This window comes from Lactuca saligna, chromosome 5, assembly GCF_052625555.1.
Source record: "Lactuca saligna cultivar CGN05327 chromosome 5, ASM5262555v1, whole genome shotgun sequence".
In the NCBI taxonomy this organism is placed as follows: domain Eukaryota; kingdom Viridiplantae; phylum Streptophyta; class Magnoliopsida; order Asterales; family Asteraceae; genus Lactuca; species Lactuca saligna.
The window spans coordinates 262,889,363-263,033,541 of NC_136421.1; the positions used below are offsets into that span (position 1 = coordinate 262,889,363).

The 144,179-nt window shown below is 36.5% G+C and overlaps 8 protein-coding genes across 10 annotated transcripts; 6 read left to right on the top strand and 2 right to left on the bottom strand.

Annotated features, from left to right (window-relative positions):
* Nucleotides 1-15,343: 15,343 nt before the first annotated feature.
* On the top strand, nucleotides 15,344-16,375 carry LOC145046601 (uncharacterized). The gene is made up of 2 exons (XM_078994888.1): nucleotides 15,344-15,740; nucleotides 16,008-16,375. Exons 1-2 carry the CDS (start codon nucleotides 15,344-15,346, stop codon nucleotides 16,373-16,375), a joined length of 765 nt encoding a protein of 254 aa, XP_078851014.1.
* A 7,985-nt stretch (nucleotides 16,376-24,360) lies between these two features.
* Nucleotides 24,361-44,300, top strand: LOC145046602 (protein neprosin-like). The gene is made up of 9 exons (XM_078994889.1): nucleotides 24,361-24,547; nucleotides 24,706-24,758; nucleotides 24,872-24,985; nucleotides 42,289-42,375; nucleotides 43,050-43,229; nucleotides 43,323-43,484; nucleotides 43,578-43,631; nucleotides 43,714-43,845; nucleotides 43,917-44,300. The coding sequence occupies exons 1-9, from the start codon at nucleotides 24,361-24,363 to the stop codon at nucleotides 44,298-44,300; spliced, it is 1,353 nt and encodes a 450-aa protein (XP_078851015.1).
* A 20,393-nt stretch (nucleotides 44,301-64,693) lies between these two features.
* LOC145046603 (uncharacterized) lies at nucleotides 64,694-65,424 on the top strand. Its single transcript, XM_078994890.1, has 2 exons — nucleotides 64,694-64,908; nucleotides 65,016-65,424. The coding sequence occupies exons 1-2, from the start codon at nucleotides 64,694-64,696 to the stop codon at nucleotides 65,422-65,424; spliced, it is 624 nt and encodes a 207-aa protein (XP_078851016.1).
* A 1,696-nt stretch (nucleotides 65,425-67,120) lies between these two features.
* On the top strand, nucleotides 67,121-69,902 carry LOC145047642 (endoglucanase 25-like). Its single transcript, XM_078995967.1, has 6 exons — nucleotides 67,121-67,687; nucleotides 67,903-68,216; nucleotides 68,284-68,745; nucleotides 68,823-68,958; nucleotides 69,129-69,301; nucleotides 69,390-69,902. Exons 1-6 carry the CDS (start codon nucleotides 67,315-67,317, stop codon nucleotides 69,789-69,791), a joined length of 1,860 nt encoding a protein of 619 aa, XP_078852093.1. The 5' UTR covers nucleotides 67,121-67,314; the 3' UTR covers nucleotides 69,792-69,902.
* LOC145047641 (DEAD-box ATP-dependent RNA helicase 3, chloroplastic-like) lies at nucleotides 69,880-73,663 on the bottom strand. Of its 2 annotated transcripts, none has more exons than XM_078995966.1 (10): nucleotides 73,093-73,663; nucleotides 72,769-72,905; nucleotides 72,259-72,673; nucleotides 72,079-72,177; nucleotides 71,761-71,985; nucleotides 71,282-71,659; nucleotides 71,039-71,182; nucleotides 70,800-70,895; nucleotides 70,387-70,718; nucleotides 69,880-70,251 (listed from the first exon to the last, which is right to left on the bottom strand). In XM_078995966.1, the coding sequence occupies exons 1-10, from the start codon at nucleotides 73,543-73,545 to the stop codon at nucleotides 70,173-70,175; spliced, it is 2,358 nt and encodes a 785-aa protein (XP_078852092.1). In that variant the 5' UTR covers nucleotides 73,546-73,663; the 3' UTR covers nucleotides 69,880-70,172. The 2 variants fall into 2 exon arrangements, with proteins under 2 accessions (XP_078852092.1, XP_078852091.1); XM_078995965.1 differs by having other exon boundaries at nucleotides 69,880-70,254.
* Nucleotides 73,664-105,687: 32,024 nt separating this feature from the next.
* Nucleotides 105,688-110,502, top strand: LOC145047644 (uncharacterized). Its single transcript, XM_078995969.1, has 7 exons — nucleotides 105,688-106,011; nucleotides 106,301-106,479; nucleotides 108,697-108,770; nucleotides 108,989-109,138; nucleotides 109,257-109,542; nucleotides 109,626-109,859; nucleotides 109,937-110,502. Exons 2-7 carry the CDS (start codon nucleotides 106,333-106,335, stop codon nucleotides 110,318-110,320), a joined length of 1,275 nt encoding a protein of 424 aa, XP_078852095.1. The 5' UTR covers nucleotides 105,688-106,011; nucleotides 106,301-106,332; the 3' UTR covers nucleotides 110,321-110,502.
* Nucleotides 110,503-110,570: 68 nt separating this feature from the next.
* On the bottom strand, nucleotides 110,571-113,103 carry LOC145047643 (Tetratricopeptide repeat (TPR)-like superfamily protein). Its single transcript, XM_078995968.1, has one exon. The coding sequence runs from the start codon at nucleotides 112,874-112,876 to the stop codon at nucleotides 110,618-110,620; it is 2,259 nt and encodes a 752-aa protein (XP_078852094.1). The 5' UTR covers nucleotides 112,877-113,103; the 3' UTR covers nucleotides 110,571-110,617.
* A 13,504-nt stretch (nucleotides 113,104-126,607) lies between these two features.
* On the top strand, nucleotides 126,608-129,698 carry LOC145047645 (enolase (DUF1399)). Of its 2 annotated transcripts, XM_078995971.1 has the most exons (8): nucleotides 126,612-126,949; nucleotides 127,020-127,137; nucleotides 127,219-127,605; nucleotides 127,681-127,935; nucleotides 128,026-128,549; nucleotides 128,646-128,770; nucleotides 128,879-129,030; nucleotides 129,134-129,698. In XM_078995971.1, the coding sequence occupies exons 1-8, from the start codon at nucleotides 126,768-126,770 to the stop codon at nucleotides 129,590-129,592; spliced, it is 2,202 nt and encodes a 733-aa protein (XP_078852097.1). In that variant the 5' UTR covers nucleotides 126,612-126,767; the 3' UTR covers nucleotides 129,593-129,698. The 2 variants fall into 2 exon arrangements, with proteins under 2 accessions (XP_078852098.1, XP_078852097.1); XM_078995972.1 differs by lacking the exon at nucleotides 129,134-129,698 and having other exon boundaries at nucleotides 126,608-126,949; nucleotides 128,874-129,021.
* The last annotated feature ends 14,481 nt before the right edge of the window (nucleotides 129,699-144,179 follow it).

A 144,179-nucleotide genomic window follows, 5' to 3' on the forward strand; every position in this document is an offset into this window, starting at 1 on the left:
ATCCAAAACATCACAACTTACCAATTTCAAATGTACAAGAGTAGGACACTATTACTCTTACATTTGACTAGTGTTAATAAACCTTCCTTTAAGATATGTCACTCAACTTACAGTCTTGGAGTATGACTCTAAGACTTGTTTTGGAATGAAGTATGACTCATCTTCTTGATTTGACCACTACAACAATTCATAGCTCCTCTTCTTAACTATCAGAATGCACTTAGAGGATGAATTGTGATAAGGTCTCAAAATAATTAAGATGATCTTAAAACATGAGACTAAAGTACTCTTCCATCTTTTCATATTTGAGAAACTTTTATCCTTCTGCCTAATTTGATTCTTCTTATCCGTTCTGTCAAACACTGAAATTTTTCCAATGCTTCAGAATTATACTTAAGCATGTAAGTATAACCATATTTACTAAATTTTAGTAAATCATGATGAATAGTCTTATCGATATTTTGTGGTGGACTTAATAGGTGCACAAGAATGTGTAATCGATCCCTTAGTCCTTTACTTGACTCACACATCCCTTAGTCCTTTACTAAATTAAAGGATCTTTGATTTTATTTATTCTAAATATACTAATACGACAACGTGACCTCCTTGACGTTTGTCAGACGTCGAACGATATCCAGAAATTTGTCACCCTAGGCGTGCCCGCCTAACTGTAGCTAGCAGTTAAGGTGTGGGATTGTCAGTCCCGAATAGATCTATTCACAAATTCCGCGCTCTCCCTCCAGGAGACTCTGGTTACACTTCCAGGGAGGATTTACTGATCATCCATAAAGGGTAGTGACTATCTCACAAACTAGTACTAAACTATTCACAGGGTTCTTGTAAGATATCGATATACAGAAGATTATGAAACATAGTACAGTAAAGTATAGATACATACATGAAATTATCTGACAATACATTAAAATGATACGGAGATAAACTGAATCAGACATAGTTTATCTAATAACTTGATATAGACATCAGTATACGATAGAAAGAATAGTAAAGACCCCCAAATTATTCCCATAATAATTTGATTAGTTTGATTGTTTCCTTAACTAAAATCCATTTAGTTGAAATCGAATAGTCATTCCTTATGCTCAGCATAATACATAAGGAGTAAAAGAGTTTATAGGTTTGTCAGATATTGCTTGAAACACATCAATGTTGTGATTGGAAAACAGTTTTAGTTTGCTTGTATTCCCCCCCTGAAAACATTGAAAACAGTGAAAAAGCCGTAGGGGTATGAACTCACCGGACGAGATACGAGACGGTTTGGATGCTAAGAGTTGATCCGGAACTTGTAAACACACGAGGTTCCTAATTATCATGTAAAGATACACATTTGTATCTAATTAGGACTTATATTGATTGTTGGATAGGGACAAATGCTTCAAGTCGCTATAACACTCCGATACAAGTGTTTGGAAGGACCCGGGTGGCGTTTAGGGACATGAATGACACAAGGGACTTGGGAAATGAGTTGGGACATCAAAGGAACACCCCCCTTTAGGGAGTTTACGGCCAAAACACCCATCCCCATGAGTTTACGGCCGTAAACTCATGATGGGTGGTTTATGGTGCAATTTGGACTTCCAACACTTAGGGGATAATTTCTAAACTTGGTTTAAGGACTTGGAATGATTACAAAACATCAAATAGACCCCCTTTATGGGAGTTTACGGCCTAGCATGGCTCCAAGGCCGTAAACCCCTATTTACCCAAGAAAATGATGTTAAATGGTGCTAGAACAAATCACATGTGATTGGTAGAATTTATCCAAGGCCTATCATGAGTTTGCAAGGGACTTTTGGGGTGTTTATGGAGTTTACGGCCCATGAGACCCCCTTCATGGCCGTAAACTCTTCTATAGGGTGCTTCAAGGAGTTTCAAGGTCTAAAACTTGCATGAAAGGACTTCTAAAATTCATCTAAGGGCCTTAGGGGTGTTTAGTTTGCATTCTAACACCAAGAATTTTGGAGTTTACGGCCCAAGAACAAGTCTTGGCTGTAAACCCTTAGAAATCCCATGAATGATGTGTTTTAGGCCCTCAAAGTATTTTTGGTTGGTCCCTTGATTTATTCCAAGGCTTTTGGTGGTGTTGGATGGCTTTCTAACACCTTAGAATTGGATTTATGTCATGTTTTGGGGAGTTTACGGCCCAAGCACTCTCCTTGGCCGTGAACTCATCTAAATCCCCAAAAATTCATGTTTCAAGTGTCCAAATGCTAGAATCAAGGTCCTATAATTCATATATGGGCCATAGAAGTGATTTGGAAGGGTTTAAGGGCATGAAAACCCTAATTATATCAGTTTACGGCCCAAGAATGATCCTTGGCCGTAAACTCCTTCAAACATCACAAAATTCAAGTTTTACATGTTTAGAGTCCATATCTTGAAGTACCATAGCCATATCTAAAGTCCAAACTAGTCAAGGAGGGGTTTAAGGGCTCAAAACCCATCATTTTTGGTGTTTACGGCCTAGGCATCTTCCTGGGCCGTAAACTCATACATTGTGTCCCATTTCATGATTAAGTGTCTAATTTGGAAGCTAAACATGCTATAGATTGAAGCTAGGAAGGTACCTTAAGGATTTGAAGCCTTAAAATTGAGTTTTGGACCCTTAATCTTTGGATTTTTGGAGAGAGGTTAGAGAGAGAGTAGTGAGAGAAGGAAAAGCTTCAAATGAAAGTTGAAACACATTTATATAGTTCCTAAAATTTGCACGTGGTAGAATTCTACCCGATACCGACGCTAAACGCGGCTTTTGGTCGCACCCGATTAAGTTTCCGTCACCCGACGGGAACATTATAAAAACTCATGAAATAAATGTTTTTGGGCTAATAACATAAGTTCCTGAGTGATCTAGACACTCATTAGAAACATATAAGTTTATACGATTAACTCCAAAGAGAAAACGGAACGAATCCGATAACGGCGACTTTCTGGGTAGAACGGGTTTTGGCGACGAACAAATTTCGGGTTGTTACATTATCCCCCCGTTAGAGGGAATTTCGTCCCTAAATTCAAAGAATAGGATATAGATCATGAGTTTGAAATGAAACTCGAATGGATTCAATATTTTGGATCATCACTTTCTCAAGTGGAATCGGGTCTCTACGAAGATTTCGAAACATACGATGTGGAATTAAACTTTAGACGTTCGAATGAAATTCCCGGAAACTCTTCGGGACAAACATTTAGTAGAAAGAGCTACTAACTTCTCGTTTCTCGATGATCACATAAACGAGGAATGTGGTAATTCGTACCAGGAAAACTCTTGAGTTTTAAAGCATGAAACAATACGAAAGTTCGATGTCGAAGATCATGAGAGTTAGGTCGAGGAAGAGATATAGACGGGCGACCCTCTCGAAACCAGGATAACAACATGAATGAGACTCCGTCATTCCATGTTAAACGTAGCATCAAAGTATTATCACAAAAGGTTTCCCATTTAACCGAATGGAATAGAATAGTCCTCTGGACCGAGGATTCAATCTATAGGTACGAAGTTAGTGTTCTCCATCTCATTGGTTAGTCGTCTCGATGATGCACATTTCGATCGCATACGAGGAATTGAGCTTAGAAAACATTCGAATAGATAGATAACAGGTTTCCTTCCAAACACGGGAATCGAAAAAAAGTTGCAGGTATAAGAGTTATCAAAGAGAAGTATACCTGCGGCAACAGAGGGATCAGTGGTGGTAGTTGCTTTGGGGCAATTCCTTTTGAAGTGCCCTGCTTCACCACAATTGTAGCAGGCTGGGCTGATTCCTGCTCCCGATGATTGGTTTGTTGATTTGGCTAGTTTTCTGTAGGTTCGAGACAGATGGCCCTTCTTGCCACAGTTGTCGCAGCTCCTTTCGCGACATGGACCAGGAATGCGGTGATGGTAGTTGCACTTACCACACAAAGGAAGACTGCCAGTGTATCCACTGGTGGGAGTTTGGGTTGTAGAACCGACAGCTGAGACAGCAATAGGGGCAGTAGCAGCATGGACTGCTACCGTTTGCTGTTTCTTGGAAGACCCTTTCGTACTCGGGGCCTTTCGCTTGTTCCGAGATTTCTTTTTGCTTTCACCTCCACTTGTGTCTGACTCGGGAGTGGTAGTTTCCTCATCTGAATTGTCTTCGTGATCGATCAAGATTTTCGCAAGGCATTTAGCGCTGTCGTACGTGTCTGGCTTCGCAGCCAAGACATTCCCTTTTGTTGGCTGAGTCAATCCCCAGATGAATCTCTCGATCTTTTTACTCTCTGGGGTAACCATTCCCGGACAGAGTAATGCCAGGTCATCGAATCTTGAAGTATAAGTTGTTATATTGGAACCCTTCATCTTAAGGTTCTAGAGTTCGTGTTCCAGTTTCTGAATTTCGCCTCGAGGACAGTATTCTGCAAGCAGAAGCTCCTTCATAGCTTCCCAACCCATGGCATTTGCTACGGGTAAGGTTAAGGATTTGACTCGGCCGTTCCACCAAGTCAGGGCTTTATCAAGGAAAGTGCAGGCGGCAAACTTGACTTTGTCAGACTCCAAACAGGCACATATTTCGAAGATTGACTCGATTTTCTCGAACCATCGAGTCAAGGAAATGACACCTCCAGTGCCATCAAAGGTTGTGGGCTTCGCGTTCATGAAGTCTTTGTAGGAACCCCCTCTTCGGTGTTCCTGGCTGTCTTCTGGATTTTGGTGTTGGGGACCACCTCCGGAGCCACCGGGATTCATTTGAGACATAGCTGCCACCATTGCAGCAGTCAGAACTGTTTGAAGTGATGCGAGATAAATTTGAGGATAAGATGGTGGCGGAGGAGGATTATCGTTGTTCTTCGAGCTGGGTCTCTTTCTCGGAGGCATCTTGATCTAAAAAGATCAGGAAAGAGAGGATTATAAGTCCTCTAAATTGAATCAAGAGATATTGAACAAGGGATATCTCATCAAGACAGATATAGCATCATACTAAGCGATAAAGCAGGAAGGAGTTATCAAAACAGAACATTTTATCGCTAGTGGAATGATCAAGTGACATCGCGTATACGAGGATTTTCTACAAAGTATTGGCTCGAGAAACACTCCCATAGTATTTCATGGTTGCGCTGCAGCGACGATTCGTTGTTTGGTATGTTAGGTAAGTTTTAGGCATGCTGCGTACCACAGTCACTCCCAAGCACATGTTGGCCGTGTCTCGAATGAATATAGTTGGCCAGGCTATATTGACCCTAGAAACGACTACATAACTGCCCAGGTTTAACCGCAGTGTACAACACCCATTTACTTATGTTTTGTTTTACTTGTAGTTACGGATTTCGGCGGTTCGGTATACTTGTATACTTTTGAAAATACTTGTAGTTTTGAAGATACTTTTAATTCAGAGCACTGAGGCCCTTTAGTGTTTATAGTTTTATACCATGTAAGGTTTGGTATACTCTGTTCACTATAAACAAGGGCTCTGATACCAATCTGTCACACCCCGAAAACCAAAGGCGGAAACGTCCCCGGGGTTGACTCCAAGTTGTGTATCAAATCCAATGTACATAGTAATCACAGTAAACAAACATTACATTACATATATATGAAAGTTTACATTTGTTCAAAAGTAAAGTTATACAAGATATACATATGCATAATATAAACAAAAGTTGAGACGAGTCTTCCACGCACTCCGTTTTCATCAAAAGAGATCACCGGGTACCTGTCTAACTTGGACCTGAGAATACAAGCGATTGGAAAATCAGCATAAAGCTGGTGAGTTCATAAGCGGTTTTGGTTTATGAAAATGTATCGGTTTCCTTTAGTTTCCGAAAAAGTTGTTATCCAAGAAAATCCCATATTTTCTTATGTGAAATTGGTTAAGTTATCATTTGTTACCAATTCGGTTATGTATTGTATTTTACCCCAGGAAAATCCCATATTTTCCTAATTATAAGATCGGTTGTATATCACAAAGTATAGTTTAACACACAAAACTATATAATGAAAATCTTGGGATTACTATCCCGAAAGACATATAAGATAGTTTGACACATCTGAAAGTGCAGGTTTAAGATCGTGGGACTATCATCCCGGACTAAACACGAGATAAATTGATGTATATATGTAAATGTAGATTGAAACCATGGGATCACTATCCCGAATAAGATACAGATTTGGAAAACCATGGGATCACTATCCCGTATAAGATATAGATACAAAACCTTGGGATCATTATCCCGTATAAGATATAGATTTAGAAAACCATGGGATCACTATCCCGTATAAGATATAGTTAAAGACCATGGGGAAAGACATGGATTTAGAAAACCATGGGATCACTATCCCGTATAAGATATAGATACAAAACCTTGGGATCATTATCCCGTATAAGATATAGATTTAGAAAACCATGGGATCACTATCCCGTATAAGATATAGTTAAAGACCATGGGGAAAGACATCTCGTACAAGTTATAAGCATAAAACCATGGGATCACTATCCCGAAAGAGATCTAGAAACAATATCATGGGATCACAATCCCGAAAGAGATATAAAATATAGATGCAAAACCATGGGATCACTATCCCGAACGAGATATAGTTTCTGAACCCAAACTGTGAATAAGCTGGTATTAATACATATTGTGAGTCGGGTAACCATACTAATACGACAACGTGACCTCCTTGACGTTTGTCAGACGTCGAACGATATCCAGAAATTTGTCACCCTAGCCGTGCCCGCCTAACTGTAGCTAGCAGTTAAGGTGTGGGATTGTCAGTCCCGAATAGATCTATTCACAAATTCCGCGCTCTCTCTCCAGGAGACTCTGGTTACACTTCCGGGGAGGATTTACTGATCATCCATAAAGGGTAGTGACTATCTCACAAACTAGTACTAAACTATTCACAGGGTTCTTGTAAGATATCGATCTACAGAAGATTATGAAACATAGTACAGTAAAGTATAGATACATACATGAAATTATCTGACAATACATTAAAATGATACGGAGATAAACTGAATCAGACATAGTTTATCTAATAACTTGATATAGACATCAGTATACGATAGAAAGAATAGTAAAGACCCCCAAATTATTCCCATAATAATTTGATTAGTTTGATTGTTTCCTTAACTAAAATCCATTTAGTTGAAATCGAATAGTCATTCCTTATGCTCAGCATAATACATAAGGAGTAAAAGAGTTTATAGGTTTGTCAGATATTGCTTGAAACACATCAATGTTGTGATTGGAAAACAGTTTTAGTTTGCTTGTATTCCCCCCCTGAAAACATTGAAAACAGTGAAAAAGCCGTAGGGGTATGAACTCACCGGACGAGATACGAGACGGTTTGGATGCTAAGAGTTGATTCGGAACTTGTAAACACACGAGGTTCCTAATTATCATGTAAAGATACACATTTGTATCTAATTAGGACTTAGATTGATTGTTGGATAGGGACAAATGCTTCAAGTCGCGATAACACTCCGATACAAGTGTTTGGAAGGACCCGGGTGGCGTTTAGGGACATGAATGACACAAGGGACTTGGGAAATGAGTTGGGACATCAAAGGAACACCCCCTTTTAGGGAGTTTACGGCCAAAACACCCATCCCCATGAGTTTACGGCCGTAAACTCATGATGGGTGGTTTATGGTGCAATTTGGACTTCCAACACTTAGGGGATAATTTCTAAACTTGGTTTAAGGACTTGGAATGATTACAAAACATCAAATAGACCCCCTTTATGGGAGTTTACGGCCTAGCATGGCTCCAAGGCCGTAAACCCCTATTTACCCAAGAAAATGATGTTAAATGGTGCTAGAACAAATCACATGTGATTGGTAGAATTTATCCAAGGCCTATCATGAGTTTGCAAGGGACTTTTGGGGTGTTTATGGAGTTTACGGCCCATGAGACCCCTTTCATGGCCGTAAACTCTTCTATAGGGTGCTTCAAGGAGTTTCAAGGTCTAAAACTTGCATGAAAGGACTTCTAAAATTCATCTAAGGGCCTTAGGGGTGTTTAGTTTGCATTCTAACACCAAGAATTTTGGAGTTTACGGCCCAAGAACAAGTCTTGGCTGTAAACCCTTAGAAATCCCATGAATGATGTGTTTTAGGCCCTCAAAGTATTTTTGGTTGGTCCCTTGATTTATTCCAAGGCTTTTGGTGGTGTTGGATGGCTTTCTAACACCTTAGAATTGGATTTATGTCATGTTTTGGGGAGTTTACGGCCCAAGCACTCTCCTTGGCCGTGAACTCATCTAAATCCCCCAAAATTCATGTTTCAAGTGTCCAAATGCTAGAATCAAGGTCCTATAATTCATATCTAGGCCATAGAAGTGATTTGGAAGGGTTTAAGGGCATGAAAACCCTAATTATATGAGTTTACGGCCCAAGAATGATCCTTGGCCGTAAACTCCTTCAAAAATCACAAAATTCAAGTTTTACATGTTTAGAGTCCATATCTTGAAGTACCATAGCCATATCTAAAGTCCAAACTAGTCAAGGAGGGGTTTAAGGGCTCAAAACCCATCATTTTTTGTGTTTACGGCCTAGGCATATTCCTGGGCCGTAAACTCATACATTGTGTCCCATTTCATGATTAAGTGTCTAATTTGGAAGCTAAAAATGCTATAGATTGAAGCTAGGAAGGTACCTTAAGGATTTGAAGCCTTAAAATTGAGTTTTGGACCCTTAATCTTTGGATTTTTGGAGAGAGGTTAGAGAGAGAGAGTAGTGAGAGAAGGAAAATCTTCAAATGAAAGCTGAAACACGTTTATATAGTTCCTAAAATTTGCACGCGGTGGAATTCTACCCGATACCGACGCTAAACGCGGCTTTTGGTCGCACCCGATTGAGTTTCCGTCACCCGATGGGAACATTATAAAAACTCATGAAATAAATGTTTTTGGGCTAATAACATAAGTTCCTGAGTGATTTAGACACTCATTAGAATAAAATAAACATATAAGTTTATACGATTAACTCCAAAGAGAAAACGGAACGAATCCGATAACGGCGACTTTCCGGGTAGAACGGGTTTTGGCGACGAACAAATTTCGGGTTGTTACATTAGCCCAACTTCAAAATCCATGGAGCATTAGCCCACTATACAAGTATGGATGATTTACACAATCAACCTATATATTTAATCAGTCTTCTTTTGATCACTTAATTAATTCTAGATTAATTCTTGATCAATCTTAAATAAATAATCTTATTAATATATTAGAACTTATAATATATTAACAACCCTTAAGTGTTATTTCTCTCATTATAGTCAATCCAAATGCATGATGCCATGCAACCCAAATGGACCATGTCGGGTCGGGTCAAGTCTTACCAATTATAGTTATGAACTTAGACATTAATCCAACAATTAAGTCATTAGTGGAGCGTGTGTGGTTCACCGACATACTAATATGGGACTGCCAATAAGTGGAAAAGAGTAGCTTGATGTTAGTCATAGATCAATAGAGTATGTGTGGTCAACCGAAACATTGATTAGGTGGTTGTAACATTGGGTGTACCAAGCTAATTTGCATGGTTTTTCACTCCTTGTTTGTGATCCTCAGCATCCCAGTCACAAACTTGAAGGGTACAATCGAGATTTAAACATGCCATTGAATACTTCAATGAATCTCAAAAGATCTAGGAGTTATAATTCATTTAAAACCTAATGTTAAATTTCATTTTTCATGGTGGAAATTAGTTAATCGTCATTTACCTACCTTCAAATAATTTATAGCTTAGATTACGGCATCCCTCTTCCAAGTTCTAAAATATTGTGTTGGGTCCTAGCCTTAATATTTCATATTGGGTGTTATATTAAGGACTTAAATCTACTAAACTTGAATTTCTCCCTTATCTTCATTACCCTTTTGGATAAAGCTTTCCTAATGAGGATGATATCCCACATGGTAATCAAGGTGAAAGATTAATCCCTTTCTTGTGCATTAATGGGACTTGAAACCATACTTCGCTTCCTCTACCTTCTCCAGTTATTCTCCCTAACCCACAAGTTCTTGAAAAGTTCAAGATCACTCAATCCCTATTGGAAAGCAATGTAAGTATGTACTCACATATTGGAGATGAAGTCTCATATTGACAAACTGGGAGAGTTGGGTGTCGAAGTCTCGAGGAAGTTGGCTGTTGATTAGGTTCTTTAGTCACCTCCTAATGACAGATCATGACATGACCCTTATTGATCTTACCTATTTGCGTGTTGCTGCTAAATCAGTAATCATTTGGAGCACTGGTAAAGCAAATTTGATTGGAAGATCTACTTCCAAAACTTACATGGATATTGACAATGGAAACATTGGAAGTCTAGAAAAGTATTCTCTTCCCAATAGAAAGGGATCGGCCATAGTCAACCCCGTTGACCAAATGGTAAAGAGAAAGGCTAAGTTTGAGATAGTCTCGTGTACCATTCCTAAACAGTCCATATGTTCCCATTGCCAAAAGAAGGGGCATTGGTTGTGAAAGTTCCCTATTTACCTGAAAGATCATAAGGATGGTAAAGTCAAAAAGTTTAACTCTACTAAAGGTAAGTCCACTATGTAACTTTACTAAGTATTTGGAGATTCTTATTACATGATGTGACTAGTTCGCATTTTGATGTTTTGTAGAATCGGAAAAAAGAGAGAAAGCTTAGAAGAAGAGTAAGCTGAATCTAATCGCGAAGATGGATTTCGATGGCATGATTCGAAGATCAGAATTTTGAGTTGCTGCTTAAGAGTCATGATACATTGCTTAGGAACAGATAACAACATGTTTTTCATTTCTAAATTGCATTGTAAGGAAAAGTTTTTCCACAAATTTTAAATAAAGGAAAAGATTTTTTTATTATAAGTTTCCTTACAATGGCATTTGTGAAAATTATTGTTTATATGATTCCATTGAAAGCAATATTGGAAAATGGATTTGATTCTTTCGTTTGTGGTAGTATCATAATTTACTAAATAAGGAAAGATTCTCATCATCCAAGTTTCAGTTGGATAGAAACTTGGAATCATGAAACTTGTATTGTGTGATGAATGAGAATTTTCATCTTTAGGAAATTAAGACTAACTCCTTGTTCACATGTATCTGTGAGTCAAGTGAAGGACTAGGGCATCGGGTACACTTGGTTGTGCGTTGATCAGGTCCACCACAAAGAACTATAAGGCTATTCTTCATGATTTACTAAAGTTTAGTAAATATGGTTGTTCTTACAAGTATAAGTATAATTCTGAAACATCGAAAAAAGTTTTAATGTATGGCAGGACGAATGAGAAGAATCGAATTAGGCAGAAGGATAAAAATTTCTCCAATCTGAAAAGATGGGAGAGTACTTGCAGTATCATGTTTTATGATTATCTTAGTGATTAAGAAACCATATCACAATTAATCCTCTAATGACATCTTAGTGCATTTGTTTGACTAGGAAGAGGAATCGTGAATTGTTGAAATGGTTAAATCAAAAGATAAATCATACTTCGTTCCCAAAACAAGTCTTAGAGTCATACTCCAAGATTGTAACCTTGAGTGACATAATCTTAAGAAAGGTTTATAACACTTCTCAAATGTAGAGTAAAATTATTTCTACTCTTATACATTTGAAATTGATAATTTGTGATGTTTTGGATAAAAAAAAAAGACCAACTAAGACCAATAGTGTGAAGTGTTTTCTCGATAAGAATCTGCACTAACTCGTGAATATTTTTTTGTCAAGAAATGATTCTTGAAATAGGGAATATTATATGTCAAGGGGTCAATGGGAGTCTTAAAGATCTTGAAAGCTTCGAGAACTAATCAAGACTAAACCTATTGTTAAACACTAGCACACGACTTGAGGTTTGTAACCTATCGTGTTGACATATTCTTGTTTTTGTGCACATTCCAGTTAATGTTGACTACGCATGTAGGTTCTGTGAGTTCTCAGTTGTTTGCATAACTACTTGGAAGCAATGGTAGGCCCTTGTGCTTCCAGGTGGCAAGAAATTAAGATTAAACAAGTTCAGTCCATATGAGTTTAGATTTGTCACTAACCTCCTCTTGTGGTTATGCTTTTGACAAATTCACATGGATAGGAACACATACACCATAAATCTAAGTGTCATATGGTTTCTCTTCGATTCATGAAAATGATGGTGAGGAAACACTTTCGCTAAATAGATTTTAAGTAGAAAGCAATTGTGATATTTGCATTCTCAAAGTCTTTATTAGAACGTGCGTGGTTAACCGACACACTAACATTGACTTATGAGGAATGGAAAAGGTCTAAAAAAATTGAGACTATGATTATGGCATCCCTTTTCATAGTTATAAAAATTGTTTAGATACACATGCGAGCTATTTAAGGAAATGCGTATGATTTTGATAAAGTCTTATCAAAGCATCTTGTACCAGAAATCTGAAGTTTTGTAATAAAGTCAATAAAGTATTGATTTCTAGAAGTCCAACTGATTTCTGGATATATGTCAAAGCTAGTGAGAACATAAGTGTTATGCTAATAATTATCATGTTAGTGGGAGTATGATTATTATGTTAGGTGTTTCAAGTTAGTAATGTTAATTATAGAAAACAAAAGATTCAATTTGCAAAATGTACTTTGCAGGGTTTGAAAAGTTGTTTTGCTATAATTAAGGGTGAGAAAATTATACTTCATTCCAATTCTAAAAGCTTAGATTGAGATTTTAATCAAATTTTGTCAAGTATATATATGAATGTTATGTTGGAATGGTTCAACATAAGGAAATTCTATATATAGAAATGTTTATTGCATTCTCAAAATTCGATTATGATACAGCATCCTCTTCATAGTCTGAATTGTGAGAACATGGCAAATAGAAACATTATAGCAAAAGACTAGTCAAGTATCATGTCTTTATGTGAGACATTATGAATCGTATCCCATATGCTTCGGGTATAGGGTTGATTACATATTCTATAATATTTCCATGTGTTCTGAATTTTCCAAATGCCTAGGGCATTAAGAGGGAAAAAGGACCAAAACCGTATATGACTAAAATGATTAAGAAATTATCGATGACAATCTAAGGCTTACCAAAGATTGGTTGCTCATGAACAATTGGAAGTATAGTATAAATTTGGAAGGACCATATTGACATATTCTGAAAGGAGGCAACTCTTGTTCAGAAGTGATAGTAAAAATGGGAATCTAGAAATGTTTCCATAGGTGGAAGTTATTCATTAAATCTGTGTAAGATTAGAACACTTAATGCACGAAGGATGTTCAAAGGAATGTACTTTGAACGTGAGACTTCATTTCCATGGAACTAATCTCCATTAGAACACTTTGTAGTGTCTGTTGCCAAATCTCTGTGACTTTTGTTCATAGTCTTTACAAAAGGATCAATGCACATAAGTTTAGAATCTAACAGATTTCAGTAAATGGCAAAGAATCTTGTATTCTTACATTTGCGATAACGATTTGGAATTGTGAAATGAGTGTCATTTGAAATGTTGTCAATTGATCTATTCCACAAACAAAGGACCATGGGTAAACATAGTGTGCATGCTTGGAGCATGGGACAACTATTGTTTTGATTCAAGTATAAAGTTGATTATTCCAAACATTATACAATGAATAATGAGTAGTAAATAGGGTGATTAAATAAAAGTTGTTTTATTTAATCTCAAAGGTGTTTGGGCCATATAGGATTAGTATTATTCTTGTGTTTTGCTTTCCATGTTTTGACTTCCCGAATAACTAGGTTATCCGAACTCTCCACAATCAATCATACTTTGGAAGTAGGTATGAATCACGACTATCATGAATTGGTCTTGTAGATGTCTAAAGTGTTTAGACATAGCAAAATTTGTTGCAACATTCATGAGTGCTCATAAGTTCTGAGTATTGGATTAAACCCACACTCACTTGTATCACTTCATGGAATTTATCTCGAGTGATCGTGAGACGGTAATATCATATAAGTCTTAAAACCTAGAGATATGAGTTGTTGACTATGAGTTGGTTGTACATTAATTGTACGAAAACGCATCAGTAACTTGATGTTATAAAACGTGCCTTTGTGTATGATTCAACAAGTAGTTAGTACATGCATACGAGTCAAAGTTTATCCATTCCTTTTACCCCATGTGGATAAAAGCGATCTCTGTGGGCCCCTCGATGATTTATTGATGACAAACGTAAGTGCTCGGCCGGGCCTAGACTGATTTGATTTGTTAAATTAGTCAGTCGTCATAAATGGGAAATTGGGAAACAATAGATGGACACAGAGAATGACTATAATCCATGTCTCAGTCCATATGATATCTAGAATGGAGGAATATACGATCCCTTATCTAATGGCCAAGTTATTGACTAGGTCAGTGTTCGACTGCGGCTTTTAAGAGCTACGAATGCTAGTCGGGTTTTCGAGTCATACTTGCAATAATAATTTTAGACTTATCCAAGTGGGAGACTGTTGATTAGATGTCTAAGCCCATAACTATTATTGGTATGTACTTGACCCGAGAGTAGCATGGTCCATTTGGGTTGCATATCATCAAGACAATTTGTTAGGATAGATTCTTGAGAGAAGGTTATATATATGATTTATTAATATATTATAAGTTATAATATATTAATATGAAATCATATGTTTTAATTAGTATTGATCAAGAATTAATTTAGTGATCGAAAGAGACTAATTAAATCTATGGGGACTAATTATGGTAATTAGTTATATTTATATGTGTTGGGCTGATGATCCATGATTGGACCAAGTTTATGTATGGATGCATAAAGAGTTGGGCCACATGAACCATGGATCATAACACCCATGGGTATGGATTTAGGTTATACCCATGACCCTTAGAATCCTACATATAAATATGTCCATTCATAGCCAAAAATGCCTAGACTTGTACTTGGAGTTCATGGAGGTGTTTTTGGTGTGGAAGGAATTCTCTCTCGAGTTCCACCTTTGTTCATGATGTGTTGTGACTTTATTTGAGACTTCCACACTATTGGGGCTAAGCTCTTAAGGCCAAATACATCAAGACTTCAAGCTACACAAAAAGGTATGTTACCCTAACTAGTATCTTATATGATATACAACAAGTGCATTCTAGTTATAGGCTTAATACCTTAGAAACATCATTGCATGCATAATTAGTGAAAACATAGATCCAAGGTATTTTGGGTTGTATGTGCACCATAGGATGTTGTAGTATAAATAACCCGACAAAACTTTGCAAACCTTCCTCTATACTTCTGGGCCGAAGCAGTGGCGACGATATGCTTTGTTCAAAACTGAAGCATCGTCTGCAAGCATCTCAACAAAACACCTTATGAGGGACTCAACAATTGAAAACTGAATGTCCGATTCTTTCACATATTCAGGTGTAGATGTTTTGTGATGAACAATAAGGATCACCTCAACAAATTCGCACCAAATTCAGATGAAGGCATTTTTCTTGGCTACTCAACAAACAAAGTGGACTATAGAGTTCTCATCAGACGCAAGAGACTAATAGTTGAAAGTTTTGATGTCAAATTCGACTACTATTACATCCACAACACTACTCCATCGAGTGAAACGAAAGCAATCCTAGAAAGTAATATCCCAGCCTCCTCGGGTCCTCTCAACATAATTGAACTTAACTATGACGACCTTTTCAACCTCGTAGAGACTGCTCAACTGCATGAAATTCTTGTTTCTCCTAAAGCTCAACAACAACATGCCAAAGTTTCTAGACCCTCCATGTCTGAAGATTTGTCGCACGGAACTTCCACCTTACCGGTTGAGTGGGAAAGTACAACTCCGGTTCATACGACAACCATCGAGGTTCAGTACTTGATGACGCAGCTCCAGATTCCACCCACAGAGTGTCAACTCCATCAAATGCTTTCTCAGACTCCGATGAAGAAGAAAACATTGACATAAGAACTGATCCAATGGTTATCACGCATTATTTAATCTAGGGGGAACCATCTTTGGTTCACGAGGAACTCCCATCGCAATCCAGGGGAACCTCATTCTATTCTTAATCCTTCATTCCAAGTCCATGACACTTCTGCAGGCTACTCACAAGTTGAGGGGGAACTGCCTTCTCCAACCGCAAAATCCTCTAACGTTGTTGACATTCCTTCCACCGCAGTTGCTGATCATCAATTACCTCGCCTACATGTCTGGACAAAAGAACACCCTCAGGGTCAAATCATCGGAAACCCATCTGCAGGCGTACAGACTCTATCTTCTCATGATCTTACGGACCATTGCCACTATGCAACCTTTATGTCCGCAGTCGAGTCTAGTTCCATCAAGGAAACTCTTCTGGAGCCTGACTGGATTATCGCCATGCAAGAAGAATTAGCAGAATTTGAAAGAAACAAAGTATGGAAACTCATTCTGAAGCCTAAGGGTCACACCATTGTTAGAACAAGATAGGTGTACAAAAACAAACTCGATGAATTCGGTGTGGCTGTGCGAAACAAGGAAAGATTAGTTTCCAAGGGGTATAGTCAAATGGAAGGTGTTGACTATGATGAAACTTATGCCCCCGTAGCCAAGATGGAAGCAATACGCGTCTTCTTTGCGTATGCGACACACAAAAATATCAAAGTACACCAAATGGATGTAAAAATTTCCTTCCTGAATGGTGAATTGAAAACGGAGGTTTACTTGCAACAACCTCCAAGCTTTGAAAGTCTAGATTTCCCAAATTATTGTTTCAAGCTTGAGAAAGTAGTCTATGGTCTTAAGAAGGCACCAAGGGCATGGTATGAGACTCTCTCTAAGTTTCTTTTCATGTTTGGATATAAAATAGGTGTGATTGACCCCACATTATTTTGAAAGGAACATGGTAACCACCTTATTCTTATACAAATCTATGTGGATAATATCATTTTTGAGTCAACAGATCAAGGTATGGTGGATGAGTTTGCATTGCTCATGACCAACAAGTTACAAATAAGAATCAATAGAGAGATTAAATTCTTTCTAGGAATCCAAGTGAAACAAGTCCCTCAAGGGATATTCATTCATCAAGAAAAATATACCTTTGAACTGTTGAAGAAATACGTAATGGATAATAGTTCCTCAGCCAAGGTTCCTATGGCCTTCGCATATAAGATTTCTGTTGATCCTTCCGAAGAATTAGTGGACCACAAAACTTATAGAGGATGATTGGTTCTTTGATGTACCTCACTGCAAGCAGACCATATATTGTCTTCACAACATGCTTATATGCCAGGTACCAAGCCGGCCCCAAAGTTTCTCACTTAACCGCAGTCAAACAAATCTTCAGATACTTGAAAGGAAGTAAAGCTCTCGGCCTATGGTATCTTGTAGGGAACGACTTCAGCCTTCAAGCTTTCACAGATGTGGATCATGCTGGATGCAGATTGGATAGAAAAAGTACCTCCGGTGGATGTCAATTTCTTGGACGAAGAATGGTTAGTTGGTCTTCATGGAAACAAAATTGTGTTTCTTTGTTTACCACAGAAGCCGAATATGTGGTTGTAGCTAGTTGCTGTTCTCAAATTGTCACACCCCCAAACCGAATCGGTGGAAGCGTTTGGGGGTGGAGGATGTCATGTATAAGATCACAACAATTGCATCATAGTAATCAAAGAAAACACAACCATTACATTGAAATATAGATATTTACATCTGTTTGATACATAGTTTGTATACATCAAAAGTATATCAAACTATAAAAGACGTGACTTTATACACTTCGTTTTCTCAAAAGCCTGCAGGAGTACCTGTCTACTGATTTCCTGAGAATACAAGCGATTTTGAAAGAGTATCAGCATTAAGCTGGTGAGTTCATAAAATTTTTTTATAATGTAAACCTGTCATTGAATCTGTAAAAATGTTTGTATGCTTCTCAAGAAAATACAATATTTTCTAATGTATATGTTCGTTACAGAATTTCATAAAGTATTAGTTTGAATGTCTGGTTACTACCAGCTGTTTTGTATCATGTTGTTTTGAATGAAAACCATTTGTATGAAAACCCTGGCTACTACCAGTGATGTATAGATTGTTCTGTTTGAAAGCCCTGGTTACCATGCTTGATATCACTGATGACCTCTGTGACGTATAAACATGCTTGATATGACTGATGACCTCTGTGACGTTCTTCGGGCATCGGACGGTATGATATTTGTCACCCCAGGCATGCCTGCCTAACTGTAGCTAACAGTTTAGGTGTGGGATTGTCAGTCCCGAATAGATCTATTCACAAATCTCATGCTCTTCTTCCAGGAGACTCTGGTTACACTAAATGATATGATTTATTTCGTACCCCGAGTGGTACAATTGAAGAGATATCTTACAATCCTATATTAACTAGTTTACGTGTGGTTCTATATTGTTCTCTTGTATTTGAATCCATTTGTATACCTTGTAGAGTAATAATAATTATACTTCAATAATTATTTAATGTTATACTCTTAAAATTAGGGGTGGCAACTCTTGACCCAACCCGTAACCCGACACGAACCCGACACGAAAATAAGCGGGTTAGGGTTGAGATTTCTGACCCGCCAACCCGTCAACCCATCAACTCGCCAACCCGTTTATTTAATGGGTTGGGTTGGGTTACCTGTTTGGGTTCGCGGGTCAACCTGCCAACCTGCCTAATATATTTAATTATTTATTTATTTTATTTTTTAACAATCTAACATCATATTATACTATTAGTTTCTATTTATCATATCCTTAAATTTTAATTTGGTATTCGTTCGTAATTTCGTATATCATCAGCCATATGTTTGGGCAATGTGGCATTGTGTTGTGGGCTACTGTTGGGCTTGTGTCTCATGATCCCATCATCCATCTTTGACCTTGACTACTTGAGTGTCGACTGTTGAGTCCTTGTGCAGCCAGCCATTAGGTATTTGCATGCCTTAATAAAAAAAATCGTTCCTCACCCGCTCCAGTCTCCACATTCACAAACGATCGAACGAAGGATAAAGATTAAGGAGTTAAGGACCGATCTTCGATGGAAGCAACATCACGAACTCACGATTTAATCACTCATCGGGCCAATCGTCACCCGCTCCTCATTCGCTCATCGCTGTTCGTACTCACTCTTGTCAGCTTTGACGTTTTCGACCCACCTTCCTTTCTCTTTACGGTAAGTAACAATCTACACTCTACAGTATGTTTGACAATTGCATTTTTCATGAATGTTTTGATTTTTAGAGTTTTATTTTGATGTTTATGACTTTATGTTTAATGTTTATTTTGGATGTTTATGAATTTATGTTTAATGTTTATGACTTTTAGACTTCATTTTATTTGGATTTTTCAATTTCATCTTAAAATGTGTTGCTTATTAAATGGGTTATGCATGTTGGGTTTGACCCACTGACATGTGAACCCGCCAACCCATATATTTATACGGGTTATATGGGTTGGGTTGGGTTGATGTTTCGAACCCCTCAACCCGTGACCCGACAACCCGCCAACCCATATATTATATGGGTTGGGTTGAGTTTCTGAATTTCAACCCGCCAACCCGTGACCCGCCAACCCGAACCCAACCCAATTGCTAGGCCTACTTAAAATCTAAAAATAGTAATGTATATCATAAATTAAGTCTGCCATAGTTTATATGTTTGTTAATGTATAAGCTCTGAGTTTGTAAGACTGTGTATTGAAATCCCAAACTATACCTATTATATTTTGTATGTATGTTATGTACTTGGTTCATGTATTGATCTAAAAACTATGCAATTATGGTTGTAAGTTGAAAACGTCCATTATGCTCAACATGTTACAAAAGGGATAAAATATCTAAATATTTTATAAAATATGGAAATATTTTGGTTGTATCAATTCCAAAAGTTTTAAAACTGTTGAAATTCTTTTTTATAAGTTCAAAAAATTATTTGTGTTTGGCTTGTATTCTCACCCTGAAAACGTTAAAAATAGTAAAAGCTTAGGGGTATGAACTCACTGTTGGTTGCATGAAGGTGTCGGATTGTGAAATTGGAATGAGGACCCTCGAGTTATTTTTCGCGGAATTAACAGAGTCCTAATAATAATAATTAAACACATATATGCATTTTATTAACGAAACCATTAATTATAGTGTTAGAAAACACTTTCTTTTGGTTTAGGAATGTTACCTTTCTACCGCAATGCGAAGTGATGAAGTCATCCGCAGCGACCTCATCAGCAACAGAGACTTTGTTTTATTTTATCTATTTACATTGTATTGTCCAATGTACCTTGCATGGACACTTCTTTATGTAAAATAGTCTTTGCTTATTTCCTCTGTATGTTCTCGAAACTCTATAAATAAAGTGATCCACTTCAATTGAAATACAGATCTCACATCTTTTATATCAACATCTTCTGCATCTCAATTATCTTCTCTCAAAAGATTTTACTAAACTTACATTCTTATCTTAAGATCAAAATATCTCCTTCGAAGCAAGTCATCTTGACTTCTTCACTTTAAGCTGATCACGCTAACTAACTTGGTTTGATTGCAATCCTTGTTAAGAATCGGCTTAGTGTTTACTTGATATATTACTTGTTCTCATTTATATTTCCTTACATTTTTGTAATTACATTTCCACATCTAATTATCTAACTTTCTAACAACTTTAACTTCTTATTATTGTTAAGCTTTATGATCATTTGAGATAAACTTCATTCCGCATTATTTAACTTGTTCTAACATTTGTTCAAGTGTGTTTCTCAAAAGTTTTTCTCTCAACACAACTTTACACACTTTCATGACTTAATGCGGCCCAAAACTCAAAAAGAACCATAAGAGTAACTCTAACTCATGCATGGGCCAAAATAACTTATTAAGATTGCATTTTTATAAACAATGGACCTCAAAAATGCCAAGATCTACCATCGCTAGCTTGTTGAGTAGCTTATACTCTCAAGCATGGCATAAAGGACCATAAAAAGCATAAAAACGAACCATAACTAGATCTAATCAAAGGATTCATCAAGTTAAGATTTTTATATTTCAAATAGCTTAAAAAGTTGATGAAGATTCTGGATCTTCAAGCTCCAAGTCCACCAAGGCTTCCACACCAAGCTTCAACTTCTTCAAAGGGTACAAAAACACCACAAAAATCATACAATGTCTCACAAACACTCAATGAAGATTAGGGTTTTGTTATTAGGGTTTGGAGGAGTGGAGGTTAACCATAAGATGCACCCAAGGGAACATAAGTTGCTTAAATGAGGGCACAAACCCTAAAAATTAGGGTTTGCCCCTGCTTAGCATACGCTCAACATGCTCCCACGTAAGCCTAACGTACGTAGGTGCCTTCGCGTCCATTCTTCGAGCCACTGTGCTCAGCTTACTCATAGAGTATGCCCAGCGTACTCGGTTAGGGACCAATAATGAAAAGAATTTACAAATAGTGGTTAAAAGGAACATACCCCTAAATCGCGAATGTTACAAATATTATGATTGTATTAAATTGTGAATTTTGTATACTGAAATATGAAAAGGCTATATTAAATTTGTATTGTATATAATTTATGTGTTAAAATATGAATCGATGTATGAATGAAAATATTAAACTGTAAAAAATAACATTTTGCCACTTTTGTACCAAAAAGAGGGAAAAAAAATCAGGATTTTAACATGTTTAAAAAGTATTGTATACATATTTACTTATACAATGGGGTTCTAACGGTTATATATATATATATATATATATATATATATATATATATATATATATATATATATATTCAAAATAATTATTGTGTTATTGTATGCATAAATGTGGGCCAATCAAATTTATTTATTTTAAGAAAGTGATTAATATATATTATTGAATTAAATAAAATTAAAAAATATCATCTTAATTAATTACAAGGGTAATTTAGTCAATTAATATAGATTTAATAAAGGAAATTGCATTTTCAAGGGATCATAGATTATATTAATTTTAATAATCCGATTTTACGAATTATAGTTCTTTAAATTCGGATATTCTGACAGAATATGCTTATGAGTATATTCAAAAATAAAAATAGTCTTGAACCATAAATAATAAAAATATTCTTGAACCTATTTCTTGATCGTGAATTTAAAATTTTCTTGTAGAATAACAAATTCTTGAACAATCAATTGAACAATAAAAACAAAAAAATACATTATTTCTTATAGAATATGGGTAACAATTGTTAAAATTTACATTTATTGTTAAAGAATAAAACTAAAAAAACTTTCAAAACGGAGAAAAAAAATCAAAATCTAACAATGACAAATACATTCTAAAAGAATAATGTGGTCCGTTTCAATTTTGTGGTCCGTTCTTCAAGCATCAACTTCTGTGATTCCAACAGAATTAGAATTCATGATTTCATTCCAAAAGAATTGGAATTCGTTATTCCATTCCAATAGAATTGGAATCTCACCAATATCGTCTATTGAATCATCTATATAAACATACTTGATACCTTTTCAGACTTCAACCTTGTCAAGATCCTGCACTGTCCACATAAATGAAGTGTTAAATAAGGAAAAAAAAACATAAATTGAAATATGAATCAATTCATAAAATGCAGCCAAAAAACTTCTCATTCATATATGTATATTAGTCCCAAATAAAATTAAACCACTAAAGGATGTCATCTGTGAATTAGAAATAAAAAAAATCATAATCTAAAAGTTAATATTTGTTCTTAACTCTCTTTCAATTGTTGAGTTCATAGCAAAATGATAAAGTTGTATCAATTGAAACATCATTAATTACTTCACACCCATGTATATAAACGCTAGAAGTGATTTTCTATAAGCAACTAATCAGCTAGCAACCCACATATTCACACATTCCAAAATTCAACATAGACATGACATTACATATTTCTATCAGAAAATTATCAAAATTAACAAAACTAAGCTTACCAATTCAACAACTCGCAGCTGCAACCAAGCTGATTTAACAAAGATCGCGCGTCAAACACTACCTCTGCAGTAAAACAAAAACCCAATTTCAATTTTCATTTACAATCAATCGAGCTTCAATTTAAAACTAAAAACCCTAAATGAGAAAATAGATTCGAAGTTACAAATTTATGATATGGTGTGAGATTTGGATTTCTTCAGATCCATATTAGCAGAGGATCCGGAGCCTGAAACCCCAGGTAGTTACGAAGAATCAGATACGGATCCTAGGCAAAGTCAATCGCCAAAACAGTAAGAAACAGAAGGCGATGAAGATGATGATTCCTTCCCTGTTAAACACCCAATTCAAACACCCATTGGTTTCTATCAAATGAAACAAACCCAAACACCCCAATGATTTCTATCTAATAGTCAAACAAAAATAAAAGGGAAAAGAACCTGTTACTGATCGGAGCAACACCCCTCACAACCCCTCTTCTTCTTCTTCCATCGAGCAAACCCATCGAGGACCCCAACTTCTTCACTTCTTCTGATCGCGACACCCCCACCATTTTCCTTCGTCCCTTCAACTTCGTCAAACCACAGAGACGACCTCCCTTGTCGCTGATTGAAATCGTTCATCCTATATTCGCACCTTTGATTCGGAGGAGAAAGAGCAAAATCTCGCTGCCTCATGCCTTCCTTCCTTTGGTTCGGCCAAAAACTGGAGATCGTCACTTAGTTCAATCGATTACCACCACCAATACAATATTGTTTATTATTTTAGAAAGGGTTAGGGAGGTTCAGCGAGATCTTCTGTTTTGGAGCTAGGGTTAGGGAGGATCGAATGGGATAGAATACAGTCTTGTTTATTATTTTAAAAAGGGATAAAGGTAGGTCAAAGTAATTACCATAATTATAGGAGTGTATTTTTAGAAATTATTTATCAAATTACTAAATTACCCTTATTTATTTATTTATTTATTTTTATTTTAAATTTTGATTGGCCCACATTTATGCATACAATAACAGAATAATTACTTTAAACACCTGAACATATATATATATATATATATATATATATATATACACACACACACACACATATATATATACATATATATAGGAGTAGGATCAAATGAGAACAACTAAAAGGTTGAGAGCGCGAGAACACATCTGAACCATTTAAAAAACTAAATCTAAGGCTATTATTGAATGGACCATTTATGTAAATTCTTAAAATTACATGAATTAAAGTGTAACTTTAAAACTGTCATAAGGGTAAAATGGTAATTGATTGTTTACATATGTTTAGCAATTCCTACAATCTCTCTCTCTCTCTCTCTCTCTCTCTCTCTCTCTCTCTCACTCTCACGTATCTCTCCTTCTATATCCCTGCTTCTGCATTTTTCACAACCCTAGGGCCTCCTCTCATTCCAGTCGCCGCTGGCGTGAAGAAGCAGCGAAGTTTTGCTCATCTCTTCCGGCTGTGAGGCGTGAGTCGTCGGTCTTGGTGGGTGCTTTGCTCCAGTCGATAGAAGATGAGCAGATGGGTTGTTCGGTGGTCACGCAGCCACGAGGAGGGGAGGCGATCAATCTTTGGGTGGGAGAAGCACCTCCGGTGCTTCACTGTTTCGCAGAGGAGAAAATGAAAACAACAATTGCGATTGGAGGGCGCTTCTTCTGTCTCGACTGGGATGAGGGAAGGGGTCTCGATAGGGCACTTGCTTTGATCGGTAATGATTCTCTTCTCTTTTCTTTTTATTTTGACTGTAAATCAATGAAGTTTAATAAATAGGTTTAGATGGGTGTTTGGGTTTGGTTGTTTGACAGAAATTGATAGATATGAAAAGAAGAACAACGAAAATGCCTTTTTCTTTGTTTGTTTTGATAGAAACTGATGAAGGTATGGATATTTGGGTGTTGATGTTTTACAGTGAATCGTGGGTTTTTGTTTCTTGATCATCCATATCTCACAAAAAGATTTTATAATTATACATATTGATTTTACCGTGGAGTGTTGATTTTGTTTGAGTGTTAATCTTTGCTTGAGTGTTCAGGAGGTAGAATGGTTGCAATGGGAGGACCAACTGGAAAATATTCTGAAGAACAGAGGCAAAGAAAGAAACACAATCCTAATTTTCGAATTTTGTGGTAATAATTTCTTGAAGGGGGTGCGTGAATAGTTGTATTTATTTATGAATAGCACGTATATTCATTTATGAATAACATTGTAATTATGTGTGAATGGTTGTATTCATTTATGAATAGCACGTATATTCATTTATGATAGAATATGTATTAATTTATAAATAACAGTGTATTCATTTGTGAATTGCAATGTATTCGTGTGTGAATGATTGTATTTATTTGTGAATAGTAGTGTATTCATGTGAATAAGTGTATTTATTTATGATTAGAAGTATTCATTTTATGAAAAAATGATAGTTTCTACATTATTTTTTATTTTCAATTTATGAAAAATGCATTGAATTATTTGTAATTTAATGTGTTTTCATTTATGATTGAAAGTGTATCGAATAAAACATATAACCAAAATTTTAAATAAAATTTTTAACTAATAAGTATTTAATAAAATGTAATTTGATATTTTGTATATTTTGTCTTTTTATGAAAATGTATGAATATGTTTTTAACAAATTTATTATTAGTAAACTTTATTTTCCCAAACAGTTTCATTCTTTTATTATTCTCTTTGTAAAAAGTAGTTTTCCTCGTAATATTTTCTCTTTGTTTTTGAGAAATTAAATATCTTTATATATTTATTTCTACTTTCTTCCTACCCTATCAAATGTTGATATGTGTTATATTTAATGATACACTTAATGAAATTGATAATATTTTAGTTCATTTATCACCGTTTTAATATGGATAATGGATAGTATGAATAAAATATAGGAAGATATTTAATTAGTAATACATTAAGGGAAATATTTTCATGTGTTTAAAGATACATATATATACATAATACATTAAACCACATTAACTAGTGTAATAAAACCATTTAAACTCATTGAAACTTTATTTTAATATTTCAACTCTTTATATTTCAATTAAAGTTAATTAGCATTAAATCACTACAACAACTCAAGGGTTTTTAGACATATGATAATTAATTGTTACTTGTTGTACTTAATTATATAATATTTAAATACTTAAATTAATGTAATTCAATTAAATGGATAATATGAAGTACTTAATTGTCTAGCAGTATATTACATCGGATCCTTTTTCTTGTGATTATAAAAACAATAATATGATATTTCCATCTTTTAAAATTTTCGTTATAACTAATTTTTGTCAGTTTGTTTTAAAGTAAAATTTAAAACAATATACTCTACATATGTTTTGGAAAATAATTATCTAATATGTTAGATAAAAGTTATTTGACAATACATAATTGGTGACTGTTTAATGTATTTTATTGTAGAAAATGTGTTTATATTCCATTCATTAGTATATAGTAAATTAACAGGTTTTAATATTATATCATTTAAACTAAGCATATAATTAAATGATTATGTCAAAAAAAACTTCAAGCTTACTGTTAAAAACTTAATTATAAACGTCTATTATTTTATGTATGTTATTTATATAAAAGAAATTATAAAAGAATATGAGTTATGATGTAAAACAAGATTATTTGAGCTGTATTGGTAAGATTTTTTAATATTTTATGAATTTTCTATGATATTATCTAAGTCCAATATTCAGTGATTTCAAATTTTCAATCGAATTAGCAAATCGATGGCTCCCACAACATATGGTTTTTTTTTTTTTTTTTTTTTTTTTTATCTTTTTGATTTTTTTTTAATTTTCATTATATCATTTTTATTACTGTTTAATGCCCACATGAAATTGCAAATATGAATTTTCATTGAAAATAGTTCTATAATCATAGAGCTTCATGTGGTTTTTTTAATTAATTCTAATTTTATTTTGAAAGCTAAACTTGGATTTGGTTGTGTAATTAAGATTTTAGTTTTTTGAAGATGAAAATGAAAAAAAAAAAAAAAGTAAAAATAAATTTATCTATTTACATTAACTTAATGGCTAAGCTTACAAATTAGACAATTTGAAAATAAAAACCATGTAAAATATAAAATTTTCATACATGATTAAAAGAATACAAAGTTTTAAAAACACTCATGTTTGGTTTTGATCTATTTGAATTTTAAATAATATAGACATGTCATGTTGTTTGTCGTGAAGTGCTTTAGAAATTTCCGTGGCGTTTTCCCTCGCATCGTTCTCCAAACACCCATTTTTCAATTGTTATGAGTTGCTTAATTTATTAATTTAAAAAATCAAATATTGAATGTTTGATTCGTAAAACTCTAAATGTACAACCATAATTTTTTTCTTGAAATTCAAAGAATGTGAAAGGAAAAGGGTAACATAAACCGAAACAAAGAAAGGAACCCAAGTAATTTATAGTCTTTCAAAATCTAGATTAATCGTACCACTTTTTAGTTCTTCTTAACATATTTCATCATTCAACTCTATTTTAGAGTTTATATGACTATCATGGATCTTTTTCTTCATCTTGAGACCATGGCTCAAAGTATATGTAATATAATACACCTACATACATTTTCCCTTTTTATTTACCACATCTCTTTTAATAATATTTTTTATTGAACATGTATGTCTATATAAACATTCTTTTCCATTTTCATGGATTCCTATAAGAATAACAAAAAGAGAAGATAGGAAAATGTGATAACAAAAGCATAGACGTAATGCTAATTAACCAAACAATTAAGTATGATAAGTTGAAAGGTCTTGGAAGTTTCAAATGCATATTGTTTTAGTTAATGGTTTATCTTGGATTACATAGATTTTGATAACATCTTTTATAAGATTTATGTATGCATTAAATGCATACCACAACAATCCAAAATAACAATATATCTTGCAAATTTAATTCTTTTGGTAATTATTATGTATGTTTAGAGTTTGTAACACTCTAAATTTTCAAACAAAATTTTTATTTTTAAATCACATAAAATTCAATATCACATTTCTCAAAAAACCACAAATGTATCGGTTGTCAAAACACAAAGCAACAAAATGTTTGATAATATCTCAGAATCCTTAAAAACATAATCTCGAACAGATGTGTACAATTAAGTCGACGCCTTCCCGCAATCCTGAGAGGTACTTGAAACACATATCAAACAACACTATAAGCACGAAGCTTAGTGAGTTCTCCAAAATGTCACATACACAAATAATAAGCCTCTCATGGTTATAGCTCGGCATGGACCCTCCGGTCATGCCTCTCGGTGAGGACCCTCCGGTCCAAACTCGGTAGGCACAACATAATATATATATATATATATATATATATATATATATATATATATATATATATATATATATATATATATATATATATATATAGCATAAATCACAAAGACAAAAGGCATAATATCACATAACTCAGTATAAGCACATAAGACCCTCCGTTCCATGACTCAAATAAGACTCTTCGACCGCATACACAAATAATAAGCCTCTCATGGTTATAGCTCAGCATGGACCCTCCGTTCATGCGTCTCGATGAGGACCTTCCGGTCCAAACTCAGTAGGCACAACATAATATATATATAACATAAATCACAAAGACAAAAGGCATAATATCACATAACTCAGTGTAAGCACATAAGACCCTCCGTTCGATGACTCAAATAAGACCCTCCAACCATACAATATTACCACTCTGGTAAGTATAGTGGGAAGAATCACCTCGTAAGTAAATAAGTAGGTCTCATACTCCACGAACGGTCTAGACTCCGCCAACATATCATAATCATCTCTAATTAACACTTTATAACCACAACCCTAAAAAGTCAATAGAAGTCAACACTCGAGTCAATAGTCCATGTTGACCCAACTCGTTGAGTGCATCCATGAGACTCGTCGAGTTCCTACATTTTCTCTGATGTATCAGGAAAATCCAACTCAAGTCATCAACTTGTCTCACCAACTCGGCGAGTTGTAACGCGTCCAGACTATTAGGGAAAACCCTAGCTAAATCGTCGAGTTGATTCAGCAACTCGTCGAGTCCCTTTAGCCTATTCTTTCATTCAGATGTTTTTAAGCAGAACTAAGGCCTCATATTCTAGATCTAAACTTTTAAGGATAAAGTATCATGTAAAGCTGCAATCTTTACGTCCATGGATGACATATAGTGCTCAAAATGCCAAAACAAAGTCTATAGAGGTTATAATGCATGAAAGTTGGCCAATAGCTTGATAAATCTTAAGTCTTTAGGCCCAAGGGACTTCATACTGTCCAGATCTGAAGTCTCAACTCCATGGCAAGCTCAAACAACTTAAGGACCCAAATAAAATATGGAAATGGCCATAAACTCCTAGTGAAGAGATCTAGCTAAACAATAATCAAGGTGATAGCTTTTTACCTCCAAATAGAAGCTAGCACTGAAAGAATACTGGATCCCAGGGCTTCTTCTCGTTCCAAGCATTTTGTTCTTCAATCTCCTTCCAAAAATGCACTAGAACACCCAATATTATCCTTTCTGTCTCCCACAGATGAATACAACTCTATTAGGGTTTCTGTCAGTGTGTCAAAATGTAACACCTGGTTCCTGGTATGTATTTTAACCTAAGTATTTTTGCATTTTTAGCTTGAAATCGGCGAGTTACAGGCCCAACTCGCCGAGTAGAGGCGAGATATCGAGCACGTTTGAGTTAGCGACTCAACGAGTCCATATCGTGGACTCGGCGAGTCTGCCTGTCTGGATGAGACCCTAACTTTAAGGGTTTGCACCCTATTTAAACCCCCTTATGCGCCCCAAGCTCGCCCCTTTCACTCTCAGAGCACCCTTTAACAAACCCTAACCCTCCCCTTTGTGATTTGAGTGTTTGTGTGCTTTTCCTTGAAGTTTGAAGAAGAGAAGGAAGGAAGGACCAAGGAGAAGGAGAAGAGCAAGGATCTAGAACTCAATCCAGAGTCCATTAAGGTATATTTCAGATCCATTCTGTTGCCATGATGATTTTCTTTAGAAAACCCCATTTAAGCCATCTTTACCCATTTCCTAGCTTGATTGTAATATACAGATCATATTGAGTGAACTGGCCATTGAATCTAGCTAGGTTTGAGCTTCAAGATCCCAAATCTACTGCCTTTATGGAGCCATATTGCATGAAAGCCCTAGATCTACTCTTTTAGTGTGTTTTGAGCCTTAAATTCATCATTGGTGTTTATCTACACGTAAAGTTGGAAACTTTACGTGTTAATCGAGCCCTAAGAACCCAGATCTATCGATGCAAAGCACTGGGTTCAAGCAGAATCGAGTATATAGTGATTGCATGCATGCGACTCGGCGAGTTGTTCTTCGGACTCGCCGATTCGAGTCGCGAGTCCTCGAGTTTTCCCCTTCTATGTATTATGCCGAGTGGAACCAATGAGTTTTAGGGGGACTCCGTGAATTGGAGATCGGACTCATCCATGGAGGAACTCGGCGAGTCAATGCCCTGACTCGGCGAGTCCAAGGCAATCTTCATATCTCAAGAACAGACTCGATGAGTTGTTCATACAACTCAGCGGGTCCCAGTAGGAGTGTTCATATGATGAAGGAGAACCCGACGAGTTGTTCATACAACTCGGCGAGTCGGATGCAGATTGACTAAGTGTTTGAATCAAAGAGGAACTCGTCGAGTCTATGCCAAAATTGACGAGTAGTAGCGAGCAGAATTGAGAAATGAGAGTAGGGACTCGACGAGTTGGTGGCCCAACTCGATGAGTTAGGTCAACTGTATGTTGACTTTGACCAAGAGGTTGAATTTGACCAGGGGTAAAATAGTCATTTTACCCTCAGTATAGTTATCAGTATTTGATTGAGTGTACTTATGGAAATTGTAGCCGGGGTGAAACCGGAGCAACATCAGACAGATTCCAGAGCAGTTCATTCTGCAGCTAGACTACGAGGTGAGTCTTCTTCTAGTAGGAACGGGTCTACAGCCACAATGTCGGCCCGTTTAGTTAGCAGTAGCTCCGGACCTCGGTCCGATGCAGTAGTTAGATTGCTTGATGTCTTTGTGATTCAAGTATGTTATGTATTATGTGTTCCGGACTTTGGTCCGATGCAGTATGCAGTATATGTGCTTATGCTAGTTGATATGTTTATGTTATGCCATGTTCTGCTCAGTCAGTTTTCAGACTTCGGTCCGATGTAGGGGACAAGGTCCCAGTCAGTTTCGAATTTCGATCCGATGCAGTTAGTTCCGGACTTCGGTCCGATGCAGGGGACAAGGTCCCAATTAGTTCCGGACTTCGGTCCGATGCAGTTAGTTTCGGACTTTGGTCTGATGCAGTGGGCAAGGCCCTAGTTAGTTCCAGACTGCGGTCCGATGTAGTTTCCGAACTTCGGTCCGATGCAGTGGGCAAGGCCCAGTATGTGTTTATATGTTATTGTATGGTATGTGGTAGTTTGGGGGAGCTCACTAAGCTTCGTGCTTACAGTTTTAGTTTTGGTTTCAGGTACTTCTGGAAGTAAAGAGAAGAGCTCGGGATGATGGCATCGCACGCACCACAACTTCAGTTTTTGTCGTGGGAGTTGATTTAGCTTTTCATTGACATGATTTGATACAGTCTTGATATAGTTTTCTTGTGATACTTTTTTATGGTTTTGATACATTGGCGTATGGGTTTTATTTTATGATTTTAGTCTTGATATAGTATTCATCTAATGATTTTAGTAATGATTAAACAAAAAATTTTACGTCGTAGTTTGGGATGTTACGCAAGATGATAAGGGGTTAGAAATGAATGTTTAAGGTCCTTTAAATAAGGTACAAACCTTGAAATTAGGTTTTTCACACTTAGCTCCTACTCGTCGAGTTGGGGTCCTCCAACTCGTCGAGTAGACTCTAAAATCATGTGGCCATTTTAACTCTCTACTCGGCAAGTTGGGGCCTCCAACTCTTCGAGTTGCTCTGACAACATGAATATAAATTAATTAAATATTATACATGGGAGTCAGGATGTTACAATTCCCCCCTCTAGAATCAGACTTCGCCCTCGAAGTCATCCACCGGAAACAACTTTGGGTACCACTTCGGACTCTGGCTCCCAACTCCACTCAGATCCCTTCCGATGCTGCCACTGAACCTGAACCAAGGGCACCTCTTTATTCCTTAAGACTTCCACCTTCCTATCCAAGATCGCTACTGGATTCTCAATGTAGTTCATGCGATCATCAACCTGAATGTCCTCTAAAGGGACCATTGTCGTCTCATCGGCTACACACTTCCTCAGCTGGGACACATGGAAGGTGTTATGAATCTGGCTCAACTTTGCAGGCAGCTCTAACCAATAAGCTACTGTACCCACTCGAGCAATCCTCTGAAAGGACCGATGTATCTAGGTCCTAGCTTGACCTGCTCCCTGAAGCGGATCACCCCTTTCCATGGGGATACCTTAAGGAGGACAAAATCTCTGACCTGAAACTCTAGCTCTGAAAGTCGCCGGTCTGCATAACTCTTCAGACGACTCTGGGTTGTTAGTAACCTCTCTCTGACCTGCTGTATTTGCTCTATTGTCTTGAGCACTATCTCAGTGCCCCCCATCACTCTCTTCCATACCTCTCCCTAACAAATGGGAGTCCGGCACCTCCTCCCGTATAAAATCTCAAAAGGAGGCATACCGATACTGGAGTGATGGTTGTTGTTGTATGAAAACTTAGCCAATGGCAAGTAAGTGTCCCAACTTCCACCAAAGTCCATAACACATGCGTGTAGCATGTCCTTGAGCATCTGAATCGTCCGCTCGCTCTACCCGTCCGTCTGTGGGTGATATGCGGTACTGAAATGCAACCGGGTACCCAACTCCTCATGAAATTTCTTCCAGAACCTAAAAGTAAAACGCACATCCCGATCTGACACTATCGATGTTGGCACCCCATTTCGTGCCACCACATTTCAAACATAGATCTCGGCCAATTTCTCTACAAAAGAGCTCTCACTTATAGCCAGAAAGTGATCACTCTTCGTCAACCGATGTACAATCACCCATATCGCATCGACACCTCGTACGGTCCTCGGTCATTTGGTAATAAAATCTATGGATATATATTCCCAATTCCACAGGGGTATCACTAAAGGCTGCAATTGGCCATGAGGATGTTGGTGCTCCACCTTGACATGACGACAGGTCAAGCATCTCTCGACTACCCATGCCACATCTCTCTTCATACAGGGCCACCAATAATCCCTTTTCAAGTCCAAATACATCTTGGTGTCCCCCGGATGGATCGAGAATCTCGAACTATGGGCCTCCTCCATCAAAATACGTCGAGCTCCACCCGTATATGGCACTCATATCCACCCGCAGAAGATCATAAGCCCCCGACTAACCGTCTCAAATTCATAAATCAGCCCGATCACCCGTTGTCTTTTACGGTTCTCTGGTCTCATGGCCACAACCCGAGCCTCTCAGATGGTATCTAAGACTGGAGTCATCACTGTCATCCTAATGCACATGTCTCGAATCAGAGCACTCACTGCTCTACGCCTTAAGGCATCGGCTACCACATTAGCCTTGCCAGGGTAATACAAAATCTCACAGTCATAGTCTTTCACTACATCCAACCACATCCTCTATCTCATATTTAGGTTGGGCTGATCCATAAGGTACTTCAGGCTCTTATGGTCTGTGCATATGGTACACCGGACACCATAAAGATAGTGGCGCCAAATCTTGAGGGCGAACACCACTGGCTCCAACTCCAAATCGTGGGTGGGATACCTTATCTCGTGAGGCTTCAGCTACCTCGAGGTATAAGCTATCACATATCCCATCTGCATTAACATGGCACCTATCATTGATATAGATGCATCACATTAGACAATGAAGTCCTCCACTCCCTCAGGAAGGGCTAACACTAGAGCTTCGCACAATCTTTAGCGAAGAATCTCGAATGAAGCCTGCTACTTGGGCCCCCAAACAACAGTAAAACCCTTCCTGGTCAATATGGTGAGAGGAACGAAAATCTTTGAGAAATCTTTGATAAACCTCCGGTAGTAGCTTGTTAGGCCCAGAAAACTCCTGATCTTAGATAGGGATCTCAGCAACTCCCATTGCATAAATGCCTCAATCTTGGCCAGGTCGACCAAAATCTCATTCTGGTTAACGAGGTGTCCTAAGAACTGGACCTCTCGTAACCAAAAATCACACTTAGAGAATTTGGCATAAAGCCTCTCCATCCTCAATACTCTAAGAATCTCCCGAAGACACTCCTCATGTTGTTGCTTAGACCTCAAGTACACCAAAATGTCATCGATGAACACAATCACCGACCTGTCCAACATGGTCCTGCACACCCGGTTCATGAGGTCCACGAATGCTGACGGTGCATTGGTGAGTCCGAAAGGCATCACCACAAACTTGTAGTGCCCATAACGAGTCCTAAAGGTCGTCTATCGGATATCCTCCTCGCAAACTCTCATTTGATGATACCCAGATCTTAAATCAATCTTGGAAAACCAAGATGCCCCCTACAACTGATTAAATAAATCGTATATCCTCGGTGGTGGATAATAGTTCTTGACCGTCAGCTTGTTCAACTCCCAGTAGTCGATCCACATCCGGTGTGGACCATCCTTTTTTTGACAAAAAGGATCGGCGCTCACCACTGTGAGCTACTCGGTCTAATAAAACCCTTCCCCAGCAGCTCTTGGAGTTGCGAGGATAACTCCTGCATCTCCAACGACACAGAGCGATATGGTGCCTTGGCAATAGGCATCGTACCCATAATCAAATCAATATGGAACTCCACTTGCCTCTCGGGAGGCACACCCGATAATTCCTCAGGGAAAACATCTGAGAACTCACACACTACCAGAACATCGGAGATAGAACTCAGCCTCTCAGTGGCGACTCTCGTATCTATCACATATGCTATCAAGCCCATGCACCCTTGCTGTAGACTCTGTTTCGCCCTGGCGGAAGAGCAGAAAGTTGATCCAAATCTGTTTCCCTCGCCATACACAGTAAGTACTCCCCCACTAAGGTCTCATATGGTCACCATATGACACTCACAATCAACACATATCCAAACCGGTTGAACCAATCCATGCCCACTATGAAACAAACATCATCGGTCGCTATCGGCACCAGATCTATCAGAAACTCAACACCGAAAATCTCTAATACACATCCCCAGAATAAATTAGTGGCAAAAACCGCATACACGTCGGCTATAGAAACCCTCAATGGTCAACTCAACGCCTCGTATCTGACATTAATGTGATGACTAAAGGATAAAGACACGAATCGACTCGCACCCGAGTCAAATAACACCAAAGGAGGCACAGAACTCACAAGAAAAGTACCTATATACAACACAGTATAAGCATAAACAAATCTCAAAATAACATAATTATGGAGATACGTACCAGCAACAACATCAGGTGCTGCGCAAACCTCCTCCGCAGTCAACTAGAATGCTCTCCCACGAGCTCTCAGAGGCTCGACCTTCCCCGGCTGACCATCAGTAACATGTAAAGCAGTAGAAGCAGAATCCTGGGCTAATCCCTGAGTGATTTGAGGACACTTAGCCTTCCGGTGGCCCATTTGGTTGCAGTGAAAGCAAACCGAAAATCCCTTGGGGGCAGTCCCTTGCCATATGCCCCTCCTTACCAAATTTATATCAAATCCCCGCTCGACAAGACCCCTTATGACTCTTGTCGCACTTGCCACAAGTGCGTCCCTTCTGGCCTCCAGCTCTTGAATCAGCGGGCTTATCCCGCTTCGTCGCCTACTCCGACTGTACTGGTCTCCTGTCTCTCCCCTGATGTTCTCCCTCATCCCTGGTCTAAATCTCTAGCTCAATCTCTCTCCTCCTACAATTGGTCTAAAACTCAGCCAATGTCTGATATTACGAGTTTGCCACGAACTCCTGAATATCCCTCCTTAAAATGCTCAATTATCGGCTCACATGTGCCTGCTCAGTAGACACACTCTCAGTGCAGGACAACGCCCTCCCATGAAACATCATCATAATCTCGTTCACTGATTATTTCTTCTGCTTGAGAGACAGAAACTCCTGGGCCGAACGTTCCCTCTCCACCTGGGGAGCATACTCATCTCTGAACAGCTGGGTAAACCTCTCCTAAGTCACTGCTGCATGATCTGTAGGAGTGAAATCAGTCGTCACGAACTTCCACCTGTACTTCGCTCCCAAGCGAAGTTGGTTCAGTGCAAACCGAACTCTCAAGTGCTCCGGGCATGAACATGTATAGAAACACCCCTCAATGTCGAAGATCCACCTCATGGCAGAAATCGAGTCATGGGTCCCATCAAACTCTAGTGGCTTCATGTTTCTGAACTACCGGAACAACAACGAGTCACCCCCCCTGTGGCCTAGCAACAACTATGGTCGCGGTGGCTGCGACAACAGCAAGCTCCATGACAGCAACATATCGCTCATTAAACATCTCAATCAGGATGGTCTTAATAGACCCGAACATCTCTGGTACAGCCTCTCTGATAGCTACGTCCACCTCCTCCGTAATGATCCTGCAGATCTCCTCGTCACTGGTACCACTGCCCCCGGGATTGTTGCGGGTAATCACCATATTGTCTCACAAACGCAAACACAAAACCATCAGAGACTAGCTCAAACACACACACAATTACCCACCCTTACAAGCTCCTTAGAATCCTAAGCTTCTTACTTGGTTCGCATATAGATCCAGTGCTTTCAATAATACAGTCCCAATACTACCTTCCACACCAACCTATAGTCGTCTCAAGTCCTCCTCCTAGGATCCTAGTTCACAAGTACTCTATCCCTCACGGATATCAAACTACTCTCTCAGTATACTCCTCAAATGATCATCTAGTTATCTCTCCTAGATTACTCCTCGACTCAAAACTCTCTCTAAAGATTCCTGCTAGGTACTCCTACTCAACACATACACAGAGCAAATAGCAAATAATATCAATCAATAGCATCCCCTAGGCTAAGGCATCATGAATCAAGAAACTCTAGCTCTAATTTATGAATACCTAGCTTATCCTCTAGCATGAAGCTCTAATATCTCATAATATAAAAAAAGTAATGGTATTTTGGGAAATCACCGTTCGGGCTCTGGTTGATTGTACACACTGCTCCGTCTCGTTTTCTCTTTAAAACGCTTACTCGTTTTAGAAAAATCATTTCCTTTTAGAAAAAAATCCTCAAATCCTTAGTTTGAGTCCAGACATACCCGAGAGTACATCTGAATCCCTCAAAGCAAGGCTCTGATATCAACTTGTGACACTCTAAATTTTCAAACAAATTTTTTAATTTTAAATTACATAAAACTCAATATCATAGTTCTCAAAAAACCACAAATGTATCAGTTATCAAAACATAAAGCAACAAAATGTTTGATAATATCTTAGAATCCTCAAAACATAATCTCGAACAGATGTGTACAATCAATTTGATGCCTTCCCGCGATCCTGAGAGGTACATGAAACACATATCCACAACACTGTAAGCACAAAGCTCAGTGAGTTCTCCAAAATACCACACACACAAATAATAAGCCTCTCATGGCTATAGCTCGGCATGGACCCTCCGGTATCACAGCTCAGTATGGACCCTCCGGTCATGTGTCTCAGTGAAGACCCTCTAGTCTCACAGCTCGGGTTGGACCCTCTAGTCCTGTATCTCGGTTTGGACCCTCCGATCCTAACTCAGTAGGCACAACATAATATATATAGCATAAATCACAAAGTCAAAAGGCATAATATCACATAACTCAGTATAAGCACATAAGACACTCTGATCGATGACTAAAATAAGACCCTCTGGTCACACAGTATTACCACTCAGGTAAGTATAGTGAGAAAACTCCCTCATAAGTAAGGAAGTAGATCCCGTACTCCATGAACGGTCTAGACTCCGCCTACATATCATAATCATCTCTAATTAACACTTTATAACCACAACCCTAAAAGGTCAACGGAAGTCAACACTCGTGTCAACAGTCCATTTTGACCCAACTCATCGAGTGCATCTATGCGACTCGTCGAATTCCTTCATTTTCTCTAAAGTATCGGGAAAATCCAACTCAACTCGTTGAGTTGTCTCACCAACTCGCCATTTTCTCTGAAGTATCGGGAAAATACAACAACCTTGCTTTCTATTTATAGGGGCTGAAACTCGACATTCACACTGTGAACCTGATGTTCACGTCGTGACCCATGGATGAATCACCTCATAGGCTTGTCATATGCGTTCTAGCTTCGAAAGGTGTCAGGATGACATTTCAAGTCATGAATTAAATATTCACGTCGTGAACTCTTAACACAACACACTTGTAGGCCTGGCACGTGTTTTCTAGCCTCGATTAGTGTCTTTGACTAGTTTCACATCGTTAATCTCATGTCCACGTCGTGAATCCAGTCAAATTAGGGTTTCTAACATGTGTCATGCTCTCAGACAACTGTATCTTCGGAATGCCATAAATTTTGCATACGAACTCCGTTTTTGACGTTCTTTATATCCAGGCGTATGTGGAGATGTACTCTACAAATTTCTTTTAGGTCACTAAGGCTAAAAAGTACTTTGTCATAAACTCACTTTTTATGATTCCCGATGTCGTATCAGTTTTGTCGCGAAACTTCGACAGGTCATAATTTCTTCGTTATAACTTCGATTTATGCGTTCGTTATATGTATGAAAAACTTGTGACATATACTAAAACTTAGATAAGATTATTTATTCTAAGTATTCATCTATCAAAAAGTCATTTTTTACGCTTATCGTCTCTAAATTGACTAGCCCGGATCTGCAGACGTTACACCGAGTTGCAACGCATCCAGACTATCGGGGGAAATCCTAGAAAACTCGTCGAGTTGGCTCATCAACTCGTTGAGTACCTTTAGCCCATTCTCTCATTCAGACATTTTTAAGCAGAACTAAGGCTTCATACTCTAGATCTAGCCTTCTAAGGCTAAAGTATCACGTAAAGTTGCAAGCTTTACGTCCATGCATGGCTTCTAGGGCTCATAATGCCAAAACAAGATTTATTGAGGGTTTAATGCATGAAATCTAGACAATAGCTTGATAAAGCATGAATCTTTAGGCCCTAAGGACCTCATATTGTCCAGATCTAAAGTCTCAACTCCATGGCAAGCTCAAACAACTTAAGGACCCAAAGAAAAGATGGAAATGGCCATAAACTCTTAGTGAAGAGATCTAACCAAACAATAATCAAGGTGATAGCTTTTTACCTCCAAATAGAAGTTAGTACTGAAAGAACACCGGATCCAAGGGCTTCTTCTCGTTCCAAGCCTTTTGCTCTTTAACCTCCTTCCAAAAATACACTAGAACATACAATCTTAGCCTTTCTCTCTCTCTCTCTCTCTCTCTCTATCTATCTATCTATCTATCTATCTCTCTATCTCTCTCTCTCTCTCAGATGAATACAGCTCGATTAGGGTTTCTCTCAGTATGTCAAGATGATAAGGGAGGCAGAAATGAAGGCTTAAGGTCCTTTAAATAGGGTACAAACCCTAAAAATTATGGTTTTCAAACTCAAGCTCCTACTCATCGAGTTGGGGGCCTCCATCTCGCCGAGTAGACACTAAAATCATGCAGCCATTTTAACTCTTTACTCGTCAAGTTGGGGCTTCCAACTCGTCGAGTTGCTCTAACAACATGAATATAAATTAATTAAATATTATACTTGGGAGTCGGGATGTTACAAAGTTGTAGAAAGTTGTAGAGTTTGTGGGAAGTGATTCGTACACAACAATTTTTCTCCAAACACAACAATTTGTTATCTATAGAGTTGTACAATACAATATTTTAAAACACAATTTGTTATGTACGGAGAAAAATTGTTGTCTACGAGACAGTTTCCTCTATAAATAAATAGATGCAATCAATAAGGTAGTTGGAAAAAGGTTGACTATTTTTGTAAAAATACATTAAAGAAGCTTATATATATATATATATATATATATATATATATATATATATATATATATATATATATATATATATATATATATATATATATATATATATATATATATATATATATATATATATATATATATGAGTAAATTGCAAAAATGGTCCCTATGGTTTGGGGTAATTTGCATGTTTGGTCCCTAACTTATTTTTTTAACTTAGAAGGTCCCTACTGTTTGTTTTTGTTACGCGCTTGGTCCCTACCATTTGTTTTTGTTACACTCTTGGTCCCTATCTTACCTAAAAAACTATTATTTAAATAGGAAAAAAATAGTGGGATAAGCAATGTAAGGTTAGAGGGGTGGGGTTAGGAGAGTGTTTATTTAAATAAATTAGAAAATCAAGGAAAAATAGTTTTTTTTATGTAAAACAGAGACCAAACGTGTAACAAAAATAAACAGTAGGGACCTTCCAAGTTAAAAAAATAAGTCAGGAACTAAACATGCAAATTACCCTAAACCATAGGGACCATTCGTTTAATTTACTCTCTCTCTCTCTCACTCTCTCTCTCTCTCTCTCTATATATATATATATATATATATATATATATATATATATATATATATATATATATATATATAAACAAAACAATCAAGTATGATAAGTTGAAAGGTATTGGAAGTTTCAAATGAATGTTGTTTAAGATATGGGTCTATCTTGGATTACAAAGATTTGGATACCCTCCTTTACAAGATATATATATATATATATATATATATATATATATATATATATATATATGCGCTTAGATTATTCGATTCTAACTAATTATTGTGCGGATATCGTATGCTATGAGAATTACTAAGAGAATAAATTGTTTAGCAATGCGAATACGTTCAACCTTATAAAAATATCGTCATTTCCATGCATTCTCGCTAATTATTATTTATTTTTGTTCTCACGCATCGTTTTTCACTCATTTTCATTCTGACAGAATACAACCCAATAAACATTCTGTCAGAAATGAGAATAATAATAATAAATGTATAATATTCTTATAGACGATTTAATTAGTGAGAATTTGTGTTAATGACAATAGTTATGTAAGATTGAACATATTTATATTATCAAGCAACATATTTTCTTTATCATTCTCATAGCATACGATATCTGCATAATAATTAGTTAGAATACTTGAACCTATCTCTCTCTTTCCCTCTCTCTCTCTCTCTTTTTCTCTCTCTCTCCCCCTATATATATATATATATATATATATATATATATATATATATATATATATATATATATATATATATATATATATATATATATATATATATATATATATATATATATGCTTTAAATGTATACAACAACAATCCAAAATAACAATATATCTACAAACTTAATTCTTTTGGTAATTATTATGTATGTTTATAGTTATAGAAAGCTATAAAGTTTGTTATTTATAGAGTTGTACAATACAATATTTTAAAACAAAATTTGTTGTGTACTTATAAATAGATGCAATCAATAAGGTGGTTGGAAAAAGGTTGACTATTTTTGTAAAAATACATTAAAGAAGCTTATTCATATATATATATATATATATATATATATATATATATATATATATATATATATATATATATATATATATATATGAATAAGCTTCTTTAATGTATTTTTACAAAAATAGTCAACTTTTTTCCAACCAAAGGTTGACTATTTTTGTAAAAATACATTAAAGAAGCTTATTCATATATATATATATATATATATATATATATATATATATATATATATATATATATATATATATTTTAAATGTATACCACAACAATCCAAAATAACAATATATCTACAAACTTAATTCTTTTAGTAATTATTATGTATGTTTATAGTTATAGAAAGCTATAAAGTTTGTCATTTATAAAGTTGTACAATATAATATTTTAAAAGAAAATTTGTTGTATATTTATAAATAGATGCAATCAATAAGGTGGTTGGAAAAATGTTGACTATTTTTGTAGAAATACATTAAAGAAACTTTTATATATATATATATATATATATATATATATATATATATATATATATATATATATATATATATATATATATATATATATATATATATATATATATACTTGCACCATTTCATGTTCATTGATTTCCATTTGTACCATGGCCTTCAAGTTGATAATATTTGCTCTATTGCTCATAACACCCATACCGATAGTCACATCACAAAAAACAAACATTCCTAAAAGTCGTCCGATAAAAACTATTCGGGTTCGAGCTTCATGTTTTTCTTATATCTCTATAGCATAATACTAAAGAAATTGTTTGATATGTATATGTTTTTTCGATTTGTAAGTATATATTGACTTACGATGCTATATTATTGGTATATGCTACTCTATAAAATATACTTACACAACACCTTTTTGTCATAGATAAATGCCCTTTGGAATGTTGATTTCTTTTGAAAACTGATTAAAAATATTTGCGTAGGTTAAAAACGGAGACATTATTGATTGTGTTGATATCTACAAGCAACCGGCATTTGAGCATCCAGCTCTAAAGAATCATATCATTCAGGTATTGTTTTTTCTTTTCATCTTTTAAATAGTTGAGTTATTATTTTCTATTATTTTTGTTGACACTTCCCTCTAAAAATCCAATGTACTTGTAAAATTAAACAATTTTCTAAAGGATCCACAACCCAAATAAAATAAAGGTTAATAAGAGTGGAGGAGATAAGAGATGATGCCATATTAAATAAGAGCTGATTGCATTATAAGTTAACGATGTGGATGTTGAAATCAATAAAGATTTCAATTTGTATTGAATGGTTAAATGGAAAAAGTATGATTCTCATTTTTAATTAAATGATTAAAACACTATTCTCATTTGAAATCTACTAAATTTTTAAATATTGAATACATTATAGGTGGGAGTTACACTTCATAGAATGGATTTTGGACTTGCATTAATTTTTTCTATTACAATGACCGTCCAATCCCTTGTATTATAACATAAACTTATTAACAAACACAACACTTGTGTGGTACCCTTGAAATTGCAAAAAATATTCTAGACAAACAAAAACTTTGTTTTTAATTTTTATTTTAATTGTTTCTAATTTTAAATAATAATTAAATAATACTAATATATAAAATTTTGTTATTCAAAAGATTATCAACTATATCAATAATTAACTAAGAATGAATATGGTAATCTTTAGTTAATAAATATACGCATATGCCTATCAGATGAAGTCGAATCATCTTCATTCAACAACAGATCAAACGAGGACATCTCCCAAGGTACCATCACAAATGTGGCAACAATATGGAAGTTGTCCAAACGGAACAATCCCAATTCGAAGAACATCAATTAGCCATCCAACTAACGTTCATCCCAGCAAGGTTATCGTAACCCCACATCACTCGGTAACTAATCCACCGCCTCCATCTTCTTTTGATTAACCACATATATACATACATATAACATATATACATATAACCTGTATCTATATTCTATAGTTTTCAGTGGTGTTAACCGAAGGATTCAGTTACTCAGGAGCTAAAGCAAACATCAGAGTATGGAAACCATACGTCGAGTCTGACAATGACTACAGTAGCTCCAAAGTTATGCTAAGGAATGGCCCTTTACAAACCTTCGATACCGCAGAAGCTGGATGGGCAGTTAGTATTATATTAACTACATATACAAAGACTATTTGTTAATACTTTATTCCATTGAGTTGATAATAAGGTGGTGTTTATGAATAATTTCAGGTAAACCCAAAAGTATACAATGACAACAACGCCCACTTATTTACATATTGGACAGTAAGTTCCAAAACACTAATCATAAGCAATTTGTATCTTGCTAAGCTACCATGTTTTTAATTAATTAACATATGTTATACAGACCGATGGTATGAAAAATACAGGGTGCTTTGATCTCACTTGTCCTGGATTCGTTCAGACATCACGTGAGGTCGTTCTTGGAGGGGATATTAGTGACTTATATGGATCTGACATCACAATTCAAATATCCAAGGTTAGTAAAAATCATCTCTTTTATCTATAGTCAATGATTCCTAATATCCTATAGTTCTTACATGCATGTAGGATCCATACACATCGAACTGGTTTTTAAGATACAACGACAAGGAAGTAGGGTATTGGCCAGGGGAAATCTTTCCGATACTGAGACATCAAGCAAACTTGGTCCAATGGGGAGGTGAAGTCTCGAGCCCGAATGTTGGAACCCACCCACATACAGCAACAGCCATGGGCAGTGGAAAGTATGCTGATTTCATATTTGGGAGTTCAGGAACGATAAAAGGGATGTTGATTGAAGAAAATTCGAATCCTCTAAAGCCACCAGAAAATCTTTACCCTAGCTCCGATGAGTGGGACTGCTATGATGCGTACCTCTTGAAAGAATACGTTAAGGAGCCATCGTTCTTTTATGGAGGTCCAGGTAGTCGTGACAATCCAAGGTGCCAATAAATTAATGGCAGTTGTCAGTTGTAGAATAAATGTTATGAGTATGTTGTTATTTATAATACTAAGATTCTGGCTTTTACAAAAAGATTGGTGTGGGTCATATATACATGAATATCGGCACGTTGCCCATGAATATAGTTAAATAGTCAAAATTACATAAAATATACTTTGGTTTAAAATATATTGATGTAAAATATATACATCAATTAGTTAATGTTTAAACATTACAGTAATTAATAGTTGATGTAAAATATTATCATTATTGGAATAATATAATAATATAGACAACTATTAAAGTTAATGTTTAAACATTATAATAATTAATAGTTAATGCATACATAGAATAATAAAATCTATGTATGTTTTTATCTTATAATATAGTTTTATTCTTATAGTAAAATTAAATAAAAAATAATATCAAAGTTGTTAAAAAAATTTTACATTAATTATTAAGAGTCAATGAATGATATTTATAGTGATTAATTTATTGGAATAATATAATAACATATACAACTATTAAAGTTAATGTTTAAACATTATAATAATTAATAGTTAATGCATAATAAAATCTATGTATGTTTTTATCTTATAATATAGTTTTATTCTTATAGTAAAATTAAATAAAAAATAATATCAAAGTTGTTAAAAAAAATTTACATTAATTATTAAGAGTCAATGAATGATATTTATAGTGATTAATTTGAGTTTTTAAATAATAATATATAACTAATACTTATATAGACATAAAATAATATAAAGTAATGTGAATGATATTTATAGTGATTAATTTGAGTTTTTAAATAATAATAAATATGAGGTTAGTGGTGAAAATATCTTTTCTAGAACTATTATATATGATGATTTTAAATCATGAGACCCGTTTAAAAAAAAAATAATAATAATTTTATATAATAATGAATCAGCAGTTATAGAAGTTCGTCAAGTATATTATACAAAAAATTTACTGAACACATTTATTTGGATAAGCTCTACAAGAAAATTTGACTATTTTTATTGATGTATGTTTATATAATTATTTTTTTGAACGACATGGTTATATAATTATAACTATTAAATGTTCTACTATGATCATTAAACAATTAACTAAGTCGTAGAACATTTACTGTCCGTAGAAGTGTCCGTAGACGGGTGGAGCGACTAAATTCCCAATTTTGCCCATCATCTGCATTTCACTTTAATCGGTTTATATCTGAAACCGGATTGCATGATCTTCGAATGGGAGGCCACAGATTCACCTTCCTATGCCAAACTGATTTCAAACTGAGCAAACTTGACAGATTCTTGGTCTGTAATAACTTCATCCACTTATTCCCCTCCTCCTCCACTACAGCTCTCCCTTGAGAATTGTCTGATCATTGCCCTGTTATCCTACAAACATCCCTCCCTGACTATGGGAAACCTCCATTCCGGCTATTTAATTCATGGCTAGATCGTGAGGGGTTTGAAAAAATTGTAAAGAAAGCATGGGTAGAATTTAGGGGATTTGGCACCCCTGACATGTACCTGAAGTCCAAACTAAAATTCTTGAAGAATGAAATAAGGAAATGGCGGGCCACAAACTACCCAAAGGAGCTACAAGAATTGCAAGAAACAAAAAGGAAAGTACATGAACTCGACTTAGCAGCAGAGGAACGTACTCTTAGTGATACAGAGATTACCGAAAGAAGGGTTGGGTTTAAAAAGATAGCTGAACTGGAAAAGTATGCGGTCTCAGACATTAAACAGAGGGCAAAAATCAAATGGGCAGTCGACGGGGATGAAAACTCATCCTTTTTCCATGGATTCGTTAACAACAAAAAGAGAAAAAACAATATTGCAGGGTTACTAATTGATGGGGTATGGACTACGGAGGCTGAAACTATCAAATCGGAGATCTTCAGGTTTTATCAGATTAAGTTCCAAGAGAAGTGGCCCCTAAGACCCAAGTTCTTCAACCCAAACTTCTCCTCTCTGGATCCTGCTTCAAGTGCAAGTCTTGAAGTCCCATTCACTGTCGAGGAGATAAAAGGAGCTATCTGGTCGTGTGGTAGCGAAAAATCCCCCGGTCCCGATGGCTTCTCATTCAAATTCATAAAGAGATATTGGGAGTTATTAAAAGACGATATAGTTAGAGCTGTCAAACACTTCGAGAGTACTGGAAGGATAGAAAAGGGTTGTAATGCCTCATTCCTCACTCTTGTCCCTAAGACAAAAGACCTGATTACAGTGGGCGACTTCCGTCCCATAAGCCTAATTGGTAGTATATATAAGATAATTGTAAAAGCCCTATCCATTAGACTGAAGAAGGTGATTGGTGCGTGTATTGGCGATGTTCAGACAGCGTTCGTTGAGGGCAGGAATATCTTGGACGGGCCCCTAATAATCAATGAACTTTGTTCATGGGCTAAGAAGTCGAAAGAAAAGATGTTGTTGTTTAAGGTAGATCTTAACAAAGCCTTTGATTCAGTTAACTGGGGTTTTCTTGACCATATTCAGATGCAAATGGGATTCGGTGAAAAATGGAGAGGTTGGATTCAAGGCTGCCTAAGATCATCACGGGCTTCGATCCTCGTCAATGGTTCCCCAACAAACGAATTTGGATTTAGTCGGGGAATTAGACAAGGCGATCCCTTATCGCCATTGTTGTTCATAATAGCAATGGAGGGCCTAAATATTGCTATGAAAGAGGCATGCGGAAAAGGTTTCTTCAGGGGGAAAAAAATACCGAACAGTGACTTGACTGTTTCGCATATGTTCTACGCAGACGACGCACTCTTTGTGGGGGATTGGAGTGAAGAGAACATCAAGAACCTTGCGAGAATACTTCGATGCTTCCATGTAGCATCTGGTCTCAAAGTCAACTTTAAAAAATCTCGAGTTTTTGGAATTGGAGTTGACTCGCAAGAAGTCCTATCTCTTGCTAGACCTCTAGGATGTGAACCTGCAAATCTTCCTTTCACTTACTTGGGGGTTCCGGTTGGGGTGAACATGAAGTTAAAAAAATATTGGAAACCAGTGATTGAAAATTTTCAATTAAGACTAAGCACTTGGAAATCAAAAAATCTATCCCTAGGGGGGCGTCTAACTCTTACTAAAGTTGTCCTTGGTAGCCTCCCAACATTCTATTTCTCTCTGTTTATTGCTCCCGCAGGTATCCTAAATGCTCTGGAAAAAATAAGAAGATGGTTTCTATGGGGAGGATCGGAGGATTCAAGGAAGATCAATTGGGTCTCATGGGGAAAGGTGACAGCACCCAAAGAAAATGGCGGCATGGGATTGGGTTCGTTAAAGGCTCTCAACCTTTCTCTAATAATGAAATGGTGGTGGAGGCTGAGAGTTGAAAACACGTGCCTATGAAGTAAAGTCATCGAAGGTATCCATAATCTTAAAAATAAGCCAGCAGACTATATGTCTAAGCAATCAATTAAGGGGGTATGGAAGAACATAACTCAAGCCAGAGGAGAGCTGATGAAAGTTGGAATTAATATTGAAGATGTAATTCTAAAGGAGGTTGGTACAGGAGAAAAAACAATGTTTTGGCATGACAGGTGGACTGGAAATATGACCTTAAAAGCTTCCTTCCCTGAAATGTACAAACTGGAGCGACACAAACACTGCATGGTCAACGAAAGGATTCACCCTGGAGGCTTGGTCTGGAACTGGAAGGCTTCTATTACCTCACCTGAGCAGATTCATGAAGCTGACTTGCTTCTCAATAGGGTGAGTAATATTCAATTAGGGACAAGAAATAATAAGTGGGTTTGTAAGCTCTCCAATGATGGCATATTTCATGTGGAAGACCTTAGACTGCGAATCGACCAGAGAGACATGCAACCTGGTGCAGTAGCAATAACCTAGACACACGACGTACCCTTAAAGGTTACTTACTTTATGTGGAGAGCCTACCTTGATCGAATCCCAACTGCTTGCGCCTTAATTAAAAGGGGTATTCAAGTCACATCCCCTACGTGTACGTTCTGTGAAGATAAAGATGAAGATGTTGCTCATGTCCTTCTTCAATGCCCAATGGCAGCCAAAGTCTGGGAATGGATATTCCAATGGTGTGGCATACCAGGTTACCAATTTTGCAACATGCATTATTTGGTGGAATTCACAGCACAATGGGGGTCGTGTCCAAAGAAAAAGAGATGCTTAATCAACATTTGTTATGGAACCATATGGCATATTTGGAAGGCTAGATGCGACTGGATTTTCAAGAAGATTAGGCCCTCGCCAGCCAAAGTCGTCGATCTGATAAAATCTAACGTATTCACATGGTCTAAGTAAAGGAGGAGTCAATTCTCTATGCAGTGGATAGAATGGTGTGTTAACCCCATATGTTGTTTGTAATTCTTCCTTTGTTCTCTCGCCCCCTAGCACCTTGCTAGGCGGGGTCTTTTTTTAATAAATATTTGCCGGTTCCAAAAAAAACTTAATTGTATAAAAAACTTATTTTAATATTAAACCTCCTTATATTCAACCTAAAATTATTTAGCATTAAATTATTACAACTTTAAAAGACTTTATTAACTTATAGCATTGAATGACTATTATCAATAATATCTATTAACAAAAACATTATGTATTAATAAATGACAAAACTAATAATTTAATATGTAAATTATTGAGAATGATTATGAAAGAATATGCATAATGTTGTATATTATGTATGTAAGTTCATGTATCTGATTTAAATGATGATTTTATAAAATACTATAACATATGTCAGGTTGTATACTCATTAACATATGTTAATCTTTACATGTATGAATAACAAATAGTAAAAATAAATATTATAACTTTAATAACATTAAAAACACTAAAACATCTATTAGTAATGAGTATACAACTTGATACATGTTATAATATATATATAACAAATAAAAAAATCATAATAAAAAAGGTTATTGGTCGTTAATTTACCTTCAATCTCAAATACTATTATATCAACAAAAAATTTGTGTTGCAACAAAGCATGGATGTTAAAAAAAAACTTATTTATTAAAGTCTTCGTACAAATATTTAAAATATATGTTAACATCTATATATAACAAATAACAAATAGCATAAACAAATAAACATAATATAACTTTTAATAACATAGAATATTTGTATTAAAAAACAAATCAAACATTTATAAAGTTTGCAAAAAGAAATCATTAAATTCTAAAATAAAAAATTATATTTTTGCATACAAAGAAGGTTGTTGATCTTCAATATACATTTCATCTCAAACATCATTATAACAATAAATTTTTGTGTTGAAGTAGTCATGGATGTGAAAAAACTCACTTCTTCATGTCTTCATATTTGTTACCAAAACAATTGTTATAATATTTGTATTCAAAACATATTAAACATTTATAAAGTCTACAAAAATAAATCATCAAATTCTAAAAAGTATATATATTTCCATAACAAAGAAGGATGGTTGATCTTCAATATACCTTTCATATCGAATATTATTATACCATGAAAATTGTGTTGAAGTAACCATGGATGTAATAAAAAAAAAATAAAAAAAATAAAAAAAAAAAAAACTCATTTCTTTAAGTCTTCATATTTGAATCACTAACTTCTTCCAACACATTGATTTTTTTGTACTAAAATCTTACTTATATACTACTGATATGTAAACAATATATATAAATAAAAGGAAAATAAAAAGTCATTATTAAATGCCATTAACATAATAATTATAAAAGTTAAGTTAAACGAAATCTTAAGTGGTTGCTATTGATTGATTGAAATTTGAAGAGTTCTGGAGGTTTCAAATGAATGTGGTAAAAGAATGATGAATTATCTTGAATCATAATGTTTTGGATGGCCTCTTTTATAAGAGTTACTAGACAAATATCCTCGCCTTGCGCAAAAACACATATATTGTTGAAATCTTTACAAATATATATTTTTTAAATATAAAATTAATATTGTTGTTAAATTTGATATAATAATATGTATATTAAATTGATATAATATATTGTTTAATGTTATCTATAGTTGTTGTTATTGTTAATTAATTTTTTTTAAAATTATTTGCTTATCGTTGTAATTTCTACTATTATAATTATTTAAAACATCAAACATTGTTTTTTGATTTTAAAAGTAACAATATAATCATTCATATAGAATTATTTTTAATTATTGTTATTGTAAGTTATTTTAAGCTATTTATTTGAAAATTTTTAACCATTATAAAAATATATTTAGAAAATATTTTAGTTAAGTTGACATTATTGTTTAGTTTTTGCATTTAACACTATAATTTATCACTTTTAACAATTCACAAAATATTATTTGGGTTTTTAAGTGAAACTTAAATTTATATTTAAGTTGATACTGTAATGTTATATTTAAATTAACAATTTAAGTATTTTGTCAAAACTATTCAAAAGTTATAACTTTAACTGATAATGGTTTATATATAACAACATATTAAATCTAATAAATTAAGTATAATATATTAAATGTTAAAGACATAACTTTATAAGTAGACCTAAAGATATTTTTTAATATTGAAATTTAGTTTATTTATGATTACACTTTAGGTTTGATATTTATTGAACCTTATTAACCAACTTATAATAATTATTAGAAAGACACTACAATTTATCACTTTTAACTATTTTCAAAATATTCTTTGGGTTGTTTAAGTTAAACTAAATTTATATTTAGGTTAACCATGTAATGTTATATTTGAATTTTTAATTTAAGTATTATATACACATTGTTCAAAAGTTGTAGCTTTAAAATGATAATGGTTTACATCCAGTAATATATTAAAACTAATAAATTAAGTATAAATGTTAAAAGTTAAAAAACGTAATTTTAAAAGTAGAAGTAAAGATATTCTTTTAATATTGATTTTTAGTTGATATATGATCTATGCAGTTATCGCGGTCAAAATTTCAATAGCGGTCACATGTCGCTATTTGAGATCGCGGTGGTATAGTGGTGATGTAGCATTTTTTTAATATTACGTATAATTTATAATTTTATATTATATTTATATAGAAGTTATATATGTATATATATATATATATATATATATATATATATATATATATATATATATATATATATATATTTGAGTATTAATACTATAGGTTTATATATAATTAATATCATAAACCTAAAAAGTCATATAAAAACATAACATAATATTCTATTATGGTAATATGGAAACTAGGTAATGTCAAAGTGTCAAATAGAGATTAATTGTATTGCCCATGTTCAATATCATATTAGTAAGTCATGGTTGATATAAAAAGTTAAGTCCCAAGTCGTAGCCTTATAGGTGTGGTTCGATTTACAAAAAGCATTAATGGAGTCCGACCATAGCAGCTCAAGTCGTCGTGAGTACAGAAAGAGATGAGAAAGAGAGTTGTCGGTAGACGTAGTTGCTTTGAATGCTTTTAATTATGTTAGTTATTTGGACTTTTTAAAATGAAAGTGTGGCAAGATCATTAAAACTAATTTTTCATTGAGAAAGTAACAAAATGACCCAAAATGTGAACGAAAATGGAATAGCGCCCACAGCGCTGCTATAGCGGTCATTGAAATAGCGGTAAATAGCGATGAATAGCGTCGCTAATAGCGGTACCGCGAAATGAAAACGCTAAGTTGAAAATAGCGGTTTCTGACCTCCGCAAAACGCTATAGCGCGCAATTGATAGCTTAGTATATGATTACACTTTAGGTTTAATATTTATTTAACCTCATTAACCAACTTATAATCATTATTAGCAAGAAATTGAAAAGTCATGGGAGTTTCAAAGGAATGTGGTGAAAGGAAAAATGCATGGGAGTTTCAAATGAATGTGGTGAAATGACAAAAAAACCCTCTATAAATATACTAGGCATAACCTCGCGCATTGCGCAAGAATGCATTTAAGTGGTTAAAATAACTATGGGAAAAAATAGAAATATGTGTGAAATTTATGTTTTTAGTCATGTTTTGGGCACTAACCGAATTATCAAATAAAATAAAAACCCATCAACGTATATTTTGATACTATCTTATATAGTGCATACCTTAGAAACTTTACTTTTACTTTTATAATATCCAATAGGGATGAGAAATTAGGCCGAAAACCCGAACCGAACCGAGAACCGAATCGAACCGAATTAGACCCGAATAAGCAATTCGATTCGGTTTTTGGGTATCCATATAAGGCTTATTCGGTTTTCGGGTTATTCGGTCCGGTTTACCCGAATAAGGGCTTATTCGGTCCAAAAAACCGAACCGAATATAAAGAGTCGTTTTTTCCCTTGCGTGAGTCGACTATCCTAATCTCTTGCACATATGTATTCGGTTCTGTGAGTGTGAGTCGACTATCCTAATCATACCAAAAAAATCAAATCCAATTGCACCAAATCGCATATCCTAATCCTATTACACCGAATCGAGTATGTTGAAATTCCATATTGATGATTTGTGCCAATTTTGTTTGATCGACAATTAATCCTTCCGATTTTTTTTTGATCGACAATTGGTCCTTGCTGCCGACGGCTTTGATCGACAATTGATCCTTGCGAGTTGCGACAATAGGCTTTGATCAACATTAGGTTTTGATTGACTTCCCTTCTTCAAACTTCAGGTTATTCGGGTTATTCGACTCCTTAATCATTTTGTACATGTGATTCGGGTTATATACTTATGAAATCATAAGCTTCAAAAGTAACACAAAATATTCGAGTTATTCGGGTTATTCGGGTTATTCGACTCCTTAATCATCTTGCACATGTTATTTGGGTTATTCGGGTCGGAACCGAACCGAATCGAATAATACCCGAACCGAACCGAACCCATATTGCTTATTTGGTCCAGTTTTCGATTCATACAATTACCCTTATTCAGTTTTCGGTTTATGCGGGTCGGTTCGGTTCGGTTCGGTTCCGACCCGGATAACATCCCTAATATCCAATATATATTATAAGTTTTTGTATAACATTATATAATCTACTTTTCTTATGTCTGATAATATTTTTTTTGGATAAAAATAAGAAATAAGTGTTTTGAATGAGCTATTAATAAACAATATTGAACTAATAAACTTTGTATTACACTATTTATATTGTACCAAAACATCCAAGGTTTCATATATAAACTTTCAAATATTAAACATTGAAATTAAGAATGAAGTCATGCAAAATCTATCATTATACATAAATGTCATCAAGAGTTTTAAAATAAGTCAATTAGTAAATATGACATTTTGATTTTAATTACATATTTGGCAAGGCGTACGTTTGACACTATGTTGGTAGGCCAAGAATCATCTTCCTTAATTTGTACCTAAAAAATTAAGGTGAATAGAAATATAAAATAGATATTGCTAACCATTAATATAAATAATTAAAAAGGGTATGTGGATCTCCTACCACCGGTTAAAGACAACATATCTCTCTAGTAGTATCGATTCCTATGTGAAATTAAAGTAGTCATTCTATGTACATCTTGTTTTCTAATTACATAAACAAATATGAGTAACTAAACATTAAAATATTATTTTTATGTAAGAAAAATATTTTAGTTAACTAACAAATTAAATAATATAATTTTAAGAGTTAGGAGTTTCACAACATTAATATTTTTATTAATCAATCAATTAAGTAACATATGTTGAAATTTTTACAATCATTATTAAAAAGCATTTGAAATATTAGATTTTAAATGAATTTTGGTTGAAGTGTTTTGACCTTTATTTTAATATATATATATATATATATATATATATATATATATATATATATATATATATATATAGAGAGAGAGAGAGAGATAGATAGATAGATAGATAGATAGAAATTATAACATATGTATGAGTTTTAAATAATTATATTTTTGAAAAAATACAATTACAAAACAAAAAAACATATTTAAAATATTTAATTAAATATTTTCAACATCACCATATATAACATATGATCAATATATTAATGATTAAACCACAATATACGACGATTGTATTACAATAATCCAAAAACGAAGAAAATATAAAAACAAATTAGTATAAAAAACTTACAAATTAAAATCTCTAATATAATAACATATCTCCAAAAGTGTATTACAATAATCCAAAAACAAAGAAAATATAAAAATGAATTAGTATAACAAACTTACAATATAAAAGCTCTAATATAATAACATATCTCCCAAAGTGATCATAAGACCTCAACCCAACACAAAAACTTTTAAGTTTATTTTCTTTCTGAAATTTGTATATGATTTGTATGCATGTATTTTCAAAAGATTAACATTTTTATAGTAAATTTTTCATTAAATGCTAATTAAACATAATATAAGTTATAAAACTTTTAATTATTAAATCATAATTAAGAAAACTTTTGAGTTGCATTAGTTAAAAAAGGGGTTTCAAACAAATAAGGTTTGAGAAAGTAAAAAAATGGAGTTTCAAATGCACGAGATTTAAGAAAAAATGCTAGCTTTATAAGTATGTATGATGTATGTCTAGATGAATTCTCACACGTTGCGTAGCGTAATTTAAAAATATATTGTTAAAATGTTGAAAAATATATGTTTAAAATGGTTATGTTATTGACATTAGTTTTGACATAATATTCATTGACATCAACTTACATTTCTCATTAATAAAATTAAATATAAATATCTATTTAATATTATTTTTAACAATTGTTATGATTGATTAATTTGAATTTTTACTTACGCGATTATTTTCTAATTTCAATAATGTTTTTCATTTAAAATACAATTTATTTGTTGTTAACGTTGTGTAATTTATAAATTGATTTTATTTATCATTAAAATTATTGTTCTTTAGTTTTAAACAACTTACTATTATTATTAATTTAAAAAAGACTTTTAAGAAACACTTAATATTACTATTAAAATATGAAACATACACTAAATAATAAAATGATAAGATACATAATTTGCATTTCAAAAGAGACTTGCATGGATAATATGACATATCCATGATTTTTATAATTTGATTTTATTATTTATAATTATGGTTCATTAGTTTTAAAACCACTTATTATTATTAATAAACGAAATAAAACTTTTTAAAAGTCACTTATTATTATAATTAAAATTTTAAACATATACAAAAATATAAAGTAATAAGATAGACAATTTGCATTTTAAAGAGACTTACATGGATACTATGGATAATACTGCATATCCATGATTTTTTTATTAATTATTACTTTGAAGCAACACAAACATACAAACATATATGCAATATTTAGTTAAATATGATCTATATCATTTTCCATAACATATAATCGATAACATAAATCTAATCTAAGTTACATTAAAGTTTTAACCACAACATACAATGATTGTCTTAAAAGATTACTTAAACCAAGAAAAATATAAAAAAGAATTAGTATATAACAAACTTACAAATTAAAAACTTTGACATAATAACATGGCTCGAAAAATGATTCAAAGCCCTAAAACTAACACAAAACCTTTAAACTTGTTTTCTTTGTGAATTTTGTATGTGATTTGTATTTGTGTGTCAACTTAAAGAGAATGACATTTTTATAGTAGACTATCCATTAATTGTTTATTAAACATATTATATAAGTTATAAAACCTTTCATGATGTGTGATTAATTACTTTAAATATGAAAATGTGTGGGGGTTTCAAATACATGAGGTGATAGGAAAAATGTCTCATTTATAAGTATAGTATGACATAGATAACAATTAACAAAATCAATACACCTATTTGATATAATCTTTTATGAAAAGGAAACATCGCACAGCCTGACGTTTCCGCCCTCGGTCGGGTGTGTGACATGTTAGGTTGTACTTTCCTGTTTTACTGTTAATATGAAACTAGATGAACTTAACTTGGTAAAATAAAAAATAAACACACACTTACAAATAGTCATTCGTTCAAGTGGCAGAATGTTGAAAATTAACTCATTAATGTGGCCATCAGACTATTTTGTAATGTTTTTATCAGTTGGGTACAATTATATTATGTAACGTAACATTTGCCATAATGACATAACAGGTCCATAGAATTTAAATTGTGTAGTATAATGAATATGACACATGTCTATAAATTAATGTAATAATATTTAGTGGTTCTACAACTTATAGATTATGTGGAATAATGAGAATTAAACACATAAATAAATGGGAGAAAATTATTGGGAAATATGGAACGATTTCTTTAATTTTCATATTTGCAACATCTCCCTTATAAAACATTATGATGATTATTTGTAACCAATATATCCATCAATAACTCAATATAGCATCTTTATGGGAAGTAAAAAGGATCAACATGGCATCTTCTTCATCAAAGTTACCAACACCGAGTAAGTTAATTCATTTTTGGCTCAATGTTTATCAAGTAAATGTTAAACTAATCTTGCTTTATGCATATAAATCCTACAAAGAATAGTTACAAATGTTTTGTACGAAGTCTTGTGGGTGTGTTAGATTTGGTGAAAAATGTGGTGGAGATCATGAGAAATGGAAAATTTCTAGGTGTTCGTTTTGGTGTGAAGGCTTAAGAGTTCAAAGATCAACCTGAAAGGCAATGGATATGAGTTAGTTAACAATACTTCAACTTCAAGCTCGGTAAGAAGGTTTTCACTTTAATTTTTGATGCATTTATTGTATTGAAAATACGTTTGACCATAGCATATGTATAAAGGTAGAAATTTGTGAATTTGTAGTGAGATGCATACCATAGTCTAGGCAAAGAATCTAAAATAAAGGAAAAGTCAAAAAGTAGCCAATAAAATTTTCTATTTGTCCTAGCTATACGAGTTATAATATTAACCACACACTTATGACATCTGTTGTATATAGCTTTTATAATAATATTGATACAACAAATACTCCTATAAGAGAGGAGTAGGATAAATACAAATACATTGATCTAAACAAGTCGTTATTATCTAATACCCCCGCCCCCAAGCGAATAGGTGGTGTAACAAGACGTAGAATAGCTTGAAATTTCTCAAATAGAGGATGCAGGGGACTCTTAGTGAATATGTTTGTTACCTGGAGCTTGGTAGAAACATACGTGGTGTGGAGTTTATCAGAAGCAAAAAAGTTCTCTAACGAAGTGGTAATCGAGATCAATATGTTTTGCACATTTATGAGAAATGGTATTTTTTAGATTAGGTGTCTAACTCCATAACTATAATTGGTGTGTACTTGATTTAATAGTAGCATGGTCCTTTTGGGTTGCCTTTACTCTTGCAACTTGACAGGATGACTTTTGGAGAGAGAGGTTGATAAATGATTTATTAATATATTATAGGAATAATATATTAATTAGAAATCATGTTATTTAATTAGTATGTAACCATAAATTCATTTGGAATTGATTTGGGATTAAAGGAACTGATTAAAGGAATAGTGGTTGTTTTGCAAATCACTGATAGTTGTGAAATTGGACTATTGGACTCCTTAGATAGGATTGGAAGAAACTTATAGGGAGGCCCTATAAGTTTTCATCCAAGGCCTCTTGATGAGGGGTCCATGGGCTGCTTAAATATTAAGCAGGAAATTAGGGTTTCCTCCAAAAAACCCTAGTAGCCCTCGGCTATATAAAAACCCCACCTCTTAGCATTTTCGGCTTATGCTTTGTTCCTTCAAACACTAGCCAAATTTCTAATTTCATTCCCTCCTCTCTCTCTCTCTCTCTCTCTCTCCTTGTAAGCCATTAGAGGTGTCACATTTTAGGCACTAAGCTTTTAAGAGTCAAGATCAACAAGGTGCTCTTGTTAATACAAAATAACAAGTAAGGTAAAGTTTTAAACCCTATGAATTTCAATATATATATATATATACAAGATCCAAGGTTTTTTGCTTTGGTATTCAATTTCCATGTTCAACTACTGAAAAACTCAAATGCAAAGCAATTAGAGTGGCATCATCACATAGGTTGTAGTTGTACTCAAAACCCATTAGTTGTATTAGAGCGTACGATGTTTTTCAGTTGAATTTGATGCAATAGTGAATTGTCCAAAGGAGAAGGGAGCAGATTCGTCAATCTGCTCAATAAACTCGACGAGTTCATAAAGGAACTCGACAAGTTCACTACCAGACTCGACGTGTTAACTCGTCAGATGCCTGATTTTTTGATTTTGATATCTAGATTTGATTAGGATAATTACTTTAATTCGTTTTAACTGCTTATCTGAAAAGGTAAATGTATATCATTATCAAAATAAATGATTTGGCCAAATTTTAAGATAAAGACAAAAATAATTTATTAATTTAATTATATAAAATTTGATTAAATAGTTTAATTTTGAAATCTTAAATTTTAGAACCCAAGTATTTTAAAAGTTTAAAATACACATTTATACTATTTTAAAATTAAAAGTTTAATTTGTATGTATGTATGTATGTATTTATATATATATATATATATATATATATATATATATATATATATATATATATATATATATATATATATGTATGTATGTACGTATGTATGTATGTATGTATAATATATATATATATATAAGAAAATGTCGGTCTTACTGTTAGTAGGTCTCATTCACGAAGTCGATCTATAAAGGGGGGGGGGGGGGGGGATAAGGAAACTGCCTATAAAATGGTAGTTGAATGGATGTCCAGTCTCACCCACCACTTTCTTGATTTGTGGAGGGTCGTTAGCCGAACGGGTAGGATATTACATTAATAAGAATTTCTCATTTTTACCAAGGGACTCGACGAGTTGGATACCCCAAACTCATCGAGTAGGAATGGAGTTTTTGAACGCGGGACTTGAAGTCTAATCGATGAGTTGAGAGCCTCATCTCGACGAGTAGAGTTGCCAAAGTGAAACCCTACTTTTCCGGGTTTGCACCCTATTTAAGCACCTTAACCTCCAAAGGGTGGCATCATTTGCAGCCTCCATCACCCCGAACCCTAGCCTCAAAACCTATATGTTTTTTAGAGTTTTTAAGCCATTCTTGGTGCTTTTTAAGGTTTTGAAGAAGAAGAAACTTGAGGAAGGAGCAAGGAAGTGAAGGAGAAGAGTAGATCCATAAGTATAGCTTCATTTCTGGTTCACCTAAGGTTAAAAGCTCTTACCTTGCTTATTGAGTGTTTAGATCTAGTTTTAGGGTTTTTTCTCCATGTTTTGGTTCACTAATGGTGGCCTTTGCGATTTGGATGTCCCATGGGAAAGAAACTTCAGATCTAAAGTCTTTGAGGTACTCCATGGTATAAAGGTGCCAACTTTATGGCCATGGGAGTCCTATGCAACTTGTAAGCCAATTTTTTTAGTCTTTTGAGCAAAATAACCCATGCATGGACGTAAAGTTAGTAACTTTACGTGATATATGAAACCTAGGGGACCAGATTTATGGGTTGGATGCATTGAGCCCAACAGAAAGTGACTTAATGGATATTAGACTAACGGGAACTTGACGAGTTTTTCATGCAACTCGACAAGTTGGATCGTAGCCACAACCTTTTTCTGGTTACTAAGCAAAGTCAATGAGTCTAGGAGATGACTCGGTGAGTTGGCTAAGTTTTCATGGTTTTGAAGATTCGAGAACTCGACAAGTTCAAGGAAGAACTCGACGAGTTGAAGAGAAAAGTCCTGATTCGGTCATAAGGAAGAACTCGACGAGTTCGTGAAAGAACTCGACGAGTTGGATCGATATTTCCATGGTTTCATGGATCATGGAACTCGACGATTTAGTGGACCAACTCGGCGAGTTGAGTCAACCAGGTTGTTGGCTTTGACTAGGATGTTGACTTTGACCAGGAAGTTGACTTTGACTTTAACCATTGACCAGAGTTGACCCTTAGAGGGGTTATGAGTATGAAATGGGTAATTAAAGGAGATTTTATGTGTAGGAGTTTGAGAGGAGTTGATCCTAAAGCCGAGGACAGTTCAGCTGCTACACGACATTGGGGTGAGTTACCTTCCAGTAGAAGTGGGTCGAAGGCACTGATGCCGGCCCACTAGTAAGAGTATAGTAGAGATGATTGTCTTTGTGATAATTATCTGTTATGCTTTATGTGCTAGTATTCTATGATATTATGTGGAAGTGGTAGGGAGGGGACTAGTCCCCGGATCCGGTTGAGATAAACCGGCAGGGTAGGTCGGGCACCCAGATATGCCTGACAATAATGTTATGCTATGTTATTGTGTGGTAGTGTTAGGGGTGAAATAGTCCCCGTAGTCGGTTGAAATAAACCACATGGTAGGTCGGGCATCCAGATATGCCTGGCAGAGTAGGTCGAGAACCCAGATATGCTTGAAAGGGGTAGGTCGGGCACCCTGGTATGCCTGACAAGGGTAGGTTGAGCACCCATATATGATCAGCAGGGTAGGTCGGGAACCCAGATATGCCTGACAGTATGTTTATTGTATGGTATGTGGTATGATGGGGGAACTCACTAAGCTTTGTGCTTACAATTTTCAATTTTAGTTCCAGGTACTTCCTCTTCGAAGGGAAAGGAGTCGGCATGATTGCAACACATCACACCACATTTTCCGCAACAAAGATCTATGGGATTTATACTCTGATATGATTTTATCAGTGTTTCAAAACTCACCGAGTTGGCCGATTACTCCTTCGAGTACTCGCTACTCGGCCCCTTGCCGAGGCGAGTTACAGAATCCCGAGTACTCCCCGATCGGCCCCTTACTGAACTGAGCAATGTTGTAAAACTAGGTCAACTCGGTGATTAATATGTATAATATACTTAATGATTTATTATTATTGAACATACACACATGTGATTATTACTACATATATATCTTAAATTTTAGTAATTATTCACGAAGTGAGACCATTATTTGTTTTTTTAGTTTTTGTGTATTCACATGTATCTAATTTTGTTATATATTTCTATCAACTTATGATTTTAACTTATTATTTTGACATATATAATTTCCCTAAAAATATTACTACATGAATTACCAAATCCGAGTACTCCCCGAGTACTCCTGAGTACTCCCGAGTACTCGCTACTCGGTAGTCGGCCGAGCAGGTACCGAGTAACGAGTTCTATAACCTTGGATTTTATTATGAAATGTTTTGGCTATGGATACATTGTGTTTGATATGTATTATTACTATAAGGTTTTCAGACAAATGGTTTTATATTTATTTAATTTAAAATGAAATTTTTTGTCTTGAATTTTGGGATGTTACACAGTGTTGACTAAGATAGAAATAATGGAAAGAGAGAAAAGAGATAAAGAACTTGATGAGCTCAATGCCTTAAGGGATAAGTTGGATGTTGAATAGGCCGAAGCCAAGAATTCTGAAATGATTCTTGAAAACAAGAAAGCTTTGTTTCCAACTTGGACTTTTGAGTGTATGCAAAAGGAAGCTATCAATGAGTTGAATACCTTTTGGTTGGAAGCAAAAACATCGTTTGACATCAACAACAATGTGGAGTGTCAGTTAGACTTCCCTATCACTCGAAGAGCTTTTCTCTTCCGATGCTTTAAGAAGATAGAGAAATCTTTGATCTCCAACAATGCAACAACCGAAAGCTCTTCTCATTTGACATGAAATATAAGAAACCTCAATATGATTCATGGTTTTTGAAAAGAATTATGGGTCTGAAGGTTAGACTACCTGTTCAAACAAAAGACTTTCTGAACATACAATTCAAAGGATTTCGGGGTCACAGTCATATTCTTCATGAGTTCACATTGGCTGATCTACCTTTTATGAACCGATATAATTGGATTTCGTTATCCCACTGTGAAGGATATGAAGAAATACGAACCCATCTTTGAGCATTTGAATAGGATGATTAAATGTTATATCTTGGAGCTTGCCAAGATGGATGTAGAAATTGCTTCAATTTTGAAAAGAAAACTCATATTGAAGCCTTTTGATCAACCCCAAAACATTGAAAATATAAGGGGAGGATTGATTGACAAAGAATATTGGAGCATTGTTTACAAGAAGGAAGGTGAAGAGATTAAGAACTGCATGTTCTTTCTGAGGGATAAGCACTTATACCCTACAAGTGCTCTGAACTCAATCTTGTCTAGGGCCAAAGCGAATAAGACTAATTGTGTTGTTGATCTGAAGTGTGTTTTCGATATGATACGTTGGTATCTTTCTGTCATGGCATCCATTCTGAAGATTTTATGCCAAAGATTTTTGGAGATCAGAAGCAATAAAGACTACTTCATTCCGATTTAACACAAATGAGGAGATTTTTAAGTCATCATTCATGTTGTGTCAAAGTGGTAGTTTTCGGAATTTAGCTTAGTTCTGATTCCGTAATGGGCATGTCTGTTTTCGGAATCGTTAGTCTTTTTGCGTCTATAAATAGTGTGATGTATTTGTCTTTTTCAAGCGACGATGTGCTAGCTTTGAAAGAATAGTTCTAAACTTGTAAACGAATTATTCTAATGCTACGTGAATGAAGCTCAATCTATTTTCAATCATTATCGTTCCAAACCAATCAATCATCTTACAATATAGAATCTATCGATCGTATCTTATATTAATTTACAACACCACAATATGTCTATGCTTCACTACGCATCATCACTTTCTAATACCATAGAAGAGTTATAAGATTAACAACATGCTTATGATGTATGTTGTGTATATTTTTTATAATAATATCGATACAACAAATACACTTATAATAGAAGAGTAGGATAAATACAAATAAATTGATCTAAACAAGTCGTTATTGTCTAATACTAACATGTACTTAAATTTTAATCCTATATTTTTTTTAGCCATCGCACTACTCTCTCATCCTTATTTATTCACATTCCAAGGAGAATCATGGAACAATAAGATTTAGATTTTGGTCATTACTCTCTTGGCCTTATTTATTTACATACCAAGGAGAATCATGGAACAATAAGATTTAGATTTTGGTCATGGTTGATTCTCTTTCTAGTGCACTTTTTATTCCACAAACAATTTTAGCACAACAAAACATGATAAATTAAAGAAGACAATTTGTTTATAAAACTTAGAGTGTAAAATCGAATAACAAAACAACATAAGAAAGAGAAAAACCAAATGACCAAAATTCATCTACATTGTAGTTTTTGTAACCACAAGTGGAGAGGCTTCATCTACATGTAGTTTTTGTAACTACATGGTAATTTTTGTAACCATTTCACATTATTGGACCAAGAAAATCTCAAGAGAAAAGAATTGTGACCCATGTACCAAAATAAATCGTTGAGCATTTATATATTGGAATAAAATAATTGGTAGATTTAAATAGCTTTTTAAAAAATTCTATAGACAAATTATTTTATTATCATAATAGAATTAAATTAGAAAGGTAAGCATCTCCATTGAGGGATTGCAAAGCAAAGCATGTTGGTTTGGTGCATAATGTGGGCAAGGGATAGATTCTCTTTAAGCAAAAGTTACTTACCCACGTCACGCCAATTTTTTTTTTCTTTATGATTCGTAGTTTTATATTTTCTCTACATATGTTTTTAAATTTTCTATATATTAAAATTTTTTTCTTTATGATTGGTAGTTTTATATTTTCTCTACATATGTTTTTAAATTTTTTTTATATGTTTTTAGGTTATTGAGACACTTTAGTTCTTTTATAATATTATTTGTAACTTACTAAGACGTTACGATACACTTTAGAAAAGAGGGGCGGATTTAGGGGGTTCCGGGTGGCACCGGCAACCCCTAACTTTTCCGGTCGTAGTGGAAAAAATTTCGAAATTTTTTAAAATTTTTATTTTTTCTACTATCGTACAACCCCTAACTTTCCCGTGCAACCCCTATTATGAAATTCTGCGTCCGCCCTCTTAGAAAAATACTTTGAATATATATATATATATATATATATATATATATATATATATATATATATATATATATATATATATATATATATATATATATATATATATATATATATATATATATATATATATATAAACAAATGATTAATGATTTATGCAACAAATGATTAATGATTTAAATTGTTTATAATTTATTTGATAAACGAATCGAGCAATCTTATTTCATCTTTAAGAGTAAAATATGTAACATTTTACATGTACATGCACAACTTGTCCGTAAGGAGGCAAACCTCGAATACCGTCCAGGGCCCAACCGATTTGGGGTCCCAAATTAATGTCAATCATTTACGAGGAGTTCATCAGCTTCATAAAATTATCGAAGCATAAAAAAACTGATTCATTGATGGCGATGATTTCTTCAACCTTAAGGGTATAAAAGCTAGTAAGTTTTTGTGATCAAAATCTTAAAAACTCATCTAATGTGGTGAGAGATGTTATTGGAAAGAAGTAAAGTATAAACATTAAATAAATGTTTGGAAAAATAGAATGGGATCTTAGAGCATACGGTGTGGGTTCGGCGTTTCTCGTTATTGCCTACGTGGAGGCTGAAAAATAGAATGGGATCTTTAGGATGATGTATCAGTATTATACTAATGAGCTGCTACAACCAGACTCGGCCCCGCTACTAACAAGACGTGCGATATTAAACAGAAATCGTGAGGAAGGACACGAGTATCTATATCGCGATTACTTTGCGGATAATTGTGTATACGGGTCGAAAGACTTCAAAAGAAGATTCCATTTGAGTAGGAATGTGTTCCTACGGATCGCCAACGCCTTGGAAAGCCGGTATCGCTTCTTTACTATACTTTTATACCAAAAAAAATCTAGTACATGTTTCTTTAATTTTACAACATATACAACATATTTTTAAACTGTAATTAATATATGTTTAGGTATGAATTTTTCCAATTGAGATATGATGCTAGAGGTAGACGAGGGTTTACAACATTGCAGAAATGTGTTGTGGCCATTCGTTTGATGGCTATGAGGGAGTCACCCGACACCATGGACGACTATATGAGAATGTCTGAAAGAACCGCAAGGGAGAGTTTGTATACATTGTCAAGGGATCTTGTTGAAACATTTGGAGACGTGTATTTGCGGAAACCTTCGTTGCATGATTTGCAAGAATTATATGCGACGCATGAAAGACGCCATAGGTTTACCGGAATGATCGGAAGCATTGATTGCACACACTGGAAATGGAAAAATTGTCTGGTAGCATGGAAAGGGCAATATGCAAGTGGTCATCACGGATCACCTTCGTTGGTTTTAGAGGTTGTTGCTTCTCAAGATTTATGAATTTGGCATGTATTTTTTGGGGTTGCGGATTCCAACAACGACGTCAATGTTCTTGATCAGTCGCCAATATTCGACGATCTTTTAAATGGAAAGGCGTCGGATGTTCCTTTCACGGTGAATTGGAACGAATACAAATATGGATATTACCTTATAGATGGAATATATCCTCAGTATTCTACATTCGTGAAGGCATTCCGCCACCCGGTTGAAGAACGAGACAATTTTTTTAAGAGAAGACAAGAAGAAGCACGTAAAGATGTGGAACATGCTTTTGGAGTGCTGAATGCGAAGTGGCATATAGTTGAACATGCAACACCATTAGATTTAGAAACTCTACGATATATCATGTATGCATGTATCATAATGCATAATATGGTAGTAGAAGATAATTGACGAAATATAGCATATTATATCCTAACGGAGCCCAGATACGTTCAGTTTCAACCAGGAACAGCAGAGCATTTGCATCGAGTTATTGACATTCAGGACGCAAATAAACACAGACAGCTTCGAGGGGACTTGGTGAATTATATCTTCTATAGTAACAATAACGATAACGAATAACGTTGTATTTTATTTTTATTTTTTTGGAATTTAGATGTTATGTGTAGTTTAATTTTTATGTTAATTTTAATCTTTAAAAATTGTTTTTATTGTATGTTATTTATAATTTTTTAAACATTATGTTTTATTTATTATGTTATGTTATATTTAAAAAATACTTGTCTAAATTTAAAAAAATAATAATAAAAGAAAAGCGAAAAAAAATAAAAAGTAAATTATAAAATGAAAAAAAAAGTTGGTGTTATAACAAGATGCAACATGTGATCATTTCCCCCACTTAGTGTTATAACATCATTGGTGATGTAGGATGTAAGTTAACACCAAAATAATGTTATGATTAATTGTCCACACCTTATGTTCTTATGGGTTCCACTTCAATTGCAAATATATATTATTACAATAGAAAATTTAAACCTTATTATTATTTAATTATAATTTTAAGGGCCTCATATTTGTTATTGCTATCGGACTCAAGTCGAGTTAGAAGGTCTTGTGCACATGTGTAACAAATTTTAATATGATTGTATAAATTTATCAAAGTTAAAGTCATAGCGAGTCATGATGTTTTTCAATGCGTGACTATTTTATATAGATTAAAAAATCATATAATTCTTTAATTTTATCAAATATATCAAGTTTTTAGAAGTGTTATGTTAATATTTAATATATAAAAAATAAAAAATAAAAAAAAAGATAACAAAAACTTAATTATTTCAGGTTTGATCAGAAAAAATAAAAAATTCATACCTTGAAAAAAACTCACATCATAACGCGATAAAACGTGCATTGACACATTATTGGAGTGTCACGTTTAACAAATCTGTATTTATGTTTTCGTAACGGCTACACCACGTCTTGTGTCATAACATGTCTTGAGGCGTACCGCTTTTTAGAACCATGAATAAAATAGAAATTGTATACCATTATTCTCTATTTCAATATTTTTATTAGATAATATCATATATTCTTATTTTATTTATTGTATAGATAGAGAAAATTATGCAACCTGGTTGAATGAATAAAACATTTGTCCCATCTTTGAAAAATTATATAAAATTAAAAATAGAAATATTATTAAAAAAATAGAGGTCATAACCGAATAAAACAGCAAATCCCTCGACGGCAGGGCATAATTGCCACTGTTTCACTTTCCAGTCCAAGAACCCCACTGTCTTCTCTCACTTCCACACCCTCTCTGTGAGATCATAACAAGTAGATTCGCATTTCGCCTTCTTCATTTTCGGATATTGGTACTCATCCTTGTGAACCCACGATCCAAACCAAAATTCAAAACTGAATACAGATTAGAAACTTAGAATCGCGAGAATGTACGGGAGAGATCCATGGGGTGGACCATTAGAAATAAACACCACTGACTCAGCGACGGACGATGATGGCAGCAGAAACTTGAACGACTTCGACAGGGCGGCGTTATCGCGGCCGCTGGATGAGACGCAACAGAGCTGGCTGTTAGGTCCCGGAGAAGAGAAGAAAAAGAAGTACGTTGATCTTGGTTGCATCAGTGTCAGCCGTAAGATCTTCGTTTGGACGGTTGGATTGATATTCGCAGCTGGTTTCATTGCTGGGTTTATTGTATTGATCGTTAAAACTGTTCCTCGGCATCACAAACACCCCCCACCTGCAGATAATTACACTGTTGCGCTTCAAAAAGCTCTCATGTTCTTCAATGCCCAAAAATGTTAGTCCACTTTCTAATTTAATCGGATCTATTGATTTCCCGTTTTCTCTTTTCTTATTTTGTTTGATCATTTTTTAACATCTTATGTGTTTCTCTGTACTCTGTATCAATATTCATATGCCAATGGACTCAATGTCATTCACTCAAGCAAAAATCAATGAAAATACGCTGCTAATTTTTGCATCTGATCTGCTAACAAAATGATATCCATGCAGCTGGAAGACTCCCCAAGCACAATAACGTGTCATGGAGGGGTAACTCCTGTCTAAACGATGGAAAATCAGACAAATCAGGGGCAGTGCTAAAAGATCTAGTGGGGGGATATTATGATGCTGGAGATGCTATAAAGTTCCATTTCCCTCAAGCTTTTGCCATGACCATGTTGAGTTGGAGTGTGATCGAATACAGTGCTAAATACGAAGCTGCAGGAGAGCTCAACCATGTTAAAGAGATCATCAAATGGGGCACTGATTACTTTCTCAAAACCTTCAATTCTACAGCTGATACCATAAACCAACTGGTATCTCAGGTAATTACTCATTTCCCTGACTTTCTGTATTAAGTCATTCTTTCTGTATTAAGTCAAAAAGAAACAGGTGGGGACTGGTGATACGTCTGGTGGGACAAATGATCCGAATGATCATACTTGCTGGATGCGACCCGAGGACATTGATTACCCTCGCCCAGTGACCGAATGCTCTAGTTGCTCTGATCTTGCTGCTGAGATGGCTGCTGCTTTAGCTTCAGCTTCCATTGTTTTCAAGGACAATAAGGTGTATTCAAAGAAACTGGTGCATGGAGCTGCAACTCTTTGGAAGTTTGCTAGGGATCAGAGGGGTATGTACAGTGGTGGTGGTGCAGATGCTGCAAACTTTTATAATTCGAGTATGTATTGGGATGAGTTTGTGTGGGGAGGAGCGTGGATGTATTATGCAACGGGTAATCAGTCTTATCTTTACCTTTCCACTCACCCTACACTCGCTAAGCATGCTGGTGCTTTCTGGGGTGGTCCCGATTATGGTGTTCTTAGCTGGGATAACAAACTCACTGGAGCTCAAGTAAGTTAATCAACTAACTCTACTTATTTTTTTTATGACCATATTATGATGTTAATAATGTTATTCTTTTGTACTAGGTGTTACTGACTAGATTGAGATTGTTTCTGAGCCCTGGTTATCCCTATGAAGAAACATTGAAGACTTTTCACAACCAGACAAGCATAATCATGTGTTCATATCTTCCGTACTTCAGTAGTTTTAACAGAACAAGAGGTAAAAAAAAAAAAAAAAAAAAAAAAAAAAACTTCCCCTTTTTGGGCGAATGCGTATTTATTATAACTGATTGGGCCAGCCACCTAATGGGCCACTGTGTGGGCCAGCTATGGATTGATAAAAGAATAATTTTTTTGGAGAAATAATACGGACTCCGTCTTCAATTGCAGGAGGGTTGATCCAATTAAACCATGGGAGACCGCAGCCTCTTCAGTATGTTGTGAATGCAGCCTTTCTAGCGACACTCTATAGCGACTACCTTGATGCAGCCGATACTCCCGGGTGGTATTGTGGGCCAAATTTCTACTCAACCAACGACCTACGTAAATTTGCAGAAACTCAGGTAGAATCCAGCTCTCCTCTCTTCTTCATGCCAACTATGGATGGCATTTTTGTAAATTTTATAACGTGTTCTAGTTTTTATCTTGTAGATTGATTATATACTTGGGAAGAATCCAAGAAAGATGAGTTATGTTGTGGGATTTGGAAATCACTACCCGAAGCATGTGCACCACAGAGGTGCGTCAATCCCAAAGAATAAGGTGAAGTATAACTGTAAGGGAGGGTATAAATGGAGGGACTCTAAAAAACCGAATCCACATACGATCATAGGGGCAATGGTTGCAGGGCCAGATAAATATGATGGTTTCCATGATGTGCGTACAAACTACAATTTCACAGAGCCGACTATTGCTGGAAATGCTGGTTTAGTGGCGGCTCTCGTGGCCCTTTCCGGTGAAAGAACAACTAAGATTGATAAAAACACCATTTTTTCGGCGGTGCCACCTATGTTTCCGACTCCACCACCGCCACCGTCTCCCTGGAAACCTTGAGATTTTGCATCGGTTGTATGGTTTTTTGCGAATGATATCATACATGAACAATTATTACTTTAACAGTTATAAAGGAGTCATAGTGATATGAGATGGAAATTCATTTGTTAATCGATATATATAGGAAGATATAGCATATAGTTTCATGCCAAAGTACAAGAAGAAATAACAATCCATATCACATGATGTATTTTAAGACGAAGAAATCATGATATCAAAAATGCAGCTAAAGCTTCTGCTACCTACTAAAGCTATCTAAAGACCTTACATTCTTTTCTTTTTTTTTCCATTTCATTTCTATTCAACTATTTGTCTGAAGAAGCCTGGCAGGTGGCAGCCTCCAAAACAAACCTATGAACGTGTAGGCTCTAAATAGGAAGACTAGTAGTCTCTCTTCTTGGGACATTCTGATGCCCTGTGCCCAGATTGTCCACAGTTGAAACATGCTCCATCAAAGTTCCTACTATTTCAAAAAAAAAAAAAATTATTATTTATTATTAGTATTTCATGAAGTATGTATGGTTTTATATGCTTCTAAAAATCCAATTTGAATAACATAAAAGCACCCGTTTATATCAAAATGCACTTTTAGTACCTGTCCCTAGTCCGAGAACCACTTCTTGCCCCAAAAGATGAAGGGCTTGAAGATCGTCTTTCACCGATTAGCCAATCACTTCCACCACCACCTCCACCGGTTCTTGATCCGCCTCCGCCTCTAGACCAACTACTGCCACCACCACTCCTGCCGCCTCGTCTGTAGCTATCCCCTTCACCATCTGATGAGTATCGACTGCTACCACCCCAACCACCACGAGAACCACCAGCGCCGCCCCTTCGTGAACCTCCTCCTCCTCGTGAGCTTCTCTCTCTGTTAGAAAATCTACCATAAAAGTCACCTGCTGGACCATCATCTTGTAATACAGGCAACTGCAACAAGTACACAAATACCATTCAGTAACGGAATAAAACTCTAGAATTCTATATCTACAAAACCACACTTGACTTCACCTTTGTAATTTTTGTAATCGTATTGCCAGGTGGCACGTCCTTAGTTAGTAGCTCTTTAGCAATCTCTTCTGGAAGATCAAAAACTGCACCCTGGACCTATATAACACAAATAGATGTTATAAAATAAGGTTAGCTTTCTAGAACCATTACCAATGAGGAGCGCATCTATGTCTTTTCCACAGGAAACAAAAAGTTGCAATTTTTGTCCTATTGACATCAGCTATAAATTGAATACACACCCTTTCATCTGCAATTATATGAATTTTTCCCAGTTCATCAGCAGCAGTTGAATAAACATCAGCCAAGAATCCAGTAACTGTTCTAGCTGACATAAACCCTCTCGATAAAGCAGGATCACGCGTCAGTTGCAATGTAGTCCATCCCTGCAACACAATCAAAATGAAGATAAAGATATACAGATATAGAATTATAGATACAGATACCCTTGTAATAAAGAATTTAGAAATGTTAATCTAATTCACCTGTTCATGAGTGATAAGAGAACGGGATGATGGAGGCTTTGAAAAGCCACTCAGCTGTGCAAGGGCAGCAGCAAGAGCACTTGCACCCTGCTCCTCAATTAGCTTTTCAGCAGTTGGAGTGAAAAACTCAATAGACTCCCGATGAACACCAGCCAGAGTGGCAACAACTTGCTCAGCAGAAGACTCCAATACATCTTCGACAGCTGGCGGACTTACAAACTCAAAATGGCATCCCACATCACGCTCAAGAGACTTCACTGTTCTCCTCTGACTATTTGTGAACATCAAAATGGCATTTCCTACCTTCCCTGCACGCCCTGTTCTACCAGAACGATGCACAAATGTCTCTGGATCATTTGGTAGTTCATAGTGAATAACCTAAAAAAGAAAACAAAAATATCAGTAATGTCATGTACTATGTAACAAATGGGGCTTAAAGAAACATTAGTAGAAAACCCAATCCAATAGTTGGAACTTACTAAATCAACATTGGGAATATCAAGCCCACGAGAAGCAACATCAGTAGCAACAAGCACAGTAAACTTTCCCTGTCTGAAATTATTAAGTGTTCTTTCTCTTTGATGTTGAGATATGTCACCATGTAATGCCTCTGAAGTTATACTATTAGTTAGTGCCAATGACACCTCATCTGCATCCCTTTTTGTCTGAGTGAAGACAATGGTCTTCCCACCTTTCGCGTATACCTAACATAACATCATCACGACATACAATTGTAAGAGTTTGGTTCACTAAACAATTCAATCTTTGATTTAAACAAGATCCAATAAGTCTCATACCGTTACAAGATCACCAAGTATTGTCCGCTTTGAAGTTGATGTTGTTGGAATAGCATACAGCTTGATACCCTCTGCTAGCTTTTCATCTTGATCACCAACCTTTTAGGATCAACCAGAAACATGACACATTACAAGACTAGCCAATAAGCAATAATATATTTAGTTATATACCAAACTTACCAAATCAATTGTCATGGGATTGTTGAGATATTTCCTTGAGAGTTTCTTCACCCAACCAGGCATAGTTGCTGAAAAAAGCATGCTTTGCCTCTGTGATGGAAGTTTTTCCAAGATATGTTCTACATCTTCCTCAAAACCAACAGCAAGCATTTGATCAGCTTCATCAAGAACCAGAAACTGAACCTCCCCCAATTTTAGGGTGTTACTGTCAATAAGATCAATAAGTCTTCCTGGTGTTCCAACCACCACATCAACTCCACGAGACAATGCATTTTGCTGTGAATTATATGAGACACCACCATAGACACAAACAGTGCTCAAATATGGAGCAGATTCTTTGATCTCTGATTCCACTTGCCTTGCCAATTCCCTGGTAGGTGCAAGGACCAAGACTCTGGGAAGACGTTGACCACGCCTTTACATAAAAGATATAAGAAACCAGTTAGATACAACATATTATTTGAATTACCAAGTACTAAATGTTATATAATCAAGAGTTTTCATGGATACCTAGGAGAAATCCTTTCTTCATCGTCTTCTGTGAGTCTTTTGATTATTGGAATTCCAAATGCTAATGTCTTCCCTGTTCCAGTTTTGGCACGAGCAATGATATCTCTACCTTCTAGTGCAGGGACCAATACAGCTCTCTACATAATTCAAACAAATACAAGTTACGAACTTGCTTACAGAAAAAGTGATATGAAACCAATTAACCAAGTACAAGCACCAAAGAGAAATTACACTGAAACGTATAGAGATAAGCACTAGAGAGAGAGTGCGATGGATGTGACTTTTGGATAAACATGTTTAGAAGTGGAGAAATGGATAACGTACTTGGATAGGGAACAGCCTAGTAATTTCTCGTTTTTCAAGAGACTGAACCAGCCTTTGGGGCAAACCCAATTTGGTAATTGAAAGTTCATCATCATCAGCAACATTTCCAGCATCAACTATTGATGCTTCACTTTCAGACTCATCACTATACTCTCTGTCGCTATCGTCCAAAGAGCTATCTTCATCGAACACACCAAAACCCTTAAACGCGTTCTCGCTCAAAACAGAATTGGGGGCGGCAGTCGCCGACGTAACAAAAGCAGAACCGCCACCGACACCAGCGCTGTTAGGTTTGAGTCTAGAGGTAACTTTCAAGGAAGTGAAGTGGGTTTTATCGGCAGAACGAGGAAGGTGCACGGGAGCGGCAGGGGCGGCGATTTTCCTGGAGAGTTGTTCTAGTGATGGGTTTTTGTGGTATACGGATACGCCTATGATGGAAGAAGAACACGCCATGAGTTTGATGATAGTGAAGGAACCGAGTGAGGAAGAAGGGGAAGAAGATGGGGGGATAAGGTGAGAGGTTTATGGAGATGAATGGTCCTAGAGACCACCTTGTTGGCTATAACTAAAACCTCAACTCCTTTTATACCTTAAAATTTTTGTTTCTTTATTTCTCCCCGATATTTTCCTTGATAAAATTTCACAAGGTTTAGTAAAGGGTTTATTCGTATAGTGATACAAGACCAAAAAATATAAGAGAATGCCCATGAAAGCCGTGAAGTTCATATCGTTAATCTGATCTTGTCTTCTTCTTTTTTAACAAAAGTTGTGAGTAGTACGATTAGTACTCACGATCATTTTTATTCGCAAGCTTTTATTACTTTTATATCTTTACAGTAAGTCAGTAAAGACATTTATATAATGAAGCAGCGTTGGTTCAAATATATCTTGTGTCTGGCGAAAAAAAAAGGCCTTCAATAATAGTGAAGATTCTAAAATACATATACCGTGAAAGTAATATGAAGACTAATTTCTTTCGATTACTAATATTTAAAATCAAACTTTGTTGATAAGCATTTGAAATTGGAATATATGCATTCTGGCATTTTAATATGAATGAGATAATGCTCATATCTTACATTATACCGCAAAAACAAGATAACACAACCAGTTCATTATAAAGCATCTAACATAATCTTTTGACATATTAATTAAGCATTCAAACAAAAACGTTAATATGTTAGAATTTACTAATTTAACAACTCATTACAATCAAAATAATACCACATTTATCATCTCCCCTTTTAATGCCTTTCAACTTATGAATTAACCTTGGTAACATCAAAAAAGTGGTAGGATTTAACCATTTCCTCCGAGAGAAGCTTATTGTCTACATTTATTTTGCTTCAAAACCTCTTGAACTATAACACTATTTGTCACACTATTTGGCAAATGGTCATTCTCTTTTATCTTCATAAGCACTTGTTTCCTTCAACAAATAACTCATTTTGACAACGCACATGTATCATCATCCTATAATGCCTAATATATGGTTTCGATCCTTTCAAAGAGATTTCATCGCCAAATCCATCTTCCCACATTTACAATAACCATCAACCAAAATAGTATACAATCCAACATATTTCAATCAATTCACACCTTCATCATCATATAACTTCTAAATGGCTTCAAATAAGTCCTAAATGGCTTCAAACAATTAGAATTTGGATTTGATCAAAAATTCAGAACCTAAAATGAAGAACAAAAAAGCCAAAACAAAAAAGGAACAAAAATAAAAATCAAATATTATCTCCCAATTGATTTAGAAATCGTATTCAGATTTTAGATTCCTGATTCCAATTTCCAAGAGACCAGAGTGGGAAGCAAAGAAGGGGAGACGAGATTACAAAACTTAAAGGTGAGATTCTTGTAACTGTAAGGCGAGATTGTGTCGGTAAGGAAAGGAAGTGTAACACCCGTTTTTCTGGACGAATCAATTTAGTGTTTTAAGGAGTCAAAAGGTTGGATTTTGGAGAAAAAAAGAACCTCATGACGTGAGACATGGAGGCTCATGACGCGAGATGGGTTGCATAAAGACTTTTGTTCGGGACTGGTCTCACAGCGTGAGACATAGAGGCTAACGACGTTCTTAGTTGGGGGAGGGGGTGGTATAAAATAAAAAAAAAAACATTTTTCATCAAAAATACTTAGAAAAAAATTACAACTCAACAAATAATCAATGGTTTTCATCTTTTCCATTATTATATCTATAAAAATCAAAATGGAGGAACACTTAATTTAATAAAAATCTACTTATTCTAGACAAACATTAACAAAAATATGTAATAACTCATTTAACAATGTGTGAAAACTGAAACCTGAAAACTAAAATAGATTTTCATTGCCAAGTTAATGTCATCAAAAATTTGTAACAAACTAACAATCAACAACGCATTTAACGGATTGTGAAAAGTGAAAACTGGAATTGAAATTAGTTGGTTCCCAAGACCTAAATCAGTGAAATCACAATTCACAACAACAAACAAAGAACAGGACTATAAGACTAACAAGAGCATTCTTAATTCCTAACGCAACCACTCAGCACCAATTCAATAGAAATCAAATGTTTGAGCCTTTGAGATGAATCCGAGAGAACTGAAGAACATGAGAAGAAAGAACAGGAGCATTCCATACCTGATTTACGGTGACCGGTGACTGTGAACAATTTCTATGGTGGTAAATGGAGGTAGCTATTGAGGTCAGAGCGAGATATGAAAGTATTGACTAGTGACGATGGTCAATGGGGGATGAACTGGGTAACGATCGATTTTGAATTTTCATCACTGTTTGGAAATCGAACTAATGGAATCAGAAGGGGCCACAACTAAATTTTGACACTTGCAGTCCTATAATAAAAAAAAATGAAGTTATATAGGCTATTTGTAACCCAAAAATTAGGGGGAGGGTGATAATTTCATTTTATTTACTTCTTTTTATAGTTTATTTTAGTGTATTTCATTCGTAACTTAGCTAATCTTCATGCATATTTTCCTTTCTGTTATTTTATGACTATTCCGGGTACTTTCTAGTTTCGTGAGCTTTATTGCAGATTTCAAAGAGACTAGCGGAGCGGGAATGTTCGGGACGTATGGAAAGTAATTAGATTTGAAGGACAATAAAGATTTTTAGACTTAATATGTAACGCCCAGCTCATGGTATGTATTTAATTATTAGTTTATTAATTTTTGTATAGAAACGCAACGAGTTGGAGGCCCCAAACTCATCGAGTAGAGATGGATTGGGACGCAATATATGAAGTCTACTCGACGAGTTAAGAAGCCTCAACTCCACGAGTAGGACTAGCAGAATGAAACTCTAATTTTAAGGGTTTTGCACCCTATTTAAACACCTTAACCTCCATAAGTTGGCCTCGTTTACATACTCCATTGTCCCAAACCCTAGCCATGAAACCTTAATTCACTTTTGAGAGTTTTGAGCCATTTTTGTGCATTCTTTGTGATTTTGAAGAAGAAGATACTTGAAGAAGGGGCAAGGACGTATAGGAGAAGAGTAGATCCAAAAGTTGAGCTTCGTTTATGGTTCATCTGAAGTATAAAGCTCTTATCTTGCCTAAAGCATGCTTAGATCTATTTTTAGGTTGTTTCTTCATGATTTGGTCCAAGTATGTTGGCTTTTGGGATTTGGACGTCCTTGTAGGTGAACCCTTCAGATCTAGGGTCTTGAGGGGGACTTCATGGCATAAAGGTGCCAACTTTATGGCTATGGAAGTCCCATGCAAATCTCTTTGGTCTTTTGAGCCAAGTAGGCTATGCATGCAAGTAAAGATGGGAACTTTACATGACCAAACTGTCCCTAGAGTCTAGATCTATGACCCCATGGCTTATATTGAAGTTTTAATGGTTTTTGAAGTTGGAACTAAGCCATTTTGAGTTAGAGTTAGGGCTCATTTCTTCTAGGATTAGTCTTAATGGGTAAAATCGGAAACTTTAACCTCCTAGAGATGTATTCAGCTCAAATATGGAATATGGGACTTAGACTCGAAGAATAATGGCTTAATACATTTAGAAAGCTTAACAGACTGAATAAGTCGACGAGTTCATAAAGGAACGCGACGAGTTAGGTCGAAGTGTCTCGTTTCTGTAAAAGGAAATACTCAACGAGTTCAAGGATGGACTCGACGAGCTGAGTGGGAAAGTCTCGATTTTGTTGATAGGAGGAACTCGACGAGTTAGATCGCGATTTTAGGGATTTATGGAACTCGGCGAGTCAAGTCAACCCCCAAATGTTGACTTTGACTAGGGTGTTGACTTTGATCAAAGTTGACCCTTAAGGGGTCATGAGTATGAAAGGGTAATTAAGGAAATATTTTATATATAGGAGCTTGAGTTGGGTGGATTGTCGGAGCCGAGGATTTCAGCTACCTTCCGATATTCGAGGTAAGTTACCTTCCAGTATAAATGGGTCGAAGGCACCAATATCGGCCCACTAGTAGATGACTATAGCTGAGATGATTGTCTTTGTGATAATTATCTGGTATGCCACTATCTGTTATGCTTTATGTGCTAGTATGCTATGATATTATATGTTAGTGGTAGGAGGGGTAGGTTAGACCCCGTAGCCGGTTGAGATAAACCGGATGGTAGGTCGGGCACCCAGATATGCCTGAAAGTATGTTTATGCTATGTATTATGTAGTAGTGGTAAGGGGTGAAATGGTCCCCGTAACCGGTTGAGATAAACCGGAGGGTAGGTCGGGCACCCAGATATGCCTGGCAGGGTAGGTCGGGTACCCAAATATGCCTGGAAAGATAGGTCGGGCACCCATATATGCCTGACACGGTAGGTCAGGCACCCATATATGCCTGGCAGGGTAAGTCGAGCACCCATATATGCTTGGCAGGGTAGGTCGGGTACCAAGATATACCTGACAGGGTAGGTCGGGCACCCGGATATGCCTGACAGTATGTGATTATGTGTTATGATGAGGGAACTCACTAAGCTTTGTGCTTACCATTTTCAGTTTTGGTTTTAGGTACTTCTTCTTCGAAAGGAAAGGAGTCAGCATGATTGCAACACATCACACCAGGATTTCCGCACATGGGATCTTTGGGAGTTATACTTTAATGTTTTATCATGACATGTTTTGATTATTGATACATTGGTTTTGTTATGAGTTGATACTATGGATGTTTTCAGACAAATGGTTTTATAATTATTAAATTAAAAATGAAATCTTTGGTCTTAAATTTTGAGATGTTACAAGTTGGTATCGGAGCCTTGGTTTGAGGGATTCGGACACACCTTTAGGAGTGTCTGGACTCAAATCAAGGGTTTGAGAAATTTTTACAATGAAAAACAAATTTTCAAAAATTGAAATTAAGGATTTTGAGAAAGAACAAGGAGTGTGATGCGTGCAATCGGCTGAGCTCAAGTAAGTTTTCCCTAAGATATCCGTACATGTTTGCTATGATATATGATATGATTGTGAGAACTGCATGCTAGATTAGGGTTAAGGATCTAGGAAGGATGCCTTATATGCCTATTGTATGTGTATGAAAGTTGCATGCTAGATTAGGGCTAAGTATCTAGGAAGATGCCTTATGCCTGTTGTATGTGCCTTTTAAACTGCATGATAATATTGACTAGTTAGTGATATGATAGTCTGATTAGGATATACTTGGTTTCAGTTACTCAATGCCTAAATGTTGCTTGCTTTGTGCTCTTAGTAGTTCTAGTTACCTTTAACTAGTAAATGAATATGTTAAGTTACATATTACGAGGACTAAATAATTTCAGAAGGTTAGGTTTAGCCCGATTTCGCAGCTTTTGTTTGAGTCTAATCGTTGTAAGGAGAGACCTCTCATTCGAAGAATTATCTATTCTTAATAATATGCAATGGTATTCGTGAGCTAGTTAGGGAAAGGTAGCAGGGACTTCTTATGCAGCTTATGGCGGAGAGTGAGTCGTAGATTACCATAGGGTAAGCCTAGGATGAGATTAGTACAACGAGCAGTAGTACTGAAAAAGGACTTGGTGGAATCAAGGAATTTCTTAAGGAAGTACGGATAGATGTGGAAGGTAGAGGGTCCTTACTACTGAAAGTACGGATATATGTGGAGTCAAGGCAATTCTTGAGGAAAGTACGGATAGATGTGAAAGCGGGGGATCCGTACTCAAATCATTGAGAGTTAAGATTAAACCAAAGAATTTGTAGTGAGCATGCGATCTCTTGATGTTATGTATGACTTTGATGATTGTGTGGTTTGTTTCAGAATGGTGGTGACACGACACGGAGCAGGAGGTTCATGGTTTGGGTCAGGTTTTGGTATAGGTTCCAATCCAGTTGATGATGGATTACGCAAGTTCATTGCATCCGAGATTACGAGAGGCATCCTTGAAGCGACCTCGGTGATTTTCGGGTTGATCAAGGAGGGTATCATTGAGCTGATGGAGGATTGCCTTAGCGCATTCAGGAGTGACATGACACTTGGCCAGTCATAGACTCGCACACTCTCCTTCAAGGACTTCAGAGGATGTGGAGCGCTAGACTTCAGCAGGGTGAAGTACCTCATTGTGACGAGACGATGGATCGCAGACATTGAGTCTGCTAAGGTGAAGAGCTTCTGCCATGAGGGATCGAAGGTCAGGTTTGCTATAGGTTGTTTGAGAGAGCAGGCTAGAAACCGGTGGGAGGTAGTCAGTGATATATTGGGATCCCCATCCATTAGGGCTATGACTTGGTCGTACTGTGTAACCAGATTTCGGCCTGAGTTTGCACTAGTTTTGGAGATCCAGCGACTAGCAGAGAGTTTTTGGACATGAGATAGACTACTGACTCGGTGGCGGAGATTACTGCCAAGTTCCGGGAGAGAGCCTTAATATAGCCTCAGTACGTGGGTGATGAGGAGATGAAGAAAATTCGGTACCATGATATGTTCAGAGCTGACATCCGAAAATATTTCAGCTACTCAGCATGCCCGACTTTGGATGGCATGATTGTTGGAATAGTGTCTAAGGCTGCAACTATATTAGGCAAGTATTTGACCCGATTGTGCATGGTCCTTTTGGGTTGCCTTCACCATAGCAACTTGACAGGATGATTTATTATGAGAGAATATATATTATTAATATATTATGAGAATGATATAAGAAATAATAATATTGTTATTTGATTAATATAAGTCATAGATTAATTAGTATTAATTTGGTGACTTAAAGAGATTAATTAAATAAGAGGGTATAAACTGTCAATTGTTTGATAGTTACACTTTGGGCTATATATCCTTTAAGGATAAGAGGGTGGACGAATTCTAGGGCTTGGGATAGCCTCAAATTTATCCAAGGCTTATCTTTGGTAAGGATTATGACTGCTTAGGGTTTAAGTTATCCAATTAGGGTTTAAGGGTGAAACCCTAGGAGCCTTGCAAGTATAAATAGACCCTTAGGGCATGGGAAATCGGCATCTCTTCTAAAGCAAAGAAACCATGGCCGATTTCTTCCCTCTCCTCTCTCCTAAATCATCCTCCTTGCTAGTTGGTGTTTGTAATTATTAGAGGAGTGACATTTGTGACTCTAGAGCTCCAAGAACAAGAAGATCAAACAAGTGTTTCAAGGTAAGCTTCTAACTCTGATTTTGTATTGTTCTTATACCTTATTAGTCATTAGAAGTCTTGGATTCAATTCATGTTTAATTAGAGAAACCTAGATCCAAGCATTAGGGTTTGCATGTGCACATAGGAATTTTCATATGGCCAAAACCCATCAGTGGTATTAGAGCATATATTGGTATCTATTAAATTGTTGCTTGATTGTTTGAATCTTACCTGCAAAATTCGATTTTTATGTTTCTGAGTCATGGACTCGGCGAGTTGTCCTGACTCGGCGAGTCCAAAGTGGGTACTCGGCGAGTCCGAGCGTCAGGAAGAGCCAAAATCGAGATTTTTTCATATTTATCTTATGGAAACTTACCTTTATCATATTAGATCAACCCAAATCCAATTTTGTGATATATATGACTATATTTTTGATCTAATTGAAGATATTTATCAATTAATAAAATATTTAATTTCCTTATATGATAATTATTAATTATTTTGATTAAATTGGTAAATTGTTTTTCAAGAAATCATAAATAAATCAAATATGGATAATTATGTGATTAATTGTTAATTTAGAATTATTTGTTATTTGATCCTTTATTTTTTGAAAAATTTAAAACTTGTCCTCAAGTTTTAAAATTTATGTTTTGTGATTAAACGTTTAATTTAGACAATTTAAATTTCAAACCCTAGAGTTTTTACAAGTTTAAAATCCAACCCTATACTAATATAATATTACAAGATTAATATCTATATATGTATAACTAAATGCTAGTCTTACTGTTAGTAGGCCTCATTCACGAAGCTGATCTATAAGGTGGGTATAAGGTTGCGACCTATAAAATGGCGCTTAATGGGTGTACACTCACACCCACCGCTCGCTTGATTAGTGGAGGGTCGTTAGCCGAACGGGTAGGATAGGGCAACCTCATCCTCTCATTAAAAGTATAATAAGAAGTACCAAGTAACTACATGTTTTCTTAAAATTTCCCGATCTTAGTTACTTTAGGAAAAGTGAATTGATGCAATCCCATGAAATTACACTTTGCAGCTTGCTAAGAAGTTAGTGGAACGTGTGTGGTTTACCAGCACACTAATTGGTTCTAAGCGAAGGTGGCAAAGGGTGATTCATTGTTTATCATAGTTCGATGGAGCGTGTGTGGTTTACCGGCACATCGAATAGGTGATCGTTACAATGAAGGCACCATGTAAATTTGCATGGTAATTCACACCCGCTTTGTGATCCTCGGTATCCCAATCACAAACAAGAGGGGCATATCGAGATTTAAACGTGCCATTGAAAAGTTTCAATGAATGTCATCCAAACCTAGGAATTCTCAATACATTTAGGACTTAAAGTTATGTTTTGTGGTCGAGAATTAGTGAATCGTCATTCACTTACCTTCAAATTGTTTTCATGTTAGATTACGGCATCCCTTTTCTAAAATGTAAATATTGTTGTTGGATCCTAGCCCTAATTTTTCTTATTGGGTGATAATTAGGGAGTCATATTCTAATCTATCTTTGTCCTTTCTATTTGTAGATGTCGAACGCTAACAACGCTGCTGCTAGTTCATTTACATTGATGAGCCTTTGTCAAAAGGTCACCTTCGATGGAACGAACTTTAGCGAATGGATAAGATACATTCACACGATTGCTCGCTATGAGGATAAGGAGTATGTCCTCGATGAGAAGCTTGAGAAAATCAACCCTGAAATCGCTACTTCGACTGAAATGACCGCTTTTGAAACTCACGAGCGTGATGCAACGAAGGTACATTGCATCATGATAGCCACTATGAACTCCGAATTCCAAAAGTCCTATGAGGACATGTACCCGTACGAGATGCACCGAGACTTGTTGGAGAGATACCACCAAAATGCGAGACAGGAGCATTATGAGATTTTCACTAACATGATTTCCGCTAAGATGGGTCATGGAGAGTCTCTTACCGTGCACCTGCAAAAGATGCAAAGGTATGTCGACCGTCTTCGCAAGTTGAATGTTGACTTTGGGGAAGACTTGGCGATCGACATGGTGCTTCACTCTTTGCCTCCAAGTTACAATCAATTTAGGATGACCTACCACATGAACAAAGAAGAGGTCACCCTAAGCAAGCTCCAAGGTCTCTTGAGGATCGTTGAAAGCAACTTCAAGGACAAGTCTGTTGCACCAACTCCCAATCCACCCGCTGCTCCTGTTTTGGCAATTGGACAAGGAAGGGAAAGAAGAGGAAGGTTTCGTCTAAGAACTATCGCAAGGTTAAAGCCCGAGATGGTTCCTCTTCTAGTGGGACCAAAGTTGATCCTGCTAAGCCCTGCCCTAACCCAAAGGAGGCAGAGTGCCACCACTGCCACAAGATAGGACATTGGAAGAGAAGCTGCCCAGAGTACCTACAAGCCATCAAGGAAGGAAAGATCAAGCCGTCTTTTCCAGGTATATACACAATTAAATCTAACGATTCATCTCATGATATTTCTTGGGTTCTTGATACCGATTGTGGTTACCACATTTGTTCTAATGTGCAGGGACTAAGAAGAAATAGAGACGTGGAGCATGGAAGAATAAATCTAATCATGGGGAACAGAAGATCGTCGCCTGTGACCAAGATTGGAGTGTATTCTTTAGTGCTTAGGAATGGTTTATCTTTAGATTTGAACAATTGTTGCTATTCGCCAAAAATGGCTAGAAACATCATTTCATTTCATGGTTTGTTTAGACAAGGTTTTAGATTTTCTTTTAATAATGAGAATGGTTCTATTTTGGCTTATCTAAATGGTGTCTTTTATTTTGAAGCAATACCATGTAATGGAATTTATGAAACTGTTATGATTGTTGATAACTTAGGAAATGATGTTTTATGCATGGATGCTTCCAATAGTATGGATAAGGCATCCTTGTGGCATTGTCGTCTTGGACATGTCAACAAGAAACGCATAGCCCAACTCCAAAAGAATGGAGTGTTGGAGTCATTCGACCTTAGGGAAGATGAAACATGTGAGTCTTGTTTACTTGGAAAGATGACTAAGTCACCCTTCGCTGGTACGTGCGAAAGGGGTGAGGGTCTATTGGACCTCATACATACCGATGTGTGTGGACCGTTTAGATCTACCACGAAGGATAAAAGCCGATTCTACGTGACTTTTACTGATGACTATAGTAGATATGGGTATATCTACTTAATCAAGCAAAAGTCAGAAACTTTTGAAAAGTTCAAAGAGTTCAAGAATGAAGTGGAGAATCAATTGGGCAGGAAAATCAAGATGCTTCGATCCGATCGAGGAGGAGAGTACCTAAGTCTTGAATTCCACGATTATCTCAAGGAGTGTGGAATAGTTTCACAATTGACGCCTCCTAGTACACCGCAGTTGAATGGTGTGGCAGAAAGGCGTAATCGAACCTTATTGGACATGATTCGCTCTATGATGAGTCGTGCTTCGCTATCTATCTCTTTTTGGGGGTATGCCTTAGAGACTGCCGCCCATATCCTTAACCGAGTCCCTACTAAGAAGGTTGCCAAAACACCTCATGAGATGTGGACGGGGAAAGCTCCTTCGTTAGCACATATCAAGGTTTGGGGTTGCAAGGCTTTCGTAAGACGAGATACTCACGACAAGCTCGAACCTCGTAGTGAGCGATGTATTTTCATCGGCTACCCGCATAAATCCTTTGGATATCTCTTCTATAGACTGAAGGACAATGTTGTCTTTGTTGCGAGGAGAGGAGTTTTCCGAGAGCGAGAACTCATAGGCCAAGGAGACAGTGGGAGATAAATCGAGCTTGAAGAGATTCAAGAGTCGATAGATGAAGGAACCTCTACCGCTGGCACTCAACCCGAGGAGGAAACTCCGGTTGAACTGATTGACGTATCGTTACCTCTTAGACATTCCGAAAGAGTTAGAGTTCAACCCTAGTTGTATGGTTTTCATATTACTACCGAAGAGGACACGTATATTAGTGATAGTACACTAATAAACCTTGATGAACCTAATAGCTATAAGGAAGCCATGGCAGGCACGGAGTCTGCAAAATGGAAATAGGCAATGGATAGCGAGATCCAATCCATGTATAATAACCAAGTTTGGAATTTGGTTGATAATGTACCCGGACGTAAGACGGTTGGGTGCAAATGGATCTTCAAGAAGAAGACTGATGTGGATGGAAACGTGCACACATATAAGGCGCGATTGGTTGCGAAGGGATTTACTCAAACTCCCGGATTTGACTATGATGAGGCCTTCTCACCAGTTGCGAAGATAAAGTCTATTAGAGTGATGCTAGCAATTTCCGCATTTCATGATTATAAGATTTGGCAAATGGATGTCAAGACCGCTTTCCTTAACGGGAAGTTGGCTGAGGATGTTTACATGGCTCAACCAGAGGGGTTTGTGGATCCAAAGCATCCGAATAGAGTGTGTAAGCTTGAGAAGTCCATTTATGGACTTAAGCAAGCGTCTCGCAGATGGAATTTTTGCTTTGATGAGAAAGTCAAAGAGTTTGGATTTGTACGAAGCGAAGATGAATCGTGTGTATATGTCAAATCCAGTGGGAGTATAGTAAGCTTCCTCGTTCTATATGTCGATGACATATTACTCATAGGAAATGACGTCCCGACTCTGTAGGAAGTTAAGTCCTGGCTCGGGAAGTGCTTCACTATGAAGGACCTTGGAGAGGCTTCATATATTTTGGGAATAAGGATAGTAAGAGAAAGAAGTAAGAGATTGATATGACTTAGTCAGAACACTTACTTAGAGAAGGTACTAAAACGTTTTAGTATGGAAAACTCAAAGAAGGGAGAATTATCGATACAAAGTAATGCCAAGTTGAGTAAGACTCAAAGTCCGAGTATCAAAGCTGAGATAGCTGAAATGAGTCGAGTTCCATACGCTTCTGCAGTTGGCTCAATCATGTACGCTATGACTTGTACTCGCCCTGATGTAGCCTTTGCTTTGAGCATGATTAGTAGATATCAAGGGAATCCTGGCAGAGACCATTGTATTGCAGTCAAGAATATCCTTAAGTACCTTCGGAGGACGAAGGAATGGTTTTTAGTCCTCGGAGGGAGTGATGACTTAAAGGTGAGAGGGTATAGTGATGCCAACTTTCAAACCGACAGGGACAACTACCGTTCGCATTCGGGCTGGGTCTTTACCCTAAATGGAGGAGCGGTAACTTGGAAAAGTTCCAAGCAGGAAACCGTAGCTGATTCAATGTGCGAATCAGACTACATTGCAGTGAGCGAAGCGTCGAAGGAGGCAATATGGTTGAAGAACTTCATCGGTGACCTTGGAGTTGTACCTACCATAAAGGAGCCCATGGAGATTTTCTGTGATAATGAAGTAGCGGTTGCCTTGACCAAGGAACCGAGGGATCATGGTAGATCTCAGCATATCGACAGAAAATATCACTTCATCAGACATCGTGTAGAAGAAGGACAACTCGTAGTGAAGAGGATATCATCAGAAGATAACCCAACAGATCCGCTTACGAAGGGACTGAGTAGGGTTAAACACTTGCAACATGCTAGGAGTATTGGGCTGAAGGATGATATTAGCATAGATTAGATAGTATTAGAAACGTGTAATAGATAAATGTAATTAAAATTTGATGATTAAATAAAGGGGTTTTATTTATAAGTAATGTTACTATCTTATGTTAATTGTTTAACTATTGTTTCACTTTGTATGTTTTGACTTCCAGAATAATTGAGTTTATTAAGAATAATCGAACTATTCAAATTGTCCACAATCGTTCATATGTCGGAAGTAGATATGAATGAAGATTGTCATGAATTGGTGTGTAGATTGTCTAAATGGTATTAGACATAGCAAAAGATTGCTGCAACATTCATGAGTGCTTATGAACTAGTTTTGAGCATTGGAACAAACCCGCGCTGGCTGGAATCACCTTATGGAATGTAATAAAAAAGGTGATCGCAAGACGATAATATCATATAGTCTTAAAACCTAGATATATGGTTTGTTATTTGTTAATTGATTGTACATTGATAATGCGAAAACGCATCAGTAACTCGGTGTTATAAAACGCATTGTTGTGTATAGTTGATTAATGAATAAGTAAATGCATATAAGTCGAAGTTTATCTGTAACTTTTATCCTAAGAGGATAAAAGCGATATCTCGGCCACTCGATGATTTGATTTGACTTATGTGCCGGGCCCGATCAGAACTGAATTGATGTGTTCGATTAAGTTCTATGTCAAATAAATCGGAGATCGAGAAACCAAATGCTAGACTAATTATTCCATAGAATGGTCCTTTTGGGTTGCGTTCACCATAGCAACTTGACAGGATGATTTATTATGAGAGAATAGATATTATTAATATATTATGAGAATGATATAAGAAATAATAATATTGTTATTTGATTAATATAAGTCATAGATTAATTAGTATTAATTTGGTGACTTAAAGAGATTAATTAAATAAGAGGGTATAAACTGTCAATTTTTTGATAGTTACACTTTGGGCTATATATCCTTTAAGGATAAGAGGGTGGACGAATTCTAGGGCTTGGGATAGCCTCAAATTCGTCCAAGGCTTATCTTTGGTAAGGATTATGATTGCTTAGGGTTTAAGTTATCCAATTAGGGTTTAAGGGTGAAACCCTAGGAGCCTTACAAGTATAAATAGACCCTTAGGGCATGGGAAATCAGCATCTCTTCTAAAGCAAAGAAACCCTGGCCGATTTCTTCCCTCACCTCTCTCCTAAATCATCCTCCTTGCTAGTTGGTGTTTGTAAGCCATTAGAGGAGTGACATTTGTGACTCTAGAGCTCCAAGAACAAGAAGATCGAACAAGTGTTTCAAGGTAAGCTTCTAACTCTGATTTTGTATTGTTCTTATACCTTATTAGTCATTAAAAGTCTTGGATTCAATGCATGTTTAATTAGAGTAACCTAGATCCAAGCATTAGGGTTTGCATGTGCACATAGGAATGTTCATATGGCCAAAACCCATCAATGATATCTGGGGCGAGAGAGAGAGAGAGAGAGAGAGAGAGAAAGAGAGAAAGAGTGTGTGTGTGTGTGTAACACTCGCGTTTCCAGGCTATGCATTATTGTTGATGTAATTGTCTAGGTTAACCATTGTAACTCTTTTTGAAGTATTAATGATGAAATATTTGAGTATTATCTGAATTATGTGTTTATTTTCTTAATTATTAAAATTTAATGAATTAAGAATAAAATAAGCGTCAAAATTAAAGTGTGAGATAAGCCCTATATCTTTGCATGAAGATATAGTGGTTGAAACAAGGATTTCGGAGATATAAAGAATGCCGAAATCCGAGTTATAACGAAGAAGTTATGACATGTCGAAGTTTCGCGACAGAACCGGCAACGTTGAATGACGTAAAAAGTGAAATTTACGTTAGAGAGATATATAGCCTTATTGATCTAAACGAAAGTCGTAATGTTCGCTAAACCGATAGAATGCATAAAAAGAACGCCCAAATCTGACTTCGTATGAGGAAGTTATGATTTTCCGAAGTTTCGACTTAGCAATATGCAGCCGGAATACTCGATTTGAGACCGAGCGCTTTTTAGCCGAAAGAATCTAAATGAGAATTGAAGATCTCGTTAATAGTAGTGAAACGATAAAAAGACAGGCGAAAACGAACGTCAGGTGAAGAAGTTATGATTTTATAACGAAGTTTTTATGTCCCGGCCTACTAAAAATAAATAATAGAAATCAAGTCAAAATTAGTCGATGGAGTCTAAACGAAAGTTTTAGAGAGTAGTCTCACCTAGGCGTGAATATAAAGAACGTTAAAAACGGAGTTCGTATGAGGAAGATATGAATTTCGGAAGTTTTATATATAATTAAAATATATTTTTAATTAAGAATTTCGGATAATATCCGAAGGAGTTACTGATCCTATCCGAACTACGCCCAGCGTAGAGCGAAGCATGACCCGGCTCGTACTCGAGTGCTCCAAAGTACGTAAGTAGTGACGATTTTCGAAGCGTACGCTCCGCGTACTAAGCATTACGCCCAGCATAATGCGAGGCTTCTGCCCCTATATAAAGGATGCGAGGGCAGCCGACCATTTTTCTCCTTTTCTCTTCTCTATCCCATTTTACCTCGATTTACGTGCAAGAAATATCCCGAAGCCCCGGTGTCATTCCCGAGACCCGCAGCAAGTCCCGAATCCCCGAATATCCCAAGAAGTAAAATTCCCAAGCCGAAGCTCTGCCCGCGAGGAGCCCGGTTTTTGTGAAGATCTTCCAGATCTGCCGAAAAATACTACTTCTACAAGCCGTAGTGTTGTCCGATCATCTTCTGATCAAGTGAGTGTGTAGTTACCTTCTTCTAACGCATAATTATGAAGTATTTTATACGAAATACGTGTTATGTGTATATTTTGTTGTTATATGTGTGAATGTATATTCACTTTCGTTTATCTCATAGATATGATTTATTCTCTATGAAATACGTGTTATATGTATGTGTCTCATATGTTGTTTGGAATATGTATTGAATGAGAATGTTATACAGGTTTTTGTTGGATTAGTCTCTAAGTCCATAACTATTTTGGTATGTACTTGACCCGATGGTGCATGGTCCTTTTGGGTTGCCTTCACCAAAGCAACTTGATAGGATGAATTATGGAGAGAAAGGATTAAATATGATTTATTAATATATTATGGGAATAATATATTAAAGGAGAAATCATATTGTTTAGTTAATATTAGTCAAGAATTAATTAGTAATTAGTTTTACGACTAAAAGAGATTAATTAAACTTAAGGGATTGAAATTGTAATTATAAGATAATTGCAATTTGGGCCATGGATTGCCTTATATTAAGGGATGGACGAATTCTAATGGGAAACCCATAAAGAAATCGTCCATGGGCTTAATTAAAGGAGTCTATGGGTTGCTTAGGGCTTAAGCATCCAAATTAGGATTTCCTTGTTAGATAACCCTAATAGCCTCACTATATATAGACCCTTAAAGGCTCAAAAAGGTGGTGAAGCTTTTTGCTAGGGTTTCTACACGTTTTTGGTAGCCTCCAACCTCTCTCCTCTTCATCCTCTTGCTTATGATGTTTGTGAACCATTAGAGGAGTGACACTTGTGACTCTAAGCCTTCCAAAGTCAATTCAAGGTGGAATTGGGATTGTTATTGCTACATAACAATCAAGGTAACATCTTAAACCTAATTATATGTTAATATCAATTTCCATATGCTAGAATTAGTGTTTATAGTCTTGGATTCAAAGCATGTACAATAGAGAAACCTAGATCCAAGCATTAGGGTTTGTATGAACACATAGGATGTCTTATGACCAAAACCCATCAGTGGTATCAGAGCCTAGCTTGGTTTCAATTGTATTGATGCATTACATATCTGAAAAATTTGTTTTTTGGATTTCTTGCTGTTTTTGCATTAGGATAGTTACCTTATCATGTTATATCAATATTAATCCGATTATATGATATATTTGACTATATTTTTTTTATCTAAATGAAGATATTTATCAATTAATAAGATAATTGTTTCCTTATAAGATAATTGATTAATTATTTTGAGTAAATTGATAAATTGTTTTGCAAGAAATCATTAAATAAATCAAATATGGATAATTATGTGATTAAATGTTAATTTAAAATTATTTGTTATTTGATCCTTGTTGTTATGAAAAGTTTCATATTTTCCCCTTTAGGTTTTATAGTTTAAATTTTAACCCAAAAGTTTTGTTGTTTTGAAATTTAAATAGTTAAAACCCTAATGTTTTGAAAAAGGTTTCAAAACTTGCCCTCAAGTTTTGGAATTTAATTTTTTTATGTATATTTAAATTCTAAACCCTAATGTTTTGAAATGTTTCAAAACTTGCCCTAAAGTTTTGGAATTTAAAAGTTGATTAAAAGTTAATTAGGAATGTTAAATTGTAAAACCCTAGTAATGTTTTGAAAAGTTCAAATCACACCATTATGGTTTTATTAATTAATTAAGGAGTATAATTAAAAGAGGTTTAATAAATCCATAAAGTTTTGGTTTACAATTTAATTGAATTAAAAGTGTAATTGTTAAAGTTAACCACATAGTATTTTAAAAGTATAAAATACACCCTATACTATATATAACATTAAAAGTCTAACATTATATATATGTATGAGTAAAAGTCAGTCTTACCATTAGTAGGTCTCATTCACGAAGCTGGTCTATAAGGGGTGTTTAAGGAAATTGCCTATAATATGGCGATTGAATGGGTATCCACTCTTACCCACCGCACTCTTGACAAGTGGAGGGTCGTTAGCCGAACGGGTAGGATATGACGAAACCTTCCATTATAAGTATAATGAAGTACAAAAGTAACTAAATGTTTTTCAAATTCCTAATCTTAGTTACTTAGGCAAAAGTGAATTGATGCAATTCAATAAATTACACTTTGTGCCCTTGCGAAGACGTTAGTGGAGCGTGTGTGGTTTACCGGCACACTAAATGGTTCTAAGTGAAGGTAGCAAAGGGTGACTCAATGTTTGTCATAGTTCGGTGGAGCGTGTGTGGTTTACCGGCACATCGAATAGGTGACTGTAACATGTGAGGGCACCATGTAGTTTGCATGGTTATTCACACCCGCTTTGTGATCCTCGGCATCCCAGTCACAAACAAGAGGAGCATATCGAGATTTAAACATGCCATTTAAATGTTCAATGAATCTCAAAGGATCTAGGAGTTTTCATATATTTAAAACTTAAATTTATTTTTCGTTCTTTGTGGTGGAAATTAGTGAATCGTCATGCACTTACCTTCAAATACTCTGCAATTAGGGTTACAGCATCCCTCTCCCGAGTTGTGGAATATTGTGTTGGGTCCTAGCCTTGGAATTTCATTTGGGTGATTTATCAAGGACTCAATCAATCAACTAACTTGAATTTGTTTCTTCCGTTTTGTAGATGTCAAAGTTCGACAACTATGGTCTTCCCGAATCTCGTGGAACAAGCATTCCACATGAAGATGATATCCCACGATTCGATCGAGGAACAAGAAATCATGCTTCACTTCCTCCTCCTCCTCCAATTATTCTCCCTAACCCACAAGATTGTAAAATTGAAAGGTTCAATATCACTCAAGCCCTTTTGGCAAGTAAACATAAAGAAGGAAAGTCGGTGTGTGCACACGTCTTAGGGATGAAGTCACACATTGATAGGTTAAGAATGATGGGATCCGTTGTCGGTGAAGAGATGGCTGTTGATTGGGTTCTTCAGTCACTTCCTAACTCGTATAGTGAGTTCGTAAGAGAGTACTATATGATGAACCACGACGTGACCCTTATTGATCTCACCTATATGCTTATTGCTGCTGAATCAGCAATGGTTTGGCGCAATAGAAAAGCAAAGTTGATTGGTGAATCTGCCTTCAAGACCTCTATGGATATAGACAATGGCAATGAAAGACATATAATGATCGAAAAGTTTGATCATAAGAGAAAGGCAATGTCTGAAGTAGTTTAATGTGTTGTTCCAAAAGAGTCAATTTGTTTTTATTGCCAGGAGAAGGGGCATTGAAGACGAAGTTGCCCTAATTACCTAAGAGATCTAAGAGATGGGAGAGTCAAAAGTATGACTAAGCTTTAGGTAAGAATCCACTATCTAACTCCATTAAGTTCCTATTCATTGATTCTTAATACATGATGTGATAAGATTGCATTTAAATGTTTTGCAGGATCGGTGAAAAGAAAGGAAGCTTGATAAGAGAGCAAGTTGAATCTAATCACAAGAGATGGATCTCGATCGCATGGACTTGAAGATTGGATTTTGAGCTTAGATAGTTATGATAGAGTTGTTAGAAATTTTCCTTTTACATAGTTTTCAATAGATTTTGCATTGTAAGGACAAATGTTTTTCCGTTGCTTTTATAAATAAAATAAATTTTGTTTGACTTATTTATTTATTTGTTTACTTCCTTGCAATCAAATCGTTATGAAAATTGATGTTTGCATATTTCTACAACGAATGTATATGATTCTTAGTTATGTTATTTATGGAAATGTCGAGAATTTACCAAATAGGGAGAGTTTCTCATCGCCCAAATTTCAATTGGATTGAAATTTGGAATCACGCAACTTGGTTGCATAATGAATGAGAAATTTCATATTTGGAAATTAGACAAATTCGTTGACAAAGTGTCAAGTGAAGGACTAGGAGATTGAGTACACAAAGTTATGTGTTGATCAAGTTCGCCATAAGAGTAACAAAGATATTCGTCATGATTTACTAAAGGCTTAGTAAATATGATTATACTTACATGATTAAGTGTAATTCTGAATTGATTAAAGGGTTTAGATCAATAGTAGAACGAATAAGAAGAATCAAGTGGGCAGAAAGATAAAAGTTTCTCCATTCTAAGAAGAAGGGAGAGTAGCTTTTATGCTTTATAATGGGTCTTAATGATTAAGAACCATATCTCAATTGATCCTCTAAGTGAGTCTTAGTACAATTGTATGTTTAAGAAGAGGAATCAAGGATTGAAGAAATGGTTAAATCAAGAAGTCTATCATACTTCGTTCCAATAACAAGTCTTAAAGTTAAGATTGTGACAATGAGTGAAAAGTATTAAAGGTTTATAACATTCATCAAATGTGGAAAGTTGTGATGTCTTGGATAAGACAAAGTCCAACTAGGACCAATTTATGAAGTGTTTTGATACAAGCTACACCAACTCTTGAAAATTTGTTTGTCAATAAATGTTTATTGACAAAAGAATCTTATATGTCAAGGAGTCAGTGGGAGTCTTAATGGTCTTGAAAGGTTTCAAGAACAAATCAAATAAACCTTATCAATCATCACTAGCACACGAGTTGAGGTTCACGACCCATCGTGTTGATGTTATTTTGTTTCTATGCCATTCAAATTGAGTTAATTATGCATGCGAGTTCTATGAGTTCTCATTTTGAACGCATAAAAAGCAAAGCACCTTGATCAATGAAAGGTACATTGATAAGAAAAAGGTGAGATGCTTAACTTCTTTGAAGACGTGGTGGACAGCTGTGCTACCATGAGGCAAGAAATCAAGATTAAGAAAGTTCGATCCATATGAGTTTGAATTTGTTGTAAACTTTGGTTTTAACAAATTCACATGGATAGGAACAAATACACCGCTTTAAATCTAAGTGTCATAAGATTTCCTCCTTCATGAAAATGATTGTGAGGAAATGCTTTCACTAAGAAAGATTTTAAGATAGTGATTGTAAAATTGCATTCTCGAATTCGATTATGGTTACGGTATCCCTTTCCATAATTTGAATTGTGAGGTTTGGCAATTAGTCTTAAATGTTTAGACACACATATGAACTATCTAAGGCAAAGATGTATAAGCTTAAGAGGCCTTGATAAAAGATTATCAAAGCATTAAGTATTAGAAACATGGACTTAAGAAATTCAATAGGTATTGTTTTTCTGGAAGTTAAGATGTTTATGAATACATGTCGAAGCTAGTGGGATCATAAAAGTTATGATTGTATGATTATTATGGAAAGTATTGCAAGTTGGCAATATTAATTATAGAAAACAAGAGTCATTCTTTGCAAAGTCGTAAGGATGGAATAATTGTTTTGCTATAATTAAGGGAGAGAATATTATGCTTCATTTCAAATCTAAAGGCTTAGGTTGTGGAATGTTAATAAATTTAGTCAAAGGTACATGGTGTGTTTTTAAAATTTTGATTATGATTACAACATTCCTCTTCACAATTCGAATTTTGAGAACATAGCAAATAAAACATTATGCATCGTGTCTAATACGCTTCGGGTATAGGATCGATTGCAAATGCTTTAATGTTTGACCATTCTAAAATTTTCCAAATGTCTAGCGCATTTAGAGGGAAAAAGGGACTAGAATTGGTTTTGACTAAAATAATTAAACAACCATCAAAGGACAATCCAAAGTTCGACGAGGATTGGTTGCTTGTGAGTAGTTGGAAGCATGGTATTGAATGGACCATATCGACCTTATTATGAATAGAAAAGATTCTATTAAGAATAAGTTGTCATATGGAAAATATGGAAGCGTGTCCATATTAGGAAGTAATATTGAAAATCTATGACTAGATTAGAAACTTTTATGCAAAAGGATGTTCAAAGAAATGTACTTTGAGTGAGAGACATCATATCTAAGGAATTGTCTTGTAACGATCTCCGTTAGAGTACTTTGTAATATCATTGGCAATAGTCTTTGTGACTTTGATGCAGTGACATTACGAAAGGATCGTTGCATAAAGTATTAGAATCTGGCATATTCTATAAGTAGCGAGAATTTGATATTCATACACTTATGAAAAAGGATTTGGAGTTGTGAAATGAGAATGATTGGAAATGTATTCAATTTGGTCTATTTCGCAAAGTAAGAACCATAGGTAAAAATTGTGTGCATGCTAGGAGCATGGGACAAGTGTAATAATTCAAGTAAGAAGTTGATTACCCGAAACGACAAATAATGAGTAATCGGTATGGTGATAAATAAAAGGAGTTTCATTTATACTCAAAGGTTTGAGGCCATATGGGATTAATATTATTCTTGTGTTTCACCTTGCATGTTTTGACTTCCAGAATAATTGAGTTTATTAAGAATAATCGAATTATTCGAACGGGCCACAGTCGTTCATATGTTGGAAGTAGATATGAATGAAGACTGTCATGAATTGGTGTGTGGATTGTCTAGAAAAGTATTAGACATAAGCAAATGTTTGTTGCAACGTTCATGAGTGCTTACGAATATGATTTGAGCATTGGATTAAACCCACGCTCACTTGGATCACTCCATGAATTGTATCACGAGTGATTAGTGAGACGATAACATCTTATATTCTTGAAACCGAGATGTGTGAGTTGTATCTTGCGAATCGGTTACACATTGATAATATGTAAACGCACTAGTAACTTGGTGTTATAAAACATATTGTTGTGTGTAATTTGGTGAGTAAGTGCAAGCGAGCATTGTATCAAAGTTTATCCGTTCCTTTTATCCAAAGTAGGATAAAAGCGATATCTTTGGGCCCCTTGATGGTTTAGTGATGACAAGCGTAAATGCTCGGCCGGGCTAGGGCTAATTTGATTTGTTCAATTAGTATGTCGTCATAAATCAGAAATCGAGAAATAGTACAAAGAGAATGATTAGAAATCATGTCTTACGATATCTAGAATGGAGGAATATATGATCCCTTATCTAAGGACACGCGTATCTGATAGGACCAGAGTTGACAGCGGCTTTGGAAAGCTACGATTGCAGATCAGGATCTGAAGTCATACGCAAAATAGTTATTAGACTTATCCAAGTGGGAGACTGTTGGATTAGTATCTAAGTCCATAACTATTTTGGTATGTACTTGACCCGATGGTGCATGGTCATTTTGGGTTGCCTTCACCAAAGCAACTTGATAGGATGAATTATGGAGAGAAAGGATTAAATATGATTTATTAATATATTATGGGAATAATATATTAAAGGAGAAATCATATTGTTTAATTAATATTAGTCAAGAATTAATTAGTAATTAGTTTTGTGACTAAAAGAGATTAATTAAACTTAAGGGATTGAAATTGTAATTATAAGATAATTGCAATTTGGGCCATGGATTGCCTTATATTAAGGGATGGACGAATTCTAATGGGAAACCCATAAGGAAATCGTCCATGGGCTTAATTAAAGGAGTCTATGGGTTGCTTAGGGCTTAAGCATCCAAATTAGGGTTTCCTTGTTAGATAACCCTAATAGCCTCACTATATATAGACCCTTAAAGGCTCAAAAAGGTGGTGAAGCTTTTTGCTAGGGTTTCTACACGTTTTTGGTAGCCTCCAACCTCTCTCCTCTTCATCCTCTTGCTTATGGTGTTTGTGAACCATTAGAGGAGTGACACTTGTGACTCTAAGCCTTCCAAAGTCAATTCAAGGTGGAATTGGGATTGTTATTGCTACATAACAATCAAGGTAACATCTTAAACCTAATTATATGTTAATATCGATTTCCATATGCTAGAATTAGTGTTTATAGTCTTGGATTCAAAGCATGTACAATAGAGAAACCTAGATCCAAGCATTAGGGTTTGTATGAGCACATAGGATGTCTTATGACCAAAACTCATCAGTTTTAAACTATGTATAAAAATATATACTTTTATCTACTAAATATGTTGGGTAGAACATGGGTAGATAGTTGATGTGTGATAAACAGATGAGAGGCCTCGATGTTGTTTTTGATTCAGTCATCTAGCGGAGTTTTGATGACAACCACAGACTTTTCTAGACAATCATGTGGAACGCTAGCAAGTTCGCCACCTGTATGTGTTAATGAACTTGGGTGTTCATTCGTTGTACTCCATCCCCCTCATGGTTGCCTTATTTGACATATATTGCTGGGAAACCCCCAAATGCATGTGTTGGCGCCCCGATGAAATATTCTAAGACTAGGTCCCTTGTGTTAGTTGTCTTAGGTATGTAAAGTGAGAATAACGGTAATGGGTGATTGGGTTATTTTTGGTTGATGAAATTAAATATAATTATTTATTGTGGGTTGAAAACCCTATATGCTCACCAGGCTCCCAAGCCTGACTCACTCAGTTTCTTTGTATTACAGGTAGTGACGCCAGAGCATAAGTTGGATGATTTGTCAGGATATTTTGGATTATAGACATGTTGTTGTAAATAATTGTTGTAAGGTATGTATTGAAATGTTTATGCTTTTGGTATGTTTATCGGAACATGACACCCAATGTATTGTAATATAATGAAAAATACATTTCTTTAATAAATGCTTTGGTAAATCTTATCTTTATCATATTTCGTTTTGGGAACAAATTCCACAACTGTTTTAATCAAAGGATTACCCTAAAATTATTTTAAAAGCATAAATTAAACCGGTCTTTTCTGGCCGTGATTTTGGGGATGTCACAGTTGGTATCAGAGCATTAGTTTAAGCGAACTAGGAATTTGTAGGGTTTCTAGACTTAAACTTAGAATGCTAAGTGAAATTGTACTAGTTTATTTTAGGAAAGTTGCCTAAAATGCTTTTATGTGCTAAATGTTATATGTTTGCCATATATGATATTATTTGCTCGGATCTATAGTCTGTTGTCGATCGGATCTGGAAACCTTATGTGTGTAGGATTCTACGTGTATGTATACGATATTAGACTAGCATGTAATCGTTTGGAGTAATAAGGATGATTTGGATATCTATAGTGAATGAGGATCTAATTTCACCTTATTCGGTGTATAGATCAAAAATGGTGAGAACAAGGAGTAGAGTTGGAAATGTTGATGAAAACAGGAATCAACCACCAGTGATTGAGCGAGTACCTATAGTAGCAGCAACACCTGAGCCAATAACAATGGTTGTGGTACAGTTGATGATTCAGACGGTGTTGGATCTTCAAATGGATGAAACTAGATGTTTACTTCAGCAAAATCGTGAAGAACTTTCTATGCCTGTTGAACAGACGGAATTAAACGAAGGGCAGTCTGAAGGATAGAACTTTAGTGGGATAATTGGTCAAGACAACGCACCGATAGTTCGAAAAAACAACCAAAATGGAGGACATAATGGATTGGGTCTCTTTACAAAACTTTTCGAGAATTGCTAAATTGCTTACCACCCTGACTCAGAAGGATGTGACTTTTAGTTGGGGAGAAAAACAAGACACTGCATTCCAAACCTGAAACAGGCCCTGTGCAGTGCACCTATCTTATCTATTTTAGAAGGGACAGAGAACTTCATTGTATACTCCGATGCATCCATTCAGGGGCTAGGATGTGTGCTTATGCAGCGGGGAAAAGTTATTGCTTATGCCTCGAGATAGCTTAAGGCACATGAATTCAACTACACAACTCATGATCTAGAGCTGGGAGCAATGGTCTTCACACTAAAAATCTGGAGACATTACCTCTATTGTACCAAGTGCACCGTCTTCACTGACCACAAAAGCCTTCAACACATATTTGATCAAAAAGAGCTTAACATGAGACAACGACGATGGGTAGAGATACTCAATGATTACCAATGTGAGATACGCTATCATCCCGACAAATCCAATGTAGTAGCGGATGTCGTTACCCAAAAAAGTACTCAGGTTGTAGAGTGAAGGCACTAACCATGACAATCCATTCCCATCTGTCCATTCAAATCAAATAGGCTCAGCTGGAAGCCTTGAAACCCGAAAATGTGGCAGGTGAAACCCTACGAGGAATGGAGAATAACTTTGAGATCAAGGGAGACAAAGTTCGTTATTTCATGAACCGGATCTGGACCCTAAAGTTTGGTGGTTACAGGGAAGTTTTCATGAATGAAGCCCACAAAAACTCGATACGCCGTTCACCCAGGTTCATACAAGATGTATGTGGATCTCAAGAAACTCTATTGGTGGCCAAACATGAAAGCTGAGATTGCTACCTATGTGGGCAAGTGCCTAACTTGCGCCAAAGTGAAGGTAGAATATCAAAAGACCTCAGGTTTACTTCAATAGCCAGATATACCTGAGTGGAAGTGCGAAAAAATTACGATGAACTTCATCACCAAATTGCCCAAGACCCTGAGTGGTCACGACACTATTTTGGTAATCGTTGACAGACCGACCAAGTCCGCCCACTTTCTGCCAATCAAAGAAACATACAAAATGGAGAAACTAACTAGAACCTACATCCAAGAGATAGTACGACTGCATGGTGTGACCATATCCATTATCTCGGATATAAATAGTAGATTCACCTCACGATTCTGGCAGTCACTTCAGAAGGATCTTGGAACTAAGATGGACATGAGTACAACTTACCATCCACAAACCGATGGGCAGAGTGATAGAACCATTCAAACGCTAGAAGACATGCTGAGAGCATGCATTATCGACATTGGCAAGTCATGGGATGCCTATTTTCCCTTGGTTGAGTTTTCATATAACAACTATCACACTAGTATCAAGGTTGCTCCATTTGAAGTCATCTATGGTCAAAAGTGCAGATCCCCTCTGTGTTGGGCTGAAGTGGGTGACACATAACTGACTAAGGGACAAGTCCCTGATAGCACTCTCACTGGCCCGAAAATCATTCGAGAAACCACAGAAAAGATCATACAATTCCGAGAACGGTTGAAAGCCTCTAGAGATAAACAAAAGAGCTATGCCGACAGAAGATGAAAACCCTTCGAATTCCAGGTTAGTGACCGCGTTATGTTGAAGGTCTCACCCTGGAAAGGCATGATACACTTAAGAAAGTATGGAAAGCCAAATCCAAGATACTTTGGGCCATTTGAGATCCTCTCTAGGATCGGCTCCGTAGCTTACAAACTATGTTTACCTCAAGAGCTTAGGAACATACATCCCATCTTCCACATGTCAAATTTTAAGAAGTGTCAATTTGACGGAACTCTTGTGATTCCACTTGATGAAATCGAGATAAACGAGAGTCTTAACTTCGTGGAAGAACCAATCGAAAATCATGGATAGGGAAGTCAAACGAATGAAACAAAGTCGTATACCGATAGTGAAGATTCGCTAGAATGCCAAGTGGGGACTTGAATTCACTTGGGAGCGATAAGACTAGATGTAATAGAAGTACCTGCATCTCTTTCCTAGTCCATGATTGTACTCTATAGAAAGAACTTCAGGATGAAATTCCCTCTAACGGGGGGATAACGTAACAATCCGATACTTTCCCAATCAATAAAAGTCAAACCCGATAAATAGAATTTGAGTTTTATTTATTCCTTTAAGTTCGTAAGGGTTAGAAAATAAATAAATTATATAAATAAAGTTTATATAAATTCTTTGGAACCAAAAACACTCGAAAAACCAAGATTTCTCCTCGAAAACAACAAAACTCGTTCAACACACTGTTTTTGGCCGAAAACCCTCTGACCGAAAACATATATCGGCCGAGAACCCATCTCGGGCCGAAAACCCAACCAGTATAAAGGATTTTCATCCAAAAATTCATCATTTCTCACCCATTCCACCCGAAAACTCTCTCATTTTGCTCCCAATGATCATCCAAGAACATTCATACATTCAAGTGGAAACCTTCAAATCTTCATATTTTCCACCAAGAACAATCTCCGTATCTTCAAGTGGCCGAAAACAACAGCAGAACCGAAAACCTGATTTCGGCTGAGAACCTGTGTTCGGCCGAGAACCTGTTCCGACCGAAAACTCCTCTGAACAGAGAATCTGGTTTTCAGATTGAGCCTTGACCGTAAACCCTCCCATTCACTCCAAACAATTCTCGGTAACTATTCCTAACACAAAAAACAACTGTTTTCTAACACTTTATTTAATGGTTTTGCTGATTTAAATACAATTATGTGTTTACTTATCATTAGGATACCGTTAATTCTGCATACATCAACTTAAGGGTCACCTTTCCAATCTCACTGTCCAGGACATACACATAAACAACTATGAGTTCATAACCCTATATTTTCACTGTTTTTAATGTTTTCAGGGGGGATATAAGTAAAACAAAAGGATTTTTGTGTTTATATACAAACAATTCTAACAGGTTTTAAAACTTTCTGCAATTGATACAAACCAAGAAAACACTACATTTTAGAAAAATATTATACATTTTTATCCCTTTTGTAACATGCTGAGCATAAGGGTAGTTTTCAACATACAACCACAATTGCAAAGCTTTCAGTACTTTTACAGAATTCAATGCATGAAAAGAGAACATAAACACAAACTATAATAGGTATAGTTTGGGATACATTACACTGTTTTACAATTTCAAGAACATTACACAAAAACAAACATATAAACTATGGTAGATATAATTTATGGTATACAGAATATTTTCCGAATACAAGAGTACAATACTAAATAATTATTTAAGTATAATGATTTTACACTACAAGGTTATACATACAGTTTCCAGTACGAGAGAACACTACAACACTACACGCAAACTAGTTAATACAGGGTTGTGAGACACTACTTCAATTGTATCTACCAGGGTACGAAACTGAATCGTATACAGTATAACTAGAGTCTCCTGGAGGGGGAGCGTGAGATTTGTGTATAGATCTATACGGGACTAACAATCCCACACCTGAACTATTAGGTACAGTTACGTTGGCAGGCCTAGGGTGACAAATGTCATACCATTCCGATGCTTGAAGAACGTTGTAGAGGTCGATAGGTCACATCAAGCATGGTTATACCAAACTCACACTAGTATAACTTAACCATTTGTTTACGGGATTTTAATTCTTCAAATAGTTTTATTTTAACTAATAGAACTATGATACACTACAGCTGGAGGATTCCAGGGAATACAAACACATGGTTTTATTTTAAGTAATAAAACTACTATACATTACTGGTGGTAACCAGTGTTTTCATACAAAACAATACTATACATTACTGGTGGTAGCCAGTGTTTTCATACATAACAATACTATACATTACTGGTGGTAGCCAAAGTTTTCATACGAATGTACATTTTGGTCTTAGGGTTAAGACTACTTTACATTACTAAAGAAAATATTTGATTTTCTTGAGAAGCATACAAACATTTTCATAGGACAACATTTCATTACAAAAACATTCTTATGAACTCACAAACTTGAATGTTGATACACTTTCAAAACCACTTGTATTCTCAGGGAACCGGTAGATAGGTACACTCGCATGTTTTGAGAAGACGGAGCCTTTAGAGTCGCGTCTTTTATACCTTTGTTATACATTTTTTTTGTCACACAAACTATGTATCGAACATATGTAAATAGCTTATTTATTCAATGTAATGGTTGTGTTTATTTTGATTACTATAATGCAATTGTTGTGATACTGTACATGACGTCCTCCGCTCCCGAACGCTTCCGCCGTCTCGGTTTGGGGGTGTGACATCATCCAAAGTAACAAAAGTCATATAACAAAAAAAATTAGTAAAATTACAAAAGTCATATTCAATATCCAATAACATATCATCCAAAGTAACAAAAGTCATAAAAAAAACTAGTAAACATCATCCAAAGTAACATAAAAAAGTCATCAAACATAGCATCCAAAAGTCATGCAAATAACAAAAAGTCATGTAACAAAAAACTAGTAAACATCATCAAAGGTAACCATAATTCCTACCCGCACTCATCACCCACGACTAACAACTAGTATGCGAAAGTCGTAACCTAACTTTCCTTACATCGATACTTTCACCAAATAGCAAAAGAGCGGTCTTGTGTCTTTCATCTTCTTCTCCCCATTCCATTTTGTTCAATTTCTCCATACACGCATCAACATCCTTATCTACTTCACTTTTTTTCAATTCTTTCATTTTTTTCCACTAACGACCTTGCAAGCTTGACAATCTCCTCCTCAACTTCTAATGACCTTGCATCTCTTTTTTTTCCCACAAACTCTTTTGTTTCCACCAACTTCCTTATTTGTTGAACTCCCCGAAGATTCTTCACTTGCACCTACGTGTTGTGTTGAGGTTTCCATTGGAATAGCATCATCAAAATCATGGGCATTAAACTCTTATACATGACGAGGGAGTGTAGAAGATGTCCCCCAACTTTGAAAGCCAGTTGAGGTCAAACCTTCAAATAGTTGGGTGCAAAGATCAGGGAACAACAGTGGTTTAGTTTTCAATGATAACACGACCTTGTTCAATTGTTTACAATTACTATAAATATTAGTATTTGATATAAAAATAAGCATACTAGTATTTGTTATAAAAAAGTATTACCTTCCCCTCTTCATTCCATTGTTCATCGGTCAGATTAATTTTTTTTTTTTATAGGATCATATATATTGTCGGTTTTGTTTTTCAGTTTCACCCAAACAACATATTTTGATTTGTAGTAGTCAAAGTGGTTTCTCATTTGCTTATGATCAATCTCTTTACCATGTTCGTTTATCAATTTTTCGCGTATTGTCTTCCATGAACTTGTCTTAAGCCCAGAACCCTCACGACCATTAATGGTTAGTTCATGGATACATGCATCAAGAAACGTTTTTTCCTCACTCTCGTTCCAAACCAACATCCTAAAACATTAATATTTAAAGTAATTTATTATAACTTTTATCAAGATCTAAAACAATTTTAAACATAAAACAATTTTCTACCAATGAAGTCAACATCATCCTAACTAATAATAGCATAATTAAAGTCAGTTTTTTTATTTTTTATTTTTATTATTATTATTTTTTATTTTTTATAATTTAATAGCTTATACACAAACAATTTCAGATTTCATAAAACATCAATAATCAAGTAATTCAAATCATGACAAAGATATAAACCAACATCCTAAAACGTAAGTATTTAAACTAGCTTATCATAACTTTTATCAAGATGAAGATAAACACCGAAATTGCTTCCAATTCACAAAAAAATAACAAGCTAACAATTAAGGTCAACAATATCAACATATACCTAAACAATCACATAACATTTGGATTTCGATTTCATAATAAAACAAACCTAATTTTTAATTTTATAGCTTATAAACAAAAAAGAACTTCACATTTCATATCTTATACACAAAGAACTTCAAATTTCTGATTCTATACACAAATAACTACAAAAAAGAACTTCCAATTCACAAACAATTCCAGAATCATTCACATACAATTCCAGAATCATAATATTAGAACAAAAAAGGTATTTTGATTTCATATCTTATACACAAAGAACTTCAAATTTCATAACATCAAAGCATAAATGGATTTTGATTTTAAAAAATATCAACAGAAAAATAGAAGAATAGCTTACCTGTTTGATTGAATTTCTGTCCGGAGGTCGGATATTAGGAAGGCGGAGGTCGACTGGCGAGATGGCGGTGACCGACGACCTCTGTTTGATGTCGATGTGGAGTTGTCGATGAGGCAACATTTTTTTGGGTATGTGGTTGTGCTTTTAGGTCACGATGAAAGAGAACTAACAAGGGAAGAAAGAATAAAGAGGGAGGAGTAGGATTATCTAATTTCCAGTCAGCGATGGGTAAGAAGTTACGCGAGAAAGAAACTTGGGCTAACCAATCTTACCAAGAAAGTGCAAATCAAACAACTATTGTCTGACTGAGTAAGCCCAATTTGTTGACTTGACCCAGTCGGACGGGTATCAAAGACGCCCTTAGACTTGACTTAACTATATTATACCCTACGGAGGAATTTTCTTAGATGCTGTTTGTTTTCTTAAGAAAACCTCTTCAAACCACTTTCTGCTGTGCGGCGCAACATACATCCAACACTTTCGCTCTTGCAACAGTTTGTTTTTTGGAAGGCTTCAAACTACAAAATCTCTGTGTGTGTACTGCGTGACGCAACACTTGACTTGACTTTTCAAACCTCTTCAGTTTTTATTATTATTATTATTATTTTTTTAAATTTTGGTATAACTTATTATTATTATTTTTAACCTTTTTTTTACAACTTTGATTTTTTTAAACTTTTATCTATGGATTTGATACAATTTCTTTTTATAGTTTCCATAATTTTTTTAACTTGATTTTTTAATTTTTTTTTTTTTTTTTTTTTTTTTTTTTTTTTTTTTTTACCGTTTCTTTTAATATTTTTAGTTTCAGTTGCATCTTTCTTATCGTGTGTAATTTTTTACGAACTTTGTAGACATCGTTTGCAATATTTTCTTAATTTTTTTTATGTTGTTTAAAAATAGTTTTTTTTTTCTAGAATAAAATTGTTAGCTTCTTTTATATTTTTGTAAGGTTTTTTGTAAAGTTTTATATTTTTGTTTTTTTACATGTTTTTTTAGTATTCTATCAATGTTTTAAGATTAAAATTATTAAAATTTCGGTGTTGAGAACTATTTTCAGTTTATAAAATTAGTTTGTTTAAATTTCAGTTTACTGCAACAGTATACAGATGTTAAAAAACAAACATGCTTCTTATTATAAGCTGCAGTCGTTTGTTCCACATCTCCAGTCAGTAGATGTATGCGACTTTTATTATACATTATATTATATATTATATATTATTTTGTGAAAATATGTTAGTATTTCTTTTGTGAATCAAATTATTTTTTAATAATATAAAATTTTATATTGTTTCACCTCTATGTATTCTTTCCAACGATTTATTATAGAATCAAACTAATGCCTGGTATATGGAATTATGGATAGATACGCGATTAAATAATTTCTTTCGAGCTGGAAATGTTGCCGTGAATTATTATAGAAACCTGGAAACCGATAACTGCAGAATAAGTGCATCGCTTTGCCTTAGAAATTTGTTAATCGCTTCATCACGGGAACCCGATATTATCGTTCCAACTTTCGCATTTCGAGAGCAATTGCAGATCGCCATTCCAGAAAAATTAACAATAGCAGATCCATCTGCGTATCGTCATCGTCTTCTTCGACCCTAATCCCCCTGATTCAATTCATAGAAAGGTTGGCCATTTCATCTACATATTCTTTCTTTTACCAACTGCATGATCATGTTAATCTCTGTATGAATTGTCATTTTTGGGGGGTTAGGGTTTATATACACCAAATTTTGAGCGATTTTTTCATAACGTCACTTGAAAAAACTTCATCGTATTCAAAACCCTGGAAATTTATATTTGTTATTTTTTATATCCTTTATTTTCTAATTGCTTTGGCATCAAGTTAGCACATAGGGATGTGCTGGTGATTTTTCATTAATCGATCGTTACTCTTGGTTTAATCTGGATTTCAGGGGGAACAGGGGTGTGTATTGGGAAAGGAAAAATGGGACCAATATACTATATATTAGTGGCGCTTCCTTGCACGATTGGGGCAATTGCATTGGTGCTTCTTCACATTTACCGACATCTTTTGAATTACACTGAACCCACGTATCAACGTTATATTGTCCGCATCATTTTTATGGTTCCTGTGAGTTTTTATTCCTTTCTTTTTTGATCAGCTAATTGTAAAATATTTACATGAGTTGTGGTAAGAGATTATTTCTTTCTGCATGAAAAGCAGTGCTATCTAAGACCTGTCACTACTCACTACTAATCCCTTAATTCCTGACTGATGATGAAGATGTTTTGGTTAAAATTTGGATAGTTTTGGACCTTTTTCTTGTCATTTCATGTTGAAGTAATATTGTCATTCAATTCTATAATAGAACAGTGTTAAAAATGGCTTTGTTCTTTAGTGACTCGGACGATTCAAATGACACATTTATGGCTACTTGTCTCTACCATGTATGGTGTTTTTTGCTTCTTACTATAGTATAGTATCACTGCACATCTTACAAAATTTGCATTTCTGAACTCCATCGTTTTTTACCCAACCAACGATGTATTAAAGGTGTCTTCATCCCCATAGAAAATGAAAGATTACAAAAAGATCAAATATAGTAAGACAAACACCTCACACAAGTTAGTAGGTAAACTATGATAGTGTAGCTAAAATCTGGCATGCCAGCAAGCATTTTGGGTTATGTAGAATTGTAGATTGTGATGGTGATCATCGTAGATGTATGAGTTGATTGTAGTCAGCAACTTCTTCCTTTCTCTAGAAGTAGGGACTTTGATTTTGCCTTTTAGATCCTGTTACTTCAGTTATTTGGAGGTACTTATTAAGCTGTTTGCTATTCTGTTTGACAACCTCTAGAACTAAAGTTGGTTTGATTTTCTTTAGGAGTTCTAACAAGTTCAAGATCCTTTTTCAGTATGGAATTAGCTCTTTATTCTTGCTATTGGAATTATTGATTTGAAAGAACAGCATCTACTTTATGCTAGTTAAAATGATGCCCCCATAGAAATGGATGGTTAATCAATGTTCTCCTCAGCTGTCAGAGGAGGGCTCTGTTCATGTGACAAGTTATTTGGAGGCACAAAGCTCACAGATCACTATAGAAATAGGTTATTATTACTCTATGTATCCATTGAGGACTATTTTGCTAGTATTAGAAAACCAGTCCTAAATTTAGTATAAAATTGAGCTAAAAGTAAAGAATACATATCTTGTAATAGATGAAAGATATCCCCTACGAATTATATATGCAGATTCTAGTTACTATTTGCTAATACTATGAAGAATTAAATGCTTCTTCTACATACAGAATACTCCCTACACCCCAAAAAATTGCAACATTTTCCATTTTGGGATGTCCCCATTCTAAAGAAACGCAACAATTTGTTTTTTTGTATATTTTCAATCCTTTGTATACTCTTTTTAAATAGTCATTAGAGAAATTAGCAGCGTTAATTGCAGGTCACATGTTTATTTGTGCTTGTTGAAGGGCATGGTTTCCATATAGTTAAGGAATAATGTCATGAAATAGTAACCAAGTTTGTTCCATGGTTCCACCTAGGTCCTCAAACTTTTTTTTGAAGAGATTTAACCACTCAGGTTTCCTTTTTGTTCAACTTATGTGAAATCAGGTAACTTGTTTGACCGTTTTGACTAATGGCTTGACAATGACGTGGCAGGTGGCATGGCAATGACGTAGCAACCCTTAACAATTTCATTAAATAATAACCAAATTTCTGTTTTGTTCCACCTAGGTACCTCAAATCTTTTTCTAAGAGGTTTAACCATTGAAGTTTAAGTTCTGTTCAATCTTTCCTAATAGAAATTTCAGAAATGTTTTCAAATAGTTGTTTGTACAAAGGTTGGGCAGGAGCACTACAGTAATAGCAACCATAAATAGGATCTGAGGCTTGGTTAGTATTTAGTGACATTGACCCTTAAATTAATAGTCATTAGTCAAACATTTTGTTAAACCATGTGTTAAGTCCATAATTGTCCCTTTTAGGGATGGAGGGAGTATATTGGTATGCATAAATCTCTGATAATATAGGTAACATACCTACTATCAACTCAAATCCCATTAATTAGGTTAGTTAGAAATTTATACCTTTATCCAGAATTAGACTCACTTATGGTTATGGATTTTCACCTCCAAACTTTAGGCAGATTCGACAGATGGCCTGCCTAATTCTACCCTCTTGAGTTTTTGCATGTATTACTACTAATCTTACCTGTAATTCTAAGTGTTGCTGTTTTGATTTTTCTTTATCTTTATTCATTGATGTTGAATATTTTCCCTTGTTTCTGTGGTTTTCCTGCATCTTACAATGAGTTGTTTATTTGCAGGTTTATGCATTGATGTCTTTCTTGTCGCTTGTATTCAATAAGAGCTCAATCTATTTCAATTCTATTCGAGAAGTGTGAGTATTCAATGCCTAATTTTGGGAAAAAAAAACTGTATGAAAGCAATCTGTCATTATTTCCGATACGTCCTTTCCCTTTTTCCTAATTTGGATTCTTTGTCAGAAAAGCTAGTTTTTTGGTTGATAAGACTGAACTTGTAAATACTGATTTGCATTTTTGAGTAGATACTTTCTTCTTTTAATTGGCTTTTTCAATGTTCATAATTTAACTACAGGTATGAAGCTTGGGTTATATACAACTTTCTGTCACTGTGTCTGGCATGGGTAGGTGGTCCAGGTGCTGTTGTTTTAAGCCTTACTGGACGCTCTCTTAAGTCAAATTGGTGTTTGATGACATGTTGCTTCCCTCCTATTCCACTAGATGGGTGAGAGTTCAATCATCATGAGACTATCTTTCTGTTTCTGTTTCTGTTTATGTTTATGTTGTAGTGTAGTGGTTTATGCATGATGACAAGACAGTTATGTATTTTTTTCTTTGTGCAGGCGATTTATAAGGAGATGCAAACAAGGGTGTTTACAGTTTGTGATTCTAAAACCTATATTGGTGGCAGTTACTTTTCTACTTTATTCACAAGGAAAATACAATGATGGAAATTTCAGCGTGGCACAATCCTACTTATATCTCACCATTATATACACCATTTCTTACAGTCTGGCACTCTATGCTTTGGCCTTGTTTTACATGGCATGCAGGGATTTGCTCCAGCCCTTTAATCCCGTTCCAAAATTCATCATCATTAAGAGTGTTGTTTTTATGACCTACTGGCAGGTAAGGTATATTATATATACATGGCACATGCATAAATAAATATGTAATATTATTTGACTTTGTTGGTATTATTTGATTTCCAGGGCGTTTTGGTCTTTCTTGCTGCAAAGTATAACTTTATAAAAACCGCAGAGGAGGCAGCTCAGTTCCAAAACTTCATAATCTGCGTTGAGATGCTTATTGCTGCTGTGGGCCATCTTTATGCGTTTCCATACAAAGAGTATGCTGGTGCAAATGTGGGTGCACCCCGTGGGTTTACAGCCAGTCTTGCACATGCTTTGAAATTGAACGACTTCTATCATGACACCGTCCATCAGGTCTGTTCATCTTTCCTTTCAGATTTTCATCATCATTGGGTTTGGATGTTTTGGTCATTTCACTTTCCTCCTTTCAGTTTGCACCGACATACCACGATTACGTACTGTACAACCACAGCAGCGACTCGGGCGAAGAAAACGGGGGGACGAAATACAGGGCACGCACGTTTGTTCCCACAGGGTCAGAGATGGACACAATTAGGAAAAGCAAGGATCTTCCAGGAGGGAAGTTAAGTGACATACAGCTATCAGTGTCAAGTATGTCAAATTCCAATTCAGGACACACAACCCCGGAAATTGGAAGTCCCACTAAAGAAAAGGCACCGACTCCTTCATCATCACTGCTAGTGGATGTCTCCGAGTCCCCGTCAATAATACCCTTTGACCTGTCACTTGTGGATATCGACATGTCTGGTTACGCGGATGAGGTGCCTGCAGTCAAGACACCTGAGACTAGGTGAAACTTATTAACTTGTTTAAAATAGTTTTTGTTTAGTCATATTCTTCAATGTTTTCTTGATTTGTTAGAGATACCGTGTGAATGAAGCTTTTCGGTCGTCTCTCCTTTCATAAAATTAGCTTTGTACATGTAACGCAACGTAAAACAGATACTTTTTCTCAAAATATTATTTCTAGATGTCAATGGTGTTTTGTGTGACATGATGGTGCTCGCCAAATTGATGCCAAAATCAGAGGATTCTTTCAAGGTTAATGTCATAAAGAGGTAACAAACAGAGATGTTGAAAAGCACCATTGCGTTAAAAAGTATTGTTATATTCCAAACAATCTGAATCTGTGGCTGATTTTCGTGGTTTAATATGCATGGCCATGGCTTTCAAACACATTACTATATCATGATATTCAGGATGTGAAGTATGATCCTTGTAAAAAGTCGTAATGTTCCCATTTAACTCGACAAAACTCCAACCAGGAATCTTTTTCAATCCAAGACCCCTCATCTGAATCCATGCTTCACCCACACCATCCCATCCACCACTCGAAGCATAATTATGAACCAACTGCACCAAATTCCCAGGATCTTCAGGTTTTAAACTTCTTATATCACATGCAATAACATCTCCAAGCACCTTATTACCTTTAATCCTACACCCATCAAGAAGAATCCCTAAAACATCAACAACCGGCTCTTTAAACATCTTCTTGTAGAAATCATACGCATCTTCTACCCTACCAGCTCGACACAAAAGATCAACAACACAAGCACAATGTTCAAGTTTTGGCTCGATCTTGAAACGATTTGTCATGGTCTCGAAGAGCCTAACACCTTCCTTCACAAGCCCATTGTGACTACAAGCACAAAGAACCGATAAAAAAGTAACATGATTTGGTTGAATCCCGGTTTCCAAAAACTCTGAGAACATTTTCAAAGCCTTCTCCCCTTCACCATGACTACCATACCCACCAATCACTATGCTCCATGACACCACATCATGTTGTGACATTCTATCGAAACACTCTCTAGCATTCTTCATGTTTCCACATTTGAAATACATATCAACCAAAGCTGTGTCGATTAAGAGGGACCGGGACCCACCAAGACAATTTCTAACCACAAAATTGTGTATCCATCTTCCTTGATGATAAGCTCCAATGGAGGCACAAGCTTGGAGAAGAGATACAACTGTCACCTCATCGGGCCTCTCGAAAGATTCTCGCATTTTGTTAAAAATATACAACGCGTTGGATAATTCACCATTTTGTGCATACCCTGCAACCATGGCATTCCATGTGACAACATCTTTATGGTTCATTGTTTCGAAAAGGGTACAACTTTGATTTAGTCGACCACATTTTGCGTACATTGTAATGAGAGAATTTTGAGTAGGGATGTCTAGAAGAATCTTTTTCCTTAATATATACCCATGAATTGAGGTTCCTAGAAGTAAAGAACCCATTTGGGCACAAGCTGCAAGAGCACAAGATATGGTTGTGGTGGATGGCATTACCTGTGCAATTAACATCTTATGGAACAGTTCCAATGACTTATCTGGACATGCATTCCATAAAAGCCCAGAGATCATTGAAGTCCATAAAATCATGTCTTTATTTGGAGTTGATTCGAATATTTGGTATGCGTTTGTTAGGTCTCTAAACTTAAGGTACATGGTTATAAGTAACGTTTTAACTTGGAAATCCATTTCAAAACCACTGATGACTATTTTCCCGTGCACCAGTTTCCCGATTCTGAGGTTACCTTGTCTTGTAGCAGCAGAAACTAACGACCCAAACGTCTGTTGATCAGGGTTCAATCCACTAACAAGCATTCTAGACAAAAGTTGTGAGATTTCCCTAACATCATCGATCAAAGCATAAGCAGAAACTAAAGAATTCCACGAGACAATGTCTCGATTAGCCATTGATTCAAACAAGTTCTTAGCATCAGTGACACTTCCATATTTCCCATATAAACTTAGGAAGCAATTGGCTAAAGATAAATCACAATCAAACCCGTATTGGATTGCAGAAGCATGAAGAGACTGGACGTGGGTATATTCTGAAACGCCTGAAAGCATGGCTAGTATGGTGACTGAACTTGGCTTAATTCCTTCACACTGCATCTGCTTATACATTTGAAACGTGGTATTTACCTTCCCTGATCGAGCATAACACCCGATAATTGCAGTCCAGGGAACAACATTTCTCTCAGGCATATTATCAAACACTTTGCTGGCAACATCGGTATACCCAATTTTGGCGTAAAAGTTAATCAAGGAAGCAGCAATGTAGGCATCAGAGGAGTACCCATTGACGATGGAATGTTGGTGGAAAGAAAGACCGTGCGAGAAGAGGTTTAGAGAAGTACAAGCTTTGAGCATACTTGGGTATGTGTAGGGGTCCGGCATAATGTTGGTTTTGAGCATGGAGATGTAGAGGAGGAGAACTTCGCGGTGAGAACCGGCGGTTGAGTGACGGTTGATCAGAGCATTGTAGGACTTGGTGGAGTTGGTGGCAAGTGACGGCGGAGAGGGGGGTAACTGAGGCTTGATCTTTCTCATGCTTCAATACTCAGTTTTGGTAATTTCTTCGACGTCTGATTCATATCAGTCGTGTCACGTGTGGTTTACATCGCCGTTAGGGTAAGAGGAGATAGTCTAAGGGCGGCGTTGGCAACTTCGGCTGTCACCGGAAATCAATGAGGCTGACGGTGGCGCGGGTGCGATCATGGATGGATACAGTTGTAGGGTAGTGGGAAAGTGACGCCATGGCTGTGGAACGGGGGATTTTAAAGGCACCCCAAAATTATGAAAACAACTCATAAAACAACTCATAAGTTTTCTATACAATTCTAATGCACATCATTGAACTTTACATTCTTTCTTCTCTATATTATATTCACATTTAATTTATTAAACTCTCATACAATATAGATTAAATGTGATTATAATATAGAGGAGAGAGAGTGTAAAGTTCAATGGTTATTAAACGGTGCAATAGAATTGTATTGAAAACTTATGAGTTTTTTAATAATTAAATTGAATGTATATATTCTCTTTCCTACGCAATCCATACAACTCTTCATAAGTTTAATCCATTGGAGATGACCTAACCATAACCATAAAAAACCATTGCGTCGTGCCAACGTGTTATTACATTTCTCATCTAAATTATTGCCATAATCATCTTAGTTATAATTTGGTCTTATAATACAAAATTATAATATAAAAGTTGGTTTTATAATACAAAATTATAATATAAAAGTGAAAATGAACAACACCAAATAATATGGAATAACACATATTAGTTTCTATTTTTTGTTATTTTTTATTTTTTTTGGATTTTTGTAATTTCTATTATTCTAATTTGTTTTATTTTTTTATTTATTATATATATTTTTAATTGGTTTTATTTTTTTTATTTATGTCATATATCTATAAAAAACATATAAATTAATAAAACATAATTTCATTAAATAGTAAATTAAAAATACCATACAAATTAAAAAAAAACATTACAAACCAAAAAAAAACATTGAAAAAAAAAACACACGATAGTCCTAATAATTAAAAAAAAAACACTGACAAACTATTCTTTGCCAAATATGTGCTCTTGATCTTTGCCTTCATCCTCCGTATCGCTTCAGCTTTTCTCGGTGGCAAATTTTCTTCGTTTGTCGCAAGAATTATCAAATCCTTCGATATACGATCTTGTTCGACTTCTTGACGAATGAAATCCATATGCTTCCATTGCAATTCATATATTTTATTTGCGATTTCCATGTGGGCGTCGATTTTTTTTTCATGTCCTCGTGCCCTTGAAACTGAATTTTATTCTCCTCCGCATGTCATTGAGCGCGCTTCGCTTTGTCGCGCCCCATAGGTCGTCGTGGTGGAGAGATTTCCTCGATGCCGTCAAACTCATTCGGGATCTCATCGGTGTCCGCGTTGAGGTTGATGTTCGTGTGTCCGTCAGAAACGTCAACCGAACCCGAACCACGAGACCTCTTTGATTGTTGTTCTGATGATGTTGACATTTTCATCCATTTTGGATCTTTCCTCACTATCTCCCATACTTTTTCGTACTCAAATACGTGCCCCATTTGCACGTGATATTCCTCCCTCGCGGCTCTAAACACAGAAATCATTAGCACCACTTTGACGTTGCGAAGAAAGTTTGTTGTATATGAAATTGAATTTTGTGCACTTCCGGCTAATTTGAGCCCATTTGTCACTAAGTTTATCATTATTGCGATATGTGTCACCTTTGTTCAAAATTGCGCGGAATTTGACAATTACGACATCCCAAAAAGCAACTCTCTTCATATCGTTCCCCATAGTTGGTTGTTTTCAAGTACCACACCAAGCCACCGCCAACACATGCTCTTCCTCCGGTGTCCACCATGTTGGAGGTGCTTCCGTTTGATTCGCCCTGACAACGACCTCTTTCCCTTTGTTTTTTGGTCTCCCTTTTTTCCCAATGCTTTCTGACTACCCCCGGTTTGCGTCTCGACAACGATTTCTTGCGTGGGTGTGGGTTGTGTGATTGTTTGGTGCATGGGACCGAATGTGTTAAAAAAAGTTTTGTTGAATGTTTGCATTTTGTTGCATAAATGGCGAGATAGAGAATTGTAGTGGGGGTGAGGCGAGATTGAAAAAATTGTCGGAATATGGAATTTGTGGTGAGTTTTGGGAGTTTAGAAGGTTCATGTATCCCTCGTATCCCGCAAAACCTAATGAAGTGGATGTGTTTGTGTTCAGAGGAGGGGTATTCAGGTTTTGAACCATAGTGGTTTTTTTGTTTTGAATGATAAAAGAAATAAAGATAGATATAGAGAAATAGAAGTGTAAAATGAGGTATATATGTATTGATATAGTTTAAAAAAATTAAGTAGTAATTTCTTTTTTACGATTCACCGTTTTTAAACGGTAATATTGCCGTTTTCAATGGAAAAGAAAATGCAACGATCGAAAAAATGGTGTTACCATCCGTTACCATGATAACGTATATTGGCGTAACGCCCCATAACGGGAGGCTGAGGCGGTGTTTTCGCGTTATGACGCCGTTATAAGCGCGGCCACGTCAGATAATGCCCTAAGGGCATTGCCCACACCCGTCTCTCTAAGTCACATATCTCCAATGGTTAACCTATCTATAGCTTAAAGTTATTGCCACATCACCATTCTAATAATTTTAACCTCTAAATAAATGGTCTCTCCAATGGTTAAACCTTTCAAATAGCTTTTTCTTTAAAAATTTCTATATAACCCCCTCCATTTAGTTAGTCATTTTTAAAAACACATTATATCTTAATATAAACTATTCTAATTAATATTTTCGTTATGTTTATATTTTTTAAGTAAAATGTCACTAAATATTTGGTAGAATTAATTAACTAGTAAACAAATAAATAAATTGAAAGCTAAAATAAAAATAAGAGTTAAATTAAAATATGATTAGAAGATGAGGGGATAAAATGTACAAATGGTTAAACTATATTTACCCCTCAATATATATTGAGTGACCAATAAAAATAAGCAAAAAAGTCATTTGCTCCGATAGGAATAAGTGCTCATTATTAATTTAGTCAATAGTAATAACCTATAAAAAAACTCCCATTTGAGATGCTCTTATGTCATTTTCTTTTCTTTTTATTAAATAAGGCCTATTATACCAAATACAAAGGGATTTGTGGTCTATGTGGCCATGAGAGTTATTCGTGCACACTAGTCTGGACCTTCGTGGTTGTGGTGATTTGTGGTGGGGAGGACGGAGGATCACGACCAATCGCCTTCTTATTCTCTCTCAGGTGTCTCTATTCCCCCCTCCCCTTTGATTTTTGTTCGTGATCATCGTATGCATACCAACACTGATTCATGGTTTGTAATGGAGATTGTGATTCTTGGTTTGTTAAATGTATAACGAATGGTCATTAACGGTAGGAAATATCGACTAATTAAAGGTTTGGGAGAAATTGTATCCGATTTACGGGTGACATGCTAAGGTAGCTTGTAAAACCCATATGGGGTTTTGGCACTATAACACAACAAAGTTTGGCAAATTTACACATTTAGTCACTTAAGTAATCGCCTCTTCCTATATTTGTAACACTCCAAATAAGGTAAACCGTTCTAACCCCTTGAAATGATTTAATTTGGCAAAATGGTCCTTTTTGTACGCTGGGTGTACCTAAGTGTACGCTTAGCATACTATGGAGGAAGGATTGTGAAGGGATATTGAGTACGTGGGGCGTACATATAGGTACGCAGGGCATACGCGACAGAGGATCAAAACCCTAAAATTCGGACTTGAGACCTATTTATTCATCCTTAAGCCACTTGGATTAAACCTAATTAGCCTCTAGAGTCTCACTTCGTCCCTTTACCTTAGTTTTCCTTTGAGAGTGTGATTTTGGAGCATGGAAGTGTGTTGGTGGCCATTTTGGAGCTTATTCAAGAAGAAGAAGTTAGTGACCAAGCTTGGTGTGACATTGGGCTTCATGAACCTACATCTAGTTCACCTTGAGGAGCTTCTGGAGGTATAAAGTCTTAATCTTGCCATCTTATTCATTAGATTGAGTTAGGGTTTTGTATACCCCTTTTATTGGTTCTTGGATCTTCTCTTGAGAGTTGAGCAAATCCAGAGACTAAGATGGTTAGATCTGAGCTTTGTGAGCATGTTAGATGTATAAAGGTGCTAGCTTGAAGGTTATCTAGACTCCATGCATGATTTTGAAGCTTTATATGAAGTCTTAGTGTGAAGAATGAAGTTTTGAAGTCCCTTATAGCATGTAAGGGCATAAAGTTGCCAACTTTATGCCCTAGGACTTCCTAATGAGCTCAAATATGATATTGGATGTTAGAATATCAAGTATTAGGCACTTAATGGATGTGGTGTTTAATCTGCTTGTACGTTGGGTGTAGTATAATGTACGCAACGCGTACAGCCAAGGACTCAATACGCTGAGCGTACTGAAGTGGTACCACCCGACATCGAACCGTAGCTCGGAAACATACATATAAACCTTCATCAGGCCTTGCCCGACATCGAATCTAAATCCGGTATTCACTAACATACATAAACGGGCCGACATTGGTGCCTTAGACCCATTCCTACTTGAGAAAACTCACCTCACAAAGCTGGCTGTAGAATCCTGCGAATAACCCCTCGCTGCTAGTTAGCAGATCCCCGAACTGTTGATCCCTTGACTCCCCGTTATCAATACCAAAATATCACTTAGCCAAATCAATAATCCTCCTTAGGGTAAAATGACCATTTTACCCCTAGTCCAACTTGGTCCATATCTAAGGCTTAAAAGCATAATATAAAAAGGCCTAAAACTAGATGGGCTTCCCAAACCCACTAGTGGCCCACTAATGGCCTAAGTTGCTAAATCGGGACCAAACCCTCTAATGGGCCTTACCCTAAGCCCAAACATCTTCTTGGCCCACATCATCTGACTTCTGATGGCCCACTAAGGCCCAAAGTCCAAAGCATGGTCCAATCTGAGGCCCAAAACACAAAGCCCAAACCGACAAAGTACGCGGGGCGTACATTCACGTATGGTAAACGTACTAATCAATGGTGTGTACGCTGGGCGTACCTGCATGTACGCTCAGTGTACTCCCCCTGTTAAGTCACTTTTCCATTAAGTGCTTAATAATCTACTCCAGAAGCTACAAACACAGATCCAAGTCCTTTTTCACGTCTTAATCCATAAAGTCATTGACTTAGTGACTTAACTTGGCTCAACTAAGTCCAAACTCCCAAAAATGATGCATTACTTCCATGAAGAAGGATAGATCTCATGCATGAACCCATTAAGACATTCAAGATGGAGACTTTACTGCTTATGGGACCCTTTTAGCTCTGAGGGTGGCAACCTTAATCTTAAAAATGAGATTTCATCATAAAGGTCTATTCTTGGGACCAAAATGACTCAAAAACCAAACTACACTAGATCTAAGGACTCTTAAGTAAAGTTATGAACTTTATACCTCCAAAGAGTTCCAAATGATGATGCCATTCCAGATCTATAAGCTCCAACTTCCCAAGTTCTTCCTTGCCAACTTCCTATTTTCTTCTTCCAAGCTTACACCACCAAAATGAGCTTCTTGAAGTCAAAATACCCAAGGATGAAGAGATGAGGCTATCTAGGGTTTCTTTGAGGTTGGGGAACAGATAAGGAGGCTATGGTTTGAGCCAGTATGTTCTTTATATAGTGTCTCACCTTAAAAGTTAGGGTTTATGGACATTGGCCGTACGCTGGGCGTACGCCAAAAACACCTGTGACCTTATGACCTTATACACTGGGCGTAACCCAACCTTACGTTGGGCATACTCTTGCGTTGGCCACCTTGCATGCATGGTCACTTCTTGCCATCTTTCTCCATTAAGGACCAATACTTCCAATAACTTCAAAGTACTATAACTTCTTAGTTCTAAGTTCTTTTCCGACGAACTTTATATCCACGAAAAGGTGGCGAGAAGCCCTACACTTCTCGCAACACCCCCGACCCCAAACCTCTCCAATAAAACTTCAAGACCCATAAAAGACCAAAATGCCCCTAGCATGGGCCCCTAAAATCCATATACAAACATTTTCAGAACAGGGTGTTACAAGGTAAATGACGATTTACCAATTTCCACCATAAAAAATGAAAAAGGAAAATTAGGTTTTAAATGAATTGAAACTCCTAGATCTTTTGAGATTCATTGATCTTTTCAATGACATGTTTAATCTCGATTATGCCCTTCAAGTTTGCGACTGGGATGTCGAGGATTACAAACAAGGTGTGGATAACCATGCTAATTAGCTTGATACTCTCGAAGATGTGTATCACCTAATCAATGTGTCGGTTAACCACACACGCTCCATTGATCTATGATAATCTACGAGCTACCCATCGCCATCATTCATTTCCAAGCTTACACCACCAAAATGAGTTTCTTGAAGTCAAAATCACCCAAGGATGAAGAGATGAGGCTATCTAGGGTTTCTTTGAGGTTGGGGAACAGATAAGGAGGCTATGGTTTGAGCCAGTATGGTCTTTATATAGTGTCTCACCTTAAAAGTTAGGGTTTATGGACATTGGCCGTACGCTAAAAACACCCATGACCTTATGACCTTATACGCTAGGCATAACCCAACCTTACGTTGGGCATACTCTTGCGCTGGCCACCTTGCATGCATGGTCCCTTCTTGCCATCTTTCTCCATTAAGGACCAATATTTCCAATAACTTCAAAGTGCTATAACTTCTTCGTTCTAAGTTCGTTTCCGACGAACTTTATATCCACGAAAAGGTGGCGAGAAGCCCTACACTTCTCGCAACACCCCCGACCCCAAACCTCTCCAATAAAACTTCAAGACCCATAAAAGACTGAAATGCCCCTAGCCTGGGCCTCTAAAATCCATATACAAACATTTTCAGAACATGGTGTTACAAGGTAAATGACGATTTACCAATTTCCACCATAAAAAATGAAAAATGAAAATTAGGTTTTAAATGAATTGAAACTCCTAGATCTATTGAGATTCATTGATATTTTCAATGACATGTTTAATCTCGATTATGCCCTTCAAGTTTGCGACTGGGATGCCGAGGATCACAAACAAGGTGTGGATAACCATGCTAATTAGCTTGATACTCTCGAAGATGTCTATCACCTAATCAATGTGTCGGTTAACCACACACGCTCCATTGATCTATGATAATCTACGAACTACCCATTGCCATTATTCATTGGTCCAATATTAGTGTGTCGTTTAACCACACATGCTCCACTAACGACCAACAAGGTGCAATGTGTCATTTCATGGATTAGAACAACTCCACATTTTTCATAAAGTAACTAAGATTTAGGAATTTATAAAAGTGTTTTGTTACTTCGTATTACATTATACTTTTAATATAAGGTTGTTTCCTATCCTACCCGTTCGGCTAATGACCATCCATTAGTCAAGGGTGCGGTGGGTAAGAGTGGATACCCAATGACGGTCATTTTATAGGCCGCTTCCTTAAACACCATTTACAGACCAGCTTCGTGAATGAGGCCTACTAACGGTAAGACTTACTTTTTACTTATACAATATAATATATTAGACTTCTAAATTTATATGATATAAGGATGTATTTTACACTTTTAAAATACTAGATGGTTTAATATATTAATAAATTAGACTTTTAATTTGATTAATCTTAAACCATATTATTATGGATTCATTAGTTTTCTCTTTTAATTAAACACTTAATTAATTTAATAAAATAATAAGGGGGTGATTTGAACTATTCAAAATACGAGAGTTTTAGAATTTAATATTTCAAAATTAAAACTTTTTAAACAAATTTTAAATTCCAAAACTTGAGGGCAAATTTTGAAACTTTTCAAAATATCTTTTAGATCAAATTTGAAAAATAATTAAATATTATATAATTAATAATTATCACATAATTTGACCTAATCTATTTTTCTTACAAGATAATCCAAACCAAAATACAAATAATTAATCTTTATCTTATAAAACAAGTAATTATCTTAAATTGATAATTATCCATTAATTTGATTAGGATATCAATTACCATAACATAAAATCTGATTTTTAATTTGATTTTTTTTGGTAATTATCCAAATCAACCTAGGGCAAAAATTTCGAAATTCTGCTATCGGACTATGTTCACGACATGAACAGCCTGTGTTCACATCATGAGTCTGGTTCAAAGACGAAATTCGAAAATTTCCATCTTTGAAACCTTAACTTTGCATTATATAACAGAAAAACTACCTTAGACTCTGATACCACTGATGAGTTTTGAGCATAACATCAATCCTATGATGTACATGGCTACATGTAACCCTAATGTTTTGGATCTAGGTTTTCCTCAAGTTATACATGCAAATAATCTTCCAAAGCATAAACCCTAATCTACCATGTCTAAGAACGAAATTCATATGTAAATAAGGGTTTGGAATCTTACCTTACTTGTTATGTAGAAATAACAAGAACAATCCACAAAGTCCTTGACTCTTGAAAGCTTAGTGCCCCAAGTGTTGCACCTCTAATGGAGTCACAAACACCACTAGCAACAAGGAAGAATAAGAGAGAGAGAGAGAGAGAGAGAGAGAGATAGAGAGAGAGGGAGGAGTAGGAGGAGTAGGAGGAGGAGGAGGAGGAGGCTTCAAAAACTTCTAGGGTTCTCTTAGAACTCTTGGTCACGTTTTTGGGAGCTAATGGGCTCCTTTTATAGTTGAGGCTTCGTGGGTTTTGGGCATGAAACCCTAATTCCCTTTGCTTAGGCCCGAAGCAGCATATAGACCCCATTGGACAAGCCTTAGATGAAATCTTTATGGACTTTCATAAAGATTTCGTCCACCTTATACCAATAAAGTCCATGAGCCCAAACAATAAATATTACTAATTTACATAATCAGTCTCTGTTAATTTAATCAGTGTCTTTTGATCACCAAATTAATTTCTGATCAATACTAATTAATTATTATGATTTCTCAATTAATATATTATTCTTATAATATATTAATAAATCATAATTAATCCTCTTTCTCCATAATTCATCCTATCAGTTGCTATGGTGAAGGCAACCCAAAAGGACCATGCTCATAATCGGATCAAGTACATACCAAAATAGTTATGAGCTTAGGCCCTGTTTGTTTACCTCTTAATTGAAAAATTAAGAGGTAAGCTCTTAAAAATTCAGATTTGGAATGTTTGGTACCCTCTTATTTTTTACCTCTGAAATTAATAATTGGCTCTTAAACTTTCAGATTTGGAGGCGCATCTGAAAAATAAAAAAGACCCATATGCCCTAGATGCGTCGCTCTTTCTTTCTTCTCAAAATCACGCCTCCCCTGATCCTTTCTTTCTCATCGACGCATAACAACACCTCCACTCCATCTGCATGTTCCCTCCCCGACATCACAGTCGCTGCCGTCTTCTCCGCCAAGAGCTTCGTTGTTGACAACTCCGATAGTTGTGCCACAGCATCTCCGGCTCCACCTCCAACGATTCTGCAATGATTTATGCAGTTAAGATCACCCTTCCACTATTTTTCTTTTGAAATTGATGTTGAATCAATACATGTTCCGAAATCTTATGTTTTTTGCAACTTTTGAAATCTGATTTTCTTCTCAAACAACCTCTATAATCAGATTTCATAGAAAACTTGTGAAATCTGAAATTAAACGGTTGCAGTTGCTGAAATATGATGTTATGAAATCTTATGTTAATTGCTGAATATATGCTTTTCTTTTGCTATGAAATCTGATGCTATGAAATTTTTGTTGTTAAATGAAATGTTGGTGAAAATATGGTTTTCTTTTGCTTAAATGTTGTTGAAATATGCGTTTGTTTTGTTGAATTGTGTATTTTTTTGCTGGATTGTTGCTGAAAATGTGTATGTTTTTTTGCTTAAATGTTGCTTAAATATGCATTTGTTTTGCCAAGTTTTGCATTTGTTTAGCTGAATTATTGCTGAAAATGTGTATTTTTTGCTTAATTGTTGCTAAAATATGCATGTATTTTTTGCTTAATTGTTGCGAAAATATGCAGTAGTTGGATGAATTGATAAAACACATGAGAGAAAAGAAGGATATGATTAGTGGGAGGGTTGAAGGTGTAGAGAAAACTTTTCTAGAGGCTCGTTTATGTGAAGTTACAGTTAATGGAGCCTCAAAGGGCAACGATTTTGTAGAGAAAACAGAAACATACACGATATGGAATCGAGTTTTGAAGGCAACAAATACATGGATAATTTGCATGACCGATTGCGAATCAATTGGGGTCAAATTAAATTTGTAGGATTTTATTTGGATTTTAATATGATTTTATGGATTTAAAAATATTTATGTTTGATTTGGATTAGTGTTTAGTTTTGATTTATGTTAAATTTGGATTTTACATGGTGTTTATATATATTTTTTATATTTATTTAAGAAATTTATTAGGTTATTTTCTAAACAAACACTTGGATTCAATAAAAAACAAAACAGAAGGGTAAAATGGTCATTTTAATAATTCAGCACAACAATTCAGATATCTCAACCAAACAGCATGTTAAACATTCAACTCTTAAAATTTCAAACCCTCTTAGAAATTCAGATCTCTTAAAAATTCAGATCCTGCCAAACAGCCCCTTAGACACCTAATGCAACAATTATATGGTAGTGGTAGCGGTGAAATAAACCCCGTAACCGGTTGAGATAAACTGGAGGGTAGGTCGGACATCTAGATATGTCTGGCAGGGTAGGTCGGGCACCCCGGTATGTCTGACGTGGGTAGGTTGAGCACCCAGGTATGCTCAGCAGGGTAGGTAGGGCACCCAAATATGCCCGACATAATGATTATTGGATGGTATGTGGTTTGATATGGGAACTCACTAAGCTTTGTGCTTACGGTTTTCAGTTTTGGTTTCAGATACTTCCTCTTCGAAATGAAAGGAACCGACATGATCGCAGCGCATCACACTATGTTTTTCGCACATGAGATCTTTGGGAGTTATACTCTGATGTTGGTTTACTATGACATGTTTTGATTATTGAGACAATGGTTTCGATATGGGTTGATACTATAGATGTTTTCAGATAAGTGGTTTTTATATTGTTAAATGATAAATGAAATTTTTGGTTTTAAATTTTGGGATGTTACAATAGTATTTGTCATGTTTGGTCGATGTCAAATTTGTCATTTTTGGAAAAAGTAACAACTTCGTGGTTAGATGAGGTAGAATGACCATCTCCGAAATACATACAAAACATAAAGACCGAGTTTATCAATTTTCTTGAAGTTAAACTTTATGTGTCTATTAGGGATGGGATCTAAAATCGAAAACCAGAATCGCAACCGGAATCGGACTGGAACCGGAACCGTTAGAACCAGAATATATAGAACCGGTTTCTGTTTCGGGTTTAAAGAATGTCTTTATCCGGATTCAGGGTAATTCGGGTTTGGTCCATCGTGTCTGGGTAAACCAGGTTTAAAAACCGGAACTGATGTAGGAACTAGAACCACTTTTAGGGGTCAGAACCTATTTCTATGAAAAGTTTAAAATATACATATCTCATTCATTTCAATTTGGATTGACATGAGGTTTATTCCAACACATATTTTGGGGTTTGTACATTATTTTAGACTGGAAATTTGTAATTTTAGGTTTTATATTCATTGACTTACAGTCTCCCAAAATCGAGATATCAAAGTTGGAAGTTTTTAGTTTTTCAGTTTTTTTGCATTATGTGAAAATTTTAAAACATACATATATATTTCGTTTAAAGTCAAATTGACATGGGGTTTTTTCAACTTGTAGCTTAGAGTTTGTACATGAGTTCAGACTATAATGTTTCCATTTTTAGTTTAATATTTAATAAATTACAATCCTCCGAAACGGGATATCAAAGCTAAATTTTTGAAAATTTTGAGCTATTTGTTTTTGTGCTTTGTATTCCGTGAAAATATTAAAACATCTCATTCGTTTAAAGTCGGATTGACATATGGTTTTGCCATAGTGTAGTTTAGAGTTTGTACACAATTTTATATTATGAAATTTTCAATTTTGAGTTTATATTTAATGACTTACAATCCTCCAATATCGAGATATCAAAACTGAAATTTTTTAGTTTTTCAACTTTTTTGTATTCTGTGAAAAATTGAAAACATGTATATCTAATTCGTTTGAAGTCGGATTAACATGCGGTTTTTCCCAACTCTTAGTTTAGAGTTTTTACATGAGTTTAAACTATAAATTTGTCATTTTTTGTTTAATATTCAATGAATTGCAGTCCCTCGAAGTCAGGATATCACAGATGAAAATTTTCAACTTTTCAATTACTTGGTTTGTACTTTGTATTCTATGAAAATGTTAAAACATATGTATCTCATTCGTTTAAAGTCAAAATAATATACAGTTTTTTCCAAAGTGTAGTTTAGAGTTTTTACATGATTTTAAACTATAATTTTATTAATTTTTGGTTCATATTCAATGACTTACAATCCTATGAAGTCTGGATATCAATATAAAATTTTTCAAAATTTAACCTAATGACTTACAATCCTCTGAAGTTTGGATGTCAATATAAAATTTTTCAAAATTTAACCTACTAAGTAGCAAGTAATTACCAAAAAATCCGATTTTCCGATTCTAAACCCATTTTACCCGATTCCACCCTACATACTTTAATGTTTCCGAGTTTTACGGTTCAAGACCCACTTTACCCGGTATTGTAACCGGAACCAAATCGGAACTGGTTCTTATATATCGGTCTAGTTTTGGTCCTATAAAATACCGTTAACCGGTTCGGAGTTTTCTGGTCCGGGTCCATCCGGGCCTGGTTTGGACCCACTTTCAACCCTAGCTGTCTATTATACCATACCAGAACCATTTTTATAATTTACTTTTTTTTTTTTTTTTTTTTTTTTTTTTTTTTTTTTTTAAATTACTATGATCGTAATTAAATTTATTATTTTAATCTGTACATAACTTTTTATTATCAACAAACCTCAACTAACGCCCAAACCTAAAAAACCAGGTACAACAAAAGTTCCGGTATGGATCCCCAAATCACCCAAAATATAAATTAAATAAAATTAAAATACCCCAAATATCTAATGAGCTCAAGGATAAGGGCGACATGGTGGAGTGGTTGTGACATTTGTTAAGCAATAATTGAAAGGTTAAATGGAAAGGACACATCAAAACTATTTCATTGTTTAATACACTTAGCAAGAAAAATATACACATGATAGGTATAGGTATGTTTAACAAAAACAATAGCACCAGTAAATTATAGTTTTTATTTATATAAAAGTATTTGACATAATTAGTTATATGTTTAAAAAAAAATGTAAATTACATTAAATATAAAAAAAAAAACTAAAAACTCTTAAAATATATTTTGAAATAGCTTTTAAAATTATAATTTTTTTGCTATGAAATAAAAACATTATACTAATTCATAATTCATTTTTTTTAAACTTTAAAAACTTGTTCGCAGACATCCGACATTTATATCAACATAAATGGATAGATTAACAATGATAAGTCAATAAACCGGTTTGATCCACATTTTAACTAAAACAAAAACTCATAATCGATAATCAACAAAAATAAATAAATAATAATAACACAAAGAATTCTCATTCAATTCACCCAATCCTAAATCACTTTTGTGATTTAAAAATTAAGAAGTTTGATACCTTTCGTTTTCCATCAGCATCAACGATATTGTCGTGTAATATTACAATAATTATACTAGAATTATTGTATTGTAGCTTCTCGATAGCACTTCCTCAAAAGTAATCCCTGAGTGCCACGACGACTCACATGCCAATAACGACAACCCACCACAGTCGCACACGGACTTCCACTTTCCTTTTTACTTAATCCATACTGTTCATTCACCATTGTTTTCGACAACTATCTGCTGTAAGAAAGGGCCCGATATGTCTGGTTCCGACCAACCATCGGCTTCCCCGAGAAGCCTCAGTGAGGTATCGGAGGAGGAGCTGGTGCGGCTGAGCTTGGATCTGGTGGCCGCCGCCAGACAAAATATTGGGTTCTTGAGAGATGTTGCAGAATCGCATTGGCTCCATCACACACCTGTTCTTGTTGAATCCATTCGTAGGTATGTAGTTAATAAATACGTACACCACAAACCCTTAATCTGTGGGTGTTTTTAATGGCTTAAATTGCAGGTATCATGAACTATGGATGCCGATGATGTCTGATCTTACGCCGGAATCAGGCAAACCGCCGATGATCCTTCCTTCTCTTGATATTGAATGGGTTTGGTTCTGTCACACTCTAAATCCGGTATGTCTGACTTCTTTTCTGAATCGATACTTGACTTTTCAACATTCCAAATCAAAGATTGTACACGAAACTTTATTTCAGGTAACTTACAGACAATACTGCGAATCAAGATTCTCGAAACTCATCGGAAAACCAGCCATTTTTAACCAAGAAAACAAAGATTATGCTTTAGAAAGATGCAGAGAGATTTGGATTGCTAAATACCCATCTGAACCTTTCGAAAATGAGTCCGATTCCGGTGACTTTCACGAAAGCAAGATTCTTCCGGCCGATCATCTTTTGGGAGAAGTATCTAAGCAAAGATGTCTCTTCACCATGTTTTCCAAGCCTTATATGCTAGAGCTCGTATACTTAATCGCTGCCAAAAACCGATACAAGGGATTTCTGTTTATATCACAAAAATTCGCAGACAGCAACTCAAGTTTTGTACCCACATCGGATATTCTACTGATGTGGATTACTCATAAGGTATAAAAAAAAAGAATACAACTTTAGCATCTGAATCCATAAAATTGATCAAAGTCCTGATGTTTAATGAATCAGAGCTACCCGACAGCATATACGATGGATGGGAAGGAAATGGAGAAGGTCGTTGGTTCTGGAGAATCAGTGAAGGAGGAAGATTTGGAGGTGACGAAGAAGCTTTGGGAGAAAGTGTTTGATCAGCCATACGAGAAAGCCGGATGCTCGGCCATTGGCGGTGCCGGCGGACTAAACCCACCGCCGCTTCACTGGGAAGTTACGGATACCGATGTCAACGTGAAGTACCGGCCATTGTTGCCTCGATTCTTGCTTGAGGTCAGTAGGCGGAAATCTGAATCAATCCTGACCTTATACTGTTTCTCGATCTTAAACTCTTGATAATCCTAAGTTTATTTACGAAAATAGGTTAACGTATTGGTAAAGCAAATCCCGATGATGAAGACACTGCAAATGGATGTATCAAAGGAGTTTTTACGTTTCCAGTTCCTTCGATGTCACCGAGACCTTAAAATAAACAACCCCATATCCACCCTTCCTTCAAATTCATGGCAGAAATTAGTGAATCTATACTGTGAGTTTGGGACGAAAGGAATGATGGTTGAACTAAGGCGAAAAGGAGGAGTAGCGTGTATGAATGGAAGTAAGCTGCTGGATTCCAAGACTTTTATGTGGAACGAATTGCTTCGGGCAACTTCGATCACTTTGGATGGAGTGGTCGGGCAAAGAATGAGGGTGGTTGTATCGATTACGCCACCTGCCCAAGCACCATACTTGTTGAAGTCGGTGCCTGACCGGGTGACCGACGATTCGGGAGCCATGGTGTCGGAGGTGATTCTGAAAATGAACCAGTATCGGCCTCAAGAAGGCCGGTGGCTGTCTCGTACAGTTCTTGATCATGCAGGAAGAGAGTGTTTCGTTATTCGTATGAGGTAACATTTCTTAGTAATTACATTATTCTTATCTTTTTTATCTCTCAGCAAACTACATGTTTGTAAGAAACATTATTTTTTCGATTGTAATGGCAGAGTTGGAGGTGGGTTTTGGAGACGAGGTGGTAACAAGCCTACGGTTGTAAAATGGGAAGATCGATGTATAGAAATACGAGAAGGCTCATGGTTGTATGTGGCTGGTTCAATTGGGAGAGCCCCGGGTATGTTGTTACAAACTCGAATCCACATCCACCATGACTTGCTATTTTCTGTGTCTTGTATTGACCTAATCTTATATGGTATCAATTCTCATATGTGATCTAGTACAGAGAAGGTGATAGGAACCGCGACACCGAAGAAAGCGTCCCAAGGGTGGCAAGCTCAATGGAGCCTTTCAACCGGACATGAACTGTTTATGCGGTTGGAATCATCAACCGTTATGGATTTCGATCTTAAAACCACTTCCTCCACAGGTTCACAAGTAAGAAACTCAATTCCATCTCAAAAACCTAATACTTGAATCCGCTTACTTAAAGAATGTGAGAATCCTGAGATTTACCTTCTCCATGTTGACTGTGTATCAGGTTAGGTTGCTAAACGGGCGGCAAATGCAGTATTGTGATGATGAAAACGGAGGAGACGAAGAGGGTTTCGTGACACTTGTTCGGTTCACGGAGGAAAACCCTAGCGGGAGAGCAACGGGTCTATTGAATTGGAAGCTATCCTCGGTGGAATTCCTTCCGGAAGAAGATACGGTATTCATGCTGCTTCTTAACATGGTGATACTTAGGAGTGTTACAGAAATTAGAAGGGAAGATGTGGGAGGTTTGTTGATTCGAAGGAGGCTGAAAGAAGCAAGACATGGGGCCCGGGATTGGGGTTCGGTTATCGTTCCTGAGTCGTTGGTGAAATCGGTTTATGTTAAGCCTTGGTATTGGAATGCTGAGAGTGTAATGGCACGAGAAGGGGTGGATTATGTGACAAAGAGCTATTCGGCTGAGGAATGTGGTGATGAGTTGTATAAGCAAGCGTTGTTTGGTTGATTGATGCATATTCATGCCTTTTGTTTGAGTTTGTTTAATTATTTGTAATAATTGTTTGAAATTAAAAACTTTGATTTTATATATTAATTTAGTATAGTTTTGGGTAGAGGTGCAGACATAGTGTTTTTAATCCGGTCGTTGGTTCCGTTTTTTCCACAACGGTCAAAACGGGTTTTGAGTGAACACCTGTTAGGTTAGAAACCGATTTGGAAGCAAAAAACTCAAATCTATAGGAACGTTTGAAATAGGTTCACAAATCGCAACCGGTTTAACTGACATGAAAAAAACTTATGGTGTCTTTGTTATAGAAAAATTCTTTGTTTTTGGGAAAAAATTTCTAAAAAAAATTAAGGGTAACCTTGGTCTTGGAAATTTTTTTAGTTAATCTTTTAAGAAAAACGGAAATTTTAATTCTTCCGTTTTCCAAAGTTTTCTAAAAAATGAAAATTTTTATTTTTCCAAATTGCATGTAAATTTAAAAAGTTATTTTTATATTTTTCCAAAGTTCTCTAAATTTTTAAAATGGAAAAAAAAAAAAAAAAAACTCCGTTATTTTCTAAAATTTTCATTGAAAAATGAAAATAAAAACATAGATTTATTTTTTGAAAATATTTTCTTGAAAAATAAAAACCGTTTCCACAACCAAACACACCATAAAAAATTTAAAACTTGTTTTGTTCCAAACTAAACACGTTTTCAAAATTTCTGTTTTTCTTAAAAAAAATTCTTAGGAAACTAGAAAAATTTTCACAATCAAATGCATCCTAAAATTTTAAAAACTTGTTTTGTTGATTGTTTTTTCAAAAAAATTCTTCAAGAAAAAATAAATTTTCAATTTTCTAAAATACAAGCAACTTGTAAAATTTTATAAATCAAATAATTATTATTTTTTATACTTTTTCAATTCCAAAAGTTTTAGAAATAGAACTAGCATTTGGAAACTGAATTCTACAACCAAACGTGCATTTATGTTTTCGCAACTTTTTTGTTGAGCTTGATATAGGCGGCATAATTGAACTCAATTTTCATGGTCTATTAGAAACATATCGTTTTAACTAGCAATGGAATGCCACAGTTTTTTTTTTTTTTTTTTTAATTTTTTTAATTTTTTTTTTAAATTAAATATATTGGCTTTAATAGAAAAAAAAATAAGATACAATGATTAAAGTGCAAAAATAAACAAAATATGATGGATTTCATATAAACAAGCCAACTTTTTAATATAAAATTATTTTAAGTACCGAAAATGAAACATTGTTTATATTGATTTTAGTTTTTACACGGGTTGATGTCATAGAAGTCATTAAGTTTTCAAGAAATTGTGGATTTTACCCTTTGGTGTCTTTTGGGTTCATTAAAGTCGGATATTTAGATTAATTGTGTCAAAATCGTCATTTAACAAGTAATCGGTTACTCGGTTATACTCTCCGTCCATCATCATCTTCATCCATATACCTCATTCTTCTTTTTCACCTTTCTTCTTCTCTTATGGTGCAATGAATCGAACCATGTTGGTTTCCCTTCTTCATCTTCCTTCTGAATCGAACCCTAACCCCCACCCCCGTATTTCCCCTAGGCAAAGATTGGTGGAACTCCTCTAAAACCGTCTCCTTAGAGTCACCATCAACATTATCTACAACCAAAGTTGGTTCACTGGCGTAGCTCCACCCCTTCCCGTCAACGCACATCCTCACATCTTCATTATACGCACAAACTCACATCCCTTTCTTTTGTATACCTCACTCTATCAACATCATCCATATTTTTGAAGATTAGGGCTTGTGGCTGATCAAAAATTTCTTCCTCCACCAACGGATCAATCTCATATATCATCTTTCCCTTCCAATTCTCCAGATTGATATACGGAGCTTCTTTACCACCGTCATGCTCAAACTAATTGGGTTCCATCATTGAATTGAATTGTAACACCCGAAATTTGGAAGGTTAAATCGTTGAAATTAAGCTATCACATCCAAAATTTTATGCCAAATTTAAACCTTTTCAATAATAATTAAAACCAAATAGTATTTGTTTACAAAATGTTTTCAAATCATTATTCATCAGAGTGTCCCAATAACTAGATCAAAAGGATGAGGAGCGGTACAGTCACGCCTTCGCCTTGCCATGATCTCCTGAAGTACCTGAAACAATAAACTGAAAATTGTAAGCCCGAGGGCTTAGTGAGCTACCCCTAAAATACCAATACCACCCTGATAACACCATATCAGTAACAGACAATCAATAACATGCATACTGGGCTATTGGCCTGACTGGACTGCCCTGCAGGGCCTACAGTCTATCTGATCCTATCCCGAGCCTTCGACATGACTGGACCGCCACGTGGGACTACAGTCTCCCCGAACCGCTCATAGGGTATGTCAGCCTTCAGCACAAAGCAGGACCGCCTCAACCTAACCACAAGCAAATAACCAAGTGCGCATAACTATTATATACTGGCTATATACAAACATCAAACATATATATCTCATTGATTATCGATCATAGAAATCTCTCGTAACTAGAGCACCGACCTAGCAAGTCATTAATATACCAATCCCTACGGATCATAAGAGCATAATACTGTGTATCCTGATTCTGATCTAACAGATCATAACCACATGTAGCACACCATAGAAATAACAACTTAAGGGTCGGCCTTGGTACCGTAGACCCTATTGATATAGTAAGGATAACTCACCTTGCAGATGTCGACTTGGTAGATGAATTCCAACTCTCAGATCACTGTCAAAAACTCCACCACCTATTACCATAATATAATTATACCCATTAGTTCCCAACCTTTCAAGGTACCCCAAAAGCCAACTAATCAAACCCTGTTCAAAATCAAAGTCATCAGTCAAGGTCAACAGTCCATGTTGACCCTAACTTACTGAGTCGCCGAGTTCCTTGAAGTACTAGCCCACTCGCCGAGTCACAGAGTGACTTGTCGAGTTCCTTTGGTTTACAATTGAACTCTAAGGCCACTCGTCGAGTTTCCTTCTTGCAACTCGACGGTTACACATACATACATAAATTGGGGAAACCTCAACCGACTCGCCGAGTTGTTCATACAACTCGTCGAGTTCTATGGCAATCTTCATCGGACTCGCCGAGTTGTTCATCCAACTCGTTGGGTCCAGGCCTTTCTTCATATGACTTGCCGAGTCGACCTTGAGACTCTCCGAGTTCCTTCAGTCCTTAAGCCATACAAACTATTTTAAGCTATGCAGTGGCTCCAAATTACAGATCCAAGCTTCTAAGGCATGCATTTCATGTAAAGTTGCAAACTTTACGTGCATGCATTGCTAAAAAGGCTCTTAAAGTCAAATTCAAGCTCACAATGGGGGTTTCATACTCAAGGGACTTCATACATGACCAAGCTCGGAGCTTTATGACTCTAGAACACAAAGAGGGTCCAAATCTGAAGTTACAGCTTTAGATCTAGCTCATATCCCGCACTATCATCTCAATCAAACCATAAAAATACTAAATCTCAACTAAATGAGGTCTAGAAGGAAAATGAAGTAAAGGTGACGACTTGATACCTCCAAATGATGCTAACTGAGGTAGATTTCTGATTCCCATGCCTTCCTTGCTCTTAAACTCTTGCCTTCCAAGTTCTTCCTTTCCACAAACCTCCTTTCCAAATCTTAAGACACATAAGGATGAAGCACCACACGAATTAGGGTTTTCTGAGCTCTTAAGTACTATAAAGAGGCCAAAGGAGGCTTATGTGTAACGACCCAATTTTTACGTCCGAAAATTTCATTTTAAAATATTACTTTAGAAAACATTAATAAATAAAAACATTGTTTGTTCACACCATAACACATCGCAACCATGTTCTAAAAGGTCAAACCATACATCCCATCAAATATCAGAGTACAATCCCAGTAAATCTCGTAAATGCGGAAACCGAAGAGTGTGTGTATGACGTGCCGCTACCGCGTCGGCTCCTTCCCCTTCGGTGCAGAGGTACCTGAAAACAAAACTGTAAACGTAAGCACAAAGCTTAGTGAGTTCCCCCAACGTACCACATACCACACAAACACATAACATACGTACTGCCAGGCTATTCTGGGGTGCCTGACTACCCGGTACGGCCATTCTGGGGTGCCGACCTACCCAAGCGGCCATTCTGGGGTGCCGACTTACCCGTGTCAAGCCATTCTGGGGTGCTGACTACCCATGTCAAGCCATTCTGGGGTGCTGACTACCCATCGGTCCTAACAACCGATCCTCGGGGACTGGTCCCCTCCCGCTACCTCTATCGCATAACATAACAGACCAACATACAAGCATACCATCACATACAGTCAGATAATTATGGGGTGTCTGACTACCCAGCGGTCCTAATAACCGAACTCTACTACTACTGCATATAACGTATCATGATAGCATATAACATAACAGGTAATAGCAAACCTAGATGATTTCACAAAGACAATCATCTATCATTCGTCTCCTACTGGTGGGCTGGCATTGTGGCCTTAGACCCACCACTACTGGAAGGTAACTCACCTGAACTGCTGAGCCCTACTGATAAATCTCTGGCTGCTACTCGACAATCCCCTGATCCGCTGCTCCTCCAGCTCTCCGAGCTATCAATATACATATAACACTTAGTCTGACAGTCAACTAAGTCAACTCTGGTCAAAGTCAACCTTCCAGGTCAACCCTACTCGCCGAGTCTTCCTAAAGACTCGCCGAGTTCATAAGCTCAGGGTCTTTCTTATTCGCGACCCGACTCGCCGAGTCAGTCCATGACTCGCCGAGTCCAACCAGTTCCAAGTCCTGTCCTGTCCAACTCGCTAAGTCACCACCCGACTCACTGATTCGGGCCTCGACTCGAAGGGTTTAGGGTTTTCGCGATCTGACTCGCCGAGTCCAAGAACAGACTCGTCGAGTCCTAGACAATCTTCAACCAACTCGCCGAGCTGCTCATCCAACTCACCGAGTCCATGCCTAACTTCATCCGACTCGACGAGTTGTTCATCCTACTCGTCGAGTTCCTCCTCATCTTCAAGCTACTCGCCGAGTCCACTCGAAGGACTCGCCGAGTCCATACGGTTCTACATACATGCAGAGGACCTTTGAGTCATGCATGGACTCCAAACTGTAGATCCACTCTTTTAAGGTCTATTCCTTACGTAAAGTTGCAAACTTTACGTGTAGAGAAGGAGATCTAGGCAAGATACGCCATTAACTAGGGTGTAAGGCCAAGGGACTTCAAAATCAACACAATGACTGATACTTTATGCTTCTCCAGGCCCTAAAACACTTGAATCTGAAGTAGCAACTCCAGATCCGGCTTCTAACCCAAAATAATAACATTATGGCAAAAGAGCCCCAACAACCACACATAGATCTAGGTGCAAAAAGGGTCCAGGAACTAGTTTATTACCTCCAAGTGCTCAAAATGAACTCACAATCCCAGATCTATAGCTCCTTCTTGCTCCTCCAAGTTCCTTCTTCCTTTTCCAAGCTTTAAAGCACCTTCCAAGGCTCAACTAGGAGATATGACGGCTAGGGTTTGATATCCAGGGCTAAAGAGGCAGTAAGGAACCCTGGGAAGAAGATTAAGACATTTATATAGGCCCCAAGTCCCGAATTTAGGGTTTTCCACGCACAGACCAGACTCGCCGAGTCCCCCTGGTCGACTCGCCGAGTCGGTCACTTACTCCCCGACCCGGATCCCGCTCGGACTCGCCGAGTCGACCCCTAAACTTAGGGTTTTCTTTCCTTTCTTGGTCTTCGAAACTTTGGGTGTTACAACTCTCCCCCACTTAAACTAAACTTCGTCCTCGAAGTCTGCTATGGCCCACTGCCTGCGAGCTGCCTCTAAACCCAATCAACTATTCCAACACCAGCTGCCTACCCTTGCTGGCTTTAGCTCGATCCTTCCGACTAACCTTAATCCCTGCATATAACATCTCGGGTCAACCCTGACCCTGAACATCCTGGAGATCCAACTTACTCAACCGGCAATCCTTCTGGTACTCACCGAGTACTGAACTGAACCTATAGGGGTTCGCCCCTTCCTGTCCTTGCGCAAGTCCCTTGCCCTCCCAAGGCAAGGTTCTATAACCAACTATTTCTCTGTAATTGTGAAGGTCCTATACTTCACCAACTCCATCACCCCCATCAATTCCAGTATGGGTCAATACCGCCAACAACCACCGACGCCCCTATCTGACATAACTTGGTGCCGAGCACCCCCGGTCCTTACTGACGTCTCCATATTTGGGTTACCGAACCCTACCGGTTACTACACCCCTTCGCAATCGCCTAGTCGCTTCCAGCGACTCCTAAAAATACTTCAACTATCTATAACTGTTCTATCCATTCTTCCGCTCATACTGAAACGATGCTGCTGGGAATAGCTTGCTTATATCCCATCTGATTATTCAACTCCTACTAACTCGAGTCTTTCATCCCGAAGAAAAGCTACTTGCCTAGCTATCTTTACATGTCACTTATACTCGGCCGAAGGCTCAACTGATCCTGCTGAGAGAGACTTGTCATTTCCACATCAACCAACTATACCGTCAACACTAGTATTCCAACTCAAATACAATACTGACCCAAAACTCCGAAACCTCTCAAACACTGAATTGTCTGCAATACCGATCCTGCCTGAAACATTAAACTGCCTGAAACGCTGATCTGGCTGAATCACTGAGCTGCCTGAAACACTAAACTGGCCGAAACACTGAGCTGCCTGAAACACTAAACTCAAGTCCAACTGTGGAGTCAAGGGACTCCTCCCTTAGTCGCTTCCACGACTTCTGAATGGAATCTTCCTCAAGGACTAGTTTCCACTAGTTATCCTATCACTGTGGCCCTAACAACCTTCCGATCCAACCGATCGGGTCCATACTTCACATCCTGACATCATCCATTCTACGACTAATAACATGATGGCTCCCAGACTGACGGTAGCCCTTAACATACCCGAACCTCAACGGTCCACTGCTACTCTGATCTCACAACTGATGTGACGATCTATAGCCAAGATTCGCTGACTTAGCCATAACTGAACCATTTGGGAAATCCGCATCTAATCCGTGGATTCCCATATTCCCACCGCTGCACCCGAACGGATGGGAATTACTACATTCCCGCGTTCAACCACGCGCTCATGCTGCTACCAATCTGATAAAAGCCACGGCTACACCCGCGGATTCACAAGTCTCAAATACTATCCGGCTGCTAATGAACGCTACGGCTACCCCCGCAGGCTTACAACACTCTACTACTATCTGACTGCTAGTGAATGCTACGACTACCCCCGCAGGCTTACAACACTCTACTACTGTCTGACTGCTAGTGAATGCTACGGCTACCCCCGCAGGCTTACAACACTACTACTACCATCTGACTGCTAGTGAATGCTACGGCTACCCCCGCAGGCTTACAACACTACTACTACTGTCTGACTGCTAGTGAATGCTACGGCTACCCCCGCAGGCTTACAACACTCTACTACTATCCCGAGGACATCCTGACTATCCTTAGTCCCGCTAGTGGTTCTTCAACCCGATTTTCTCAAACCAACCCTCGGTCTTTGAATTCTGCATCATCCTCGACATCTTATATCCTTGATATACTTAGTGCTTCGTCGAGGAATTCTCCGGCTTGGTTCCCAGCCCAACTGTCTACTAATCCGGATACAAGAAGCTATTGTTGGGAAGTTTCCAACCTCCCAACTCCTGAATCTACGCAACCTGCATGCTGCCTCATACACTGGCTACTAATACAAAACATCTCTTGTTGCCCACTCTCGGGTCCCTCCTTCCACTCACTTGAGTCTTTACAGGTGGCCCTCAAATCCTGGATTCCTAACCAGTTTCTAACCATCTCCATTACATGAACCCACTGCTGAGAAAAGTTCTCGAACTCTCAATTCTGAACCTCTCAATCCATCCAGCACTGTGCTACTACCACTTCTTCTCAGAGGCCGCGCACTCATCCTGAGCGACTCTTATCCATGTATACCCGGAGGGTTCTCCCCCACTTCGATCCTGCTTACCCCTTGCTACTTCACATTCAAAAGAGATCCCGACCTTTACTACCATTCCAAAACTTCTACTGGGGAACCCAAGCCCGCCAGGTAGGAATTTGACCATTCCATCCAAACCACTATCCACTCCGAACTAGCGAAACGAACCAGATCTCTCCCTACCATGCTTCAGTTACTGCATCCTCCGAAACTTCTCCATATGAGCACATCCCCTAACTACCAACCACTTATCCGAGGTATGAAAATGGCATATGACGTAATCACAAGCAAGCCACTCCATCACAACACTTATACCACAATTGATGCAGGAACCATAACAATATAATCATAACATAAGCTGACAAACACAAAGTTACATACCTCCATTACTCAGTGCTGCTCGAATCCCTGCTGAAATCTACCGGAGAAACTCGGCTCCGAGCCGTAGGCACCCTTGCCCGGCCTTGACAACCACTGACGGTACTTGAAGTTCCAAGGGCAGGAGCTGGCGCCTGCCCTGCTGAATACAAACTCGGACAGTGGGCCTTCTTGTGGCCCCTCTGACTGCAATGGAAACACAACGGATCAAGTCCCTGGGCGATGGTAACAACACAGTCTCTGCTAAAATGACCAATCTGGCCGCACTTGAAACACCCAGCATCGCCACCACTTCTACGCCTACACACACCCATGTGCGTCCTTCCGCACTTCCCGCATCGACTGCGGCTCTGATAGTTCCTCGTCCTCAAATCTGAACTCTTGGGCCTCTTACTCGAACCTGTGGCAACCTGAGTCTCATCCATTTTCCTCTTCCCTTCCGACTCCCTGCCCGACTCTCGCTCCTGTGTTACCCCAACGGTAACGTCCGCTGACTGATCAACAGATGTCTGATCCTGAAGCCTCGCTATCAATCTATCAGTGATCCTCACGACCATGTCTGGCAGACCCTTGCGAATGGCTCGCGAAACTTCCTCAACTATGCAATCATGCAATGGTTTCTCTTGGAGACAGAATGCCCCACACACCCCTGCCCCCTGATAGCAGAAACTAGAAATGGGATCTCCCTCCCTGATGGATCCCTGAACTCCATAAGATTCGGGACCTAGACGAGCCCCAATCTGTCCTGAAACTAACCCGGCCCTAAAGGCCTCAAGATGACTGTCCATGAGCTCCACAATAGCCTCTCTAACTGAACCGAAAATCACTGGAGTCTGATCGATGATGTTGCGCATAATCTCTGCGGAAATGAAATCCCTCATCTGATCATCAAGCTGCCCGGCTCTAAAGCCCAAGCCAGACCCCTCCCCTGCACCTGAACTGCCAACTGATATCTCGCGCAACGTCACCATGCTGAAAAATATAACAATCCCTGATCAATTACATACTACTGCTGAGGGATCTCTCACATACTCTACTAGTCCCTTGGTTTCGCCTCGGCCCCTCTTGAATCGAGTACGGATCCTCTGCTTTCAGTAGTATGGGCCCCTACTACCTTCCACATCTACCCGTACCTTCCTCAAGAGTTACTTCAACTCCACCAAGTCCCCTTTACTCTTCTACTGAGCTCTGCTACTCTCATCCTAGGCTTGCCCTAGGGAACCTCTAACTCTACCCAAACAGTCCTCAGCTGCTGAAGGCCTCCTTGTAATGCCAATTAGTCACCACCTGAATACCATCACATGTGACGAGGCTCAGATAATCCTTCAAGTAAAGGACTCGTCCCTACAACGGTTGGACTCAAACGAGAGCTGCGCAGTAGGGCCAAATCCAGCACTCTAAGATTATTCAACCCTGATCACATGTGATGAAACGTATTCACCTAATGGCTAACTCTCATCACTCAGAGTCCCACAAAGCACAAAGCAAGCAACATTCGGATAAGGGAAACATACTCAGGCAAAACAATTCTCATAACAAGAAACTGCACCAGCATATAATGCTAAGCTCATACTTTCAGGCATAACCTACACAGGCTATCCTACTACTATCTACTCATTACTAGCATGCAATTTTCATCAAGCTGAAACACATAAAGCAGGCACATAAGGCATCATCCTAGATCCTTAGTCCTATTCTAGCATGCTATTCTACTGAAGCTGGAAACTGAAACTGAACTGAAACTGATACTGAAACTGATATCGAAAATAATAACATATCTTGTATGGGTAAATTGGGAGTACTTACTTGAGCTCGGCCGGTCGCGCACGTCACACACTTCGCTCTTTCTTATGAGTCTTTTCCAAGTTTTAGAGAACATTTTCTTTCAAAAAAAATCTTTCAATCCCTCGATTTGAGTTCAGACACCCCCGAAGGCGTGTCCGAATCCCTCAAACCAGGGCTCTGATACCAACTTGTAACGATCCAATTTTTACGTCCGAAAATTTCATTTTAAAATATTACTTTAGAAAACATTAATAAATAAAAACATTGTTTGTTCACACCATAACACATCGCAACCATGTTCTAAAAGGTCAAACCATACATCCCATCAAATATCAGAGTACAATCCCAGTAAATCTCGTAAATGCGGAAACCGAAGAGTGTGTGTATGACGTGCCGCTACCGCGCCGGCTCCTTCCCCTTCGGTGCAGAGGTACCTGAAAACAAAACTGTAAACGTAAGCACAAAGCTTAGTGAGTTCCCCCAACGTACCACATACCACACAAACACATAACATACGTACTGCCAGGCTATTCTGGGGTGCCTGACTACCCGGTACGGCCATTCTGGGGTGCCGACCTACCCAAGCGGCCATTCTGGGGTGCCGACTTACCCGTGTCAAGCCATTCTGGGGTGCTGACTACCCATGTCAAGCCATTCTGGGGTGCTGACTACCCATCGGTCCTAACAACCGATCCTCGGGGACTGGTCCCCTCCCGCTACCTCTATCGCATAACATAACAGACCAACATACAAGCATACCATCACATACAGTCAGATAATTATGGGGTGTCTGACTACCCAGCGGTCCTAACAACCGAACTCTACTACTACTGCATATAACGTATCATGATAGCATATAACATAACAGGTAATAGCAAACCTAGATGATTTCACAAAGACAATCATCTATCATTCGTCTCCTACTGGTGGGCTGGCATTGTGGCCTTAGACCCACCACTACTGGAAGGCAACTCACCTGAACTGCTGAGCCCTACTGATAAATCTCTGGCTGCTACTCGACAATCCCCTGATCCGCTGCTCCTCCAGCTCTCCGAGCTATCAATATACATATAACACTTAGTCTGACAGTCAACTAAGTCAACTCTGGTCAAAGTCAACCTTCCAGGTCAACCCTACTCGCCGAGTCTTCCTAAAGACTCGCCGAGTTCATAAGCTCAGGGTCTTTCTTATTCGCGACCCGACTCGCCGAGTCAGTCCATGACTCGCCGAGTCCAACCAGTTCCAAGTCCTGTCCTGTCCAACTCGCTAAGTCACCACCCGACTCACTGATTCGGGCCTCGACTCGAAGGGTTTAGGGTTTTCGCGATCTGACTCGCCGAGTCCAAGAACAGACTCGTCGAGTCCTAGACAATCTTCAACCAACTCGCCGAGCTGCTCATCCAACTCACCGAGTCCATGCCTAACTTCATCCGACTCGACGAGTTGTTCATCCTACTCGTCGAGTTCCTCCTCATCTTCAAGCTACTCGCCGAGTCCACTCGAAGGACTCGCCGAGTCCATACGGTTCTACATACATGCAGAGGACCTTTGAGTCATGCATGGACTCCAAACTGTAGATCCACTCTTTTAAGGTCTATTCCTTACGTAAAGTTGCAAACTTTACGTGTAGAGAAGGAGATCTAGGCAAGATACGCCATTAACTAGGGTGTAAGGCCAAGGGACTTCAAAATCAACACAATGACTGATACTTTATGCTTCTCCAGGCCCTAAAACACTTGAATCTGAAGTAGCAACTCCAGATCCGGCTTCTAACCCAAAATAATAACATTATGGAAAAAGAGCCCCAACAACCACACATAGATCTAGGTGCAAAAAGGGTCCAGGAACTAGTTTATTACCTCCAAGTGCTCAAAATGAACTCACAATCCCAGATCTATAGCTCCTTCTTGCTCCTCCAAGTTCCTTCTTCCTTTTCCAAGCTTTAAAGCACCTTCCAAGGCTCAACTAGGAGATATGACGGCTAGGGTTTGATATCCAGGGCTAAAGAGGCAGTAAGGAACCCTGGGAAGAAGATTAAGACATTTATATAGGCCCCAAGTCCCGAATTTAGGGTTTTCCACGCACAGACCAGCCTCGCCGAGTCCCCCTGGTCGATTCGCCGAGTCGGTCACTTACTCCCCGACCCGGATCCCGCTCGGACTCGCCGAGTCCCCCTTAGACTCGCCGAGTCGACCCCTAAACTTAGGGTTTTCTTTCCTTTCTTGGTCTTCGAAACTTTGGGTGTTACATTATGCTTCCTTAAATAAGGTGCAAAACCCCGGGATCTAGGGTTTCTTCTGCCAGCTCCTACTCGTCAAGTTCTTCATGGACTCGGCGAATGGGCCACTAAACACGCGATCCCACCCCGTTGCTACTCAACGAGTAGGGCAACCAACTCGTCGAGTAGATCTTAAAACCAAATAAACTTTCATTTAAATCAATACCTGAGAATCGAGGCGTTACATAAGCCAATTTCGAATTGAACTCGGCAAGTTGGAGGAGCCAACTCGACGAGTTGAAGATGGAAGAATCGCGAAGATTTAATGGGCCAACTCGATGAGTCGAAGTGCCTGAACTCGACGAGTTGGGTACTGTTTGAGAAACCCTAATTTTTAGGGTTCAAGCAATATAAATATGTCATTATGTCCCATGCCCTGGCCTCCTTATCAGTCCCCTTAGCTTAGAAACCCTAAAACCTAACCCTTATCACCTTTGTGTGTTCTTAACCTTATGAAGATCATTTTTGGTAGATTAGAGCCTTGGAAAGAAGAAGGGGAAGTTAGTGAAGGAGACTTAGTGAAGCTTGAGCTTGAAGATCCGAAACATCATCATCATTTAGCACTCTTTTGAGGTATAAAGTTAAGATATTGCCTTATATTTGCTTAAATCTCTTCTTGGGGTAGATTGTATGTTTTTTGCCATGTTTGAGTGGATAATGGGGGTATAGGTCATCCCATGTGTTTATTCTTTCAGATTTGAATCTCCATGAGCTCTTTTGGCAAAAATATGCCAACTTTATGGTCTTAAGGACTTCATGCATCTATTAGGCTCTTCTTTTGGTATCTTATGAGCTTTTGAGTCTCTCCTAGCCATGAATGAGTGTAAAGTTGGAAGCTTTACGTGACCATGCAGCCTTAAAGGACCAAATTTGTATTTTGGGGCTTTGTCTTGGTGATTAAGTGATTATTGATTAAGCACTTAACCTTTTAAGCCTAGGGTTTAGGTTTTGAGCCCACTTGGTTGCTCCCTAGGGTTAAAGTTGGAAACTTTACCCTTATAGATGCCATTTCAGTTAAGATCTGAGTGGGGAAGTTGTTAGTTTCGATCATGTCGGCTTAATGAATTAAGATGTTCGGTTCATGATGAACTCGATGAGTTTTTAGGAGAACTCGGCGAGTTGGATCGGTTCTTCTTGATTTTTGCAGACTGATGAACTCGATGACTTTATGGTCTTAAGGAATTCATGCATCTATTAGGCTCTTCTTTTGGTCTCTTATGAGCTTTTGAGTCTCTTCTAGCCATGCATGAGTGTAAAGTTAGAAGCTTTAATTGACAATGCATCCTTAAAGGACCAGATCTATATTTTGGGGCTTTTTCTTGGTGATTAAGTGATTATTGATTAAGGACTTAACCTTTTAAGCCTAGGGTTTGGGTTTTGCGCCCACTTGGTTGGTCCCTAGGGGTAAAGTTGGAAAGTTTATCCTTCTAGACGTCATTTCAGTTAAGATCTGGGTGGGGAAGCTGTTAGTTTCGATCATGTCGACTTAATGGATTAAGATGTTCGGTTCCTGATGAACTCGACGGGTTTTTGGGAGAACTCGGCGATTTGGATCAGTTCTTCTCGATTTTTGCAGACTGGTGAATGAAACTCGACGAGTTAAAGGAAAACTTGGCGAGTTGGGGCAACTTGCACCGTTGGCTTTGATTTCTGACTTATGTCTTTGACCAAGTTTGTCCCAAGGGGTGTTTGAGGTAATATTAAATGTATATAAGGAAATATAGACTTAGGTTAAGGCCCATATGGGATTGGGCCCAATTTGGAAAATTGGGCCATTAGTGAGTGTCACACCCCCGAACCGTCAGAAAAACAACGGCGGAAACGTCCGAGCGCAGCGACGCCATATGTACTATCACAACAATTGTATCATAGCAATCAGGGTAAACACAACCATTACATTGCAATATGAATATTTACATCTGTTGAAAAAATAGTTTGTACATATCATTATATAACAAAAGATGAAGACGAGACTCCAAAAATGCTCCGTCTTCTCCAAAAGCTGGCTAGGTACCTGTCTATCGTTGTCCTGAGAATACAAGTGGCTTTGAAAACATATTAGCATAAATCTGGTGAGTTCAGAAGCATGTTTTTGTATTGAAAACTAGTCACTAAGTTGGTATAAATAGTTTCTTTCCATTGTA

Bases quoted from the DNA above. Each gene is read 5' to 3' on its own strand.
- LOC145046601 (XM_078994888.1), top strand. From the start codon at position 15,344: ATGAACAATAAGGATCACCTCAACAAATTCGCACCAAATTCAGATGAA. The intron at 15,741-16,007 runs GTACAACTCCGG...ACACTTCTGCAG, and splicing joins CTTACCGGTTGAGTGGGAAA to GCTACTCACAAGTTGAGGGG.
- LOC145046602 (XM_078994889.1), top strand. From the start codon at position 24,361: ATGGGTTGTTCGGTGGTCACGCAGCCACGAGGAGGGGAGGCGATCAAT. The intron at 42,376-43,049 runs GTATTGTTTTTT...TATGCCTATCAG, and splicing joins TAAAGAATCATATCATTCAG to ATGAAGTCGAATCATCTTCA. The intron at 43,846-43,916 runs GTTAGTAAAAAT...ACATGCATGTAG, and splicing joins TCACAATTCAAATATCCAAG to GATCCATACACATCGAACTG.
- LOC145046603 (XM_078994890.1), top strand. From the start codon at position 64,694: ATGTATCAGTATTATACTAATGAGCTGCTACAACCAGACTCGGCCCCG. The intron at 64,909-65,015 runs GTATCGCTTCTT...ATATATGTTTAG, and splicing joins GCCAACGCCTTGGAAAGCCG to GTATGAATTTTTCCAATTGA.
- LOC145047642 (XM_078995967.1), top strand. From the start codon at position 67,315: ATGTACGGGAGAGATCCATGGGGTGGACCATTAGAAATAAACACCACT. The intron at 68,959-69,128 runs GTAAAAAAAAAA...CTTCAATTGCAG, and splicing joins TAGTTTTAACAGAACAAGAG to GAGGGTTGATCCAATTAAAC. The intron at 69,302-69,389 runs GTAGAATCCAGC...TTTATCTTGTAG, and splicing joins GTAAATTTGCAGAAACTCAG to ATTGATTATATACTTGGGAA.
- LOC145047641 (XM_078995965.1), bottom strand. From the start codon at position 73,545: ATGGCGTGTTCTTCTTCCATCATAGGCGTATCCGTATACCACAAAAAC. The intron at 72,178-72,258 runs GTAAGTTTGGTA...TGATCCTAAAAG, and splicing joins ATCCCATGACAATTGATTTG to GTTGGTGATCAAGATGAAAA. The intron at 70,896-71,038 runs GTGTGTATTCAA...TGTGTTATATAG, and splicing joins ATATAATTGCAGATGAAAGG to GTCCAGGGTGCAGTTTTTGA.
- LOC145047644 (XM_078995969.1), top strand. From the start codon at position 106,333: ATGGGACCAATATACTATATATTAGTGGCGCTTCCTTGCACGATTGGG. The intron at 106,480-108,696 runs GTGAGTTTTTAT...GTTTATTTGCAG, and splicing joins GCATCATTTTTATGGTTCCT to GTTTATGCATTGATGTCTTT. The intron at 109,543-109,625 runs GTAAGGTATATT...TTTGATTTCCAG, and splicing joins TTTTTATGACCTACTGGCAG to GGCGTTTTGGTCTTTCTTGC.
- LOC145047643 (XM_078995968.1), bottom strand. From the start codon at position 112,876: ATGAGAAAGATCAAGCCTCAGTTACCCCCCTCTCCGCCGTCACTTGCC.
- LOC145047645 (XM_078995971.1), top strand. From the start codon at position 126,768: ATGTCTGGTTCCGACCAACCATCGGCTTCCCCGAGAAGCCTCAGTGAG. The intron at 127,138-127,218 runs GTATGTCTGACT...ACTTTATTTCAG, and splicing joins TCTGTCACACTCTAAATCCG to GTAACTTACAGACAATACTG. The intron at 128,550-128,645 runs GTAACATTTCTT...TTGTAATGGCAG, and splicing joins TGTTTCGTTATTCGTATGAG to AGTTGGAGGTGGGTTTTGGA.